Here is a 133,277-nt window from a genome sequence, read left to right as displayed (position 1 = left end):
CCAACACAGTGTCACAAGCTCTTCATCCAAATTCTATTATTGGCCTCATTATTGGACATTTTTAAATTATTGTTTACATTCTAGTGAGCCAATGCCATTGCAAGAAAGATTTGTGGCTCAGAAATAAATTCTGCACAGTCATACTTTGTCATTGAATCATTACATTATATCGTGGTTGTATTGAATCGTGAACCCCATACTGCATATTGAATCCTATGGTGAGATAAGCGTATCGTCCCATCCTTATTAAACAATTAGATGTTTCAAATTGTAGCATACAGGCAGTGTGACATACTGTGATAAGAAAGCTGCATGATATGATGCATCAACTTGACGAGACTGCTCTGAAAGGAAGGTTTCACCCTGACTCTTGTTTAAATTGGTGCAGGACCTGGACACAACTGTGATTAAGCCCCTGAGATCTAGAGCCAGGGAGAGGAGGGTAAGCTGCGTTACGCCTCACACACTGTAGGTAACGCAACTGCTTATTGGTTTATTGCAAGTATTCAAACTGAAATGACAAACTGCCAGAAGAACACAAGCTATGTCACCAAATACACAAGAACAACTTCATCACACTTAAAGGACAATCCCAGCCTGATTTGAGTTTTTGCTCATTTTTTACATTTTCTGTCCCTTTTTAATGTTGTGACAGTTTTTACATGCATGCACCACGATTAAAGCTATTTTTACATCAGTTTGGCCATACTTCTCAGGCTCATTCACTCCCATTCAGTTCCAAACAACTCCGGACTCCTCTGATTGAGTCGGTAAAGGTAATCCATCACTATGTACGAGAAGCCAACAATCGCATTTTGAAAAATTGCACTGGAACGCTAATATCAGGCTATAAACATTTACATTTTGAAAGGAGTTCCCTTCACTGTTTCATAATAATCTGCATTGTGGAGGGGTCAAATTTTTCCTCACCAAAATAAAACTTTCAACCCATAGCTAACGTTCTCTGCAGTTGCGTTAGGACCCGCCTCCTAGTCAAGCCAATAGACAACAGGTGTAGTCCCTAAAATTAAACAGAAAATAAAGCTTGATTTTACACAACTCCACCTTAAAACTGCCATCCTCTTCTTTACTGGGAGTAACTCGTAATATGTTTTGAAAAAAGCAAATATCTCACGTGATGAAAATATCTCACATGTGATAAGCACTAGAACACTGGAGTTGTCCCTTTTTAAAAAAAAATGTGATGTGTATACATGTTCTGCACTTAAATGTTCTGATTGGTCCATTAATGCCAGTTAAATGAAAGTACTCCACATGTGTTACTCCAATTACGCTGTTTACTTCCACTAAGAGCATAATGGCACTAATATAATCAGATTATGGTGTTTACATGGGTCGTGACTTACTCGCATTATTATCTTAATCACATTGCAGTCACATTGTTGTGTGCATGTAAACGTGGTCATTGAAACCTTAATTTTCACAGAGGGAATCTTTTCGCATAAAAAAAAATGGGAACCACCATCAAGCAGCTATTATAGCACAACCGTATTAGTATCATAGGAGTTAATAGAATCAGACCGGTTCTTGTGTGTAATGATCTTGGTTTCTAGTATTTCTTCTAGTCCTGCTGAACGCCTCAGGGACCTGATTGCGTATTTGATTTTACTGTATTGGATGAAAAGTGTGGCCCAAAACAGTCTATAAATTATGTGATTTATTCTGTCGGTGATGCTATAAAGCAGTAATCCATGTTCTGCTGACCTCCCCAGCGGTCTTCTATGGGACCCACCATGGGCGCTCCAGCTGGGAAGAGGGGGAGAGTAGGAAATGGCTCTGGAGACCTGCTGGAGAGAAGAACTGTGGAAAAGGTGAATAGAGACTGATAAAATGTCTGTCAGTTGCGTCACAATTGCAGATTTTACCTTGAGCTGTAAATTCTGTATGAGTAAGTGCAGCGCTGAACTGCCTGATCCAAGTTTTATTGAAACCCTTTTATTAGTTTAATTTATGAATCCTTATACTGTCTGAATTCCTAGAATCTAGCAACGCTATTTAATATTTAGTTTGTGTGGGGTTTAAACAAAAACAGTGCTTACCAAAGGACCTGAGGTGAGAAATAATATGTTGTGTTAAAGTATCTGCCAACAGAACATGTTTTCCATTGTCCGTGGTCAGAAAAAAAGGGAATTCGCCCACTTGGAACAGAGTATGTACAGCTCCACATTTGATTTCTCTTAGTTTCACACATTGTTGGTGCTAAATCTTGTGCTGAGAATTATTTGACCACACAGAGAGACGGAGCCGCGGAGGTTATGAAAGTTATGTTCAGTCAGCTGAAGTGGAACTAAGAGTGTTTTTACTGTGGGGATTCTGACTTGGCTTAGCCTCTCAATTTTAAACCTGCCAAAGCATACAAAAACACTAATTGGTTTCAGTCAGACCACATAGGTCAACTTAATCAACAGGGCGTTACTCTCTTATGTTTAAAGAGCTGTAACTAATGCTGCGCTCCATTCAAAGTGAGAAATTCTCAGCTGGTAGCTCATAATTACAACTTTCCTGTGTTCCAGTGATCCAGCTCAGATAAACCAGGAGAGAAACATGGACGCCTGCATGACTTCCTTTGCCCAGCATATACTACCTATACAACAGATGCATTTTTGTCTGCTTTGGTATTGCCTTTCATAATGCCACATAAGTTTTGATGAGTTAACCTAGCTAGCTAGCAAGCACTAATTAGGTAGCATTAATAGAAAATAAAAAGTACAATTACCTCAGCGCTTACCATCGACCCCAACGATGGATGCAACACTTCTCCAAGCATTGTTTTTGAGACTGTTATTCCTGTAGTCTGCGAAATAAAACTTGTAGAGAACTGGGAAACCTTTAGTGGCTATGATCAACTTTTCATCCATTTTGTACTTGACATGTGCACCTATTGTTCAGGAAACTAAATCACATCGGTAAGGAAACAAGAAAGCATGAAAATCTGATTGGCTGTCAAAAAAATCCATCCATCGCCGACTTTTCTCTGCTGTCAAGCTTGTTGAGTGTCCACACATCGTCCGAGTGTCCCTGGTCAATCAGTTCTATAGGAAGTGAATGGACTTCAGTGAGCTGTTGATCATGTTGCTGTCAGTGTAAACGTGGTATAAGTGCAACTTAAAGGTCCCATATGGTGTAAAACAGGATTCCCCCCGCCTCTTCGATTATAAAGGAGTTGGATGGTCTATCTAAACATGGTGAAAGTATCAAAACGCACGGTCGCCAACTAAATCCACACAATCCATATTAGAAAAGCGAGCCTCTAAACGAGCCGTTCGAACTTCCGTAACTTTGTGGCGTCACAAAGGTTCGCTCATTATCATTTTTGTAAGAAATAATAGACTAACAAAGCGTTTTTGTCAGCTAACTGCATCTCTGAAAAACTCTTACATTGCATTTTTCCCAGTAGGAAGTCGGAATTTCCACCTGAACGACATCTCCGGAACGCAGCATAACCACCGAGTGAGAAACGACAACTCTTGCCTTACTACTCTTAGGGGCATCGGAGAAATGGCACTCACGACGTTTCAGAGCACAGTTTAGCAAAACATTAGCATTCTCCGGTGAAGCATGACAGCCAAGTGCTATTTTTCTTTACCCTCTGAATTTGGGCACCGTGAGATGTCAGTTTCTGTTTGACGGCTCATCCGTCAGTCCTTAAGTTCTCTGTTAGGCGTCATCCTTTCAGTGTACAGACGTGCAAACCATCCACCTGTCCTCTCAGGTGGAAACGACCCTGGATCATCGCCCATAGCTAGTCTGCCTGTTACTGGAAGACCTCCACACACACACACACACACACACACACACACACACACACACACACGCATGGTAGAGATTGTTGGGAAGGAACAATTGCCACTCATAGCCTTAAGCTGATTTTGTTTTGTTTTTTCTTTTATAGCAACAGACATCGGAGCCACTGAGGATACATGGCTGCTGATTAGTTTGGAATGATGTTTGTGTTTTTGTTTTTTTGGGGGTTTTTTTAACCCTGAAGCTTATTCTGTGTAATTCAGGAAGTGGAGACCGTAGTGAAGGCGTCGGTCACAACCCCTGAGAACGGAGGTCAAATTCACATGGTGATAGGCATTACCCAGGAGACTCCAGAGAAACCGTCCAGGACAGTAACACAAGAGTGTGTGGTTTCAATCGGGGGTGAGCAAGGTGTGTCGAATTTACAATGACATGAATTACTGTCGCTGAAGGAATTTTGGTTTTTCTGTCTTAAAACCCACATCCGACCAGTATAACCATGACCTGGCCATGATATAACCCCAAAATCGGCGATTCTCTGCTATCTGTTGCTCCAGTGCAGATAACAAAGAAAAAGTGAGAGACTGTTTTTTTTTATATATTGGCAGAATCTGCTTTGTCAAAGTCCTGTCTCCCACCTTTTTTTGCCTATTTACAATTTTCTTTGTTCCATCTGCATAAGTTTCCTCCGAGCGGATTTGGGTGTTGTTCTTGTTCGCACTGAAAAACATAATAAACATAAAGAAAGCGATTCACTTGAACACAATTCAGCAGCATGACTAGTTTTTAGCCCCACGACAGCAGGGGCTGTTAGACACTTAGTCTTGTTTTATGTATTGTCAGAATCTGCTTTGTTTGCGTTTGTTTTTGTGCTAGAAGTGTGATTTTCATACATGTTCCTCCACACAATGGCAGTGAATGGAGAGAGAAAAAACCCCCCACAATTCTCCAATCTCCTCTGCCAGAGCAACAGATAACAGAGAATCACAGATTTGGGGGTTTCATCATGGCCAGGAAGCTACACAACCCAAGGTACCAAAGTCCAACAGCACTTTAAGCTTAGTTGACGGCTGCACTTCTCGTTCTCCAGACCAAACTTCAGTGTGGGTGCCCGATGATGAGACCATGGCAGAACCTGACACTGTAGGAAAGATGGAGGAAACCATGGCAGAGGTCCACGTCAGACCGGTTTACACTCCTATAGCAGAGAAAACCCTGAAGCATGTTTTCCTGTCCAAAACGGTATGAACTGAATCATGACCTACATCTACACCTTTCAAAAAAAAAAAAAAAAGTGTATTAGTGCTTTCCAGGTGCTACGTTGACTTTAAATACTCCACCTATTAACACCAAAGTGCAGTAGTAGCACAGTTTTTAATTCATGAATTGACCTAATTTCCCTAAGAACGAACACAAACAGCCCGGCTCTTATAGAGATGCTCCTCCTGAGCACCTAATAAACTGAAAGAGGATGTGATGATTCTTTATTCCCCGAGGTATAATTAGAAAGACTTGTGAGAGGTGGACTGGAAGTGTTCTGAAGGTTGTTAAGAGGCGTGGGTGCATTTACAGACTTGCATTGACCTTGAATATTGATTTAACACTTGAGTGAAAAGTTTCTGCTGAAAATATAATCAAAAACGTAGATCTTATGGTGGCATTTCATTTTGGTCCAGATTTTTGTTAATATAGTGTATATATCTGTAGTTTGTGAGTGTGGAATAGGGGCAACCTATAACCAGCACCATTTTATTTATATTTTTAAAACCTAACATAAAACTGCACTAGGCAAGATTTGTATCTAAAAATACACCCATCCTGATTAGTTCCTCCTCTCCGGTTGAGCAATGAGCAATTAGCAAATAAGCAAAGAAAAAAAGTCGATCTGGTAATATGATTTTCACTGTGCTAGATCCTACTTTTTAAGCATTGCCCACTGAGCAATTTTACGTTGATTAGACATTTAAAACACGTCTAAATGGCCATAGCTGTCTAGGCTAAATTAAGTTTAAATGGGGTTGAAAAGTGAAAGTTTATTAGATGTCTATACATAGACAATATTATCCTGGACTATATGAGAGCTACGCATAGACGCAATGTTGAAATTACTTCTTGTGCTCAGATAATTATCTTGTAGGCTAGTCTACAGGACTTCTCTGGTGCATATTTTTGGTATTTACAGATGTTTATTCATTGTAATAATGTATTTACTGCTTGGTCTAAAATAGGTCTATACATAACCGTAATGATCCTGGGCTATATGAGAGCTAAAGCATAGACGAGACGTTGAAATCACGTCTTTTGCTCAGTGGGTGGTTTTGCCAATTTGCAATCCCCAATATTGAGAGATATGGGGAAAAAACAAAATACCAGTGTCAACAGCGGGTCCCCAGGGCAGACGGGACTGTTGCTGAATTTCTGTCGAAGCGTGCGTCCTGAGAAGTGCAACTCCTCCTAACAATGTGAAATATTGCTTTAATGCCCTGTAAGACATCCCGAGTCTGTCAGAATAACTGCCACAGTACATCCGTGCCTCCTTTCAGGTGATCCGGCCAGAGACGTGCTTGCCATGCGGGAAGAGGATTCGCTTCGGCAAGATGGCAGTGAAATGTAGAGACTGTCGTGTCGTTGCACATCCAGAATGCAAACAGAAATGCCTTGAAGGCTGCTCTCCTACCACCCCAGGCGCTTCTGTACAGGCGGCAAAGGTTCAGTGTAGCACTCATAACCTCCTACTCTCACATACAACTAAGGGCTACACACACACTTTTTTTTTTTTTTTTTAAATCAGATCTTTTCATTTTCAGGACACCTTGGAGAGCTTTGCTCCAGTGACCCATCCTAGAGTCCCTCTCTTGATAGTTCGCTGTGTGAATGAAATCGAGAGAAGGGGACTAGAAGAGGTAACGCTTATCCACAGTGTCCCGACCGTGTGTTCCCACCTCTGACTCGTATCACAGAACCGTCATAATAATGGTGGATCTCCTCATCTCTTGTCCTCGCTGTCCCAGAGAGGAATTTACCGAGTTCCCGGGGGGGAGAGGTTGGTGAAGGAGCTCAGGGAGAAGTACATCCAGGGCAAAGGAGTGCTGATGCTCAGCAAAGTGGACGAAATCCATGTTGTCTGTGGCCTTCTCAAGGATTTCTTGAGGAAACTGAAGGAGCCTCTCATCACCTTCCGGCTCCACAGGACATTCATGCAGGCCTCAGGTGCGTAATGTCAGTTTAGCAAATAATTTATTTGCACAATTGAAAATAATAAAGCGCAGAAAAAAATACAGATCGGGCAGAGATTATAGAGCCCAAGGGGTTTATACTATAAAAGCTTCTCACTGCCATTCAACTACACTATATTTTATTGTTATAGATTGAGTAGCACTAGGGCCGCGGTTGAATAGTCAAAAAAATACGTCCTAACTCCTATTCCTAACCACTTTTCCTTGACCTCATTGGAAAACGTCATGAGGTCAAGGAAAGATGTGAAGGAGAATTCATAAGGACTTAGGAAAAGACAACCGCAGTGCTAAGAGAATCCGACTGCACTTACACTAGACTACGTGATTATGTGACGGCGGATGTTATTGACTTGGGTCTGCCGTGTGAAACTACAATGTTCCGAAGATGGACTACTAAACTTCGCCCCGTGTGTTCTTACCATGTTGTTTCATGCAGGCTAGATAAACGTGGACAACCCGGTGAAAAATATTGCTTCATCACCAAGGTTGGAATTGAAATAAAAAAGGAATATAGGCTACCAGTCACAAAAGTGAAACGAAATGGTTGTCACAGTGAGAACGGTTGCTCACGCTCACCCTCCTGTCCACTCATATTTATCGACATGAATCCCAATTAGTATGACTGTATGAAAATAATTGTTAAATTCATGCAAGATAGGCATAACATGTTAGGCCTACAAATACTACTGTACATATCATCATTCTTAAGTTTCAAACATGTTGAATTAAAAACATCATCTGGCTAAAAACGTCTCATATCCCTTTTTCTTGAAAGACAGACTTCTGTGTTATGGTTAATATGCTGATTATGATCTGATTATAAGCCTATGCATAGAATAGCTTAAGAACCACCACACAACTCAGTAAACACCTTGAAATGTTGACTTGATTGTGCTTTGAAGTTGTTATGGCTGATACAGGCCTTTATTAAGGCAAGGGTTTCAGCATCTGTGACTGAAGTAAAATTAATTAATGATATTCCTAAAGGCTGGCAATACAACAACGCTCAGAATGAAGAAATAACTAATGCAAACTGAGCATAGGTTACGCTACAACGTTAACTTCACTTTGTTCATTTTACAACAGCAGCGTAACGCTCATAGTTCGCCTATGGGTTTAACATGTTGTTGAAAGTTCAAAACATATTAGCATATTAGCAAGTTATGGCATAAGATGGAAAATGCTTAATAAGCAACGGTAACTTGCATGATGATCTACGTCCCTTGACGGTCATGATCGTTTGTTTTCGTGAACGGCCGAACGGTGCGTCGCTTTAAATGTTGCTGCCGCAAGGAATTGTGGGACGGCATTATCTCCTTTCCTTTCGTAAAGGATGGTCCAGTGTATCCTATGTTAAAGGAGCTAAGTAAGGAAGTATTGAAGCACCTTTCCTTAGCATTTAGAGAATTCGAACAGCTCTTATCATGGCTGCCACTTAGATACTTCTGGGTCATTTCACTCAGGAACCTTCCTAAGCAAAAAAGACTATTCGACCGCAGCCCATAACTGCCCACACTTCACTTTCTACACACACGTCAAGAGTTGTATAATTTTCACAGCCTTGACAATCAGTAGCACCACAGTTAGTAATCTTTGTGATTGCAGGCTTATTGTATAATTAACATAAGCACACTTGGTCGTGATTGCTGAGCAGGGAGGTGTTACACTACCAGATTGAGTGGCAGGCATGGACTTAGCCACAGCGCCGACGAGGCTGTGCTGACACGGATAGTGTGTTTTCAGGTAATTGAAGCTACTTTCTTCCTGGAGATGAGAAGCTCGCGCCACGAAGCAACGTGAGGCGCTGAAGATGAAAGATATCAACTTGGCCTCCGTTTAAAAACTCCATAGAGGGCGGGAACTCGGTGAAACGTTCATGACTCCATAAAATGCATTAGCTGCAGTCACAAAATGGATTTTGAAAGAGCATATTTAGATGCCTGCCTAAACCGGGAAATACTAAGTGCCCAAGGCATGGTAATTGATTGACTTAACCTCATCCATTTTGGACAGATTATTTCCTTTCCATAATGTCTGACAATTCCCTGATGCCTGCAAACAATCAAAACTCAATACATTTCCCTACATATTACTGCTCCTTGCATAGCATGTTAATTTCTGTTTACTAGATAAACTTGTCTAAATGGAAATTGGTAATTTGAAGGTAATCGGGATGCGTGCATGCCTGGAGTTATCGCATGTAGATGTGCTTATTTGTCCATCTTCAGAAGGCAAACATGAAGGCTGTCATAGCCATAGCTCCTGTTTACTAAATTGGCATTGGTGCGGGAAACTTACGAGCACCTCGGCTGGTTTTGTGCCCTCATTTCCTTGTGTTGTTACAGCCTGACTGTACTGTGGCACCTTAGTGGCCTCTGATCAACTCATAACTCTGTTGCATTGTGTCTGTATCAGAGATCCCTGATGAAAGCAACAGCACAGCCATCATGTACCAGGCCATAGGGGATTTGCCAAAGGCTAATCGAGACACCCTGGCTTTCCTCATGCTTCATTTACAGAAGTAAGACCCACTGTTACACTGTACTTGGTACTGACTGCCCTCTGTTTGCAAGAACCTTTGACACAAAACAGCAATGACTTCTCAGATAATGGAAGGTGTAAGTATAAGAAAAGATAGAAATACAGTAATAAATACATTATTGACATAGGGTGCATTACATACATTGTTGTAATTAAAGGTATTGGTAGATCAATTATTCCCAAATATAAATTTTTCTAGGGTCATGAAGAGCCCACAGTGTCAAATGGACCAGAACAATTTGGCGCGGGTGTTTGGACCGACCATAGTTGGACATGGGATGGCCGAGCCCACTCCGATGACCATCATGAGAGACACAAACACTCAGCCTAAGGTTGGCATCTTTCTACTATTGAGAGGAAATATATAGTCCAACAACATATGCCTGGCACTACCAATGTGAGGCCTGCTGTACTTCAGTTATACATCAAGGCTGAAGATTTGTTTTCTCCAGTCTTGCCCTTGAGAATACAGTATGCAAGTAACCCCAGTTCATATATCAGATCAGTTTTGTTGTGACAGTGTCACATGGTGGACCTTATAGATTCCATTAGAAAGGCAGAAATGCTCAGATTTTGTTGAACTGCAGTGTGTCAGCATTTTACCGAGTTGCTTGATTTCATCGTCTCAGGTGGTTTGCCGCATGTTGTCCTTCCCTGAAGAGTATTGGAGGCGTTTCCTCGCTGTGCAGAAGGATCAAGTCTTACCCTCCATGAAAGGGGCCAACAACCAGGATGACGGACACGGTACTCGCATAGCATGTCGTACATTAAATTGGCTAAGACACTGGCTAACAACACCCATAGGGTTTTGAACAGAGGCCATTGAATGCTATAGTTTTTCTTGGGAGTGAACAGCCACACAAACGGCAATCAGAATGATTGCTTGAGCTATAAACAAACAGCAGTGACTCTAGTCCCTCACTAGGCTTATACACAATATGTGTGCCTTCCAACAAATTGAGTCTGTCACCCTGCAGCAGGAGACATCGTCAGTTGCACAGCTGCTGCCAGGGATTGCAGATTTTTGTAATGCATATTACCAGTTTGAATCTTGCCTGTATAGTATAGTATAGTATAGTTTGGATCCTATCTACAATAAGCTAGAACTACTACAACCATCACATGGTAACAGTGATGTAGAGGTAAATAACGTGCATCAGTTTGCAACAGTCCAGTAAATACTCTGGTCCCCATGGCTGTGCTGCCCACGCTGTTGTTTCCTCAGATCGGTTGTTCAAGCCACTGACATCCCCGGAGCTGAGCACCTACTACAACAAAGCTCCCAGCAGAGGCTCACTGAGGGGCAGAATAAGGAACCTGGGCAACGCTTTCAGCAACACGTAAGACCAGTCGTTTCTGACAGCGGTTGGATTATTATTTTTTTTCCCCCACTTGTCACAGTACTCTTAACACCTCTCCCGTTTGTTTTGACATTTACCCTCAGTGGCAAGGCAAAGGCAGAGCCGGGGAAGAGGTTCTTCACATCCCCCAGTTGATTGGCTCCCCTTCCCTGAAGCCATGAGTGTTTGTTTGTGTGCGCGTGTCTCTCTCTTTGTTATTGATTGTTCAGTAAAGTGAAGAATATTGGTATTTGGATGTAAAAGCTTTACAAGCTAAGTAAGCAAGTCTTTTTCGTGTATAAATATTGTGCTTGTGCACTTAGTGTGGTATGGGAGTGGAAAGCTCATCTGAGCTAATGAATTTGGGATTACCCCTTGTGTGGGGAGCATTCATCAGTCCAACTAATCAGCCTCCCACCTAGTGGATAAAATACAGTAATGAATGCCTTTAGATTGGGAATTGGGAGTTTTTTTAAGCACTTCAGTCACTTGAATCAATGAAAAGCACAAGCATCTATGGAGGAAACTTGAAATAAATTGATCATGAATAAAAAAAAAAATAAACTTTGTTTTCCCTTTTCATTGGAGGGTAGTTTGTGATTCTTTTGTTTGTGGTTTGTGGTTCTCTGTTGAATAGTCTTACCCCCCCCCAAAACATCTAGGCATTAGTTCATTGCATAAGTCATTACATGCAAAATGGTTGAACCAGTTGTCATAATCTGTCAAGCATATTTTTATACATTTCTATTAGACTTTTTTTGTAAATGTGTCCTGAATTGATGAATTGCTCTCAGGTGAATCTTGACTTTCACTAATGAATCAATGATCAACCAGTTCTCTAAAATAGCTCAGAGGTGCATCTCATGAACCTTCAACTGGCAAGCATATATAGACAGAGCACATGTCTGACAATGGAAGAACAACAAGGAAATGAACAGAGTCAGCCGGGAAGAAGAAGAGGAGTAAGGCTGCGTGGTGGAAGGGTAGGGAGGCAAAACAGAGGAAGAGGTAGAAGAGGCCAGGGACATAGGCACGTTCCCGATGAAATAAGGGCCACAATTGTGGACCATGTTCTCAATCATGGCCTTACAATGGCCGAGGCTGGTCGAAGGGTGCAGCCGAATGTTGGGAGAACAACCGTGTCCTCAATCATGCAAACGTTTCGTAGACAGAACAGGTATGTAATCCAACAATGTGCACTGTACTGTAATACTGTATACTTACTGTACTTACAGTATTCCACTTGTATTTTACAGTATACAGTAAATATACTTTATACAGATACATACTGTACATATACTGTAACACAAACACACACACACATATGTATACGTATATATACACAGTGACATATTTTTTGAAATCTTACTCAATCTTATGTTTTGCATTACTGTATTTTTCCCCACATAGGACTGCAAGACTACCTCACAGGGGTGGCAGAGGGCCCTTTGTCACCTCAACAGGAGGAGGCTATTTGCACCATGGTCATAGCAAATAATGCCATTAGACTAAGGGAGATACAGAGTGCCATTATATACTGAACAAAAATATAAATGCAACACTTTTGGTTTTGCTCCCATTTTTCATGAGTTGAAATAAAAGACTTTTTCTATGCACACAAAAGGCTTATTTCTCTCAAATTTTGTTCACAAATTTGTTTAAATCTGTGTTAGTGAGCACTTCTCCTTTGCCAAGATAATCCATCCACCTGACAGGTGTGGCATATCAAGATGCTGATTAAACAGCATGATTATTGCACAGGTGTGCCTTGGGCTGGTCACAATAAAAGGCCACTCTAAAATGTGCAGTTTTATCTTGAAAAAAGACATTTATTAGGCACTGAACTATGGATCTCACATGACTAGTGCTACAGATATGCATTTTTTGAAAAACCAGTCAGTATGTGGTGTGACCACCATTTGCCTCATGCAGTGGGATGTTTTCAGCTTCCAGGAATTGTGTACAGATCCTTGCAACATGGGGCCGTGCATTATCATGCTGCAACCTGAGCTCTGGTGGACATTCCTGCAGTCAGCATGCCAGTTGCACGCTCCCTCAAAACTTGCGACATCTGTGGCATTGTGTTGTGTGATAAAAACAAAAAAAAATGGGAGCAAAAACAAAAGTGTTGCGTTTATATTTTTGTTCAGTATAGAAGAAAACAATGTCTTTGAAAACATCCAATCTGTTAGCTTCTCAGCTATTGACAGGGTGCTGAAAAGACACCAGATGAGATGAGCATGCTACCATTTGAAAGGAATGGACAGAGTGAAGGAGCTACAGTACCGGTAGGTACAGGTAAAACATCTATGTGCATACAGTAACTGTACTTTACAGTAAACAGTACAACATTATATAGTGATATACAGTACAGTAAGTGTGACCTGTACACATTTGCTATGGCTGTAGAAAAGAACATGCAATATGTATACATTTGATGTAACTGTATCTTGTCCAAAATGAAAATACATGTAATTCATAAAACTCATTTTGTATCTTCTGGGATATAGCGTATAATGGAACTGGAATCAAGTGAACCACCTCACAACTTCATATACCTGGATGAGGCTGGCTTCAACCTGGCCAAAGGCAGGAAGCGTGGTCAAAATGTCATCGGCCACAGAGCTCCTGTCAATGTGCCAGGCCAGCGGGGAGGGAGCATCAGTATGTGTGCTGCTATTTCAGAGCATGGTGTGCTAACTCGTGTTCCCATTATAGGGCCATACAACACACAGCATCTATGACTATCTGTACTGTAGGGAGAGAGATAACAGTGAAACTATGATCAAAATAATCAGTCTCCTACATTCTATAATTGTTCTTGTGAATGAAATAATGAAGTTTAACGCTTCATCAATTTGCTGGGGACCCCCTCGGATGCCCTCAAGGACCCCTGGTGGTCCCCGGACGCCATGTTGAGAACCACTGCACTACAGGATGCTGATGGAATTCCTCCCAGAGTTGTTGAGCCCCTGTTCTAGCGGTCAGCCACTCCGATCATCTGATCAAGGCCTTTTATTTGTTCCCCGTTCCTATTTTAAGTCCAGAGGTGATCGTGCTTTTGCGGTTGTAGCTCCCAAACTTTGGAACAGCCTTCCCCATCCCATCAGATCTGCTGAATCTGTGGATTGTTTTTTAAGTGGCTTCTGAAAACTCATTTCTATAGGTTAGCCTTTTTATAAAAAAATCTCTATTTTTCTTCAGTTTTATTTTGGTTGTGTGCTTTAACTTTTGATAACCTGTCATATGCATGTATATATGTTGGTATGTATGTAGGTATGTTTGTATACTTGCATTTGAATGTGTGTATTTTATATGTGAAGCACTTTGTAACTGTGTGTTTTAAAAAGTGCTATACAAATAAAATTATTATTATTCCCCATACAGCGCTGCATGTACAGTTCTGCCTAAGGGGTGTTTCCTATGTTTACATTTCTAATTTTGTATTTTTTTCCTTTGTGCTATGCAGTGCTGTAAAACATATAAGATGTACAAGTTCATGTTTTAACACAAGAGCCGTAACCACAAATAGGAACATTTCTTCCGGTGATTGCAAATACAGAAGGTTCCCAATTTAAGTCTGTTGTAGCTGCTCATAAGCCAGTCTCAAGGCCCCCTGCTAAGTTCACATTTAAAAAGTCAACATTGCTTGATTGCGATTTAGATCTTAAGATCACTGATTTATTTTGTTAGGAGTCGCCGTATGAGGCTAACAATTACGATGCTGAAAGGTTTTAATCAAGAGCCCGTCGCAAATAATCACCTCTTCGAATTAACCACACAGTTGGTAAACGCTGATTTTTATTTTTTAATTCTTGTTCTCTCACAAAAATAACTACTTGTTCGAAGTAACAAGTCCCGAAACACAAGGTTACCCTTGAGAAACAGAACATGGTCATCTATAAGCCTTTTTTTAAACCATATTACAACCAACCAAATATATTACACAGGTGTCTGCAGTAATTCAACTGTTCAATAAAATTCATAAAAATCCAATATCAAGTTCTGGCATAACAGCACTTTTCAAGGTGAGTCAACATGCGTGATTAGCCTCTCTAAGTACTTCCAATGTTGCCGACACCCAAGGATGCATAAAGGCTTCAGCACAAATATATAAAAATCCATCTTTCAAAACCACTAAATAAATGTCCCATATCTTCTCTCTTTTGACATCTTATATACAGTAACTCAGAGGCAGCGCCAACGCTCTGCTCGCTGCATCCTTCATCTGTGACACTAAGTGGACAGGGCATGAGGAAGATTAACTAGAGAATAATTTGGTTTTTGAAGCTGCGGTTGAGGTCTTTGTGCGGGAGGACAATCGAGTTGAGTATAATCACCTCGGAGGGGATGGTCACGTTACAACCTGAGGAGACAAAAGCAGGTATTTAGTCTGCAGTGCGGTGTGCAGTCTGCCTGGGACTGAAATGCTGCAAAGCACCAAGACATTTCAATGAAAACCCTCAATAGACAGTTTTTTTTTTAGAAATTGAGTTCCTCATAACATTGACTGAACCCTGAACCAAGTCTTTATTCTTTGAATTTTCTAATTTATTCACAAATATGGCTTTTCAACCAGTGGATTTTGTCATATACTGTGATTTCAGGTAAAATCTTAAGGTAATAATGTGCCATTTAATACAAATAATAAAATCTGTATAAAATCTAAATAAAAATCTGTTTTGCTACTCTCTATCACTGATTGATACAACACCACAGTGATTCAACTACATAAATACTAAATATTTATGTATATAATCTACAGCATATTTAACTATCTGAGGTCAGCAGTGAATACAAGCTTCAAATTTCACCCAAGGTCAGAGCCTGCTTACCGAGAATAGTAATTGAGGGCGTGAGTTTCCCATCTCTGAACAGGGTCTCACTGTCAATCTTTGCATAGGGGTCATTGGGGTTGGGGTCGCTTGGAGTTCCTTCTACTCTTGCCCACTTGCCAATGGTGCTGTCCCATCCCACAATGCAGTTCAAAACACAGCTGTGATCCTTGTGGGAAAAGAGAGGAGTTAAGTTAAAGCAGATGCAATCATTTAAATACCAAACTGAGCATGGGAGAGGGGATGGTCACATGACAGAACAGTATCTACTGTCTATTAGGATACCAAGAAGTACTTGTCAGGGATAGGGCCAAATTGAAATATTCATAACCCAGATCAAAAGCACTGAGTGTTTATTTGAAATTATAGCTCAACTAACAAATTGCCCTTGTGGGCAATATGCAATGCAAGTCAATATGTCACCATCATTCTAAACTCATTTTGGAGACACCCTATCATCAGTGGAGGCACGAGGGATTGTATTATGCCAATAGTCAAATCGTTAAAAATGACATCTCTTTGTGAAAGGCAGAGGTAACAAAACAATTTCTGGTATGACTGGACAGCATAAAGATCCTTGTCACCGTTGAAATGTGACTAATCTTGCTAATAAAATTTCATTTTCATTTCATTTCAATGTTTATTTGAATAGGGACAGATACATAGACATAGAACATTTAAACGTCTGATGTCACATATAACATTTATAGGCTAAGCTAATTTGCAATGTTTGTCCCTAGATGGGCTTTTGTAAAAACACTGTTAAAAACAGATATACAATACAACAGAGATAGAATACACACACAAAAAAACATTGTCAACATAAGACAGATAGTACAAAAAAAAGAAAGAAAGAACACAGCCTGGTATAAGAAAACAAGGAAATCAAGAAAGAGAGAGACAAAGTCACTCATGACTACATGACTGGTTGCTCTTCAGAAACTGTTTTAGTTTGTATTTAAAATTATCCCAATTATGACCGTGTTTGAGATGTGTGGGTAATGAATTCCATATTTTAACCCCCTGTACAGAGAAAGCTGTTTGTCCAAGGGAGGTTTTGCAATAAGATACTTTGCAATTCCCCACAGCAGCACCCCTATTGGTTGTGCCAGAAACCCAAAGAGGTTTCACCATATCACAGAGAACAGGAGGAGCCTGATTATGAATACATTTATGAATAAGTTCTATATTAGCAAATTTAATAAAATGATCAAAACTTAAGATGTTTAATTTCTGTATGACACGACAATGGTGAAACCTAATCGGCTTCCTGTCAAGAATTTTTATTGCACGATTGTATATCATCTTAAGAGGTCTGATTACAGAAGGACTAGCTTGAGACCATGAAGTTACACAATAACTCAAATATGAGAAAGGAATTGTATAAAGCCATAAAATTAACCAATAAGGGACGCTCCCCAGGCATAGATGGCCTTCCAGCTGAATTATATCTAGAACTATGGAGTATCTTGGGACCTATTTGGCTGTCCACCATTAACTCAGCTATAGAGAAAGGCTATTTTCACCGAGATCTCAACACGGCACTTATCACAGTTCTACCTAAACCTGGTAAAAACCTTCAAGACTGCTCCAGTTATCGGCCTATATCCCTAATTAATGCAGATATAAAAATTTATGCTAGAGTCATTGCGCTGCGCCTAGAGAAGGTCATAGGAACTTTGATCAACCCAGACCAAACAGGATTCCTAAAGGGTCGATTAGCATCTGACAATGTTCGTCGTGTTTTGCATATTATCTCTGAAACAAAAAAGATAGACTCGCCCAGTGGACTTCTATTTCTCGATGCCGAAAAGGCCTTCGATTGACTAGAATGGAGATATTTATGGAACGTTTTAGAAAAATTTAAGTTTGGTCCAAAGTTCATCAAAATGGTTCAAGTTTTATATGCTAATCCCTCCGCCAGGGTCTCCACGGGAGGACTTTTTTCAGACCTTTTTAATATCTTTCGTGGGTCCAGACAGGGGTGTCCGGCCTCACCCTTAATATTCAACCTTTCATTAGAACCGCTGGCCCAATATATACGACAGAGCCCATTGGTTGCCCCAATAATAATAGGAACCATGTCCCATTCTGTTTCTATGTATGCAGATGACACGCTTATATATCTCTCAAATCTGCAATACTCCCTTCCAAATGCTCTCAAAATTATAGAACACTTTGGGACACTGTCTGGCTTTAAAATTAATCATACCAAGTCGATTCTAATGTTACTTAATACGGACACAGGCAGAATGGGTGTTATGCCCTGCATACCAGTGGCACATAAGGTGACATATTTAGGTATAGAGATTAGCCCCTGTGTCTTTGCAATAGCAAAGAACAATTACTCCTCCATTTTGAGGAAGATTGAGGACGATCTTGGGAGATGGAAGCCTCTTGCATCATCAATACCGGCCCGTATTGCCACAATAAAAATGAATGTGCTCCCCCGTATTAATTTTGTTAGTTCGATGCTACCATTGTCACCCCCAGTAAATTATTGGAAGAAGCTTGACTCATTGTTAAAGAATTTTGTTTGGAATGGAAAGCGCGCGCATTAAGTGGTCAACCCTGCAAAGAAATAAGTCTCAAGGTGGGTGGGCCTGCCCAAATTTTAAGCTTCATCATTGGTCTTTTGTGCTGCGCTCTTTACACTACTGGTTTGATACAGAGATGCATTGTCCTTGGAAATACTTAGAACAAGAGCTGGTTTCACCCTTAAGGCTCCGGGATGTGGCCTTCTCTGGGCTAAATCATAGGAAATGTACTATACAATATGGACCAATAATATCGTACACAATACAAACCATGGCAAATGTGGAAAGATACCTAGGCTTCAAGTCAAAATGGCACAAACATTCACCTATCTGGCATAACTTAAATCTGCTGTCAGATGGCAAACCCTTTGCTGTGGAATCATGGGCCCAAAAAGGCATAAGAATATTGGATGATGTTTCAGGTCAGCAATCAATTCTTGACTTCCCAGACTTGATATCCCACTTTGGTATTTCAAGAAACTCGCTATTTTTTTTACTTTAGGCTGAGATCAGCTCTTAGGGCATACAAAGTTCCCTGGGGACCAGACTTAGCTAATCACCCCATAGTGTCTTTGATAGAGAAAGCACCACAAAAGGGGATAGTCTCTTACATTTATGACTGCCTTATGTCACATCCCTCTGCAAAAATATCTGGGTTTAGGATGTGGGAGAACGATCTGCCCCAGTGTGAAGGGGTCATAGACTGGAATGTTGTATGGGATCATGTCTTTGGCGCATCTAAAAACCCAAATCATCAGTTAATTCATTATAAAATCTGTCACAGAACATACTTGACTCCACGTAAAAGACACTTGATGGGTTTGGCCCCCCACCCATACTGTACATTTTGTGGTCAGGGGACTTTGGGCACTCTGATGCATGTCTTATGGGAGTGTCCAGATGTGCAAAGGTTCTGGGTTGAGGTAGTGAAAAAGGTGTCTAACTTGGTGGGAAAACGCTTCCCCTTAGACCCTGTTCTCCTCCTGTTGAGTGACAACTCCAGGTTCGAGATCTCAGAGAGAGAGCGCAAACTTTGGTTGGCTGGCATGACGGCAGCAAAAAAAAACATAGTTTTACATTGGCTACCTCCCCACCAATTGTCATTAAAGCATTGGTTACAAGCTCTCCTTGATGTGATATACTTGGAGTTGTCATCAGCAAGGGATTAACCCTTGTGTTAAAACACAAACATTGGACATGTGGAGGAATGCTGCAGAGAATGTTAAAACTATGCTATTGGCATGAATTTAAAGTGTCCTTTTGTTTTCTTTTGAATTTTCACCCCCCCTTTTTCTTTTTTTTTCTTTTTCTTTTTCCTCTTTGTATAACTGCGATTTTACTTTGTATGTACTTAATACCCTGAGCCTAATTATTTTACATTTAACTGGATATTGCTTCTTTTATTTTAGGACCTGTTCTCTGTTTTGTGTGCCCCTTGGAGGGAGGGACAGTTGGTGGGAGGGGGGTGGGGGGTAGGGGGTGAAATGTAATGTAATCTGCACTATTCTGTATGCTCCTATGTATGTCATTCACCCTCTAAAAGGGAAACTTAAAAATCTAAAATTAAAAAAACATTTAATTACAAAAAAAAAAAGAGAAAATCATTGAATGCATGTAGATATTTGCAGCATGAGATGGTAGACAGTTCCTAATCAGTCTAAATGTATATAAATTTGCTTTTGCTACTCTGCTCACCATTTGTGCATGTTTCTCAAATTTTAGATGGGAGTCTAACATCAAGCCAAGATATTTAACCTCATAAGCCTGTTTAATCGATTGTCCATTGATTTTTAGATTTAATTTATTTACTTCATCTGGTGAGGACAGTCTCCTGGACGAGAAGCATATTGACACAGTTTTCTTAACATTCAGTGTTAGACAAGAATGTTTGAGCCATACTGCTACCGATTCTAGATGTTCTGCCAATTGTGTGGAAACTGAGGTGGTAGTCCGGCCAGACACATATATGATGGTGTCATCTGCATATATCTGGAGACCTGCTCCTGGGCATGATTCTGGAAGATCGTTTATATATAAACTGTAAAGAAGCGGTCTGAGAATGGACCCCTGTGGGATTCCCGTTTTGCAGCCTAGTAAAGATGATTGTGTATTATTAATAACTACACATTACTCACGATTACAAAGATAAGATTTAAACCATTGTAAAGTTTTATCAGAAAAGTTATATTTGGAGAGTTTAGAGATAAGAATATCATGATTAACGGTGTCGAATGCTTTTTTAAGGTCCAGGAAAACTGCCCCCACCAACTTAACCTTTATCAATTGAGCATTTAAGTTGTTCTATAAAAAAGCAATTAGCACTCTTGGTAGAATAATTAGAACGGAAACCAAACTGCAATGGGTGCAAGTAGTTATGCATTTCCAGGTACACAAGTTGTGAGGCCACATTTTTCTCCAAGACCTTGGAAAAAAACAGGGAGAATACTAATTGGCCTATAATTTCATGCCTGATCAGCTGCTCCAGATTTAAAAATCGGTATAACTCTTGATTGTTTCCACCCATCAGGAAACTTCCCAGTTGCAATAGATACATTAATCAGATGAGTGAGAGGATCTACCAACATATTGCTATACTTCTTTAGAAAAGCAGTATCCAAATTAAAAAGATCTTTCGAGTGACTGTTGGTAAACTTGTCTATTATTTGAAGAACTTCTATTCGATTAGTTTGTTGTAGCTTAAACGAATGAGTAGTTTCATTTTCCAGACTGGCCATGATAGGCCTACTGGGTTGTTTGAAATTGTTGGTGAGTTCCTCAGTAGATCTGATAAAGAAATGATTAAATTCCTGGGCAATTTGTCCGCTTTCTGAGATCAACTGATTTTTGACTTTTAATTAACTTATTATCTCTCTTCTGTGTCTTAATCAGATTGTTTATTTGCTTCCAGATTGATTAACTGTTTCCTCTCGCATCTGTAATTACTGAGATGTAATAGTCAGCTTTTGCATTTCTTAATTCTTTAGTAACACGATTCCTTAGTCCCTTATACAGGGCCATATCAGTATTCAAGCGACTTTTTAAAGCAGTTCTAAGTGCAAGGTCTCTTTGTTTCATAAGTTTTCGAATTGGCACATGTCCCCAGTTAGGATAGTTTTCTATTTGAACATTTGTGTGTTTTGATAAACTTGCCCACAATTGCACCAACCGTATTCATAAGCTCATTACAACATGCATTGGAATCGTCGTCATTCAAAACATTGTCCCATTGTACCCTGCTTAGTTCACTTTCCAGGTTTGCCAGATCACACTTTGAGATTGCCAGAAAATTTGATTTAAGATTACTACAATCAGGGAAGCGTTTTTTTGTTAGTTTCCTCACTGCCAATGTCATATTGTGATCTGACAAACCTGTTATGAGATTATACTCGATTATACTCGGATCTCGTAATCCGGGTGGCACCTGTAACGCTCTGGCTAAAATCAAGTTTGTGAGGTTTGTGCAAAATGTTGAGGATGTCTCCAGCAGTGGAGGGGCGGATACATTTGGTTCACAATTCCCGATGAAGTTTTCTACTGTAACTGCAGTTTACATTTTCACCTTAAGTTTTTCTTATTTAACCATGATCAAAACCTTATTCTAACCTTAACCAAAGGTGTTTTACTTGATCAGGTGAAAATGGCGTGTCCAATTCAAGCTATTGTCACTGTCACATACCACGTTTTGTGGTAGAGGAAAGTAATGTCCACAATATTTGTGTCCACAACACGTACTCTGCGTTTCGGAGTTCGTGCTCATTGGAGATTCAGCCCTGTGATGTTTCTCCTTGTCCAGCATGTAAGCCAGTATATGTTCATACAGGGGCTCACCTGTAGAGTTGCACCATGGAGGATGATGGATTCTCGGACTCTCACCCCAGCACCAATGGTCACTCCAGTGCCAATGGAGACGTTGGGACCCAACTGTGGAGAAAAAGGAACAACTGACCATAGGTGATAACCGTTGCACACAAATGCTCACAATAAATAAACAACAATCAACCATCCAGCTAGGAGTGAAGACGGCCTTTCCTTATTCCCAGACTCATTTCTTTCTATGCATTTATGGTGTACAGTGCAGTATAATATGGAAGGACCCTTACCACAGCAGTGGGGTCAATATTGGCTGTAGGATGAATATAGACGTTACCTAAGGAAACAGAAAGTAGCATGAATAGAACTGTCAATAAATGCACTCTAGGAAAGAGCAAAGCTACAAAAGGTTAATAAATGTACCGCTTATTTTGGGCCCTCCCTCCTCATTTGAGGCCAGTCTTTCAGGATGGGTTTTGTGGTACTGGTTGAGGTACAATCGACTGGCATAAATCGCAGACCTGGGAAAAGATTCAAAACAACAACAGAAGATGATTATGAAGGTAAAGACGGCTAGCTTTCAGCCTAAACATAAAGCAATTTCTTTTGAATTAGGGGCAGTAATGTATGGTTATGTTGTTCACAGCACAATGCACCAGCCGACCAGACCTGGGTCCATTCACACTGTTCATTTTACCACATGGGTGGGGTTACGGCAGCAGCACAATTGAGGGTGAGGTAAGTTTTCTATCACATAAAAGTATGTTAAATAGCCTTCCAACTACTTTTCTGTGATTGTGTTAAGTTTCTGGCATGCATTTGCTGAATCTCATTTCAGAGTCAGTCAAGAAAACATTCAACATTTTAGGCTATTTAATACCTTTAATTCGCAACGAATTATGTGAAATTCAAATCGAGAAACTGTCTGGAGTCTGCACCAAATTGACGGGAAGGGAACACTGATATGGACTCCACTCTGTGAATGTGTGAAAAATGAAATGGACCGACAAAAGGGGGCGTCAACACATCTGGGTATTGCAGGGGTTTCCCCCGAGTGAGGAGGCAACGTAAAACACTCGTAAATGATATTCAGCCATTGTATTGTCCTTTGTGGCACACCTCACTTACTGTATCTGCTATGCTGCTGGATATGACGTATGCACTCACCCTGCAGATTTGATCTGGCTCCAGAAGCTGAGGGTTTTATATACGTAGAGCTTGCCCTGTCCTGCCAGGGCGGTGAAGATGTCCTGCTCCAGCCGGATGGCTTCCGCCCGGTGCCAGCCGTTGGTTGGCTCCTCTCTAGAAGAGACAGGACAGGCCTTCAGATTATGGCACTGTGTTACAAACCAGGGCCTGGGGCCTCATTTATTAAAAAAAAACTCAAAGTTTGTGCTTACAATCAAATCCAAACCAATGTTGGGATTTATAGAAAAAAGAAATCTCAATGCCAAAATCAGTAGGTTGCATTGATCTACTCAAATTTCTGTGATATTATGATAAAACTAAATTCTGACATTATCTAAGGTATGAATGCCATGAATACAATTAAAGTTGTTTTTTTCCATATTAGCAACATTTTTTAAAAATGAGGCTCCTGGTTTCCCAAAGGTCACTGACTTAATGGATCAAAGGTCATCTTAGTACTAAGAGGCTATTGAGGGACCTAAGCCCAGGGTTCTCCCACTACAACCAAGAAGATTTGCAGGTTTGTGCTGCAGCCTAGCCCCGACACACCTGATTCAAGTCGTTTTTACTGCCCATTAAAGCCCTCGGTGGCCAACCTGACCGTTCTCTCTGACCGCCTCATGAACAATTCAAATATTTAGTAGATGTTGTTTCATTGCATAACAAATTGTGTAGGAAATGGAATAGGAATTGTGTAAGAATTCTGAATCAGTTCCAATGACCTTCTGTTTACCTCTCAAATACTTCATAGTCTGTGAGTGTGTAGTTCTTCAAAACCAACCCAATGGCAATGTTGCCACCAAAGTCTCTCTAAAAGCCGGGCAGAACCCCAGATTCAACGCCTTGTGATTCAGCTCCCAGAATTAGACGCGAGCGCTGATTTAAAATGCATCGCTGATAAAACGTTGACTCAGATGTGTCAGTGCTGGATTGAAACCAAAGCTGATTACCCAGTAGTGATCCAAAACTAAAGTGGAAGAGTCTACTTGTTCCATATTAATCAACATCTCTGGTACAGTATATCCAAGCTAGTGCATTGTGAGAGCCCCAAGATGAAAGGGAGTGTTAAAAATTGATGAAAAGAATATTAAAAAGGATTGTGCCCACAATGGAAGTTTGGTCAAAAAGGAAGATAATATGTGGTTAGAGGCAAAGTACTCCCAGTGAGATTTTGCAAAGTGTAACCCTTTTCATGTATATCAAGCATCTCGCTTGTGTCGAAAATGTTGCTGATTATTCAGTGCACCGCTTGACAGCTTTTAAAGTGCACCTGATACAAGCAAGTGACTTATATTCTCATATTTGAAGTCTCATTATCTATGACAGGGATGCACGTTAGGTCACATAAACTATGGAGAATGTGAAAACACAAAAAATGAAATGTGTCAAATCTCCAATCAACTTTAAAAAAAATTACACACTTTGGCAAACATTAATCCCATGTGCCCTAACTGTAGCTGTATGAAGTCTTGAGCACTTTTAGGCCGTGATCAGATAGGAGGCTTTTTTTCTCATGTTCAGACGCAAAGCACAGCTGTGACCGTTGCTAGTAACAAAGAGCAAGAGCTCAAAAGGCATGAGGAGTGTTATATCATTCTCCATCCTATGCAATATAATTATCTAATTAGCATTAACTAACTTGAAGTAATGAAGGGGATAACGTTGAAAATAAAAGCGGACGAGATGAAGTTAGAGATTGCTCTGCTTGCTCTTGAAGCAGGAGCGGATTCAGAGACGGAGGATGTGGATACAGGATGTCTTCCTAGGGAGAACAGAGCACCGACAGTTTCATCATCTTGTCTGCCTAGATAGAACCCGGTTCAGACATGTTCAACTTGGAGAAACCCGAAATGTGCTGCATCCAAAATGCAAGCTGCATAGGAGAAGACGTGCGCCTGTTGTAACTAGGGCTGCAACTAACGAATATTTTCGTTGTCGATTAATCTGTCGATTATTTTCTCGATTAATCGATTAGTTGTAACCCTAACCCTCTATAAAATGTCAGAAAATGGTGAAAATGTCGATCAGTGTTTCCCAAAACCCAAGATGACGTCCTCAAATGTCTTGTTTTGTCCACAACCCAAAGATATTCAGTTTACTGTCATAGAGGAGTAAAGAAACCAGAAAATATTCACATTTAAGAAACTGGAATCAGAGAATTTTGACTTATTTTTCTTAAAAAATTACTCAAACCGATGAATCGATTATCAAAATAGTTGGCGATTAATTTAATAGTTGACAACTAATCGATTAATCGTTGCAGCTCTAGTTGCAACCAAACCAATGAAAATAACTGGGGGGAAAAAGGCGTGTTCAAAAAGGCGTCCCATGTGATCACAGCCTCATCATGGCTAATCTGTCTCTAGCTGACACCTGACACTGAGCACTCTACAACCACACCGTGCAGCCTAGTTGTACCAACTTACCCATCGTATGGATATCTGATGATTGTGGGAGGGAGGGAGGGAGGGAGGGGAGGGAGAGGGGGGCAGGAAACAGAAATCATGGCAGGGAGGAGAAGGGAAGGGGAAAAAAAGACAAATGAAGAGAATGAAAGAAAAGGAATTAATGGTATTCACGTGCATGCCCCCCCCCAGCGCACAGGGAGGAAGCCCTCCCACTCACAACAACATGTCCTGCTGGTTCTTCTGGAAGACGCCGCCGATGTGCTGGAAGATGTCGGGGGTGAACAGGTATATGCCGCAGTTGATGATGTCGCTCACGAACGTGCTCGGCTTCTCCACGTAATGCAAGACCTGGACAGAAGACGCGGGGGTTAGCGCGGCGAGATGAAACGGCGAGAAGTGGGCATTTGTGTGAATGAGAATGAGACGGGACTGGGGCAATACCTCGTTCGTTTCCTGGTTTTCAACGATGCATCCGTAATTCATGGACTGCTTTCTGTTTGCCTAAGGAAGAATGATGATATGATTCAGGATCAATCCCATGCTATGTTGTTACAGTAAATAGTGAGAACCAAGATCTGGCATGCCAAAAACAAACAAAAAAGGTGGATATCATTACTAACCGCAACCTAAAAGCAGCTAAAATTCTTACAGATGAGTAGAGCTGCAACGATTAATCGATTAGTCGATTAGTTGTCAACTATTAAATGAATCGCCAACTATTTTGATAATCGATTAATCGGTTTGAGTAATTTTTTAAGAAAAATAAGTCAAAAAACTAATCGATTAATCGAGAAAATAATCGACAGATTAATCGACAATGAAAATAATCGTTAGTTGCAGCCCTACAGATGAGTCATTGTTGTTTTCGGTTTTCACTATATTGTGCCAGTTGTATAAAAGCCAGTCAAATGATGAAATCTCACCGTTGTTCCTAGGATTACAAAGCTGTTGGGCTCTCCGTGTTCCTTCTGGAAGCTGAGCATCTCTGGTAGAGGGAACTCGGAGCAGACGTCAGCGTTCAGGACAAAGAAAGCCTCGGGACTGCCTGAGACGATCTGATCTCTGAAGTGATAGATGCCCCCTCCGGTGCCCAAGGCTGCATACTCCTGCAAATACCTGTAGTGCAGGTCCAAGAAGAGCAGCATCACACTGCAGCAAGGAAACTACTACCACTGGTACAGAAAATATTCCATTACAAATGCCTTTGTCCCAAAAAAATATGAGAAATCACAGGATCAGGGCTCGGATTTAGCACTTTTTGTTGATAAAGCATTCGAATAGGAAACGTAGAGCCACAAACTGTATTATAAACAACACTGTGAGTAAAATATGCAGATATACTGTAGAGCCAAACACAAAAACAGTTATAGGGAAAAACTTTGAAGAGTGTCAATAGAGATGCTTTCTATTCTTTAAGTGCTTTGATCAGTCACAGTATTACCCAAGTGAAAATCAGGATGTATGCTCATAAGAACATTTGAAATATATAGCATTTACTTTGATAGAATTGTGCATTTAAGCTAATATGATTGTACTTTTTGAAGGCAGGACATTAGCAGCTGTTAAAATAGTGTTTTAATTGGGTATTTCTATTTTTCCCAAGGCGCTGTAGGCATCGAGAGCCAAATTCAGGTCAGACAGCCAGGGTGTGATAAAATGTAATTCAGAAAAGAAAGGAAAAGAGAGAAATTTCAACTATGAATATTCACACCTTAGCCTCCGTAACTTCCCACAACACCCAGAATCCTCTTCTTTTATTCAGAAAGAACTACACATCATCTACGACCGTGAAGAGGATTTTCTGAGCTTTTTCTTTTCTGAGCTCTGTTGTTTACCTAATGGAAATTTTGAATTCCTGCTGCGCATTCATCAGGAATCTGGTCAGTTCTTCATTTGGCTGGTAAAAGCCGATGAGCAAGATCTCCTTCATATTTGGTACCTTGGAACACAAAAGATGTTCAGGGTTAGACAAAATTTCATTATAAGCTATTCTCTGTATCACTAGGCGCAGGGCAGGAAATTATTAACACCAACCACCAGCTAAATGGATTCAATTCAACCAGCCACTTGGCAGGTGGGCTACGTTAAGTGTGAGACATTTTAAAGGGTAATTCTGGTTATTTTCAACCTGGGCCTTATTTTCCTAGTTTTTGCCATCATCACGATTGATGGCATTGAACATTTCATTCACAAAAAGTGATTGAAACACGTCCTTTAAACACAGTAACACTCACACTGCAGTTACACATATCTTTAAATAGCTGTGATTGAACGATTATCATAACATTTCAGTTATAAAAGCCCATTTGATACTTTTTTTTTGCCTTGCTCACACACTTCCTTGTTTACTGAGCTCCCTGCTGGTCTTCTGCTGCGTTCAAGTCATCTCAGAAGAAGAAGCGCAAGAACAAGATTTTGCTGCTTCAGTATGAAAGCATTCTTTATGTTTTACTCGTTGGAATGGCCACATCCAAAATGTGCTTTTCTGAATTTAAAATCAACCATAAACAAACTACAGCAAATACTTCTCGCTTTTTTTGAGTGTGGTTGATTGTATTAGTGTGAATATAACTGATTATTGTGCTTTTTCACACCTTGGACTGCCAATATCGGTGGATTTGCTGATATTTTTCTACTGCTTGTGTTGACATACTACCAAAAACTCCCACATATACTACTTGTAATTACCGCTAGGAGGCTGATGTGACGTTTTTTCAAAGTTGGCAGTTCGTATTTACAGTAAACAGTATACTTCCCAATGAGCTCATCCTAGTAAAAATAAGTTAAAATAACATATCTAATACCGCAATATACAAAGTTTCAGGCAAGGGATAATTGGAGTTGTAGGAAGGTCCCATTGCAGGGTGAGCTGGTTGGTTACTGTGTTAAAAGGATGTGCTTTAACCGTTTTGACCCTGTGCATGTGTGTTGGGACAGCAGCGCTCCCAGCAACCTGGAGGTATGAACGTTCTAGGGCTGAACAATTAATCGAAATTTTAATCAAAATCGCAATATGGCCTACTGCAATTTTCAAATCGCAGGAGGCGTAATATTTGTTAAAGGTGAAATGTGTGTCAAAATCCCATTTTAAATGAAATATTGTGGTGCTGCAGAGATGTCCTGGCCTACACATCATATTCTACAGACTTAAGAAAACATCTTTGTTTGGTACAGATCCCCGCAAAAATCACATCATAATCATTTTAATACGTTTTTCAATTAAAATGAGAATAATGATGTAAAAATTATCATTCCCTTTAATATCACAAAACATATCGCAATTGCAAAATCAGTCAAAATAATCGCAATTAGATATTTTTTCAAAATCGTTCAGCCCTAGAACGTTCTACAGTGAAGTAAGTGATGAAATTTTCAACACAATCAAATTGTCATGATGGCAAATCATTAGGAAAATAAGGCCCAAGTTGAAAATAGCTGGAATTATCCTTTAAGACCTTTTAATGCCAATTTAAAATCAAATTTAGGATCAATTCCGCCCCTCATAATAAACCTTGAAAGTACAAAAGACAGTAGCAGGATCAGAGTAAATAGTGCAGAGTGCAGAACCAGGGAGGTTTCTCACCGGAAAGTAATGTACCCAGAAAAGTCAACATCCTAAGATCTCTGAGACTGTATAAGGTAACATTTGAGACCTAAAGCCCTTACTTTAGATAATTCAACTTTAAACCGTTTGAGAAATGTAAGGGCCTGGAGAGAAAACATGTTACACACTCTGCAAAAGAGCGGCAGGTGCACAACTGAAACCCAATACATGCTGCTATTCATAGCACCAAATGATAGTGTGTATTGAACTCACCTTGGCACATGCTTCAATGTGGTGTTGCAGCATGGGCACCCCAGCTACTGGAAATAAGGGTTTGGGAACTTCAAATGACAGTGGCCTAAACCTCGTGCCTGCAAAACAATTTATGTGATTACTTGCCGCACTCAAGACAACTTTTTGTCCCTCCTGTTGTTTATAGAGGAGTAAACAGTGTCCTTTCAAAAACGTTACCACTAAAGTTACCCCGATATGTGGCATTCAGTCATGTATTAAGAGAGATCACGCATCAAGCTCATTTAATAAATCTGGCCGTTTAATGTGGCCTCGCTTATCAGCAAACTTGGGGGGGGGGGGGGGGCTCGCGGGCTTGGACACCTGCCACTGTAGGTTTGTCAAAAGTCCCCTTTTCGGCCAGGTCGAAATTTTAAGTTTGTGCCCTCAGCCAGCCCTTTGCGTACATACCTAACAAAACAAAAACTTTTACGAAACGTTAGGGTCTTATGGTAAATTCGGCATACAAGTGATCTACAAAGCAGCACTTTATTTCAATAAAACCTCTACTTTTAGAGTTATTTTCCACTTCTCGATAGGCTTTCCGCTCACCACGGTGTATTGTGGGGCCAAACAATTTTTAAAGTTGAAATCTCATTAAGGAGTACTGCTGGTGGATTGGATGCATGCCGAATTGAACAGCAGATCCTACCGATATGTAAAAGGTATTTAGTCATATTCTGCGTTATGTGTACGTTTGCCACTTTACAGGTAATTTTAAATAGCCACATTTCTGAATCGAGTTTCTGTCAATATACAGAAGAGAACGGAGCGTTGTTACCTGTACACTATTATTATTTATTTGTGAACGGTTTGTGTTGCGGTCATTATCATCACTAATTCTCGTGTTTATAGATTAAGTTAATTATTAGTCTATCAAGTCCAAAATATTATTGTTTTTATTTGTTTGGGTGTCATCTCTATATGCCACGTCAGTGATATACACAAGCTCAGCTGGGCTTAATGCTGAAAGCTAGTTAGTGTTAGCTAATTTCACTTTGACCGCACACACAGCGCTGGCTCTGAAAACATGACGAGCTGTGGACATCCATCTGATTTATTCTCACCTTTCTGGGGACCTCCAATTAAAATAACTGCCTTCAACATCTTGACTGTGAAGCTCCGATAAAGCTCCCTGCCTGACAGCTAGCGGAATCTGCTGCTCTTCTCTCGATACTTCCGCATCCACTTCCTGCTTCTGACGTTTCACGAGGTCAAGGCAAAAACACGGAACGGAGTCACGTTAGATACAATATACACCGAGGTCACTATAAAATCCCTTTTGAGTATCATAGACCTACTACATGTTCCTATGGGAGGATTATAGGAATATTATAGTGATATAGGTGTTTCACTATAAACTCATTACCATAGACACACTATATACCATAGACCAGTGGTTCTCAATGTGGGGTCCGGGGACCACCAGGGGTCCGTGAGGGGCTTCCAGGGGGTCCCCAGCAAATTGATGAATTGTTAAACTTCACCATTATTTCATTTACAAGAAGTTAACATAATTAGAGAATGTAGAAGAATGACTGTTTTGATCATAGTTTCACTGTTATCTCTCTACTGCAATACAGATAGTCATGGAATTCTGCACAAAATCATATCTAACAATAAAAGTCTACTCAGATTTGGGTCCAGGAGACAAAATCAAAACAAATGGGGGTCCGTGGCTCTAATGTGTGCTAAATTGGGGTCCTAGATATGAAAAAAGTTGAGGATCACTGCCATAGACACACTATACTATACATATATATATATATATATATATATACACACACACATATACAGTATGTTCATGAAATCCTATATGACATTTTGTAATTGTTCTGTATCCTAGTACATATTTTTACATACAAAACTAGATATAGCCTACTCCAGTCTAATTCCTGGGCTTCACCAGGAATCATTGAGTCAAGCCCCTGTCAGCATCATGTCCACGTTTTTTCAGGTTAGAGCAACAGCCCCTCAAAATGTCTGTACACGTCCCTGAGCTAACTAGCTCAGATTGGTTCATGTGATAGCACAATGTATAAGGCACTACTGCGCGACGTGACAAGCTGCACATTGTTCGGAAGCATATGTGGAGATTTTTATTCACAGGTCATCCCATTGGTTATATAACGTTACCATCGTAATTAATCATCTCCACAACTTCAAAAGACTCACCCGGACTCGCCCTCACACAGGGGCAACAATACCACAGTGTCACATGACAGGGGGCATAGGGCATCGCTACTCGTATTTATGCTGCCACAACAGCAAAAATATATGTTTCCCTCCAGAGGGGCAGCTCAGCTAAAGAGGGCAAATGGGCTGTTGCTCGTGCAACTTTAGCCCGGTCGTGTGCACGGCCTTGAAGATACCCTACTGGTTGGCAAATTCTTTTTTCGTCATTAGTTTATAAGAATTGCAAAACGAAGAAGCACCTACACTTCAAAAATGGAAAACATTAATGAAATATTACTTAAGTATTGAAAAGGACAATGTCGGAGGACAGCAACAAAGAGAAACAATTTCACAAGATATGCAGCTCAATTTTTGGATTCCGTTCCGTGTTTTTGCCTTGACCTCGTGAAACGTCAGAAGCAGGAAGTGGATGTGAAAATATCGACAGAAGAGCAGCAGATTCCGTTAGCTGTCAGGCAGGGAGTTTTATCGGAGCTTAACATTCAAGATGTTGAAGGCAGTTATTTGAACCTGTTGTCTATCCTATATATAGACCTATTTGTGCCATACTGTGAAAATACCCCGAAGAAGACTCTTGTCGAAATGTCGGCTATAATACATGAATTGTTTTGCGTTGAGGCTACGAGTGTGCGACTTCTTCTTCCACTTCTGCACTGCCTGACCACCAGCACCTCTCCAACACTGGTGTCTAACCCAAACTCCAACCCCTTCTCCTCTATTAAACATACATTAGTCTTGAAAAGTTAGACTTGGAGATGGAAAACAAGCGTTGTGCAACTTTCCTAATGCATTGTATCTCAACCGTAGACTGTAAAAAAAAAAAAACTTTTTTTTTTTTTGAGCCAAATATTCTACAGCCTCAAAATGCATTTAAAACTGTTGGGACTCAAAGATTCAAAGATGTATCTCATTTCAGCCGGTATGTCCTGAAAATGTCAACTCTCTTCATCAATCACGACCAAATTTCATGGATCGACTCGGACATCATCCTACAACATGTGTGCAAAATTTCATAAAAATCTATGCAGTTTATGAAATGCAAATTTTTGCATTGTAGCGCCCACTAGTGGTAGAGCTCAAAATGCTTTTGTGGGCGTGTTCAAGCGACACCAAATCTGCTGCTGACACTATTTTTAAAGTGACAAAAACTGCAATCTTTCTCGCCTGAAGTATTATATTAAAAGATTTTAATCACTGTAGTTTGAGGAAATCTCTGAACAGCTTTTATCAATATGTCACCTGCAGTTCTCTTGCCCTACTGCGAAACCAAACACTTTAATTTTATCCCTGAAATGTCCTTAATTTCTCCGTTACATAAACATTAATTATCCATTAAAAATAACATAGCTTTAAAAAAGTAAGGTTAGTATCATGGGTTTATAAGGGATTTATTCATGAATTGATTCACAGAAACACTAGAAATTAAGGATTTTTTTAATGCTTTTTGTGCATGGTTTATAGGGTTATTGAATGGAATAAATGGAAAAGTTCCTGTCTCCTTGAATTTTTCATTAAATTAGAAAGTAAGGAGTCAAAATTAAGGGGGTGTTTAAGGAGGTTTTGATGGGATCTCCTCCATTAATAACTGCGCATTAATTTTAAGGGGATTTTGCATTAATTAAGGGGTGAATTAATGTAAATGAATGACAATGTAAGGTTATTTTAAGGGATTACTGATTCGTAGAGGGTTGCTTTGACTGTACAGACTGATCAGAGTTCCAGGGTTCAACTGATAATATTGATAACTGCTTTTAAGGAAGGTGACGTTATTACTGAGAAGGAAATTAAGAAGGAGGTGAGGACAGAACTCTCTCTCTCTCTCTCTCTCCCATCATACTAAGGTCAGAAAGAGCCGAGGACCTGATAATATCTTTGATCGAGGACTCAAACCCCGTGCAGAGCAGCTCTGTGATATCTTCTATTTTATCTTCACACTATCTCTTCAGCTGCAGAGAGTGCCAAACATTTGGAAACACTTCACAGCTGTTCCTGTAGCAAAGTGTAAAAACCCAAAGGTGCTTAATAACTTCAGTTGTTCTTAATCCCCTAGTCATGGAAACATTTGAAAAGATAATAATAAAGGAAGTGTTAACTCAGGTGGAGAAATTGTATGTAGAGCTGACAGATGTGTGGAGGATGCTACTCTCACCCTGTTGAAGCTGCTGTTCCAGCACCTCGAGGGCCCTGGGACTCATGCCAGGCTTTTATTCATAGATTTTACCTCATATTTTAATACTATCCTGCTTGCAGAGAAACTTATCTCTCATTTAAGCTTGATTTTAACACTAGGCTTTGACTTTTGAAATAACAGGACCCAGTGTGTGAGAGCAAATGGTACATTGTCCAATGTGCTTCATTCACTGGCTCTCCACAAGGTCGCTGTTTTTCCCCCATTCTGCATTTTTATTAACTTTTGGTGAAACTCCAACATGTGGAACTGGCATATATTGACAATTGCATAGCATTGGCAGAGGTATTCGCTCTACTGAGTGCCATCTAGTTGTGACAGTGTTGGTCTTATTGCAAAGGTCTATGGGTATAAAATGGAAAATGACCAACTACTTATTTCACTGGAGAACAGGATAATTAACTGGTTGACCAAATTTCCCAGTGCTATTCTTTTAACTGGTGGGGATTTTAACTGTGCTCTGAATAATCAGATTGATTGATGACTTAATTCAAGGCCCATCTTCCTACATAACAAATTCAAAATTCATAGAAAGATCTAAAAAAATTCCTAGATGATATTTGCCTCACATGGTGTAACATTAACTACTCTAAATGGTCTCAAATTGACTTCTGGTTGGTGTTTAATTGTATTAATAAAGAAGATATATGTCAATATTCTTCCCACTTCACTTACCAATCATAACGTCTACTAACACTTCTAATAGAGCCTCTTACTGGAAACTGAACAGCTCTTTATTAAAGCACCAAACAGGACAGGAGATTCTAGATTGATTTCTCTTTTTCCTTATATGGAAAAAGCAAAGTCAGAGAACTTGTACACTAAGAACTTTTGAAATATGAGGTTGCTGTACTCCAGCAAAAGCAAGGAAGGCAGAAGAAGAGGAACTTGTTACTAATATAACCCCAGCCGACTTCACAGAGGAAGAAAGGACTGCTATTTTTCAATTACAAACTAGCAGGATGAAATGTACAGTCAAGGCAGAAGGAGCTTTTGTGAGGTCAAGACTGAAATGGCTTGAAGAAGGAGAACGGAACTCCTCCTGTTTCTTCAGAATGGAGAAATGTCGCTCTATAGGCCTATTGAATACTCTTCACCAACTGAATATAAATGGTGCCATAGTATGTGACTCCAAGATAATCTCACAATATGATTCTTCCTTTTATAGTAAACTTTATACTTCTGAAAACTCTCATCAGGCGACAGATCTCATTTTAAATTCTTTGCGGAACATTAAAAACATTAATGCTACAGAAAAAGAACAATGTGACAAACCTATTTTTATTGACGAAGTAATCAATGATATCGAGCATCTCAAAAATAACAAATCGCCTTGGACAGTTGGTTTTACAGCTTAGGTTATTTTCTCAACACATTGCATCATTTCTTTTAAATGTTTTCTCTGAATGTATGGCTAACTATCTTTCTCCCAGCATGACCAAGAAAGACTGTTTCCTCAATAATCATTACAAAATTTTTGTCTCAATTTTTTGCTAAAAGATCAAACTTGGTTTATAGTCTATTACTGATTAAACAAGTCTGGTTTTATGAGGAACAGACATAGTTCCAATAATATCAGATTAGTTCTAGACATAATAGATTACTCAGAATCGATTACTGATAACGGTTTGTATAAGGCCTTCAATTTGTGCATACATTCATTTTTCACTGTCACAATTTCGATTTGGAAGGTTCTTTTGCAAGGTTATTAAAACTTTATGTAGCACTGCTAACTGCTCAGTTAGACTAAAAGGTGGCACTTCTCTTAGTTTTGACATCAAAAGAGGTATGAGACAAGGTTGCCTGATCTCTCCATATCTCTTCCTACTTGCTACCCAACTTCTTGTTGATTATAAATTTATAAAGATAAGTAATGTTATAGGGATCTCTAATTGCAAGTAGTGACATTACAATTAGCCAGTTAGCTAATGACACCAGCTTGTCTTTGAAAAATAGCAGTCAAATTCCTGTTGTACTTAAAGTAATTGTTTTTCCTCAAGCATCTGGCCTTCACTTGAATGTTAAGAAATGTGAACTCTTAGCTATCAAAGAATGTCAAGAGACCTGTTTTTGCAGTATCCCTGTAAAATGAGTTGAAAAAGAGTTGTTCTAGCTAAAATCATATGATGCTCTCTGAACTTTAACCCTATAAATCCTGTAAAACTCAGAAGAAACTAAATCAGTGGCTTCAAAGAGAGACCTGTAGTCATCAACAACCATTGAGTTCCTAAAGGAATCACTGCACATCATCTGTACATCAACCTTTTTGATTTTGATATACTTAATTCTTCCCGTAAGCAAAATTGTCTTTTTGCCCGGTGGTTAGGATGCAGACTTGGGATGCAGCTACAGTATTCTTTTTACAGATTTGCTGTTAGTTGGCATTTGTAGCAATGATTGCCATTGCAGTTAGCTAGTTAAGCTTCATGTACCTGCAACAGAGACTTTACCTGGCACGCCACATTCAAGGAAATGGCTTGACTCCAGCAATAGATGGAGCCCCAAATGAAGCCAGCTAACTTATTTGAGGAGTTTGAGGACATACTTCTCAATTTTGACTAAATTGTTTTGTTTGTCAAAGAACAGCGGCGTTTTAAATCGGCAATTACTTGGCTTTGTTGTTGTGGAGCAGCTAACATTAGCCCCAACCGGCCAGCTGCTAAAAACATCAATGCAAATAAAGTAACGGTGTGTGCCTATAAATCAAACTCAAACTGTAGGCTACAATTTAATTCTGTTTGGAGTAAAGAATATCAGAGCTCATAGCATTATTATGGGTTATTGAGGGTTATTATAGCAAATCCCTACGGTGGCAGCAGTTATGTTTGGTTGTCATGACCTCAAGATGATTTGGTCTCTACTGCTGTTGTTCCTGGGGCTTGCTCTCTGGGGAGGTGGGCAAAGAAAAGAAATAGATCCTTTCCAAATCAAGCATGTTTGTTTTCTTTATTTCCTTCTCAGTAGTGTTGGCAGATAAGGTGAAAACAGGCTCGATGTAGTGTGCTCCAGAAGTATTTGGACAGCAACACACCGTTTTGGCTCTGTAATACTCTTATTAGTTTGGTTGTGAAATGACCCGATCACTCTGACGTTCAAGTGGCTGTCAGCTTTAATAAAAGGGTATTTTCAGCCGTATAGAAACAGCTGATAAATAGGCCTTTTTCGTACATCAATCCAAGGCAATTCAGAGACCAGGTCCAGTCGAGTTCAAGTGAAGACCAGGTTCAAAGAAGGTCGAGGCCAAGTCAAGACCGAGACCAGAGCAAATCAAGTCCAATTCAGGACCAAAATAGGCAATAAACAGTCGGTGTACATGTCTTTCCAAATGTAAAAATACTGCTTAAGGAGTTTCTTAAGGATCACTAGAGATGTAGATCTATCTGCAGGAGCTCTGTACTAAACATTTTAACCTTCAAGTATGTATAGGCAGATAGGCAGGAAAAAAACAAATCAACATCCAATAGTCACCGAGAACAAGACAAGTCTGAGTCAAAATAGAGACTGAAAAGAGTCCAAGGCATTAGGAAGGTGGTGGAAACTGTGTGAAGGTTATTAAAGTGTCTGATGTTTTAAGTATGAACTGAGTACATGGAGTTATGAATCCAGTTTTGAATCATCATGTCCCTGCTACAGAAATGCAGGATAGTTTTTTTTTCCCCAATGGAGTTCAATACAGCAAAATGAATCCATTGTTCAATACGTTTCTCCCATATAGAAAATCTTCATGTGCATAAAGTTGGTTATTATTCCTATTAGTTGAGGGGAAAAATAACTCGCTTGTCAGTTATGAACAGCCATAAAGACAACAAACTCACCTACACGGCTGTAAATGGAGGAGTTTACTTTCATAGCTCCTCATTAAAATGTAACCTGAAGTGAAACGCGGCGGCATTCCTGACTCAAACGCATGCAAATAAAATGCGAGTCGGCATCAAACGAACGGAATCAAATTTTAGTCAACAATCACCAGGGGACTCGGTGTTTTGGTACGGGAGCGATGGAGGAATCTGAAGAGCATTTCATCTCCTCAGAAGCTAAAAGGTTTATTCCTGTGCATTCTGGGACCGCGTTGCACCGCTTTCACAAACTGACATGCAAAAAAAGTGAAATATTCAAACACGCACGGCAATATAACCATGTTTATTGTATTGAAATAACTGTTCTCAAATATCAAACAGATTATTGTCATTCAATATATTAAAAATAATATTCACAATCTTGTTTTCAACCCATTAAATGAATATAAAAACATTATATGTTACAAATTGACAGCCACAATCCATCCATCCATCTTCCATACCCGCTTATTCCTATTCAGGGTCATGAGGGGGCTGGAGCCTATCCCAGCATGCATTGGGTGGAGGGCCATCACAGAGTGCCATAATGCCACATTCCATATTCATATTACAGTTTTGCAAAAGAGAAAATGACAGCCAAATCTTGCAATTCCACCAACACCTTCCTCTTGATTATTACAAATTCGATGCAGCAATAAGGCAAAAGTCTTCCCATGTGCACACTGAATTGTTTGGATCAATATTATCCTGTAAACCTACTGAACATAGCTTACAGTCCCATTATTAGCCATTCAGTCATATTACACCTCCTACAATATAATGTATTGCAAGTGAAACCCTTCATAAACGGTGCTGTGAAAGTTAACCTTACTCAGCAAAAATCACTCAGTATATAATTTCCCTGTGTGGTAAAAAATAGGCCTTTACTGGAAAACCTATAATAACTGGAGCCCAATGGAAGAAACAACTTGTTGGCATTGCTTAAGTGAATTATAAAGCAAAACAAATATCAAATATTCACATGAAGGGTATTCTTCCAAGGGCGCACCACTATTCTATTAGCATTGATTCTTACATAAATTATTGACACCAAATTGTATTTATTTGTTAAATTAACTTTGTCATTAATAGTGAAATGAAAATCAAATATACACAATCAACTAACTGCAGTCCAAAAGACAAAGCCTTTTGGAAGGTGTACCTCAACAGCACTGCAATGTCAAACCAGTGTACCAATATAGCCAGCATATTTTTCAATACAGACAAATGAAAAATAATTCTACTGACAATTTATGAATTGCCCTAGAAATAAACCTTACTATGCAGTAAGTATACAGTACCTCACATGCTGAAATAACCATGAAATAAAAACAATATGTAGTGTGTAGACTTTACAGAAAAAGAAAATCCACTTAACATCATCACCCTGTCATTCACAAACCAGAATCAGAAATCTGGTTGTCACTATTGGCAAAAAAACGGAATGCTGCTACACATGCATTCTACATTATTGCTTATGTTTGTATGTTTGTATGTTAAAGGAGCGATAAGGAAGCCTTGTATTGCCCCATAGCACAAAATGATCATAATATATGTGCAATTGTCTCCATTACAGGAGCTCCGTAACTCTGTAAAGGGATGGGAGAGGTGGGGGAATTGTGTAGGAGGAGATCAGTTCGATCAATGTTGTTGCAATTCCTACTGGGTGTCACTAGAGGTCGATAAACGTCATTCAATGCCCCTTTAACTTTTACAAATGCTACCCCATGTATCTGAGCAGATTCAACCTTCTACACGTTACCTAAGAGCTTCATTTACTCATTGTTCACAAATGCACCTCGCTTCTTCCATACCACTGTCTAGCACGTATAAGTGAGCTCGCCCATCTGACCTCCGGTGCGAGAGCTCCCGGTACTATCTCCTGTTGTAAAGGTCCTTGCGCTTCCGCAGCTCCTCCAGGACCCGAGCCCTGAACTGGGTCCAGTCCTCGTCCTGGAACTGCTGGAGGCCCAGCGCCGCGTGGAGCTCGGCGGAGTGGATCCGCAGGAAGGGATTGTAGCCCTTCTCTTCCCCGATGGTGGAGGGACTCTGGAAAACGGAGTGCATGCCAAATAGCAGGTTAGCCAGTCCTCTCAAAATGAACGTCCCTCTCCAGCGACCGCAACAATTTGCAAGTCGTTTATTTGCGAGGCAGAATGATTGTTAAGGACCGGTTCCTGCCAATTCAAACTGACGCAGCTTTGCATCTGTGCCCTCATTCCCCTGCTCCTCATTTAGAACGGGATTGTGACTGGTGGAGATAATTATAAATCACCCTTTACATTTAGGCATTTAGCTGACACTGCAGAGTGACTTAACAATGAGTGCAACTGGAGAATGAGCTTAAATTCCTGGATCACTAAAATTAGAAGCAACCAGGGCCTTTAGTGTCCTTACTATTCATTAAAATGAAAAATGTCCAGGGAACTTTAGAATTGTGAATCGGGTGATGAGGTTACAACACCGCTTTCTTAAAAAATAATGACTTAAAGCTGCATTTGACTTAGCCAAAATCACCAAGTTTGCGTCCCATCCCCCCTAACTGAGACGCAGTAGATTCACCCTGTTTGGCCCAATTAATTTCTGGTGTCAGTATGGTCACTGGTGGTTCATCTTCTCCATGCTTACGAAGTGATGAATGGAAACTTAAAGAGTGAACCCCAAAAGTGTCCCCTAAACAGCAGCGAGGGGCCTCTCCGTCCAGAGAAAGCTGGACTCCCCAACGATCGGCTGAACCTCCTCACACCTCCACCTCAGACTAAGAAGACATTTTGTTTAAAGACATTCGTGATCTCGGTACTGAAGTCATGAAAATCCAGTTACCTCTCGCTGCCGTTTGGAGCCGCCAACGTGCAAGACTGCCTCTAGTGCAGCTTTAAAAACTTTTTGGTTTGATCACGGTGTTTTGCCGTATAGATGGCAGACAAAAATCTAATCTGAATTCTGGATAGCCGCTCCTCTAAACACTGAATATTAGCTCTGCTGCCAACTGTATCACAGATAGGACTCGACGGAGGCCCTGAAAGAGGAGGGGAGCGCTCGGGCGTTTGACAACATATATGCTGTAAGCCGGTGATAAGCCCTTCCTTCCCAGGTGCTGGATAACGCGAATCCCCCGCTGAGACGGCGCACTGGAGGAGCATAACAATGCCGACGCGTCGTTCTCACCGTGCACAGCTTCTGGCCCCGCTGCTGTTGCACCCACTGATATTTGTTTTCCCTGGCAGCGTTGCGCGGCTCGACCTCGCCGGCGAACAGCAGGTTGTCCTCTGCATACTCATGACCTGAGGGGAGAGGCGGTTCACACACACACAAATGGAAGATAAAACGCATTGCCCACACACACACACACAAACGCTTACACTCCACCGCACAACCCTTTCACTGTAAATAAGCAATGATTGGTGTGTAAACAGAACATATGATGCTCATCTCTTCAACTGCTGTGCCTCACACACACACACACACAGAGTACACAGTAGTTTGGGCATGATGCTCCGACAGACAGATGATTTTCCTACCAGGCCACAGTAGAGTATCATCACTTAAGGAGCAAACTGTGTCTAGAGATGACAGCATGGTTGTGGCGCTGCCTTCAAACATCCTCCCTAAAAAGACAAGAAGAGGTCATGTTATAACAACAGACATTACTGAACTCAATACCAACTTAAACCTAATGTTTTGATGCAAGTAGTTTTGAATTTAATTCAGGTTATCTGCAGGTTTCAGAAGGCCAAATGCAAAACTTTTTAGGACCTTTTGAACATAGCTACGTTATGAAATTATAAATAAGCACAATAAGAAAAAAGACAACAGGAAAATAATTGTGTTTAGTAATACAGATGCATATTGTACTATGAACCCTGTTCTGTACTAATTTAAGAGTGGACATGATGAAGCACAAAGAAACCTGTCATACCATGGTGAAAAAATGACCTCTGAGACCTCTACTTTTAAAGGCCTAATATATTTTAAGACTTTTCAGACTTTTTAAAGCAGTGATTCTCAACCTTTTTCATATCAAGGACCCCTAATTTAGTACGCATTTGGGCCACGGACCCCCATTTGATGAGATTTTGTCTCTCGGAGCCAAATCTGAAAATACTTTTATTGTGACCATCTGTATTGTAGGTAGAGCGATAACAGTGAAACTATGATCAAAACAGTCATTCTTCTACATTCTCTAATTGTGTTAACTTTGTGTAAATGAAATAATAATGACGTTTAACAATTTATCAATTTGATGGGGACCCCCTGAAACTGTCTAAAGGACCCCTGGTGGTCCCCGGACCCCACGTTGAGAACCACTGTTTTAAAGGACCCGCAGATAACCTGTAATTGAATTATTTATTGCTCCTATGGGAAATTGTCTTGCATATATAATGAGCATGACGATCAAAAGAAGAACAATAAGTAACAGTGTGTGCCAGCTCTGCAAAGATCCCAGTGGGGCCACGACCTAAATGCTTCTTAGAAAAAGCAATGTCTTGATAAAGGCCAGCAAATAATACATAATACATAGCTTCCGGTGTGCACCACGCCAGCACAAAGAACTTTAAAATATAGTTATACTTTTCCCCTCCTTTTGTAAGCTTTTTTTCGATGGTGGCCCGGGTAATTTTTAATCGGACCCGCAGTGGACGAAGGAACAAGTCATCTGTCCTGTTACATGGGATTATCTAGCACTCGTTACAGCACGGGTGCTGTGGCCTAACGTTACCCAAAATAATTTAATGGAAGATACAAGACATCTCTGTAGTTCAGACAAGAAAGAACCTGGATCGGAGATGGCAGGGAGAAACAAAGATACTGCACAGTTGTTTGAAGAACTAAAGAAAATGAACTGTAAAATGGACGATATGAAGGACAACCTCGAAAAGCAGCTGAGCAGTATGATTGGTGACATGCAGTGTGCATTTGAGAAACAGATGAATAGCAAGACTGACCGCATTAACACATCTCTGCAAAAATCCATCAAAGAGAACCACACAGCGATGATGTCAGAACTGGAACGACACGGCCGCGATACGAAGGAAACGCTTGATATTGAAGTCGGCCGTCTACAATCACGAATGCAAGTTCTGGAGGAGAAGATCAATTCAAGCTCAGAGGGTGCAGCTGTAAGGCCCAAAATAAGATTTGACCCTGATGTATCTATAACTGTGGCTGGATTGTAAGGCTGGGTATTGGCAAGGACCTCACGATACAATATGTATCACGATACATGGGTCACGATACGATTGTATCACGATACATTGCGATACGATACATATTGCGATACACTGCAATACTCTATATAATTTACTGAAAATTTAAAAATAGAGCTGAAAATACAAATTGCTGTGTACCACCTGGGTAGTCTAATATGTACATCACATTATATTGATAACTCAGCAGACAAATTGACTCAAAACTACATATTTAATTCAAAGGGATTTGAGGGAAATTTAAGGACATTTTAAATCCGTTTAAAACATGAATCATTTTTTTAATGTATCAATACGAAGGGCTGGAAAATCGATACAGTATCATGGAAAAAAATATCGCAATACTCAGCTGTATCGATTTTTTTGCACAGATTGCCAACGGAAGATGGGGAAAATATTCTTGCTAAAATTAAGCAGCTGTTCATGGAAGGCCTAGGTAATGAGACTCAAATTGTTGATGCAGCACGACTAAGTGGAAGAGGAGGCCAACCAGGGCTGGTGAAGGTGGAGTGTGCATCCATAGAGGAAAAAATTGGTATTCTTCGCCAAAAGCATAAGTTCGAAAAGTATATGTACGTTCAGCCAAATCCCACACTGATCGGCTGATTGAGCTGAACTTTAAAACACTGCTAAGAGAAATCCCCGCCGGGAAAGATTACTTCATTACGGGAAGTGGCCGGCTCACAAGACGGGAGAATATGGAAAGATGGAACGAAACGAAGCTGGGAAATGACTGTGGCAACCGCGAGAGACAGCACGAACGGAACGGGAGAGAAGACCACAACAGCCGCCAGATACGAAAAGAACGGCCCGAGAGAGAAGACCAAGATAGACGTGAGAACCGTAAAGAGCGCCCTGGGAGTGAGGCTCAGGCTACCCTAGAGGACTACGAGGGAGAGAGCGCATGAGGATCTCCATACTCACACAGCCTACATGAGCATATTTCACTTTTACATTGGAATATCAATGGATGGACTTTAGCAAATCGAGATCTCAGAGTATCCATTTTACAGTCAAATAACGCAGATATTGTTTCCTTAAATGAGACTCATCTTCAAGGGGAAAATGTCATTGAGTTGGAGGGGTATGTATGGTTTGGTTTACATAGGGAAAGGCATATGAAAGCATCTAGAGCATCAGGAGGTGTAGGGCTGTTAGTAAAGTCTAGTTTATTTCAAGAATATAAGATTGAAATTATTGAAAAAGTTGATGGCATTATAGGCCTTTCATTTCAACATAAGATATCTGGATATTGTTTTGTTATATTCTCCTGTTACCTTCCACCTGAAAATTCTCCCTGGGGAAGAGATGCTTCATCTTTTTTGTCAATTGTTAAGTCAGATTTATCAAATTTCTGAAGTGGATGCAATCTATATTTGCAGGGATTTAAATGCTAGAATTGGAAACATGGAAGATTTTATCCCTGTTATTGATTCTATCCCCCGGCGAGTTGCAATTGATGATTATGTTAAGAAACCTTTCTAGAATTTTTAAGAGATTCTAGAATGTGTGTACTTAATGGTAGGATCAATCCACTATGTGATCATTTTACATGAGTGTCACCAAAGGGTAAAGCTGTGGTCGATTACATTGTAGCTCCATTTGAATGTTTAAAAAATTGCTTAGAATTTACGGTATTGCTCGTCTCACAGGTGGTAGAGGATAGAGCTTTATTCAATTTTATCAGAGATCATTGTTGATTACCAGATAATTTATTGTTGTGGATGAAGTTTAGGCTGATTATAAAATTCCCCAGTCTCAAGAGGTATTCGATACACCTTAACAGATTAAAAAGCGGGTGAAACATACTGTGCCAGATACCTTTTTTTATGTTGAAACTTATTGACAGATTACAAACCTTTAACAAAATGCAAGAGGAGCTGGATACTAGTACAATCAGAGTTGAATGATAATGTGGATAAGCCTACATTTAGGAAATCAAAACAGAATAAATCTTATTGGAATAAGGAGTTGGGTGATACATGGTTGGACACGCGCAGCGCTGAACATCTTTTTTTAAAATGTGAAGATCATAGATTAAGAAAGCAGCGTAAAATAATTTACAATCATAAACAATATACTTTTGACAAAATACTTAGGCTCTACAAACGAAGATATTAGAGAAGACAGATAATACATTTGGAGCAGATACAAGCAAAGAATCCACAACATTTTTGGAGTGAGATAAATAATCTGGGCCCAAAACGCTCTAAAAAGATCCCTATGCAGGTTTGGTGTGAAGGAGAAATATCATCGGACGAGGGAACTTTTTCTGGTCTCTTCTCAAGACAGTATGAAAACTTTGACAACGATTTTTATGAACAAATATGTTGTTTGAAGTGGGAACATTTAAAGCACTACCCTCATCATAGTGATGAATTTTTAAATAGGTAGAGAAGAAGTTCAAAAAGCAACTGAGACCGCTAAGGTTAAAAAAGCTTTTGGTATAGATGAGTTGCCAAATGAAGTGCTGAAATCTCCCAAAATGTTTGATTCATTGTATTGTTTGCTGAAAACATGTTTTGATCATAGTATTGTGCCCTCTGTTTGGTTTAGATCAATCATAACTCCTATTCCAAAATCCCCAAAAGATGACCCGAACGTGCCATTAAGTTATTGGGGCATTAGTCTACTGAGCACTGTATATAAACTGTATTCCTCCGTCTTAAATAATAGATTAGTACAGTTTTTAGAGCAAAACAGTCTACTAGAGGAGGAGCAAAATGGTTTTCGAAAGGGAAGAGCCTGTATAGATCATATTTATACAGTATCCACAGTGGTTAGAAACAGATTCAAATACAATAAGCCCACATTTTCTTGTTTTATTGATTTTCAAAAGGCGTTTGATTTTGTCGATCATGATCTCCTAAAGTATAAGCTTTACCAAATAGGGGTTAATGGAAAATTCTATCAAGCTGTTAACTCTTTATATAGGGCACCCGCTGCCTGTGTAAAAGTGAATGAATATCTTACAGAATGGTTTTCCACGCCCTCTGGTGTTAAACAAGGGGATGTTCTATCACCAACCTTATTTGCTGTTTTTATTAATGATTTGGCAAGAGAGGTAAAGCAGCTGGGGAAAGGGGTATTATGTGGCCATGTACTTGTAAACATTCTTCTTTATGCTGATGATATTATTTTGCTGTCAGAAAATTAGGAAGATTTACAAACAATGCTGACATGTGTTGCTGAATGGTGTAAAAAGTGGAGACTTTGTATCAATCAAAAAAACCCCACAAGTTATGCATTTTCGAAAACCAGGTAGAGAAAGGAGTAGTTTTCAGTTTTGTGTTGGTGAGAAACAACTTGAGTTTACAGATAAATATAAGTATCTTGGTTTGTTTCTAGATGAATGTATGTCCTTTTTACATGGTGCATCAGTTCTAGCAGACTCGGCAAGTAGGGCATTGGCAGGTATTATAGGTAAAACTAAAATGCTGAGAGATATGGGTTATTCTACATATTCCAAACTGTATAAAACATGTGTATGTCCTGTTTTAGATTATGTGTCAGGAATATGGGGTTACAAAAGGTTTCAGAAAAACGAATGTGTCCATAATCGGGCAATTCGATTCTTTTTGGGACTTCATAAATATGCGCCTGTTTTTGCAGTTAATGGAGATATGGGGTGGGACTCCTGTGAAGTAAGATGGAAGGCCAGCATGGTGAGCCTGTGGAACAGGCTGCTGGGTTCACCAACCAACAGGGTGGCTAGTGAAGTATTTTATTGGGATTTGTCTGTCGGAGGTGAATGGGTATCTGAAATACTTGATTTATTAGAAGAGTGTGGACTTGAAGAAAATTATTTCCAAAGTACAAATGTGGAGGTGGAGGAGTTTAAATACAAAGTCTGGGCTAAATGCACACAATCATGGGCAGAAGAAATTTGGCAAAAGCCAAAATTGAGAACTTACTGTTTATTTAAGAAAGACTACAAACGTGAAAAATATGTTAAGTATAACTTGCCTAAAAGATAGAGATCACTGTGCACAGATAAGATGTGGTATATTACCACTACATATTGAAACTGGAAGATACAGAGATGTGATTGAAGATGAAAGAATCTGTGAATATTGTGAGTTGAATGAAGTGGAGTACGAAATTAATTTCATCCTATACTGTCCTTTATATCATGATTTACGACAAATATTGTTTAAAAAAGTTAATTTTCCTTATTTAGATTTGATAGGTATTGAGAATGGAGCTTTAATTGAATGCCTTTTTGATAATGTTTTTGCATTCTCTGAATATCTCTCTAAAGCATGGGATAGGAGGAGAAAAGTAACATATGATAGATAAATTCCTCATATACTCTATTCTATATGGATTGCAAACTATACTGGTTTATGAACTGGATCAAATATACAGTGTTTGGCACTGATGTAGATTTTTTTTTTTCCTGTTTGGATTTGTGTATTGTGTCTTGTGCTTAGGGGGCTGTGTTTGTATGTTTGTATATTTGTTTTGTTTTTTTCCATTGTGGGATATCTCCTGGATCGTTATTTGTGGGAGGTTTATGTTTATGTTTGGATGATGTTTATGTTTTTGTTTATGTTTATATTTATGTTTGGAGGATATCTATGTATTGTGCTGTTAGATGATGGTGGGTTAACACACCGGAATGTTTGGTTTGTTGTTAGTTAATGTGTCTGAATAATTCCGTGAGGGATGGGTCATGTAAATGACCAGACATGCAAATAAAATATTCATTCATTCAAAAATATTAATTCATACATAACGTGATGGAGAGCCAGGTGGTGTGAGTGTGTGTATAAGCCGTTTAAACCTTTTTATACTATGTTTCAATAAAATGACATCAAGCGGCCTGCTGCACAATGGCTCTATCATCAAAAGAAGGCATCTGAACTCATTCCTTTCAATTAAAAGGCAGATAGGAGCTGTATAAACCTCTAGCCTCAGTGTGAAAACATGTGGTTCAGATAATGTATGTAATGATGTAGGATGCTGTCCTCACCACATCCAGACAGGAACACCAGGTCACCAGAGAAGAGGCTGGAGGGGGCGCCGACAGCCTGGCCATCCAGGAGGTAGATCATGTGGCCCACTGTGTGTCCGGGAGTGAAGAGGGCCTTGAAGTGCATGCGGCCTACTGTTACCGAGTCCTTGTGTGAGAGGGGGCTGACAACAGAAAGAGAGACTTTTCACTGCATTCAGTCATGAGACTTGGTCATGGGTTCTGGTCTAGTGTAACTGAATATGGTTAGTTAAAGCTACACAAAAAGCAAGATTTTTATGTAAATATACACCAGTCTCAACAGCCTAAATCAGGCTGCAACAGGGAATACAATACAATACAATACAATATATTTTATTGTCCCCGTGGGGAAATTTGTCTTGGACTCAAATGCTGCACACATAACTGCCTCCATAGTAGTAATAGTAAAAAAACAACAATGTGTAACAAAGCAACACATACTGTAGCAAATCACAACCACAAATTACACATATTGCACATCACGCATATTGCACATATTACACATATTACACAACCAGTGGTAAGAACACCATGAAGCTATCGCACAACCCCTGCAGCCTCAAGCAACATCATTTAAAATATTAATTGAGGTAGGCACAAATAGGGCTGGGCGATAATTCAATATTATCGTTTATCGTCTTTCAGTGGAATCATATTGTGATGATATGAAGATATTTTGATATCGTGACACACATTTCTGCTGTCTAAATTGATGATGACAAGCAAATTTTACTTAAAAACTCTGATAAAATGAGGTATGGTAGGAATATTACACCTAACATTACCATTCGGTTCAATGAGATGAAGATTCATTTGATTATTTAATGTGATTCTGCATACATGAACCATGTTGTGATATATATTGATATCGAGAAAAATCCTTATGATTATCATGATATTGATTTCAACCATATCGCCCAGCCCTAGGCACAAATGAGTTTTTAAAACGGTTGAGTTTACATTGGGGTACTGTGGAGAATATGAGATGGGTCAGACAATATTCTCTGTGCTTGCCTGAGAACAGACTGCTCATATATTGACTGGAGGGACTGGTGTCCATTCCTCCCCATAACCTTCATGACAGTCTGTACCAGATGAGCAAGCTTAGACTTCAACTGTACAGTGGGATTGCCAAACTATGCTGACATCCCATACCTGACTATGCTCTCTAATACAGCCTGGTAGAATAAAAACATAATCCTCTGCACCCTGAGTCTGCGTAAAAAGTATAATCTCGACGTACACTCATTTGTGTATAATGTAAAAAGAACCGTTGAGCTGACACAACCCTGTGGGGCACCTGTGCTGATTGATCTGGATTCTGAAAGGGTATTATTGACCCTGACATGCTGGATTCGATTGGTCAAAAAGGAAAAATACCCCTTAATTATAAAAGGATTGACACTCATCTGTTTCAGTCTCGGGATCAGCAGATGGGGCTGAAGCATATTGAAAGCAGAGCTAAAATCAACAAACAGCAGACGTGCGTAGGCCTTGGGGTCTTCCAAGTGCTTAATAGTCAAATGGGAGATACTGTTAATGGCATCATCCGTGCCGCGCCCTTGCCTGTAGGCAAACTGTAATGGATCTAGTACAGAGTTGACCTCCGCCTTGAGTACAGACACCGTGTATTTTTCAAAGCATTTCATCACAATCAACGTCAGAGCCACAGGTCTATAATCATTATTTTCAGTTGGACAAGGTTTCTTTGGAACTGGAATAATGACAGATTTTTTCCAGAGGGCAGGGACAGTGTGTGAGTCCACAGACCGCTGGAAAACGGGGCACCAATCTGGGGTGAGCTCTTCTGCACAGATGGCATCTCTGCTCTTCTTTAAGAGAAGAGCAGAGATGCTGTCTGGGCCTGTGGATTTCTATGTGCATGTATGTCTAAAAAGTGACTGAATCTTGTGTGGGTCAACTACCAACCTGAAGCTCGAATCAGTAGTTGAAATGGTCTCCAGCACATTATTACATTCCAAAGAAAAGTCCTGCGTTTCGAACCTAAGATAAAAAATCATTCAGTTCATTCCTAGCGCTTCCTATTTGTGTTCATATTGGTTATAACTTTCATAGAGTCCCATAGCTTTTTAGAGTCCATTGAGATAAAATTCTGCTCTATGATCTCCCTGTGTTGCTTCCTTTCATCCCTCAGCATTTGGTTAAGTTCCTTTTGCACTATTTTCAAACCCACTCCATCTTGATTTCTAAAAGCAATTTTTTTTCCGGTTGATGCAGGTTGATCCCTTGGAAGATAAAAAGGTCTCAGGGACAGGCACAGCAGTTCAACGTCAGTGTTGCATACAGTCTCTCTCACGGTGCAGTGTCTGCACCAGCTGTCACTGACAGACAGATGCCGACTCGACGACTCTTCCCTGACATTTCAGTTCTGTCCGCCCGGACGAGGGAGAAACCCTCCAGCTCGATCAGAGAGTTTGGAATATCCCTATGGAGCCAAGTCTCTGTAAACACCATCATGCTCAATTCCCGGTACTCAAAACATACCTTGGCATTAGTGTGGAGTTCCTATATTTTGCTTCTCAGCGACCGTGCGTTGCATAGTATCATACAGGGCAGCGGTGGTCTGTTGCCTCTTTGTCGGAGATGCTGCCTTATCCCCCCTCTTCTGCCTCTCCTCCATTGATATCTGTTTTATACCGGCTGTACTCTCACAGCCTCGGGCAGATCCACAGGTGGAGTAGTTCCCGTAGAACGGAGGGACAGCAGTGCGTCTCTGGTGTAAGAGAGCGGCAGCACACCTTCCACCTTCATGTGGAATTGTTTGGCATGTTGTAAACGATTCCCAAATAATCAGTGCCAGGAATAATCCTTGTTCAAAAGTTGCCATGGTGTTCTTAACCCAACACACTTATTGCAGTCACACCACACATACCAGTAAAAATAGGCCAATATAGGCTAATAAAAACAATAAAAAGAGGCAGAAAAGCAGCAGCACATGAGGCCGGGTCGCAACCAGGGCAGCGCCACCGGAGAAGAGAAGAGCATCCCATAAGCGTAATTGAGATGCCCTAGATTCATCCGTTCATCCCAAATTAAATTCTGGTGTCGGCATGGTCACTGATGGTAAATCTTCTCCAAACGCAGGAAGAGGTGAAACACAAACTGTCTCCTAAACAGCAATGAACAAGCATTGCATCCAGAGAAAGCTGGTATAAGGCCTTACAGCCCGGCTGGGTTGGTAAATATTAGCATGTGCAGTTTAGTGACCCAGTGACCCGTTCGTTACCCAGCAGGATTTCTGGGAACAGTTTAGAGTCCAGGCATCCAATTCCGGACACTCATGGGCAAATCCGACACACACAATCTCATATGAATTATATATATATATAATGATCCTCATTCTTCATAGTAAGGCAATTAGTAAGACATTCGACTGAACAGAATTTACCACATCATGACACAGTTTACTGTGAAGTTAGCCATTAAGTCAACCATGAATAGCCCAATGTTTTCAGTGGGACACGAGAAAGTGCTGACAGAGAGAACAAGATGGGATTCGGCCCAATCAAAGCGCTACGCCTGCCACCCTGCTGCTGGTTACTTACTGCGTGAGGCCAGGAATGTTATCAGTTGCATTTCCATAAACTCGACAGGAGCTGTGGAGCCGTTTCAGTCCTTTGTTTCCCCCACTGTGATCCCTGTAATTATAATGAAAAAGTTTAAATATGAGCCATCAGCAAGTGTATGAGAGTACAGCCTAATGCATGCATGTTCTGTTTCTCCCACACTTGGGATATTGAGCCCCACCCCCATGAGTTTATCATCCATAAAGACATTCATTCAGTTGGACATACCACACATTAAACTCTGTGACTCCACATTAGAATAGGACTCTTCTCACCAGTGTTTGTGTGTACACAGGATTGCTTCTAACATCACCCCTTCTTCCTTGAGGACTGCCTGGAGAGTTAGAGAGTGTTGTTCAGACCTTCTGTCATCACACTTATGTTAAATCAACAGTTTCACAGCAGCTGATTCAAAGCAATGTTAAAAAAATGGCTACTCCAGGTGTAAAATACATTAGATTGTGGACACTGAAGGGGCCCAACACTAACTTTCAGCTTTTGGTTGCCGAAATTGACAGTATGGTTGCCGTATTTTAATGGGCTATATTTGGAATGATTAAGGCCTTATGTAATTATACCCCATATTTCAATCATAAAACACTGATATACAGAATGTTTAAACATATTTTACAATGTTTTTCTTGTTTCTTTCTTGTTTCTAACAGCAGGATTAGATGATACATTTATGCACATAATGATTTCATATTGATTTCATGTTTTAAGTTATCCTAGCGATACTAGCAAACTTTTTTCATTTCACCTTTATTTATTCAGGGAGGGCCAGTTGAGAGCAAGCTCTCTTTTTCAATGACGCCCTGATTACAAGAACATATAACTACACACAGTTTAAAACGACTTAATGCACAGACACAAGTTACAACTGACAAATAAGACATCAGCTCATAGGGCACATGTACATTCAGATTGCATAGTATCATACAGAAGACGTTTAAAACGATCAAGTGGAATCAAGCTATTCAATTTTAGCAAGTTCTGCAGGCTATTCCACTTATGTGGGTTATAATAACCAAATGCAATTTTTCCTAATTCTGTGCTGACACGAGGAATGTTTAAAACCAGATAATCTTGTGCACGAGTGTGGTACGTACAAGTTTTGTATTTAAAAAAACTGGTAAGATAACCAGGTAATTTATTGAGCAATGCTTTGTAGATAAACAGAATGCAGTGCTGCTCCCGTCTCAAAGCCAATGAAGGGCAACCTACTTTCTGGTATAAATTGCAGTGATGTGTTCTGAATCCATCCCCAGTTATAAATCTAAGGGCAGAATGATAAACTGCATCAAGAGGCTTTAGAGTAGAGGCAGCAGTATGCATGTAAATGACGTCCCCATAATCTAAAGTTGATAAAAAAAAATGCTGCTTGAACAATCTGTTTTCTACAGTTCTGAGTAAAGCATGCTTTATTTCTATAAAAGAATGCTAATTTTGTTTTCAATTTCTTAGTAAGTAAGCATGCTAGTAGCTAATGACTTCGGAAAGTTCAAGTGTGACAAGTTAGCTAACCAACACAACGTAGCCCTAGTTAACAGTAACTTCTTTGTCTTTTAGTGAAGATCTTTCCTTTTACACAGAAAAAGTGGTTGCCAACGGGGTCAACGGGACAGGGTGCTCTGTGTGGGTGCTCTCTCAATGCTGCTGGTGGGGCAGGAATTGCGTACTGTAGGCATTTATCATGCTATGCTTCTATCAGTCTATTGTATACAGAGTATACAATGCTCTCACTGCTGTCTTCTCCTGCTTCTGTACAGACTGCAGTAGTTTGCTGAAAACAACTTTCTTGCCCTCGTGTATTTGTATACCGCAAGAGACGCCCTTAACCGCTGTACTTGTCGTACCTGTCCACCTGCACTGTATGGTCCTGTTCAACTAGGTGTCTGCTGCAATATGAGAAGTCTGTGATGAGAAGAGCGAGTATGAAGTCATGCTACATCTCACTTTGTATTTGTTCTGCCACTTTCCTCCATATTATATTTTGTCATTTTGTTGCTGTTATGCATTTCAGTTGTGTTTTTGTTTGTCATCTTGATTTCTTTTTTGTCTCTTGAAGCAAGATGGTTTTATAAGCCCCTTGATCTCACCTGCACAAGCTGGATTTTTAAACATTATTCACGGTCTGCACAAGTTGTCACTGAGGTTAAAGCAAAACTTCAGTTGTCATGGAGGTTAATGCAAACTGTGAGAAGATTGGGTGCCTTCGATTTAGCAGGTGATCAGAGCGTGAGGGCGGAAAACAACACCATTCTCAGTTCTATACCAGACATTACTAAAAAGTATCTAAAACAGTACATGTTTGAAGTTTCCTTTGGAATCCTCTAGTCACTTTTTGGTATACAGTATTGTGCAAAAGTCTTAGGCATATGTCAAAGATATCCATAAAGCGAAGATGCTTTCAAAACTAATGAAATGAAAAGTTTCTGAATATCAAAAAATTACGATAAACAGCAGTCTACTAGCACACTAATGCAGAAAACAAATAAACATCTAAGACTTATAAGAAATTTATATAAAAAATCTAGGGTGTCTAAGACTTTTGCACAGTACTGTATTTAAAGAAATGCCTTGGTACCTCTAGTCCAAATCAGGCCACGAAGCATCAGACTCGCCTGAGAAAGACCCGCAAGAATCAATGGACATGGCTATGCTCAAAGAAACTCTGAACAGAAACTGTGGGCCAAAATTGACTCGACCACAGCATCGTTGTCCAGTGAGCCCCGGCACTATACGGCCAGAGCAAGGCAATTTCTCAGCTGCTACAAAACTCCCTAGGCACTGACTATACTCCTACATCGGACTGGGCTCAGAAGCTTGCAGCCACGGCCTTAAAAAGGGCGATTCACCATGCCTGATCGCCGTCAAGTTCCATTTATTTCCAGGAGAAAGTGGACATTTTTTGCAAAGCCTTAAGAATGGGACCCGTTTTACACAAGCGTACAAGAGAACTGCTACAAAATTCAGTCTTTTCTATCCAGCTACATTAAAGATCCTGGTGAGACATGAATGATAAAATGCTAAAGGCCTATAGGTTGGCTAACATGAATGTTTTTAGCCACATGCTTTTCACATATCTGTGTAGCCGCTATACTGCCAACTGTATTGTGCACATAACACAGGAAAATGCATTGTATACACATTCAGTGAGAGGACCTGTTGTATTATTCAAAGGAGCTTTTATCACCATCTGCTGTTTTTTTTTATGTGATTTTAATTCCTTCCTTCCTTCATCACTGATAATGTTCGGAGTCTCAGTTTGTATGGCTTTTAATCTTTTATATTGCTGTGCTCCATAAACAAATAGAATTTTTATTACTGATGTTAATTATACTTGCTTGGACACATGCATTAATAACTATAGCAAAACTGTGTTACTTTATGGAACGCAGCAATATAAAAGATTAAAGAGCATATCATTTTATCATTAGATGTGATCAATTATTGTTGGATTATGATGACGAGGCAGTTAACGTTAATAACAAAACACTAGTCCACACCCGGGGATGCGCGCGCCACAACTCTACGCAGACTTGCCAAAAATGCGCATAAACAGTGTAAATTTGGGAAAATGGAAAAATCTGCTTTGTCAGTCCCTGCCTATGCCAATGCTCAATGCCCATGTGCAGTTTCAGATTGATTGGCCAACCCATTGTGGAGTAAAATGGATGCAGACAGACACACAGACGGACAGAGTTTTCCTCATTTTATAGTAGGATGAGAGAGCATGAAAGAAAGGAGAGGTTCTTATGTGAAAGGATGCTATTTACAGTATTGTTAGCTAACTGTAGGTGACTACGTAGTTTGTTTGTACACCTTAAACCGCATCAAACCACATTGACTGACTGCGCTTTTTTAGGGCACCCGGTACCATCTAGGTCACATAATAATAATCTAGAATATAAATAGGCTGTGATCATCCCCGCCACTAAATATGACAGAGGAGCAGTGGTGTCGCCACTTTTTCACAGCGAGCTGTCACTCTGTGAATTGAATATACCAAACCTGATAACAATTACTCATTGAATCAGGCTTCTATGGCAACAAAGCACGCCATTTGGGGTGGAAGCGTTGACACAGCATCCGCCTGTAACACCTACACTGTTCTTTACTTGTTTCTCTTCTTTTTGTTTTATCTTTTTTTATTTATGATATGAAATGGCTTGTATAAGTGATGTCTATAAACACACAAACAAACACAATTTTACTTTCATTTAACATGCTACTTATAGGATAACGCGGCAACAACATATTTTAAATGATAGTAAAAGCATTCACCTGAACCGCTTGTGGGTCTGCAGGGTCTACAACCACCGCAACACTGGAAGCCGTGTCAATCACAAGATAGCTGTAGTTGTCGGACAGCACCGAGATGGGAATTATTTTGATACCTGTGGGCAGAGAAAAAAATGGTTCCATCAGTATTTGCAATACACTGATTTTTCATTTTGAATAGTCAAGGTACAGATGTAGAATTCAATGTAGGCCTATCACCCAATGTCCCTAGCATGTCTAGCATTGCCCCCTTGCACTGTATGTGTGTCCTGTTGTCCTGTACTACGTCTGTCAGTATGTACAGTACTACTGTGTTAGTCTGTTAAAGGTCTGTTGTCCATGTGTGTCAGTACATACTGGACTGCTATTAGTCTGTTATATGGTCTGTTATCCTGTATCATGTGTGTCAGTATGTACTGTACAGCTATGTTAGTCTGTTAAAGGTCTGTTGTCCATGTGTGTCAGTATGTACTGGACTGCTATTAGTCTGTTATCCTGTACCATGTGTGTCAGTATGTACTGTACAGCACAGCTATGTTAATCTGTTAAAGGTCTGTTGTCCATGTGTGTCAGCATGTGCTGTCTCTTCTGCTGCTCTCTGTATCTTACCCAATATCTCCCCACAATAACCAAAGACTCTATGAGCAACACTGTGTGAAACATAGTGAAATGATGACTGTTGCATACCATTGAACTCCATGGGCTGAGCCCTGGAATGACCAGAAGGGTAATGTTCGCGGGCTTTCCTCATTTGCCTCTTGTAGTACATGTAGCCAAGTCTAGTCCGTGTGTACAGCGTGTACCTGGAAATCAATTCAAACGACTGGGTAATGTCATATATGTAGCTACAGTGGCTAGGCAAGTTAGCGGGCTGGCTACATCCGATACGTACAGTTGTCTCGTATGAAGAGACAGCACAATTCAGAATGTATTCATTATCGACCAAGGCAAACACAACATTACACACATCAATTGCCAGATATTTATTGTATCGAGGTTGGAGTGACGTTCTCTCCATACGAGAGAGACGTCGTACCGAGCTTGAGGATGCTAAGCTATGCTAATACGTTTCACCGCAACGACAACAACAAATCTCTCGTGTCTTTCAGGTCTGTTAGCATTTTACTCACGCAATTCGAAACAACGGCTTCTCCGTGCGGGCCATTATCTTCGTCAGTAGCTTTTTCCAAAGTATCCGTCCTGTGCATCTGAAGCGAAGACATAGGAATACAACGCAGCAGAAGGATGCGGTGGCGACCAGCGCGACCGACCAGTCAGGAAGCGCCATGGCTGGCTGGCAGGGAGGAGCCGCGATGACGTAATTACGCAGCGCCAACCGCGGAAGTGAGGGTACGACACAATAATAAAGCCAGAGATGACTTTCTGGTTAATAACATTCTTATTCTTGGAAAATTGTATATATACAAATTAAAGTATATGAAAGTGAAACCTAAGTTTAGTGTATTTCATAATGAGTTTATTTCTTACGTAAAAGTCATGAAAAATAAAAATGAAATGAAACCTTTTAGTATAATAGAAGAATATGATTTACAAAAAAAGCTCTAGCCCTTTAAGTTATTAATTTTTCTTTTGTTATATTTAATATTATTTCAATCTCTTGTCTGTTTTGAATTGTCTTTTTTCTGTCTTTTTGGTATGCACCTGATCCTATTGGTATATTGTGAAGATTTCTAAGCCATGATGTTTGTACATGGAAATTGTTCAATAAAAAAATTAAAAAAAAATAAATAAAAATAAAGCCAGAGTTAAAAGTCTATTAATAATAACTAAAAGTAAGTAGTAACCAGCATTATCCACTCTGCACCTCCCCCGAGTGAGTCTGTTATCGTGAAAATATCAAGTTTCAATAAAACGTCGAACATAACAAAAGTTATTGCTCGTAGGCTATAGCTATAACTTTCTGTTTTTGGCCGGCATGTCAATAAATGCCAATGTCAATGCCATGTTTTGAAAAAAAAATGCTGTAAGGATTTTTTTCTCTTGCATGTAGTCTATTTTAAACAAAGAAATATACTAGAATACAATTTATGAAAGTTACAGTTAAAGTGTTAAAATAGTGTTAGTGGTTAAAGTTATAATGGAAAGACAAATCAATGAGACTTCCCAAGTGGGATAGCCCTTGCAACTTAAAGGAAGTTAAACAAAACATAAAACATATTTTTATTATTATTATTCAGTGGGTTTTATTTTCCATCTTATGTTATGCACTCCTCATATTTTTACTATTATTATTCAGTGGGTTTTATTTTCCATCTTATGTTATGCTCATTCTATGTCTATTTTCATGTGAAGATGCATTCTATGTATTCTATTCTCCTCTTTATCTTATTTTCACTATCATTATCAAGTTTTATGTGAAGCACTTGTTGCATGTAATTTCTTTGTTGTAAAGCACTTTGAGCTGCATTTCTTGTATGAAAGGTGCTATACAAATAAAGTTTATCATTATTATTATTATTATTATTATTAAAACAGGATTTACGCATGATAATCCTCTAATCTTGGACAGTTTAATCAGTATTTATTAAAAAAAATAGTAACTCTCTCACTAAAGCTGGAATCTGGAGACCGAAGCCTCTAAATCTGAGAAGTCAAGACACAAAACCCGGAGCTCAGAGCCAGGCTTGTGGCTTCACAGAATGCTTGTTTGAAGTGTTACATGCAAATAGCTTTGATTCAGTGTGGTGCCAACAGGTATGAAGCAGAACATGTGCTCATATCCCCAGTACAGTCACCCACAAATGTCATAAATTCCTGGATCTGAATTATGGCTCTTAGATCTCTCCTTTCTAGTTTGGGGAAATCATTTTTTTATATCCACACATCAAGAAAGGAATAATCCCCCCCCCCCCTCCTCTCTCTCTCTCTCTCTCTCTCTTTCCTCTGATTCTGTGACAGAAAACATTCACAGAGACGCTGAAACTCCTGACTGATAGCCTACATAAATTGAATACAATTTATGTTAAGCTGAATTCTACCTCGAGACCGCTCAGAGTTATTAACGGCTTCAATATTTACTTTTATCTCGTGCACGAGTTCATGCCACTTTAATTAATTGGGAGTTAAGTTGGCGTAGGCTATGTAATGGAATGAGTATGGAATCAAGCCAGGTTGTGTCTGGTTCTAAATAATTTAGCGACACCTACTGGCAGCACATGATATAAACTATATCAACATGTAGCAGAGAAACACCATGTAAAGTCTACATTTAGATAGACTGAGAAGGAAAGTGCAATAGGACATGTATAAGCCCACATAAATGGTGATTTCTTATTTGAAAATAAAAAATAACTATAAACTGATGGCTGCCTATGTGCTTTTTAATATAATACCTTATTTCCAAACTCTAAAATTTGTAAAAAAAACAAAACAAAAAAAAACAAACAAAAAAACTAAAGTGCCCCCACACTGCCGAGCAGCACCAGCAGCAGTGTGTGTTTCAGTGAGCAGATCTGGTTACAAAGATGACATCCTCTTGTGGTGCGAGTCCGCAAACCTCCAGGGAGAGAGAGAGGAGCAAAAAGGCACAGCACTCCCATCTCAGTCGAAATCCACAAGGTAAGCAGGCTTGCTTTGCTTTTTTTACTTTATATGGAAGTACAGAATACAAGACTATAAAAGTTTTGTCTGTGTCATTGTTTTCCTCGGCTTGTCCAGGATGAATATATTCTTAGAACGACATGGCTTTTACCAACACTGGCAACCTGGCCCTGAAAATAAAAATAGGCCCTTTTTTTAGATTGCTTGGTTAAAATATATGTTTTGTAATTTTGTTATTGTGTTTTAAGCACAGAAAACAGCAGGTTTTACTTAGAAAATGTAAGAAATGTGAAAATTATAGTTAATACTAATTATTCCTAGGATAACTGCCATGAAATACTGATCAAACATGGACAACTGTAGGACAAGAGTATGTTTATATTTAAAAAAAAAAAAATACAATATTCATTTGTCAATATGTACTGGGTAACGCTTTACTTTCTGGGTCCACAGTTTCCTAATAATTTCCTAGAAAGGAACTGTTAATTTCTTGGGAAGTGATGAAATGATGTAGTAGAAAATGTAAGCAGTCTGGTGGAGTCCGTAAGATACTGTCAATTTCTAAAAGAGGTTCCTGGAAAGAACAGCAAAACTATAAACTATTTATTGGAAGTCATTATTCATATAATTATATAACATAATTATTTTATTAGTTCCTTCCTCTAATTTCTAATTTTCTGTGTAACTACTACATAATTTCATGGTTCTCCAAAAGAAATGACCAGGTACTTACCAACTACCATTGACCTCCTTCTCTGTTTTCACTATAACTAGTACATAATGTCATGGTTCTTTCCAGGAAACTTCCTAGGAAATTAACAGTTCCTTTCTAGGAAAATATTAGGAAATTGCAGACCTGGAAAATAACTGAATCTCCATTATTCACACATTGAGTCTGACGTAGCTGTTCTTCACTCATCCCCTCTTGAAGGTGGGCCTACTATAATATGCACAAAGCAGATGCCCCTCCAGCCTACGAGGATGCACTGCACAGTCCCAGGTATGCGCAGCAACAGTACGGCTATCTGGAGCCACCGCCGCCGCCTTACACCCCGGGGCCCGGGTACTGGGACCAGGCGGGCGCCAGGACGGGCCCTGGCTACCCTCCAGCCATCATACCCACTCTGTCCGCCGAAGTGCTGACGTCCTACCCAGGTCCTGAGGCAATGACACGGGACTTCTGTTATCACAGCCTGGATTTACACGATACAGATTGAGCAGTGTAGTAGCATGTAATCCAACTTAACTCTTACCAATCCTGCAGGAGACATGGACGCTTTTGTGGGCGCTCAGTGGCGCAGCACATGGATTCGGCATGCCTTCATCAGAAAAGTAAGTCTTCTTCACTGCTGATTTTGACTGCACATTTCACAGTTGTTCAAAGTGACCATTTCCATTCATCTCATCCACATCCAGTTAAATGTTTTCCTTGGTTTTGTGTTCCTGGGCAGGTTTACTTAATTTTGGCTGCACAGCTTTCTGTCACCATTGCAATTGTAGGCACCTTTACATTCGTGTAAGTGTCTCCATTCATCCCAATGCAATATCCCATCTGACTGTTACATCACCTGCTTAAGGCAATATTCCACTTAGTTTTAACATGGGGGTTATTTGGCACTTGACCACCATGAAAACCAGAATATAAACTAATCACCAAGATCAGATGCAGCTGGACGAGTTTGTAGCATTCAGATTTTTACTTCCCATTCATTTGAATGAGGCATGAAAATAGACTGAAAACTGACATTTAACACGTTCATAAACAGACTCAACAACAGATCCTGCTACTGTGATTTTCAACTGACTGTGGGTGCAAAGTTTTAGAGTATAATTTCACCAAATAGCATTTTTATTGATAGAAGAGAGGGGAGGGATACCATTTAGGAGAGATAGCTCCTGTTTGGGAGACCGGATCTACTTTTATATTTAAATACTAATTTTAGTGTAAACCTAGAATAAAAATGCAAAATGAGGAGGGACCCATGGCAGCAGGATCTGCTGTTGAATCTGTTCACCAACGCGTTAAATGTCAGTTTTCAGTCTATTTTCGTGGCCTCATTCAAATGAATGGGAAGTGAATGGTATAAACTCCAAGTCCCAAATAACTCCCATGTTAAAACTAAGTGGAATACTGCTGCTTTAAGGTGTCTATTGAATAATAAATAACCGTTTACTCCTGAGTGACGCATGTTGTCTGCCCTGCCACAGTGACCCAGTGAGGCTGTTTGTCATCAATAACCCTGCTATCTACTGGGCATCGTTGTGAGTCACAGTCTTGAAATAAACACATCGTCAATGCTAATCACTCTCACTCCATACTGTTTAAAATATACTTCTCATGATCTGTCTTTCCACAGTGGGGTTTATGTGGTGGTTTACTGCATAGTCATCTGCTTCAAAGAGACCAGGTGAGCACAGCCCCCCCCCCACCTTTCCTGTGTCGGATTAGAGAATTGAGTTTATTACATTACACAATTATTGCATATTCATTGCAATTTGTGTTTAGGAGGCGTTACCCATGGAATTTCCTGCTGCTGTCAATATTTGTGAGTAATGTTACCAGCCTGGTTTGTTACATTATGGGTCAGTGGCTTCCGAGTGGATTCATATTTGGATCCAAGACAGAAAAAGTAAAAAAAAAACCCCAAACCCTTAGCTCAGTCCACACATTCATTCCCCACATTGTTAGTTTTATAGTATTGAGCGAAGAGGCCTCCGAGTACTTTATTCTCTGTATACCATTTATGAGACTGCTCGCCTCCATTCATCGATTCACGCTTTATCTTGCAGACTCTCGCCTTGTCCTACATGACTGGAACAATTGCGAGGTTTGTTTGTTTTTGTTGGGTCCTGCCGGAGCAATGCACCCCCAGGACACCCAAATCCATTTTAATAACACACACACTCACACACACACACACACAGCAGCTGTGTTTTTGTCTTAATCCTCCACCTCCTTCTTGTGTTTTTCACAGCTACTACGACACGAAAGCGGTGTTCCTCGCCATCGGAATAACAGCGGTAGTGTGCGTCGCCGTCACCATCTTCTCCTTCCAAACCAAGGTAGATGGAGCGGTAAACTCTGCCTCTCTGTAGCCTGTGGCTTGTCAGAGGATGTCTTTGTTTGTGAGTGTAAGAGAACGCCTTTGTCTCGCATTACAATGGGGCACTGAGTCCTTTAAATATTCATAGATTTTTTTTTTTGGGGGGGAGATGTCATGCGAATCCGACTTCAAATCTGATGTAACCCCAAATGAATAAGTTACATTTTCAGTACATTATAGAGGAGGGATCGCATTATGCAGCCTCACCACGTTTGATTTTTTTTTTTTTTTTTTTTTTTTTTTTTTTTTACATAATTCAGATTCCTCTCTCATATCTTTCCAGACCGGTCTTCCATACGGCCCGGAGCGTGTTCTCCTTTGAATCGCTCGCTTTCATCCTATTAATGACTTCTGTTTCTCATCACAGGTGGACTTCACCTCCTGCGGGGGACTCCTCTGTATTCTCTCCGTCTCGCTCCTGATCGTGGGGATTGTCACGGCCGTCGTCCTCTGCTTCAAATACGTGAGGGCTCTTCCCTTTTACAGTCCCGCCGGGTCAATCCATTCGCTCTCCCCCGTGTTTCTAGTAGCAGCCCAGTACGGAGCATCTGTTTGATTTCATAGAGGCCTTTCTGTTTTATCCCTATTTTAATTGTATTCTTTATCTCTGTGAATTTTATGTTCCTTGTTCTTTTTATTCTGAGCGGACCCAGCACACAAGCCTTCATTGCCCTGTGTATGCTGTGCATACGACAAATAAACACACTTGAACTTCTTATCTGCAACTCAACAGATCCCTTGGGTTCACATGCTCTACGCTGCAATTGGAGCCATTGTTTATACTCTGGTGAGTCTGCCGTTCACATGAACTGGAGAACTTGGATTTACGAGGTTCAAACTGTTAGAACCAGGGATGGGACGATATGCTTATCTCACGATACGATTCGATACGCGATATAAAGTTCGCGATTCAATACAACCACGATACGATGTAACAAATAGAAGTTCAATGATAAAGTATGATTGTGCAGATTTATGTTTATTTCTGAGCCACAAATCTTTCGAGCATTGGCTTTCTAGAATGTAAACAACAATTTAAACACGCCATTACAAAGTGAAAATAATATACAGTACTGTGCAAAAGTCTTAGGCATATGTCAAAGATATCCATAAAGCGAAGATGCTTTCAAAACTAATGAAATGAAAAGTTTCTGAATATCAAAAATTTACAATAAACAGCAGTCTACTGACACACTAATGCAGAAAACAAATAAACATCTAAGACTTCTAAGAAATTTATATAAAAACTCTAGGGTGCCTAAGACTTTTGCACAGTACTGTAATTTGGATGGAGAGCTTAACTGTGATGGTCAAGCGTCTCATTTGTGATTACTACAGCAAGATAAAATGGAGCTAATATCGCAATTCATTTTTCTGCCCCATGATATATGCTGATCATATCTGACTATCTTTGACTATCTTTCTCTCTCTCTCTCTCTCTCTCTTTTATAAGGAGTTGTCTGAACACAAGTGTGCTTCAAAACGCGCGCGCTCACACTCGCATGCACACGCACACGCTCACGTATACAATTACAATTTCATATTTGGCAGACGATTTTATCCAAAGCGACTTACACATGAGATTTTCATACAACACAAGCAAGGTTCTAGCTAGGAGAGAACAACGAGAGTAAGTGCTATAAAGCTAAGTTCTGGTCCAACAGGACATAGGTGCTACGCGGCAGTGCTACAAGGCAGTGCATAGAGGCAAATACTTTTTTTTTTTTTTTTTTTGGTTTGGTTACCCGGGCCATTAGGTGAGAAGGTATTCGCTAAAGAGCTGGGTCTTTAGCCTTATCTTAAGGATAGAGAGGGATTCTGCGGATCGATTGGAGTTTGGTAACTCGTTCCACCACCGGGGAACCACAGAAGAGAAGAGTCTGGCTAGAGACTTAGGGCCTTGTTGTGGTGGCAGCATCAGGTGCCGCTCCTTGGCAGAGCGTAGTGAGCGGGAGGGAGCGTAGACCTGAATGAGGGAGTTCAGGTCGGTCGGAGCCATTTTGGTTATTGTTTTGTAGGCGAGCATCAAGGACTTGGAACTTGATGCGGGCAGCGACTGGGAGCCAGTGGAGGGAGATGAACAGCGGAGTGACATGTGCTCTTTTGGGCTGGTTGAAGACCAGACGCGCCGCAGCGTTCTGGATCATCTGCAGAGGTTTGAGCGTACATGCCGGGAGCCCTGCCAGTAAGGAGTTGCAGTAGTCAAGGCGTGATATTACAAGAGCCTGTACCAGGAGTTGTGCTGCATGCTCAGACAGGTAGGGTCTGATCTTCCTGATATTGTACAGAGCAAATCGGCATGACGGCATGACCGAGCAACAGAAGCCACATGCTCCTTGAAGGTTAGTTGGTCATCAATCATGACACCCAAGTTTCTGGCAGACTTTGTGGGCATGAGCTGAGTTGATTCGAGCTGGATACTGATCTGTTGTTGTACAGAGGGACTGGCTGGGATGAGGGAGGAGAAAAGAAAAGAACACAAGTGTGTTTCAGTACACACGCGCTCACACTCGCATGCACACACACACCTATACACACACACTCACACATACGCCAAAGCACCCACACCCTCATTACATTATTTTTATTATTTTATGTCTTTGCTTGTTTTATCCTGCCTACTTTATGTTTGCTTTTTGATCTTATGGTTGCTTGTTTGCTTATTTTTGTTGGATGACATGACTTTTGTATTTGCTTATAATGCGTATTGAGGTGAGATTCCTTCTATAAGCCTCTAAGCCTTTTCTAAATCTCACCTGCACAATTTGCTTCTTCTCTTTTGTTGTTGTGTTTTTGCTGCTTTGTTTTATTGTGCAAAATAAATAAATAGATACGTATTGTCACATTTTTGTATCGCGATATTTTCAATTTAAATATATCGTCCCATCCCTATAGAACCTTATCAAACTCACAAACTGTCATGCCCATGTTCGTCCTTTTTGACCACTGTGAATTTGCTTTTTATCGTCTTTTCTTTCTTTCTGTCCCTGTTAGTTTTTAGCATACAACACCCAGCTTCTCATTGGAAACAAAGAGCTGGCCCTCAGTCCGGAGGAGTACATCTACGGAGCCCTTTGTCTCTACACCGACATCGTTCAGATCTTCCTCTTCATCCTCCAAATTGGTGGTGCTGCCACTGAATAAGCCCGTGATAGTACACAACTTGTCCTACATCATTTTGGCCTGAATGTGTTTGTCATAAAATGGAACGATACCCGCACACAAGATTGTGTCGCAACCAGTTATCAGTATTGAAAATCAGATCTATATGCTATATTTTTTGTCATTAACACTTAAGGACTTTGATTCATCCTTGCACTATAAGAAGCAGGGCAGCGGATAGAAACGTTAAGTCTTTCCCTCGCCTGAAAGTGAATGTAATAAGTAATTTGAACTTAGCATTCGTCTTGGTTGTAAATTAATAATTTGTCTTGCCCTTCTCTTTCTGCAAGTGGCATTTGAGTCATGTAACCATCCAAGATTTTACTGAGACTATATTGGAAGGGACACGTAATGTTCATCCTTTAATAGTACATTAGCCTGTGAACTATTACTTGTGTCAACCATAATGTTAATGAATTCCTGCAGTCAAGGTTAAGTGGCCATCAGAAACTGAATAAGACCGAAAACGTGAAAAACATGACACGCACTCCAATAAACATTAATAATTCTAGAGTAGCAGAGAAGCGATTTATGGTTTGAGAAGTCTTTTATTATTCACGTTTAGTCCTCTAATTACTTACAAAACATGTGTAGTAATGAATACCGGCATATTGCTAGAGACCTTAATCATTATTCTTAACAGTGCTAATTTAGACCTGTATCAAAGTAGACTGGTATATCTCCATAAAAAAGAGCTAAGACAAACACTGATTTATTGATTAAGAGATGGATTATGTGTGTGCACCTTTACGGCAACATGTCCCTAAATCACTTGCCAACTCTTTCCCATGAATGTATCTTGTTATTCGTTGTGTCACGTTAGACAGCTGTGCACACCAATCAATAAAGTACACCCTGTTGTTACAATGCTCCCTCATGCTCTGTGTCTCTCTCTGGATTGTGGATTAGTATTGTTTCCCATGACCGGCGTCGGTGATGGCCGGGGTTCGTCCGCACCCCCGCAGGGTTCAAGGGGTCAGGCGCTTGGGGTCGCGTGGGAACATGGAGGTCTGGCGGATGTTGTGGAGACCCAGGTACAGCATGCACACTCTCTCCAGGCCTGGGAGGGATGACAGCCGAGTCACTCAAAAGGCTCACTTACTGTCTAATTGGAAGTGGCTCTGGATAAGAGCGTCTGCTAAATGCCTCAGCTGTAATTTGTAGGGCATGTTCACATAGGGGTGGGCGATAATTCAATATTATCGTTTATCGTCTTTCAGTGGAATCATATCGTGATGATATGAAGATATTTTGATATCGTGACACACATTTCTGCTGTCTAAATTGATGATGACAAGCAAATTTTACTTAAAAACTCTCATAAAATGAGGTATGGTAGGAATATTATTTGAACATTTCTGTTTTGTTTGACATCACACCTAACATTACCATTCAGTTCAATGAGATGAACATTAATTTGATTATTTAACGTGATTTTGCATGCATGAACCATATCGTGATATATATTGATATCAAGAAAAATCCTTATGATTATCATAATATTAATTTCAACCATATCGCCCAGCCCTATGTTCACACTATTACACCTCTTTCAAACTGTCAGTGCCTTTTTTTTACATCAACGTGGTAATCTGTGAAATCATTTTTTTATGTTACATCTTTATCACTAAGCGCTCATTGCTGTGGTGTTTCTGCACTGCTCTTCCCAGAGATCACCTGTCAATCAAACAGTGTGTCCAGCACTGTGACGTCTTTTTTCCTTGGATTTTCTGTTGATGCAGTTTGAGTTTCTGTAGGAGTCCCTCTTTTCTTTGTTCAGCCACAGTGGCTATCGCTGCGCATGCCAACTACCCAGTTCTTCTTCTGTTTATACCAAACAAACTAGAAACACAAAACGCATCACTTCCTGTGCGCCGGAGGATTTTTCTTTTTAGTGTTTTCTAAGGGTGAGGAGGCGGGGTTTGATGGTACATAGGCAGCTGACCGTTTAGGACAACAACAGGAAGCAGAATGAAAAGTATTTGGAAGTTTCTCCTAAATATTCTAGAGTTGGACTTCAGTACCATTTGCTGGTTTAACAGCTAGTCTGTACTGACTTGATGTTTATCAGCACAAAATGCAGCTGAGGCAGAGCTGCTGCTGCAAAAAAAGTGGAATAGTGTGAATACACCCTTATGAGTGGTGATATAGAGCATCTGCAGTGTACAGTGGTGCTGGTGGCTGCAACCAAAGGCTTATATACTGTATGTCAAGTCAAAAAGCAAAAAAATGGAGTGACATCAAGTCAAAAAAAACTGTTATATATTGCTTACCAATGCCTCCGCCAGCATGTGGGGGAGCTCCGTACCGGAAGGAATCAATGTACGCCTTGATCTTCTCCAGATCTGTATCACAAAAAAATAAAGTTGGTTCAGTTGTGGTAAAATTATAATGGAAGAATGGAAGAAGATGGGTAATGTACAGTGTGGACGTCAGCCTCTTCACAGTGAGGCCTGACTACTGTCTGTATGAATAAATTCCTTTTTCCAACTTCTTCCTCTAAGGCCCTATATTTTCAAAAGATTTTTTTTTTTTTTTAGCATGACTCGAACTAATGGAACAGGCCGATCAAACAAAATCCTGACCATTTTTCTTTTCATAGGAGCCATGCTGATGTATTTCAGCCTGGTTTTGGTCTTCCTCAGAGTGTGTGAGCCTCGGTGTTTCATAGGCTGCTATGAAAGAAAAAACTCTTTTCAAAGCTGGAGTGCAGCCCCTGCTTTTAGTATTTTTTACCTTTAGAATATTTTGCACCTTGCACTATAAAGGCTATGGCAGCATAATACATGAAGACGTTATTGCCAAAGCGAGACATCCATCATGTGAAAAAAGTCACACAAAAATGAATACAAATTACGGTGCTTTTAAACAGGTCTGTGAATGTTTCAAGTCATCCCGTCTCGTAAAAATGTGACTTTATTATTTTTGTCAGTTACAGGCCACAGTAAGCTGTAGAGCTGCAACGATTAATCGATTAGTTGTCAACTATTAAATTAATCGCCAACTATTTTGATAATCGATTAATCGGTTTGAGTAATTTTTTAAGAAAAATAAGTCAAAATTCTCTGATTCCAGCTTCTTAAATGTGAATATTTTCTGGTTTCTTTCCTCCTCTATGACAGTAAACTGAATATCTTTGGGTTGTGGACAAAACAAGACATTTGAGGACGTCATCTTGGGCTTTGGGAAACACTGATCCACATTTTTCACCATTTTGTGACATTTTATAGACCAAACAACTAATCGATTAATCGAGAAAATAAATAATCGACAGATTAATCGACAATGAAAATAATCGTTAGTTGCAGCCCTAGCTGTGCCACAGACCTGACGATGTTGTTGCAATTCCTACTGGTCACCACTAGAGGTTGATAGAAGTGATAGATTGCTTAATGCCCCTACCGATCTGGTGGTGGGTGGCTCTCTCAGTCAGCAGCTGAGCATCGTGGACTCTCTGAGCTCCGGACAGAATCTCCTCTCCCCTCATGAACATGTCGTATGAGTTGGAGTATTTCTGGAGGGAAACAACAGAGAAACATCATCCACCAGGTCAAGGTGTGTGTGTGTGTGCATGTGTGAGTGTGTGTGTGTGGGTGAGAGAGAGAGAGAGAGACTGATTGACTTACAATATTGCTGGGATCAGGCATAGTGTAGAATGGTCTTACAGCCAGTGGGTACTTGTCCAGCACATAGAAGTCTGTATCGTACTGACAGAGGAAAAGGGGAGGAGCGGGTAAGATTCAAACAGTTTTTTCATCCCGGAATATTAAAATGAATATCTAAACGGCATCACAAAAGCAATCAAACACATCGACCCTTACCTTTTCCTTGACGAGGCGGCCGAGCAGCTTTTCATTGGGTGTACTATGGAACAAAAAAAAAAAAAGAAAGCCATGTAAACTTTATATCGCATTATTTTTCTAACTGTAATTTGTTCGCAAAGTTTTTACATTAGGGCGCGCATTTCTGTGAAATCAGCAACCTCCTGTTATCATTTGTTATCAATGCTAGCACAATGGGGTATGAAACCACAACTCTTAAAGGATAAGGCCGGTGTTTATTAATGCATTGCTTACCGTCAACAAATCCTATGAAAATAACAAAATCAGCAATTATTTTGTTTTGACAGCAAGTCTCGTCCATGAAGCCGGTGCCCAATGCAGCCATGTCCCAGCAGCCATAGAACTCCATTGTATTAAAAAAACGATTAAAAACACGTCAAAGAGCCATGCTGCTGCTCTGGCAGCATATTTCATCATCACGATGCACCGGGCCGGCCGACTTTTTCCTCAAACAGCTTAACCTCTTCTTCCCTGCCGCCCCCGCCACTGGGTCCATTATTACAAAAGCAGATTGCACGGCCAAGCTTTGTTCAAACCCACAGAACTTTATTTTAAATTCTAGTCAAGACAACAAGTTTTCCAAAGACACCAAATGTGTCATGCTGAATTACAGGGAAATGTGTATAAAATGATGCACAAACATCTAAATTTTTTCTAGTTGATGTAATGGTGCAGCCATAAAAACATGGCGTCTTGTATTTTAATATTTCATTCAATATAAGCAGCTAGAGCTTCAAGAAAGAGTTGGAACGAGCAGATACAGAATATAGATGTGACACTGTCACATTGTTGGAAGTCTTGTTATCTTGACTAGAGTTTAAAATAAAGTTCTGTGGGTTTGAACAAGGCTTGGCTGTGCTCAGGAAAGTAGTTCCGTAGCACCGAAAATAGTCCCCGGCGTAATGAATAATTTGTTCCCATTTGAATTTGATTTGGTAATAACTACAACAGAATTTTCGTGGTAACAGTTGGCAATTTTTAAAATGTAAACTATGTCTTTGTGAGCTGTATTTCAAGGTTTTTAGCTTACAATTGGAGCCAATGACTTCCGGGTTGACGGCTAAAAACGGTACGTGGGAAGTCAGAAAGTAACGGGAGTAGAGCAAACGCATTGTTGATTTTGTTATTTTCATAGGATTTGTTGACAGTAAGCAATGCATTAAAAAACACCGGCCTTATCCTTTAACGTCACTTGCAAGCCATTCCATGTTTCCATAGCTGTAGTAATAGTACAAATACGTAATAGCACTAACAAATGTTAACAGGAGGCTGGTGCTGATTTCTCAGAGACAAAAACTCTGATGTAAAAATGTTTTGAATGTTATAATAGTGGACATGGTTAGTGATAAACAGGATAGGCCTCTAAAATCACTGAACCTGCCCATTAAATCAGGATATGTCACTGGTCTGGTCCCTCATTTCCTCCTTTAGGCTCAAACTGGTGCAAGTTTTTAAATGATTTATATGGCCTTGTGTGGGGTGAGGGGTGTGGCGTATTGAGACCTGAGGTCTTCCTCGTCGCCCATCTCCACCCCGGCCTCGCGCAGCATGGCCACGCCCTCGGTGTACTCCAGCCTCAGGGTGGGCTCCAGGAACTTGAAAGGCTCGCTGGGATACTGCTTATTCACCATCTGGATCTCCGTCTGGAAGCTGATATACACAGACAGACAAACACAAACACATACAAACATATACATATATTACAAACTAATAACCGGCGTCCAAAGTACCAATAACATGATCGATTGATTTTCTTTTATTTTCGTGTCATGCACACAAAGTGCCCAACCCTCATGGGTTTACAACACACCAAAGTTACAGTTGCAGTGGTCATACATTTCACTACATTTCATTACAAATTACAGATTATTATACAGCTCAGTCTTAAACAAAATATTCTGCCTTCTCTCCCAAGCTTGGCAAATAAAATCTGCTACAAAAAAGATTCCCTTCTAGAAGCACAACTCAAGTTTTTCATAATCATCCAGCCCAAAGAAATCAACATAAATAGAGGACATTTTACTAAAAAGTTCATCCCTTACGTCCTCGTAGACAGGACAGTAAAGCAAGAAATGAACCTCATTCTCAATTTCACCTAACTCACACAACAAGCAGAGTCTGTCCTCCTCTGGAGTGGCATTAAACCTGCCTTCTCTAGGGCTAATGGTAATGTTCCTGAACGTTAACTGTGCACATAGGGATCTTTGTCTTCTGTTTAAATTATACTTCACATAAGGTGCTACACTGTAGCTACTCTTTATGAGACAATAAGTTCATAATTTTTGTTTATAGCATATATCAACAGACCATTTTCTTCATACAAGAGAAACATTTTACTCCTAATCTCCTGAATATCACAAAGTAACCTGTTCTGGAAAATGAATGACAAATCGTTCAAATAAAAATTTCAGTGAGTCTCTGATCAGACATCTTCACAAGTCTATTCCAAAGCCGCAGCATTTGACCTAGATGTCTGATGTTTGGAGATTCCCATCCCATATCTCCACTAATGGCCAAAACTGAAGTAAATTTATGGACTCCCAAAAAAGATCGAATAGCTCTGTGATGCACAGTGTTGCAACTTGTATGTTCACAGAAACCCCAAACATCAGAAGCATAGTCAGACACAGGACACACACACATGAATTATAGAGTTGTGTATGAGTATGATATATAGTAACATTTGTCTTTGGTGGATAAATCACCAAGGGACACCTGACACAGTGGCTGGCAACTTTTTGAAAAGATAACATTTGCTAATAACAGTCTTTGCCTGTTCTCAGACTTTATCCCTGCTGGCCACCATACACTCCCTCCGACTGTGAGCCAATCAAATCAAAGCAAAACAAAGGCTGTGTATCAAACAGGCTCCAGATTGTGTGCCTGTTATGCTGCTCTACACAAAGCAGTATTACTGTTAACTTGATCCATTGTAGAAGTGAGTGAGCAAGTTTTAAATTACATCTGCTCATCTCTTTATTGAATGTTTCACATAGTACCTTATTCCAGTGATTCTCAACCTTTTTCATATCAAGGACCCCTAATTTAGTCCACATTAGGGCCACGGACCCCCATTTGATGAGATTTTGCCTCTCAGCCCCAAATCTGAGAATATTTTTATTGCTAGATATGATTTTGTCCAGAATTCCATGTCTATCTGTATTGTAGGTAGAGAGATAACAGAGAAACTATGATCAAAACAGTCATTCTCTAATTGTGTTAACTTAAATTAAATAATGCTGAAGTTTAACAATTCATCAATTTTCTGGGGACCCCCTGGAAGCCCCTCGAGGACCCCTGGTGGTCCCCGGACCCCACGTTGAGAACCACTGCCTTATTCTACACACAAAATATGTAGGTTAACATACTGAATTGTAAGCCGACACATTTATATTGCTACCAGCCCTTCACACATGCTGCACTATTTCACACCACCAGGGGGCAATAAAACCATATCAGAACATTGTCTTGTTGGCAGTTGACTTGGAAATCACTCATTTTCAAAATGAGCTGACAGCATGTGCGATAACGCTTACATTGGATTCAAAAGCTGAGGGAGCTTTGGCCAAACATAAAATATTTTAACTTTTAGCCATCCTCCGCGTCTGGATTTCCAAACCAGATGGTGCTTCTGTCAAAATTCGGCTCTTCTTTTGACTAGGAAAACAAAACCTGAGCCTCCTATGGCATGTAATTTGCATCGATAATTTTCAGTGTGATCATCACGTGACTTCACATTAAATTTGAGGATTACTTAATGCTCTGTGTATTTGGAAAGTAGGACGAAAACAGCAGAGCCAGGCAGTCTGGGCAGAATGTGCCACCCACTTCCACCGACTCTAGCCAAAACAGTTTTTTTCAAATGCCACAATGAGAACAATCTATTAGTGTTGGGCATTAACTGTACCATCCTAATCTTACTTGTCTCTCAGGCCCTTGAAGATCTGCACCATGGTGTCAGTGATGGAGTCAATGACCTCGTGGTAATGGTAGTTGAAGGCCATCTCGATATCCAGACCCACAAACTCAGTCAGGTGGCGGTGGGTGTTGGAATCCTCCGCTCTGAAAACTGAAATAATTGGGATTTAACGTCAATAAGGTGCTACTTACAAGGCAGCAGGAAGATTAAATTTTGCCTTCAAGTCGGACGAGCCAGGGCCGATTCCCAACTCAAGAAGTTTTCATACCGTGATCAAAACCTTGCCCCATCGTTTTAGTCGCTAACTTTTTAATCAAACTAAACTGTGAGGAACACATGAAAATGGCCTGTCCGATTTGTGTTACTGTCACATGTCCTTTCGTGGCGGACTCATTTATTCGTCACATTATTCCGTCCACAACGCGTAATCTGCATTTCAGAGATCATGCTCATTTCTCATATTTACTGCGTCATGGGTACAACAAGAAATAAGGAACAAGGCATGAGTACACATGCCATCTCACGGGAATGATTCAGTCAACCCTTCAGTAACAACTCCAATAACCCCCCCAACCTTGTATATGTACTACTGTATATGTAGATTTTGTATATCTCACTCTCTTTAGGCCATGTACCAAGTTTGGTGTTGATAAGCCAAAAAATTAAAAAACATTTTCAATTCAAAATGACTAAAATGGGTAGGTGGATATGTTTTATTTCATCATGGGGGACAATTATGGATCAGTATAATGAGCAGATATATGTGGCAAGCTGACAGAACAGTAGTTTTGTATAGGAGCTCATATGCATTATGTACTTGTGTTTTCTCCTATATGCATCCAAGCAGATGGTGGTGCTGTTAACTTCCCTATAGAGCTGAGGAGTGAGTGGTACAGTACCATAAACTCTTTTACAAGTCCCACTCCCACTCTAAGCTTTACAGCAGCTCTCACCACTTGTAAAAGCAACAGAGGCCTCTCCAAGTTTAGGGGCCTAAGCGCGCGTGGAAATGTTTTTCCAACCTGTCGACTCCGTTAATAGCGAATACCGCTTTATGCGTTTGGATTTTCATGATGCTCTGGCTGCTCGTTTTATACTGTTGGCCGTAGGTGAATGAAAATGAGAGAGGGGAGTGATGGGAGGCATGCGTACCTGGACCCACGCAGAAGACCTTGTCGAAGTCAGCGCAGATGCACATCTGCTTGTAGAGCTGGGGAGACTGGGCCAGGTAGGCGCTGGTTTTGAAGTAGGACACCGTGAAGACGTTGGCCCCGCCTTCGCTGGCAGCTACAAATAAACAATGACAACGTTTAAGTACATTTTTTGCTGCCCCGTAGCACAAAAGGACCATAATATATCTGCAGGGGGTTCATAGGGTTGGTGATCAATACCGACTCAATTATTACTTGGGCAGGAGCTGAGATTTCTCTGTTTTAGAACAAAAAAACGCAAAAAACACCCACTGGAATGTCGAGACTCTCCCAATCATCATGATATATTTACCTCTTCATGGGACGTTCCTTTTGGATCTCTGCTCTAATTAGCTAGTTTAATCATCTGTTGTGAAAATGGGATTTTTTTTTTTATGTCAATTACAAGCCACCGTAAGCTGTGCCAGAGACCTGTCAATGTTAAAATTCCTTGGTCGCTGATAGAAGTCGATAAAAGTCATAGATTGCTTAATGCCCCTTTAATACAAGCTGTAAACAAGAAAGCACACAAGATTGCCTAGTATGTTTTTCCAGTCAAAACAAATAGAGGTCACAGTATTCTACAATATAGGCCCAACTTACGTAATACATCAGTGTTTGCATATTTGCCACTGATCAGAGATAATCTTATGTCCTCAAAAAGGGGTGGAGGGGGGGGTGGAAGGGGGGTTCACACAGTACACGCTGTTCACTGTACACGCTATGGGTGGTGGCAGGATGGTGTGGTTTTCACGAAAGTACACACACAATGTTGATCACAGCTGCCGCCAAATGAAAAGGGCGCCGGTTTTGAATTTAGAAAGGTCTTGTGATTGGCTCACGAGGATAATGAGGATGTGAAAGTGTCACTGGCTTGCACCACAGTTCAGTTTGAGCCTGGGAGACATGTGGGTGGCTGCGGCCCAGAGACACCACTGTCGTTTATCATGTGGAAAACAAAGGACAGAGAAACGGCCACCTTTATTTAGTGAAACAAAACACAATACCAATGACCGCAAAAACGAATTCAGATAAAAGCCTGTTCCTCTTAACTTAGGCACAACTTTCATTATGATGGGAATATGCCTTGCTGAGGTTCATCCCAGGGAACAATGAACTCATTTCAGCTTAAGAATAAAAAAAAATAAGGTTGGCCCAAGGCAGGTGTGTGTACTGTACTGTGTATCCTCTCGCACCAACTGTTGAGAACAAATTCCAGGATAAAAGGGAAACTAGGCAGGGGAAAGCTCAAATAACTGGGCCTCCTGAATCCCGGTGAGAGTATTTCTAGTTGAATGTGATGTTTTTCTACCATCTCTCTCTCCTCCGGTTCCTCGCCGCCTCTTACGAACGCAGACGTACAATGAAGTCAGCTGGGAGAGACCTTCAAGAAGCTCTCTCCCCCCCCCCCATCGAATTTGAAGGGCAAGGTGAGGAGAGGTGAGGGTGGAGGGAATTGATGTGAGAGTCGGTCGATGCGACAGGATTCCGGGCAGGTCGGCGTAAACCCTTATTGGCCTCGTGTAGCGAAGCTCCCGCGACACTCTGAAAATAGACGCACGCGTCCTTGATATGGTGCAGCATCTCTCCGCGAGTCGAGAATCCTGCTTTATGAGCTTTATGAGCTTAAAGTTTGGTTCACGATTTGAACTGCAGCCAAAAAAAAAACCAAAAACGACTGACTGGAAGTCAAACCTTGAAAAAACGGTCACGCCGTGAGTCATTGCACGACTGTAGGTGGTAATATGAAAAGGCACACCTCTTCTGAAACGTCTAATCAAAAATGATTCAATGCAACATCAGTCGAACTTTATTTGCCGCCCGAGGGTGAGATGACGATGAGTGTGTGCGTGTACCTGATATGATTTTGGGGGTCTGGATTTCCACGAAGCCCTTCTTGGTGAGGGTGTCTCGGAAGAGCTGGCACACGCCTGACTGCAGGCGGAAGATGGCCTGGCTGGTCGTTGTCTTTCGGGAGAGTAAACACACACACACACACACACACACACACACACAGACGCACAGAGTGGCCACACACAGAGCAGCGTTAACACACACGCACACAGAGTGATTCGTTGGGATTTATGACTCAATCATAAGAGAGGTGGGAAAACAAGACTGACACTTTCTGTTCATGCATGTCTTCTCTAGAGAATAGTGGAGCATTCATTTGCTGGCAGGGGGTATGTATGGGGAGAGTGAATTCATACTCAGCAAGGGCCTCGGGAGCTATAAGCCTATCATTAGAAATGTAAATACTGAGCTCAGCGAGTTGAGGGGTAAAACTTCTCAGTTGAACCAAGAGGCTACAGTAAGGCATGTAGGAGATTAACAGCGGCCCAAAAATCCCTCCAAAATGCAACTGTTAGGCTACAGAGTGTGTCGATACGTGCGTGAGCACACCCTCGAATCGATTGACTCATCTCAAATGATCACCGAGATTTCTGTAAGCCAGCTGTATCGACTTTCGGCTCTGGGTATCATTCATCTCCGTAAAGGTGGGCGGTCTGGCCCTGGTCCTTCCCATACAAGACACGCAGGTCCGCTTTAATTGAAAGGCTTCATATTTCTCTCTCTCCCTCTCTGTCCGAAGTCCTTTGTCTGACGAGCTATTGGCAGAATGGAAAAGATATAATGACTAAATATTGGCGAGCTCATCAATCTGCAGACAATGCCTCAGGCTTGTCTGGTCAAAACTGGCTTTATCTCCATTTTCAATCGCCAACACTCCTTTCAATAGTGAGAGTAAATGAAGAAGTGAAGGGGAACTGTAAAACTTCCCTGTTTCCAAATATCATCACCACAACCAGTGAAACAGGAGTAACCCAGATGAACCGTGATAAAATCTAAGACGGCCTCAGGTCTGATATGACTGTCGGTGATGTAAACACCGTGGGCTGCGCCATCTGTTAAAACCAAGAACAACTCACCGATACCCACCTCAGAAATCAGAACCAGCCTGCACAGGAACTTGAATGACAGACTCAGAGTTACATAACTAGAAAGTCCTTCCTGTTTATAGCACTTCTCTAGTGAGCAGGTGTCAAGGTGGGAGGGTGGGCAGCGGTTGACGTCCTCACCAACTGACAGTTCTCCTTATGACAGTGTCCTCGCGGTGGGGTGGGGGACCTCGCCGAATAATAGACAGAAGAACGCGGTGAAACTGTCAAAACGTGTCAAAAAGTGTCAAACGGTAATGGCTTGAGGTTTTTTTTTTTTTTTGGCAGCAAGCCACCAGTCAGGTTTCACAGTCCAAAATAGTTTTTTTTTTTTTTCATATTTGCTAGAGCTCACTCAATGGGCTCGGCTTGCTTTTTTTAGTCACTCGACCGGCCAGAATATAAAGAACAGCTTGATATTGTGAATGTTTACCCTCTGAATTGAGCGAAATCCCAAGGGCAAGTGTGTACCGGAGCGATTTATTTGAACTGTGGAGTGTTTCCTCTAGTTTGTTTGGCCAGGTTGAGAAGAATGCCATTTGAACTCTGGTGGCACCAAATAACCACACTGAGATGCCTCAGAATGCGAGTGCCAGCCCTCCAACGAGAACTGGGGTGCGGTTCGTTGTGAGAAATCTCAACCAACTACAGGAAACCACCCCAAAATGCAAGGTTTTATGGGTATATGGAGACGGATGTTGACATCTAATAGCCAGTAGTTACTCATGCTTGAAAAGACTAGCATATACCCCCCCCCCTCCGTACCAGACGTGATGGCAGGATGACAGGTTACAATAACCGAGCTGCTTGTGAGTCCATGTTACTTTTGCTTACAAGCCCTGGCTCGCTTGTAATTGGCCGGTGTGAACCTAAACAAACCAAATACAAAAAAAAAAAAAAACGCAACAAAGTAAAGTTTCGCCTACGTTTTGAACCCAAGCGCCCTAAGTTTAAAGACGGTTACAAGTTACAAGGGGACTTGCATAGGAACCCATTCATTATTGGGGGGGAGTTTTACGGCTCCCTGTGAGAGTTGTCTGTCTGCCTGTGTGAGAACCAATTTATAGCTTCACTGGGCTCTGAAGTGTGGAGCCGCGTCCGACGAGCTCAAAGGGCACAGTGCTGTAGAAACAGGTGCTGCTGCAGAGCCGGGGTGAGCTCGCTACGTCTGCGGTGTGGCGTGCCTTCCTGCCTGCCTGCCGCATCATCCATGTGGGAGGCAGAGATCAAAACAATGAGGCCCTCTGTGGCCCAGGCCTCTACTGTTGTTCAGTGCCCCCCCCCCCCCCTCTCTCAGAGCTGCACAGGATTCATTGCGTCAGCGCGCTAAATCACACACTTCTGAGAAAACGGGTACAGAGAACATCCACACAGGATATTAATTTCGTTACGTGGATGAAACTTTAGAGACGAATGGGCCGCGTCTAACTTCATTATTATTACCGTGCCATTTGAAAACGTTAGAAGAAGAAGGTTTAATCAAACTATCAATGTTAATGTAATTGATGGATAACCAGACCTGAACTGGCACATTCATCTTCCCAGACAACTTAACAAGCCTCAGATTAGGGCTGCAACTAACGATAATTTTCATTGTCGATTAATCTGTCGATTATTTTCTCGATTAATCGATTAGTTGTTTGGTCTATAAAATGTCAGAAAATGGTGAAAAATGTGGATCAGTGTTTCCCAAAGCCCAAGATGACGTCCTCAAATGTCTTGTTTTGTCCACAACCCAAAGATATTCAGTTTACTGTCATAGAGGAGTAAAGAAACCAGAAAGTATTCACATTTAAGAAGCTGGAATCAGAGAATTTTGACTTATTTTTCTTAAAAAATTACTCAAACCGATTAATCGATTATCAAAATAGTTGGCGATTAATTTAATAGTTGACAACTAATCGATTAATCGTTGCAGCTCTACCTCAGATGTGAACGTGTCACTCAGATAAAGGTATTAGACAACTCAAGACAAGCAATCTGCACGTTTTGTCAGGTATTCAAAGTGCTTTCACACTATTTTTCCCCCCACAAGTCTGGTAGCAACTCACCCTGAGGTCGATCACCCTGTTGTCCAGCTTGGTGTCCTGGTTGACCGTGGCTCTGCCGTCCTTTGGGGGAAAGAAAAACACAATCACAATCACCGAAAACTATACTTAACCCTAAAACGATAAAATATCCAACAATATAACCAAAAGCAATATTACATTTTAGCATTTAGCTCTTTCAGTTCCAGGGCTGATATCGAAAACTGATGACTAAATATCAGATATCAGCCAGTCATGTCGTCCTCCTCTGATATGATGAAGGTTCCTTACTGACCTAGTACTACTTCTGTCTGGAAAACCTGACATGAAGTTTATTTGCTTGTTCAAAATGTTTTTTGTAAATGAATTCTATATTTAAAGGATAATTATGGTCATTTTTGACCTGGGCCTTATTTTCCTAGTTTTTGACACCATAACGACGAGTGTTGTGTTCAAAATTTCGTATCCCAGAGTTTCTCTACAACTGAATAGGTGTGGTGGGTCACTCTGCCTTAAAGAGCTGCCAACACTAAAAGAATTTCATTAGTCTGGGTTTCAATGGAGAGTTTTAGTGTCAGAGGCTATTCCATGCTGACAAGAATAAAATTCAGGGGGAAACAGTGAATACTTTTTGCCATAAATTCATCAAATTTGAAGAAATTGAATAATGGCACAAAATTTCAGCAGTAAGCAGCTGTCCAACCTTAATCCTCAGTAATATAACCAAAAACAATGCAATGTACAACTACAATGCTAATGCACAAGTAAAAAAAAAATACAGTTCAATGACAGGGTCAACAGCAACAAAACACATCTGCAGTTCAGGATAAGTTGACAATACAAAACAGGGCGAGAAGAGAGAATAGAAAAAAAAAAAAGAAAAAAAGAGAAAATCAGCTGAAATAGTAAATGTTTCATCGCAGGGGGAACTGCTGCTTCCAGGGTCGTGGATGTCAAGCTTCCTCGGCGGACCCGCTGGGGGTTTGAGCTAATGGCCTGTGAAGCCACATCCTGCTCGGCGTAGCCCCGCGCGGAGGGAGGTTAGACGGGCAGAGAGACAGCCAGATAGACGGGATCGATCAGGGGGTGGTGGTGGGGGGGGGGTGGTGGTGGTGGTGGTTTGTCTCTCGGGACGGCAGGTGCTGCTGGAAGCGTGCGGCAGAAAGCACCTGGGTCTCCCGCTGCAGCTGCGGGGATCGGCTTACTGCATAAACACCGACGGGCCCTCAGCTGTCTCTGCTGGGGTTACGCCAATATGTTGGTTTGCTGGTACTGGCCTTTTATTAAATATCAAATATCAGCCAGTTATGCGGTCCACCTCTGATATGATGGAGGCTCCGCCCTGACTACAGCTACAGGAAAACACAATCTATAAAACCTGCAATGACTTTTTATTGTCTTTTATTTATTCATTCAATTGTTCAATGTTATGAATGTGAAAGTCTTAATTTAAAAGGCCTCATGTGTCTCAGAGCTTCCCTACCATTGAGGGTTTTTTTTTGAGTCCCATGAATAAAAGATTTCTTGAACATTCACATTCCATTTATTTTTTATTACAATGGTGTGATAGCGATGTGCTACAAAAGCAATAAGCCACGCAAGGCCATGCTTTACTGTGACTTCTGAACAGATAAAGCCATATCATATTATGTTTTCTCATATTGGCTCCAAATGGCAGCGATAGGGTTGAATTTTGTGAACTTCAATTCCCAGAAATCATCTTAGTATGTACATATACATCCTAAAATTCCCTTGCTGCTGATCTTTTCATTTCTTTTTAATCTTTATATTTTTGTACTTTGTCTTGTTTCACGTGTACAAATCTGCTCTTTTTGTGTTTATGATTTACGATTTTAGTGTTTTTTTAATGTAAAATCCTGTGCTGTTTTCAGTACACCTTACTGCAAGCATGAATTAATGAAGTCAAATCAAATCATGTAATGTGACATCAGTAAACACGCTCATGTTAACCAACCTGGACGGTCTAAGACTGCTTCATACCAAAGAATACCAAAGGGATGAGAGCCGCAAAATATGTAATGTTTTCAACAAAAATTGCAAATGTCTTCCTTTGAGGCAACTTGATACTTTGTGTTTTTCTTTTAAAGATGCTCATAAAATCTGCATTCTCCAGTTTACATCTGTCACCTCCTGTGTACCAAGATTTCCTGACATTGGTTGTTCTTGACCACATGGGTTCATATGTGTAAAAGCAGGGTGGCAATGCCAACAGGTGGATTTTCTGTTGTTCAGACCAACACATTACTTAGAGCGGAAATAAGGTTTTTTTTTTTTTTCATGAGAATGACGTGGGTTTTAGTCACCTAGCAACACCTAGTCAACACTGACCTGAAATCACTGTAAACAACAGCTTACTGCGAAAGTGAGAGGCATGGATAAGAACAGCCTTGGGTGTCAGCCAATACTCTCCATCAGTAACCGGGGGGGGGGGGGGGGGGGGACAGCAGCATCCCTAGTATTAAGGCTCTTGGGCCAAGTACATAGAGGAAAGCCCTCTGTGCCCACTCATCCTCACCTCATCCCCCTCTCCTTCCGGCCTGACGGCATCCTCCAATTGCAGGGGCAGACGAGGCTCGGCCGAGCTGATCACAAAAATCTGACAGAGAGGATGAGACAAAATGCATTCACAACAGTCAAGGGTGAGAAAAACAAAACAAAAAAAAAACCCACCAAACTTTCCATTGTTCGGGTGCTAAGGAGATGGAAAGTACCTGGACTCCAGTCAAAAGGCTGAAAAGTGAAAGTGAGAGACAATGGTTGGCACCCGCTGCATCTGCTAACGCTCTATATGTATGAGTGTGAGAATGAGATTGACTGTGACTGTGTTCCAGTTTATGGGCTTGTGTGCTGCTAAGAACCATTTGTGTTCCTGTGTGTGTGTGTGTGTGTGTGTGTGTGCGTGTGTTTGTGTTTACTTGCTTGACTGCCAAGAACAGTGTGTGGGTTCCTGTGTGTGTCCGCATTTAAGGAGGCGGTACACTTACATCAAAGTCTAGCCTGCCTTAAATAGTGAGACAAGTGTGTTTACATGCTGGAATGCCCTAAGAACAGTGTGTGTTTGCGTGTTTCAGTGTGTGCCTGCGTTTATGTGCACGCCAAGAAGTTTGTGTATGTGCGTGGGCTTACATACTTGCATGATAAGAAAACTGTGTATGAGTGTGTGTGTGTGTGTTTACATAATTGCATGCTAAGAAACCTGGTTGTTCCTGTGTGTAGATGTGTGTTTACATGCTTGAATGCTAAGAACTGTGTATACCTGTGTGTGCGCATTTATGTGCTTACATGCTAAAAACCGTGTTGGCCGTGTGTGTGTGTGTGTGTGTGTGTGTGTGTGTGTGTCATATCTCTCATTAGGCGTGGGCGATATGGCCGATATATCACGATCTACAATATGGATCATGATTTCCAGGTCTTGTTCATATCTACTGGTTTTTCTGTTACTGTCTGAAATATATTAAGTACAAGAAAACCGTGGAAATGGCTGTTTTTTTGCTTGAGATTTCTTTCTTTTCAAAATCTTTTTATTGAGATTTTCAACAAAAGTTCCCAGGGTTGGGCAGGCATATTCCACAGTGTTACAAAACATACATCAATGTAGTATCATATAAAAATAAAAAGTGATAATAGTGACAGTAATAAAGTGAGACGTCCCTACCCCCCCACCCTCCCACCCTCTTGATTACCCTCTTGATTACCCTCTTGATTACCCTCTTGATTACCTAGAAAGGCACAGTATCTAGAAATAAAGAAATAAAACTAAGGATGTAGCTATTTCCATGAAGTCAGGTGTTATTTTTGTGTCAAGGGCAGGGCTAGAATGCATGTCACACTATGTTGTTTGGGTGTTATGAAAGTATGTCAAAAATGGTCCCCGGGTCTTACAGAATTTCTCCCCAGAGCCACTGATTGAGAAGCGTATCATCTCCAATTTAAGGCAGGACATTATATCTCGAAGCCACTGACTAAGTGTGGGCGGGGCAGCATCTTTCCATTTGAGCAAGACTGCGCGTCTAGCCAAGAGTGAGGCAAAGGCAGCTTGAGATTTCAATAGCGCAGTTACTTTAACATTTTGTTAATTTAAAAAGGCAGGTATCAAACTTTAGTATTTTGACACTTTTGATTTGGAACACCCACCTAAACCTTCGATAAAACTACAATAAAAACGTACAATACTCTTACTCACATGTCTGGTCTTCAGGTGGTAAAATAGGTTGCTGGCGATGACAATCAAGCTACAAAGTTTGCAGATGATAGTTTTCTGTTTTTATATCCCCGCTTTTTTAGACAATTCTCTCTTCATCTTTGTTTGGTCAGAGATTGGAAGGTGCGCTCGTTTCACTTTCACTTTTTGTCTCCGCCACAAACTGAGCAAAACATCTCTGGCATGGAGGGATCAAACTGTGTCTTCCATAAGGGACGACAGTTTCTCCCTTGTTTCCTTTTATAACACTATGATAACACTATATACGTATATATAGGCTCACATGTCCTTTTTCACTGACATTTTGAATGACGCTTCATTGAGGATGTGATTTGTATCCTGTAATAGCAAAACGTGACAATACTGTCGCACTGCAAAGCCCTGGTGCAACATTCAGCCAATTCTAGTCTGTGCCAGTCAGTTAGCTTGTCACCAGCAGAGTTTGTAAAGTGGAGTGTGATTCAGCCTGGTCATCGCCAGACAGTTAAGTTGTGAAAGCAGTTTGGTAGCAGTTAGCGCAATTATGATGAATGAATGCATTGCAAAATATACTTGGACGGTGTTGTAGAACGGTTCTTACAATCTCTCTGTTAACGGCAGATTGTGGAGAAATTTTCACAATCACCATCACCACCTAGCCTATATGGGGAAACAGCATATCAGCACACACCAAGCTGTTTTACCTTTGCATGACCCCCCCCCAGAGTCCTAAGGCCTCATACAGGGGGACTGCGGTATGTAAGGGGGGATTGTATTGTGTGCAGTGTGCTAAGTGCTGTGTGTGTGTGTGTGTGTGTGTGTGTGTGTGTGTGTGTGTGTGTGTGTGTGTGTGTGTGTAGGGCTGCAACTAACGATTATTTTCTCTGTCGATTATTTTCTCGATTAATCGATTAGTTGTTTGGTCTATAAAATGTCACAAAATGGTGAAAAATGTGGATCAGTGTTTCCCAAAGCCCAAGATGACGTCCTCAAATGTCTTGTTTTGTCCACAACCCAAAGATATTCAGTTTACTGTCATAGAGGAGTAAAGAAACCAGAAAGTATTCACATTTAAGAAGCTGGAATCAGAGAATTTTGACTTATTTTTCTTAAAAAATGACTCAAACCGATTAATCGATTATCAAAATAGTTGGCGATTAATTTAATAGTTGACAACTAATCGATTAATCGTTGCAGCTCTACCTCAGATGTGAACGTGTCACTTAGATAAAGGTATTAGACAACTCAAGTCAAGCAATCTGCACGTTTTGTCAAGTATTCAAAGTGCTTTCACACTATTTTTCAACTAATCGATTAATCGATTAATCGTTGCAGCTCTATGTGTGTGTGTGTGTGTGTGTGTGTGTGTGTGGTGTGTGTGTGTGTGTGTTCCCGTGCTTGCTGAACGTAGTGGAAGTGCCCTGCTGCCCACAGGCCTACCCTCTCAATGTGGAGCTCCACGTCCTGCTGGGTACAGCTCTCGATCTTCTGCTCCACTTTCCTCACCACCGCCTCCACGTCCACGATGCTCTCCTTGGTGACGCTGGTGAGAGGGGGGGGTGGGGGGGTGGTGAACAACAATTAACACTCAGAAAACAAACACCTAAGTGTGGGAGGTTAACTATGTTTCCATCAAACCCCGATGTTGACAGACGAGCGCTTTCATCATTTATGATGCAAGAGGGGAGGGGGGGGGGAGGGAGAGAGAGAGAGTGAATGCTGGCACAAACAGTAAACCACAGACACAGAGAGACACCGAAAAGCATTTTTTAAAACTCGACACATTCTCAAAATACCACTGCTGCGGTGGCATTTGCTAGTTGGGAGAAACGTCTACAGGGGCTGCTTCACTGTGCCACGTGAGCTTGTGGCCTACGGTATCAAAGCAGCCTGTGAGCCGGCACCCGCTCGCTGCATGTGACAGAAACACCAGTCTGCTTTGATTTGGCTCAAATCAACAGGTTGCAGGGCGGAAAATCTGCCCCCCCCCCCCCCCCCCCGCCCCGCCCCGCCCCGCCCCGCAGCAGAATTTAGACAATATTTTGCATGTCTGTTACGGAATGAGTCACGTTGCTTTGGCGTTCGGAGTTAATCTACTGAGGTAACAGGATGAATTCACGAACAAACCTGACTAGACACCGGTCAGACCAGTGTGTGCGTTTGAGCTCCACTCACTAGAGCACAGAGTTATGCATTTTCAGTGTATATGTTTCCATTAGGGATGGGACGATGTATCGAAAATCAATATATCGCAATACTGAATGTGACAATACGTATCGCGGGGCAGAAATATGAATCGTGATATTAGCTCCATGTTATTCTCCAGTAGTAATCACAAATGAGACGCTTGACCATAACAATTTCACAAGCTCTCCATCCAAATGACATTATTGTCACTTTGGAATGACATTTTTAAATTGTTGTTTACATTCTAGCAGCCAATGCCATCGCTAGAAAGATTTGTGGCTTAGAAATAAACCTAAATCTGCACAGTCAGACTTTGTTGTCACTGAACTTTTATTTATTACATCGTATCGTGAACCACATATCATGTATCGGAACGTATCGTGAGATAAGCGTATCATCCCATCCCTCGTTCCATGTTACTAAAAGTTCCGTGTTTCAGTTCACTACAGCACACAGAGGTCTGCATAGTTTACATTTAACTTGCCTAATAAAGAGGAATGGAAAATTTCAAATCTGTTTTTGACTCAATTTGTCCTATAATCCATTTCAGTAATGTACATTAACATACACTGAATGTACAAAACATTAGGGACACTTACTCTTTTCATTAAGTACACTGATAAGGTGAATCCAGGTAAAAGCCATTATCCCTTACTGATTTCTGATTTCTCTTATTAATTCTATACCAATCACAAAGGAGGAGATGTAGATAAAGAGAAGCAGATGAGTTTTTAAGCTTCGACAACCGAGATGTAGATTGTGCAAAAGAGGCTGCAACTCAACATTAGGAAAATGTCCCTAATATGCTATATATGTATATGACTATTCTAAAAAGGTGCGCTCTGCGACTCACTGCAATATATACTGTACATATATATATCTATACATCTATATATATATATAAGTAACACATTGTATCATGAAGTCCTTGACAATACCCCGCCCTAAATGCCACTGTGGAAGAAAAAGAATTAAAGTGCACAGAGGTTAAACACTTCCCACTGAAGACAAATCCCCATCAACAACCATAAACTGAGGTTAAACTAAACATGTTTTTTTATTTAGTGGGGAAAAACAGGGCACCATTGTCCTACAAGGCCCCCTCCACTAGAGCTGCAACCCAGAGCATGTCAGAGATATGAGGAACAATACCGACTGTCATGCAGCGCAAGGCCAGATGGAGAACCCGCTGTAATCCTTCACTCCTTCTCATTAAAAAGCAGTAATGAGGGACTGAGCGTCGGGGTGCCGCTGTCCCCTCAAGTCCCCCAGCAGCTGCTGCCGTAGTGCTTTCCCTTATAGCTGGAGATCAGCTAGATAAATAAATCCCCACATTAATAACCTCCACTGCAGGCCCCCGAGGCTAGCGACAATGCACTCGGCACACAGTGAGGGAAACAGACTGATTAGCTCAGGACTGAAAGTCGACAACATCACGCAGAGACGGGAAAATTCAACTCGGAGAGAAAGAAAGAGATAGGACACTTAACTCAGCAGAGAGATAAGGAATTCGGGTAGGTGCTAGGGTTAGACCGATTTATCGGGCCAAAATTGGCTTTTTATCAAAAATCGGCCAGTCAATGGCATCCACCTCTGCCGTCACGGTGGAGGATCCCTCTTTCAATTGGCCTGACCAAGATTTCTTCCATTTTTTTCCCTTGGAAGTTTTTCCTTGTATGCTCTGAGGGTCCAAGGCTGGTGGTGCTGGGTAGATCAGGCTATGGAGAATAGGTAGGCTGTTATGTCTTGCTAAAATCTACTTTTGTGTGTTCCTGTGCTTTTCCTTATATTTGTCCAATATCATTCTGTTCTATGGTTGATTGTTGATCAGTTAAGATCTAGTTAGGCTCATTCTCTGTAAAGTCCTTTGAGACATGCTTGTGAAAAATATAGAAATAAATGAACTTGAAATTGATGGAGGTTCCTCCTTCATCACCACCTCAAAGAATGTTATTTACAGGGCGTCCTGGTGGAATACTTGACACTTTTTGGCACTAAAATGGTCAAATTTACAGATACTGGATTACAAACTATTGGCAGCTTCACTTAAAAAATACCGGCCTTAAAATACCCATATGGTCGCACCCTAGTAGGAGTATGTATATGCCCGACCATATTAATTTCTCTACGACCTATGGGGCAAATTACACTCAGCACTCCTAAGACACTTGACGTGTACTAGAAGTGGAGGCTGAGGACATCTTAATTAAATAGTGTGAGTGAGAGGAGGATGACTTGGACATACAATATGTGATCGACAATTTCCCCAACAATGTCATCACAGGCCTCTGCATGATTAGGAGAGGATTTACTTTTAATCCAGGGTTTTACTGAGCTTGTCAATCATCCCAACAACGTGTGTGATAAGACACTGACTTGGGACCAACAGCCAAAGGAAACAGTCACAGGAGACGTTACTGCCACATGCTTCAAATCAAGATTTAAGTATAAAGAGGACAGGATGTTTTGATCACAAGAGTGAGATTTCAGAACTTCCCTTGGTAAGTCACGCTGCAGCGTGACATTGCTATTTGTGTTTTTTGGTGTAAGAAGGTGTTGCGATGGCAACTGTGTCATCACTTTCACTTGTTCTGTTGTTTGGTGCCACTGTATTGCAATACAATGTAACTGTCAAACCGCAACATTGCACACCCAGATAAATGAGGAACTATTTCACACAGAAGTAATGAACTGACGTGTTTATAAAAACCACATATTAAAATGTGAAACAAGTCCTAAAAACTTTAAAAGGTATATATTCTGTTGTGTAGCCTGTATTCAGTTTTCCAACAATATCAGATGACATTATAAAAACTGAAGTCAATGCTCCTTTCTCTTTCTGTGTTCAGAGCTATTTTCTTAAGTCGCAAGGCATTGTGGGATAACGCCGAAACTAAGCTGAACCTCAAGGACGTCGAAACTAAGCTGAACTTCAAGGAGTCCTGGGACCGGGCCAGCTCATTGAGAGGAACCGTCATGTGGTCAGGGTATTTTGACACTTCTAACAGAGCGGGGTCAGTGGGTTCAGGACACAGAGGTCAAGGCTCGGTCTGTGTGACACTGACCTGGATCTCGATAGAAATACTGATGTTGTGTTGGGGTTAGCTTCAAGCTGCAACAGTACCCGTATATCTTGTATGAGCACATGAGAAGTGTAAACTATCCCAACCTGCGAGTCACCCAGTCTCTCTTAATAGTCTGAAAATCCCTCTCCCTCTCTCGGCAATCTCTCCTTGGGACTATGGAACCGAAACCCTGTCTAGAACCACGCTTGTATCCTTTCTGTCCCCGTAGTGCAGAGCCTGGGGAGAGCACTTCTGCTTGAGCTGTTTGACATGTTTACACTGGGGAAACATCTCAGCTAGTAGAGACACGCAGAAAATCATCTCTTTTCCATACTTTGTTTTTACATCGTCATGAACACAGTGCGGGGAAAGAGACAAGATCCACACACACACCATCCTATAAACAGTCATTGTTGCCAGGAGACGTATTTTGTAATTGGCCAATGCGTAGATGTCAGACCCTAAGGGAGGCGTAGCTTGCGTAGCATTACATTGGGTCTGACTCGTCGGACTGATCTCTCCACAACATCAAAAACATCACGCCACTGCAGGAACTGTCCTTGCGACATTCATTAGACGAGTCAGACGCGTTGGCGTTTAATTGCAGTCTAAGTTGAGTTCCAGCAGGCTCCGTTTCCATGGAGCACCTCACCTCACACTTTTGATTGATTGAATCCATTCAACTCCTGAAGGCCGGATATCCGGTAAAGCGTGCCACATACTGATGTGGGGCAGCTGCCGTCAGATTTGAATATGGTAATATTACAAATCTGACTTCTGAGATTACCTACTGAGAGGTTATTAAGGGTTGCTAGAAGCGTATCTAAATGACTCATCAGCTCCCGGCGCCATTTTTATCAGCCCACCCTCTCAAGGAAGTGCATATGTGTTGATATTCATGTTCATTCACAGAGCACCAGTAATGGACTTCAATCTGGTCTCCAGCATGATTAATGATGCCTGGGTCTTAAGTATTTCTTCCTCTTCTGATCCGGGCCGCTGTATCTGCCATCTTGACAGGAACCGCTCCATTAAAACGCTGCTGTATCCCACCCTGTTCACAGCCGGCTTTTGTCGTCATGTGAAAAATGATCGATTCCCCTACACCCCCCCACCCCCCCCACCCCCCCAGCCACCAGCCCCTCTCAGAATGTGTGAAAATGGATCGGAGGACTATTAGGGCCCAGGGATTTTTCCCACCATTGTTTCGCCTTCGCTGACAGGAAATGCAGTCTCAGTACTCACTTGGCGGCAAACTTGACCATCTGCTTGCTGGCACGATCTCCCACTGCGACCAGGGCCTGCACATTGAACTGCTGTTGACGCAGGACCAAGAAGCACTGCTTCCCTGAAACGACACCAACAACAATAGATAGAGCCGTGCTGTTAACAGACCCCCTTTTCATTCACGCTGAACCGAGCTAATGGGCTTGTCAAAATAAAAGCTGAGGCTCTCTGCGCAGCGTTAAGTTTGTTCAGTCAAAAAGCCTGAGGGTGACACGACTTAGAAGTATAAGGACCGTCCTTGTCTTCCACAGGTGAAGTGTCAAACATCTGCGAATGGATCCTTCCCTTTGAAGAGGGCTGTATGGAGCCGGGGTGATAGCTACCTTCCTAACACACACACACACACACACCTTGGGAATAGTGTAAACAAGTTAGCCGACAAACACTTGGGACATTAGACAGTCAGACCACCCAGATGCTTTGATGTTGCTCGTCTGTGAGAAGGGGGGGGGTGGTGGTGGTGGGGATGACAGCGGTGTCACAGTCCCACCAGCAGAAACGCCTCATCCCCGACCAAATCAGGATGTTATTCTACTCACAAGGACATCCTCCATAGCGAGCAGAGAAGACGAAGAGACGAGTGGAGGGAAGTGACTCTTGACATGGAAGTTGTTTTGGAAGGAAACTGCTCCAAGATCATCATAGCGTCGCGGTTTGCCCATAATCGCATTGTTAGCGCGCCGGCGTACGTGTTCGGTGTTTCACGCTGAGATGCGATAACCTGCCGGGGCTCAATAGGTTCATTGTATTCAAATAGGGCAGCGGCCTCATACCTGCCAGTAGCTGGGGCCAGGCAAAGAAAGGTTATCTGATCTCTGGGTTGGCAGCGACATGTCATTTTGACAACGGAGCAATGATATCAAAAACACCCTCGGGTTTTCAAACTCCGCTAAACATGAGGGGAAGGGAAGAAAACTGTTCTGTAAGTGTCTGCACAATCCCACAGAGGAATATATTCTAGAGAAGAGGGGAAAAAAAAAAACACAAGTCACACTCCACCACATTCACAGTGTCATCTTTCACCAGGCTGCAAATATGATGAATAACTCTCAAGTCATACGGCGGTATTGTGCAGTATGTATTTTCAAAAATACAAGCTGCCAATTTCTTTTTAGATGCTGACCTTAGATGGTGGCCAACCTGAATGGAGATTGTGAAAAATGGCATTCCTCTTTGTAACTTCTGGCCCGGGGGCAGTGGGTTTTTTGGCTATAGTACACCAAGGATTAGCAACGGGGGCGTCTAGTCTGGGCTGTTTGTGTCTTTGGCACAAAAGGTGAACAAAGATGGAGGGTGATCTCACCTTTGGCTCTGCTGGTGTGGATTCTGGCACGCAGCCAGATCAGCTGGTCAGCCTTCTCGGGAGTCAGGTCTTGGACACGCGTCAACACCCTGTCTGGCTCACACAGGAAAAAAAAAGACAATTTTAGGATTACTTCAAAGGATTTATCTCCCTCTTTCCCCACCTCTGTGCAAAGTCTCTCACACCGCCCCCTGCTCCTGCTTACGCACTGCCATAGGCAGAAAGGAATGTGAATGAGCATGCATATACGTGTACACATGCACACTAACGCATACGCTGAAAAAACTGCTCAAATTACAAGAGGGACAGACGTGCCTAATAAATAAGACACACTAGGAGGCCTGCTGAAAAGCATTCCAACTTGCCTATTCTCTGTGGGCTTTATGACAAATTGACTCCAATTTCACCTGTGTCACTCAGAGGCATGCTTCAACCTTATTATCAAGGAGCAGAAGAGGCAGACACAGAGGCAGCACTGGAGAAAGCAGAGCCGCCCTTTTGGCTGGGAACTATGCTTCCACCCACATGAAAGCCTCTCTTCCCCCCCCACCCCCCCAACCCCCCCGACCCCACGGCTGGGCTCGGCATGCAGGTGAGTGGAGGCTGCACTTTGTTCGCTGCCACTGGAGCTGAAAGAGTATCCAGACAGATGGACGACCTCGACGGGCCTGCCGAAAGCCTCGGTCGCGTTCGTCCGGGAGTTATCGCGGGCTATTAGTCACCGCAATTATCGCTGACACCGCCGCCGCCGCGTCGAGAGGGGTGACGGAAGGCATTTGTCACGGAGCTGATCGCTTGTAATCGCGTTATCTATATAACTTTTAACAGCCCGACAAAGGTAAACCGAGAGGTTGGGGACCAGGTTGTCTCTGGTATCAATACATAACGCTGTACTTTTTTTTTACGATTTAACTTCTTAGCTTCTAGACTAGCTATTGCCCATTTACTACTGTCAACATCAATCATTTCCACAATCATCTTGCAATGCATGCCACATGTAATTAGATTTTTTCGCATTTACTCACTGTTTGATGCTTTTAAAATACAAAAACAAAACATTTTATGGTGTCTAATGAAGCCTGAAATTAACTGCTAAAATTCCATTTCTTCCTGTGGGTGTCAGGTGATTGACAGTAAGCAGAGAGTAGCGTAATGCACACACTTATGTGAAAACACTCTGGGGCGCCATGGAGAGACGGGGAAGCGGTGCTATCAGGGAAATCAACCAGAGGGGTAATCTGCTTCTATATTAATGAAGGCCGGTGTAGTGATGTCAAAGCATTGCTGAAATCATGCTCTCCCGACCTAGAATCTTTTTTCATGAACTTTAAGCCCTTCTATTCTCCCCAGGAACCCCCCCCTTTTTATCGGTGTTTACATCCCACCTGTGTGCACGAGATGCAGCGGCGGCTGACTGAACAGATAACAGAGGTGAAAAGGGAAAACCTGGACTCGCAACTCATCATTCCGGGAGACTTCTGCAGAGCAAACTTGAGTGAAGAACTACAGGCAGCGCACCACAGTTAAAGATTCATATCGCTTTCTCCCCAGTGCGGTTCTGGGACATTCCAACCACACCACAGTCCATCCCGACTAGCTAAAATCTAAAATCTGCCAAATCTGTCAACACCACATTGAAAAAATGGAGCTACAGGAGCGACAGAGCTGCTTTGACGACACCGATTGGGAAGTATTCAGAGATGCCACCGACAGCCTGGGTGAATACACAGACACTGTAATGCCATACACTGGTTTTTGTGAAGATAGCTGCATTCCCACAAAGACTCGGGTTAAATACGACGACAACAAGCCCTGGTTTAAAGCAGAACTCGGGCAGCTTCGCCAGGCAAAGGAATAGTGGGGATACAGACCCAAGTACAGGCTGGAGAAAGGAATCAAAGCTACCCAGTGAGGCTGAGAAACCGGTTCTCAGCCAACGACCCATCTTCAGTGTGGAAAGGCCTTCAGGAGATCACCATCTACAACAAGAGGAAAGCCCCCCACTCCATGGACGACCCTAAACTTGCTAACAATCTCCGAGTTGTACTACACAGCCCACTCGCACCGGCCAGTCTGTAAAGCTTCTCATTCTTTGCAGACGACACAACACTGATCTGACCCATATCCAGTGCTGACCTTCTCCATAAATGTGGTTCCACTGGACACAAGAATAGCTTCTTCTCACGAGCGGTAGGGCTGGGCGATATGAACAAAATCAAATATCATGATATTTTTGACCAAATACCTCGATATCACAACAGTATTGTCGGGATGACTATTGGTGCTTTCACAAAATATTTACACAATGAGATTTTTGATAATGTGGATATAATGACTAAGGTAAAGGTAAATAGCTAGAACAGTCTGGTAAGTTCAGAAAATTACATCACTTTACTGTAATGCAGCCTTTAAAACCTGGAAAAGACAACACTTATGCCATATCACGATATCCAAAATCTAAGACGATATCTAGTCTCATATCACGATATCGATATGATAACGATATATTGCCCAGCCCTAACAAGTGGTGACCCTTAACAACTGGACTGCACTCCACAACCACTCTGGACAATGCCACCACAGTGGACCAACAGCACCAAAGGGACAGTAGCACTCTATTGCTGGTATCCAGCATCTGCACCTACTGTAACACAGTTCTGAAATACTCAGCTCTGCTCTGGCTGTACAGATCTATATTTATACTCAATTATACTCCCAGTGCAATATTCCTTAGACCTGCATATACTCCTGCTCACTCATATTTTTATTATTATTATACTCTACCACCGACCTTAATAGCTTCCCACCAGTGTCACCAATTAGTCAGGTTCCTACAGAGAATCATGGGCATGTGTATAGATATATTTCTTAAAATTGTACTTTTAGTTTTCTACATACTAGTTATAATTGTCTAACTTCTACTTGAATTTTTTTATATGAGCCTACTTGTTTTTAAAGTGATGTTGAACTTTGGTAGTACCTTTGGTTGTGAAGCTTCCTGGCCATGATAAAACCCCAAAATCGACAATTATTATTGGTTGCTCCTGTGGTTGTGAAAGGGGATTGGAGAACTATTTTTTTTTCTCTCTCCATTCACTGCCATTGTATGGCGGAGCAGGTCTCCAAATCACACTACTAGCAAATAAACGACCGTGACAAAGCAGACTCTGACAATATATAAAAAAAACAAGTCCTGTCACTGAGTTTTGGTTAAGTGAATCACTTTCTTTCTGTTTATTAAAGCTTTCAGTTTGAAGAAGTGTAATACCGAAATCTGGTCGGAGGAAACGTATGCCGGCGGAATGAAAAAAATTGTATGTTTACCAAAAATTGTAAATAGGTGAAAAAAGTGAGAGGCTTGTTTTTTATATATATTGGTAGAATCTGCTTTGTCACAGTCCTGTCTCTCACTTTTTCACCTATCTACAATCCTAAACTGAAAACTTACTTGGCCAATAAAACTGATTGTGATTCTGCTTAAATGACAGTAAAACAGAAACACCAGATTGTGATATATGATGATGTACGTATGGTGATTCAGTGTGATGTATGGTGAAATACTAACCCAGTTTTTGCTGGGACTGGACCATAACTGAAACACCGTACCGGTCCTTGGCAAAGTCCTGAAAGAATAAGAACAAGCTCATCACGTCTGTCAAGCTCAGTCATTTCATTTATTCTGTGTCTAACTACAATCAAACCAACGTTTCTTTAGGTAATATTACAACTGAATGAAACATAATACTGTTATTGCCGTACGCACATCAACTCTTAAAATATCTTGCTGTCAAAGGCACTGCTACCGCTCTCATTTCGTGAGCGTCAGTCTGTCTACTACATCTGAGATAACAGCAGATAATGAGGCTTATCAAGAGTGTAGGAGTAAATTGTCAAACAGAGGGCAGCAAAATGGGAGTTCAGCACACAGGCATTTGCATACAGACCGTTGGAAAGGTGTGAAAGCGGAGGCAGAATGAAAGTCAGACAGAAAGGCAGAGAATTGGCCTTGGAGGCCGAGTAGTGTGATGTTTTCGGGGATACTTACATCTTCCTCTGTGCTTTGTTGTTCAGCAACCTGAAACACAAAGGGGCAAGGTGGTTTTAAAGGGTACTGCAAATAGCCAGGAAATCACCACAACAGGAGGGCGTTGCATTAAATTCAAAACACTACATAAAGAAAGTTCAAACATATTCCACTTCAAATGGAGCAAGCCCAAACTGTTTGCTACAACGGCCGTGTAACTGCTGTTTTCATCTTGCGCTATCAGGGATTTGAATAAAATGAATAAATCAGAAGCTACAATTATGATGTCTTCCCTTGGATCCCCGGCATCCGCGTCTCTTCTCTGCATGGCTCTAACACATCATAGACAATGAGTAATGGCAGCGGGAGAAATTGCTTTGTAATAGAAAAAGCCTAAGTGGACAGATATTCTTTATCTCTGCGCTGACTCCTAGGCTGCTTTGAGGCAAATGACTTCCCATGCTGTGAGATGGAGTCTTGAGGAAGTTACAATTCCATTTCCCATGCAAAGTGATATTGGTGTGTGGAGATAGCTGGCAGTAGCAAAGTGCATGGGAATCACCCTTCCTTGACATGATAATCCAGTCACATGATGGATGATGTTGCGGTATATGATCGACTAGAGCAGGCACACTGATTTGAGTACAGGCCTGCAGTAGTCATGAAGCAGCCGCCCACGACAGGGGAACCCCGAGCCGAACAACCAAGTGACAGTGACTCACAATAAGGAAAGTGCAGCACAGAAAACAACAGTGCAATCAGTCACATGATAAACATTCTGCTCAGCTCTCAACTCTCCCCCTTGGCTATGCCATACAGATATAGCCAGCAACATACAGTAGTGTGCTCTTTGAAATAGGCTGCCTGGGTGAATCCAGTTGGAAGCTCTAATCCCTTATTGCTTTTACCTATGAAATCTGCTTGAATCATGAAAGGGCGACTTTCACTTCTTATTTAGAAAGAGTCTTGGATCAATGGGATAAGCTAGTGTTTGGCTGCACGGATGACACATTTCCTAGCCGATGGATAAGGAGGAGAGGGCCGGTGGAGTCGGATCGCCCGACTTCAATCTTCTAGATTTTGCTTTCAGGGGCCGCCTGAGGGAGAAAGCGGATTCTGTAAAAATATACAACACCAGCAGCATCTGCAGCAGCAAATTAGTGGCACCTGTGCTGCCATCGATCCGGATACGCTTCGTCGGATACAAAGAAACATGGAATTCCGTTTGTACTGTAGTGGTACTGAAGTACTTTGGTAGTAGCTATTGATCCAGATATGCTTTGTTGGATAGAAGGAAACATGGTAATCCATTCGAAACGTGTCTGTAAATTGCTGGTAGTCATGTTGAGATTTTTCTGTGAAGGAGTGAGCCATTTCCCTATGAATTCAGACTTTTCTTTTGCACTGCATGTTAAGAGTGCGTTGCTTTTTTTTTTTTTTTTTTCCCTCCTTTCTGACACCATTGTTTTATTATGGCCCTTGTCTGGAGGTAGGGGTGGGGGGGACTGGTCTTGTGGGATTATTACTTGATCTTACTTGTTTTTTATATCCTATACTTCAATTCTGTGTTTTCTCTTGTAAACTGCTCTATGTCTGAGAAAAGTCAATAAATAAATTGTTAAAAAAAAAAAAAAAAAGAGTGTGTTGCTACTATTTAGTGCACTCAGTGTAAGAAAATATCTCTTTGTTTGGGTGGACATAAACAAAGCCGTGAGGACAGGAATACTGAGACAATGGATACCCTGTGCCCCCCCATCAACCCTCCTGGACCCATGGTGCCCAACAACACAACACGTCACACCACTACCAGCTGTGAGGGGGTAAGGGGGGGGGGGGGGAACGGATGTGCAACGACAAACCCAAAAAAAAAAAAAAAAAAGTCACTGACCAGCTTGGCCTGTTTCTCAGCCTTCTTCGCAGCTTTCTCTGCTTCCTTCTGCTGTTTCTTCTGGGCTTTCTTTGACTGGGCCTGCTGCTCCTCCTCCGTCGCCCTGGAGCAGGAAGACACGCATAACACAAACATTTAAAGTCAACTTCCAGCTTCTATTTCTCCCTCGTCCCGGAGGAAGTCGTGGGCCGCCTGGGAAAATTAATTGCGAGCCATCGCCACCTCCAGCTTCGAGCTGCGTCCAGGCTTTTAAGTCCATGCTACCTTTAATCCCATTGTTTTTTTCCCACACGAAACACAGCTGTAGCCTGTGTGAGTGGAGGTTTGGGAGTTTGGAGAGCAGCTAAAAGCAGAGATGTCAGAAAGCAAGATTAGCTGGATAAACACACAGACCTGGTGTGAGCCACTGACGAGACAGTAGTTTCACCAGGACTCTCTAATCCACTAAAGAACTTGGTCTGAATACGGGTTATCTGATTATGATAACACTTAGTCTTATCTGAAAGTAAAGACATCTTTATTTGCTAAATGCTACTGCCACACTATACCGTATAATATGTCAGAGCTAATAAGAATGTGAAATTTGCCTATTCAGAGTACTGTAACAAAACGATTAGATCGGGAAAACTGCTTAGTTTTGACATCTGGCTGATACTGAACACAAATCAGTAGTTTTAGTGACATTAACGATACTGGCTAGGCAAGAGAAAATGGTGAAAAATATGTTTTACTGGATTTTTAAAAAATTAATAGCCATTATTTCACAGTGAGTGAATACCACTGTCGAAGTATTCAGTATTTGTTATCTGTGGGCTTCATTCACACTAAGTGCAAGTGCTTTAGCTTGGTATTGGCCTCATGTCAGTGCAACAATACAAATAGGCTTCAATAGGTCAGTGTCAGCGGCTTCCTAAGAAAATGATAACACTATATTGTAGGTCAAAGACTAAACGGCTGTAAAAGATAAAGCAGATTAAACCACATGAAAGTCTAGCTGCAATTTACCAGTGGATTTAAGAAGGCGATCACTGGCTTTATATTAAAAACCATAGCCTGAACTTTGCACTTCTCCAGGTGAAGACTCACCGACTCTGTGATAAAAGTGTGCTAGGTTTGCAGTTGAGTAAGCGAGTGCCGTTTGGTTTTCCCAGTGACCATGCGTCTAGACCTGGAGGAAGCCTATAGGCAATATAGGAGCTGCTCCCATTTAGACACAGGAAATAACAAGCACCAATGGCCAACTATAAATAGCAATATAGCCTAAACAAAAAACACAAATCACAACAGATGACGTCTTGTACTTGAATTCCAAAGCCTATCAGGTGTTCTTACACTGCCATGTATTCCCCATCCTCAAACAAGAGCTGCACAAATTGACCTGTCATACTAAGACTATCTTTCAAACAACTCACAGTCAAATGTAGCTTCATCATTTGTTCATGCTTAACAATGTTTTTGTGGAAAAATCATCAACAAAATTTCAAACAAATTTTTCATCTGAGTTTTAATTTAGACTACATTTGCTGCCATAACACCTGAGACTAAACTTGGGAATATATTTCTTAAAAATACAGTTGCATTCCCATTGTGAAAGAGCATGGCCCCCGCATCTGAATCGGCTTCAAACACACATAGCACATGTAGCCTAGGCCTATCTATTGTAGTAGTAGTCCAATGTTGTTGTGCCCCTAGACTACAGCGAGGCAGAGCATAAAGATATTATGCTCACACTGGTTTATGTGTTTTCCCTGCCAGCAGGTTGGACTTGCTAAACTCGATCAACAGTCTGATTCATAGTTTACCCTCAGACGATTCAGACTGTCTGGAGCAGCTGTCCCCAAAACACCTGTGCTGTGAAACCAGACCACACCCACACCTCTCAGCTGTCAATTCATAACAAAGCCTGTTTAATTCCACACAGACACATATTCCTATGATGTACAGTCAAGCATGATCACCTTATCCTATTTGTCTGTATTCCCAACAGCCACCTAACTATTGTTAATGAATGATATTGGCCAGCACAAGCACAGCTCAAGTCCAGCTACAACTCAGTAGTTACACTTTCATATGCATTTCCAAAACTATTATATCGTCAAGAACAATGAATGGATGGTAACGGTTAAACTACATGATGTTACATATTTGTAATATATAAAATTCATGTTAGACTGCCAGATTTGTCAGCCCTTCTATGAGCCACAGACATTACCAATTTAAGTTATCATCCCACACATTCTTCTTTTGTAAACCCCACACAGTTAAACTGATAACTACCTGGCACATAACCAGAGGGGGAAACTGACGGGAGTGAAGCAGTGGAATGTGCATGAACAGGACCTGACAAGCTGTCAATTTGCATGTTAAATAGGCAACCTAACCTTACCTAGCAGACACACCTTGAAATTTATAGAAATGCACAAGCTCCACCTAAATAAAGATATTTATCACGAAACGGGTGAAAACAACATACAAACTTAGGTTTTCAACGACACTGCAATGTGGCTAACGTAAGTTAGTTCTATCGTGAGAGCCTAGCGCCAAACCTCGTTGAAAAAGTTGGTAGTTTCATGTAGTATGGCTTATTGGCAAAAGTACCTACCTGGAAGAACATGACTCAAGACCTTTTCTGAATCACTAGGATCCAGATGTCAATTCGGCACACATGCAATAGCCTAGACCAGCACTTATTTCAATAAAATCCCCACTTTCACAACGGATTCGCCTGTCATTCCCATAATATCATCCCATCAAAATACACCGTAGTGGGCGGTAGCTAGCACTGTTAACCAATTATAAAAGATGACATTTTATTGACGTTAAGTGCTGCTTGGTGGATCATCAATGTGCCGATTTTACCAGAAGAGTCTAAAAATTTATAAAAGATCTTATGTCGTGTTTCAGCAGTCATGCACCTTTGACAATAAGCAAGTCTACATTACACTGACATATTTTTGAATGGAGTTTGAAGTGAAGTTCTCTCCACACAAGGGAAAACGGTACGCTGCAGATAAAGTTAGCCAGCAACATTAGCCCACGTTAGCTAGCAATTCACCCTTGCAGTTGGCTCATCTTGTGTTTGACTATGTCTTCCTGCTATTCGATATATTTTAGTACACATTGGGAAAACTTTCCAACTTTCGGAAGTGAAACTGTCAGCTGATGCAATCTACTGCAGGTTTGTGTAATGCTAGATGCTACCCATACTAATGCTAGCATACATTAGCTGTTTAGTTAGCGATGTTGTGAAACAAGAGTTATGATATGCATATCTTTCAAACCCTTCTTACCCTTGGAGTTCTTCTTTAGTCATGTTAACTTATATTTTTGGAGAATAAGTACAAAATGCTTCAGGTTTCTTAGACAGAGAGAACCACCTCATCAGCTGTTCAGAGCATGGACGGGTGCAGGAAGGAAGGACCTGTTTTGGCGAAGCACCGAACACCGGTTTCTTTGGGATCCGGCTAGAAACAAACGATGAGAGTGTAGTTCTCAGTGAGTTACACGTGTATTGAGGTAGGCGTATAACCTACCAGGGTGTCTCAAGCTGGGATCATACGGTTTCGATAAATTTTTTGGTCTGTCAAGTGGTGACAGTGAAACCTAGCTGTTTACATTTCAGAACTGAAACTGAGGCTCGTTTTGGTGGGAAACTCTCAAGGTCCCCTGGGGGTCCCTGGACCTTAGTTTGGGAATTACTGAATTATACAATACAATTGAGTTATATGGAAATAAGCGAATGGTTACTGACAACAAGATTGTTTATCTGAGGAGGGGAACTAGCAATCACACTGCCAGGATGAGGGGTGGATTTGTAAAATGTATGTACTCAGGATATTCATATATTCATGATGTCACATGCATTTCTTACCAATAAGGTATTTTACCATATACACAGCTCAATGGCTGTGGCTGTCATTTGGTTATAATCACCGGTTCATTTATTACAATCATCTGTTATTTTCCTACCAAGATGGCCACGTGGTAATATAGGCTGAACACTAGGAATACTAGGAATTGTAAGGTGCTTTGAAAAGTCACTTGTGAAAATCCACATGTGAATTCAAAGCACATGTGCTTTTTGGACACATGTAGGTTTTTCATACGTGAACATGTGAAATTTCCCATTAACATTTTCTGCATGTATGTGAAATGACGTTTCCACATGTGAAACAAATATTGGAATATCCACTGGCAGGTGAAAATGTGAAAAGGGCTCACATGTGGGGAAAAAACACTTCATCTAATTTTTTTTTTTGTTTCTACATCTGAAGTAAAAACTGTGCTGTGACGTCAGTATAGCTACATAAGAAAAATTGCTCACATATGAAAACCAACATGTGTCCAGAAAGCACATATGCTTTGATTTCACATATGGGCTTTCACATGTGACTTTTGTGTAAGGGAAATCCACTGCTGTCTGCAACTGACCACCATGTGTGTGGGCTTTGGTTTTTTATTTTATTTATTTTGTTTATTTGATAGGGACAGAGCACGTTAATAAACATCAGTATAATAAAAATACAAGATGTAAACATGCCGGAGTTAGAAAAAATGCTAATTTACATCCGTAGTCCCCTAGTTTTCCAGCCATCCACGTACGTTAAGTGCTGCTTGCCATGAAATCACTTTCACACCTTTGCCTGAGTGCACCCAGGCATCCAGTGGCCTTTTGACCAACGACCACGCACAGCAAGCCATGCTGGTCTGAATACAGTGGGGGTCATTTAAGCCGTTTCTCAGGCTGTTGCCCACAGGAGCTCCTGATGCAGGAAACAGTCTTCCTGCTGCTCACTTCCCAACCAAAACAATGTCACTGTTAATAATAGGTCAGTGCCCAAAAGGAACCTCTTGTGTTTGTGTTGCTGTCGTCCCCAGCTTGCAGTATTCCTTTAAGATGATCTTTGCACTTAAAGTTACTTATTGCCACCCATAATTTTAATGTATCTTAGCAGGACAGCCTAAACAAGCTCTTAACCAGGCTTGAATATGCTCCCAAGTTCCAGTTTGAAACACAACACTGCTAATGAATCACCAGCAGAAACTATTTCCTGTCCATTTCAACAGCTTTGGCCTTTAACCCAGCAAAGCAAACATCAAACATCTCCGACTACTTTGCTAAATCACAATATTTTGACTGTTTGAGTTTGTTTTCGTTGAAATATTACATGTCAGAAGGGGTAGGATTTTTTTTTTTGCAATATTGCGTGGGAAGACGATCTAGCTGCGTTGTTTGTGACGGGTGTGATAATATTAGGATTATATTAGAAATGCCGAGCCTATCTCTGAAAATAAACACTCTTGTATAAGTTAATAGTGCACTTCTTAGGAGGTGTGTGTTTCCAAGCTGCATTAGGTTATTTTCTGACCACACAGAAAGACCGATACTTTTAATGATGAATAAAAGATCACGCTCTCTGATCTGTGGCAAAGCAAGTTTGTGAGGATGATGTAGTGCTGTGTAACCCATAGCTATAGCACTATCAGGGCTTCATTCCCACTGGAACCACCAATACTTCAAATGTGCACATTAAAGTATGTACTGCAACGTAAGACACTTTGGATTAAAGCATCCACCAGCTATCATGTGTTTTGTTATGATGATGATTAAGGATGAGGGTGATTCAACACGCGATATGGGGTTCACAATCCAATACAACCACGATACAATGTAATAAATAAACAGAAATTTGTTTATTTCTGAGCCACAAACCTTTCCAGCGATGCCATTGGCTTGCTAGAATGTAAACAACAATTTAAAAATGTCACTACAAAGCACAAATGATATCATTTGGATGGAGAGTTTGTGAAACTGTGATGGTCAAGCTGTCTTATTTGTGATTACTACAGCAGAATAAAATGAAGCTAATATCACGATTCATTTTTCTGCCCCACGATACGTATCGCCACATTTTTGTATCGTGATGATATTGAATTTCTCTCTATATATATCGTCTCATCCCTAATGATGATGGTTGGGCATTCAGTGAAGTGATCCTAAATGCTTTGAATGTCCATTGGCGCCGCATAAACAGTCAATTAACCCTGGAACAAGAGAGTGTATGGTAATGCACTGGACTCTCAGCATGAACTCCTCCATCAACAGGGACTGTTATACTGAACTAAAGGCATTTTTCCTGTGTATTGATTTACTGTGAACCATGTTCTTAACTGATGCATTCTCTCTTGCACCCTCTTGCACCGTGCGGGGGGTCCTGTCCCGCTATACATCTTGTGTAATGTGTGAAGTCGGTGTGATGTGTCATATGAGAAGCGTGGAGTAGGGTTCGACTGCATGCTGACAACCAAGATTTTTGTGACGATATTCAATATCTTTAAATGGGACCATTTTCTTGCCAAAAAATGACAAGGATTCAGAGTTCCCCTTGTATCGTTTTGTTCTTGTCAGGGTGGAAACGCCTCTGAAAAAGAATTTAGACAGAATTTAGTTAGACAGTGAATAGGTGCGGGGTTTCCCACTGCACCTATTCAATGGTAGGGACGATTCTGGGGCACATTACTGCCTTTAAATGAAGAATTAATAATAAAAAAAAAAGGGGAAATGTACAAAGAACCTAAAACTCCATTGTAGTGTTACAGACTTTTTTATGAAGCTCTGGAACCTCCATCACATCTGAGGTGGACAACGCTGACTGGACGATATCTGATATTTAATATAAGACCATGCCCCATATATATCAGTTTACTGTCTAACCCTGGTAGGTATACACCAAGTCAGATTGCTTTCCAAAGGTGATTTTTTTTTCTTCTTTTACTGTGAGCCTTCACCGGCGTCAGTGAGAGAAAGAAGCAGATGACGAGGCTTCAGCTGAACTCGGCCGAGTGTAAATGACACATCTCTCCCCTATTCTGACCCAGGCAGCTGAGCTCTTATGCTAATGGCCGGATCATCCCGCAGCATTTCCAACTGAAAAAGCACCTCTTGTGTTTTTATCCTGTTTCACTGTGAGAAACTAGACTGTAAAAAAAAAAAGAAAGAAAAAAAAAAGTCCATAAACCTTGTTGGCTTGATGGAAGCACTTAGCACCCTTTTTCAAATGTAAAGCAATGGAAATGTACCCCCCCCCCCCCACACACACACACACACACACACACACACTGGAGGCTTGAGTGAATGCGAACGACCACAATGCACGACGACTTCATTCTCCTTGACGTCTATTGTTGTCTGCTTCCTTTGGTCTCCAACTTGAACATCACTCTGTCATCACTTCTAACCCCACAGATAAAATCTCCATGCATAGCGGATCAAACAAGCTCACAGAAAGATTAATGCGACTGGGTTGTTCAAAACTCATCATCTTTATCTCTTATCTTGTTCGCATCTCGTCACCACAGTCCAGGAAAATCATCCCCAGCAGATTTATTGCCGATGATATATAGCCGCGCGAAAGGCCACATTTGCACTTTGCAGAGCATCATCTGAATTTTGAATACTATTATTTTTGTTTTGGCAGTGGCTCGGTTAACCCATTGGCCTATTTGGAGTTCCGTTTGCGAAGTGAATGAGGGTAAAGCTAGTTTACAAGCCTGACAGAATGGAGGCGGTGCATTTCTCAGATTGAAAAGAAAGGGAGAAAAAAGGGAGAACTTAATGTGCTATTTTGTGTGTTAAGGAGCCATATGGGTGCTAATTCTAACCCAAGATTTGGGCTTTTGTGTCATGGCTGCTTAAGATGTAAAAGTGCACAGATGTTCTTGCAATTACAGGGCCTGCCTGCCTCGGTCCTCCTCCTGCCTTTTCAGCTAGATCAGGTGGAGACATTTGTCTTGGGAGAAAACAACCCCCCCTCCCCTTCCCACCCCCCACCTCTCAACCCTCCTTCTTCCCCTGAGGGGGAAGCAGTTCTCAGAGGAGGAGGCTTAACTGAAAACGCACACCACACCAGTCATTACAAGGAGCATTTAAGAATTTATTTTTGACACAAAATTATAAAAAAAACAACAACTTTGACAAAGGCCAAAAAAAGCAGCATGCATTTTTCTCTTTTTTTTTTTACAAAACTTCCAGTGTGAGTGACAGCAATAAATAATAGCTTTCAGATAATCACACACCTTAAGTGCGAAACACACAAAATGCTAAGAACTATTTACAGGTTTTTAAAAAAGTAGCTACTATCCCTGAAAACAGAGAAGGGACTGTATGGCCTGAGGAACACAGTTTGGAAAGGTGACAACAGGTAAATGAATACTGGTTGCACAGCTAAGAGACAATGAATGGAAATCAGGCTCTGCCTGAGAACAATCTGCTAAGACTTAAAAAAAATGACAATAAAAACCCTCACAGGACATACTATAGCAGTAACCGAGGCAAACAATACAAAATGTATAAAAACTTTTTCTTTACATCTGTACAAAATGTAGTAAGTCCGTGGAATTAAAGCTTAGTTTTTTCTCTGAGAGTGTCAAGTCAAAGACTCTGAAGGTGTCAAAGTGTTTGTTAACTGGACAAAACACTTGAAGACTCAGACTCGGTGGACACAGATGAAATGTGCCCTCGCTTTTTGGTCATAAGAGTCGCTTTCTGGCTGGACCTGCTGCTGAGCGTCAGCGCGCTCTTAGCCGACTTCTTAAACTTGACTCCCAGGAAAGCGTACAGGATGGGGTTGAGGCAGCAGTGGAAGTATGCCAGCGCCTCCGTGATGGAGATCCACTTCTGCACGCCTTGCTCCAGCTCGCAGCTGTGCGGGATGACGTCCAGCAACATCAGCGTGTCCACGGAGATGCTGGCGCAGTACGGCAGCCAGCAGCTGAAAAAGCACACGATGAGGATGACCGTGGTCTTGAGCGCCTTCTTCTTCAGCGTCTGGCCCTTGGCGCCCCGTGACAGCTTGGCGATGATGATGCAGTAGCAGGTGAGGATGACCAGGCCGGGCAGCACGAAGCCCACCAGGATGTGCTGGAAGCGGAACACCGCTATCCACACTTTGCTGGCCGCCGCCGGGTAGATGCGCTCGCAGAACACCTTGGAGCCCGACATCTCCACGCCGAAGATGTCCCGTTCCTTAACTTCCTGCGCCTTGGCGAACACCAGGTCGGGCACGGTGAGGAGCGCGGCAGGCAGCCACACGCCCAGGTAGATCACTCTGTCTGCCAGCAGCTTCCTTGTGGCTTGGCTGTTGGTGGCCCGCACCACTGCCAAGTATCTGTCTAGACTGATGAACGCCAGGATCAAGACGCTGCTGTAGAGGTTGACGGTGTAGATCATGTGCACAGACACGCAGAGGAAGTTGCCGAAGTGCCAGCTGCTGGCCGCGTCCACGGCCCAGAAGGGCAGCGAGAGGACGAACAGCAGGTCGGCCACCGAGAGGTGGAGCCGGTACTTGTCCGTCATGGTTCTGACCTTCTTCTGGTAGCCCATGACGCAGATGACTAATCCATTGCCAATGATCCCCAGAAGGAAGATTATTCCGTACACGACGGGTAAGAAGATCCGGTAGAAGTTTTCGCTGAGCGCTCGGCCGCACGGCTCCTCGTAGTCCGTCTCCACCTGGTAGTCCTCGGACTCGTCCGAGCTGCTGTTGATACTGTCGAGGATGAAGTGCTGGAAGCAGAAGGGTTGGAAAGGTTAGGGTCAAAATGGAGATCTGTCTTGCAGTACAATAGGCCCACATGTCTCTGTTATAAGACTGTTACTGTTTGACCTGATCAGTCTAAAGCTGGAGTTGTCTTATAGTTTGACTGAAGTTTGGCTGAACCATAACTTTAATATAAATTTAATGAAAGGAATTACCAGCAAAGAACTACTACATAAGTCCTATAATCAATTTACATTTTTATAAATGGATACCGTGCAAATATGACGGAAATGTGAGGAAAACTATGCCCATTGGAAAGTTTTAAGAACATGACATCATAGGAGATAAAACGTATAAGGTCATCATCAAGTAGGTTACTGTAAACTCACTATTCTGTACCACAGACTCACTATAACTCCCTATAGGAATATTACCGGAGGAGATAAAAATACCATTAAGTACGATAAGGTCACCATAAACTCACTACTGCGCACCACATAGCATATACACTGTGATCCCTTTAAGAATATTGCAGGATAATTCTAATGATTTTTTTTAAGTAGGCTACTTAATTTTATCCTTAAGTTGCGTGTATTTCTTTGTAATCGGGCAGTTAGTTAGGATAGACTTTCTGCATGCGATTAATTAAGAGGCGGAATAATAAATATAAAAATAAAGTGTAAACGGCACTGGAAAAAAAAGAGCAAAAACAGGCAAACTTAACATAAGCCTGTGGTTAAGGTTATAATAAAAGAACCCACAATGAAAAACTGCAAGAACACTCACCCCTTCGTAGTAGTCCATGTTAACCACGCGTTGATAACGATATTTTGTATAGGCTACTATGTGTGTGTTTACATGTGCGTGTAACTTTGAAGCAGTGAGTATTCAGTGAGGGCCCCAGGGATAAATAGCGCCGGCTCCTGACCCCTCCCCTCGCGAGGAGGAGCAGACGGAAGGAGGGGTGACACCCCGAAGGATGCACCGGACTCTCCAAAACGGGTACGCTATAAAAACAAACACGCTGCTGTCGGTAGGGGTGGCAGTTCACTGAAACCACCAAACTGTCGCAAAAGTCCCTGCATCTGATGACACATTTACCCACAACATTTCTAGACCCACTTGTGTGACTATAGGCAAAACCTCAAAGGACAATGACAAATGCGAGATATAATTCGGGCAATGTGATAAATTGATTAGACGTATAGAGACGCAGCTTAGAGGAAAGACTGGGCTTTAAAACACATGGCTTTCAAATGTATTTCTGGTGCTTTTTGCTTGATCTTTGCTCTCCACTGTGATAAAAACGGCCAAGATCAAAGCGAGTCTTGAGCTTCTTCCTGTAAAAGAGAAGTCTGTGTTATGTTATAGTATCCTTATGAAAATTAACTAGCCTGTAGTAATCTTATGATAAAGGATTTTGAAGGATACTATACAAACATCACAGTCAAATTATAACTGAAACTATAGGAATATTATAGAAAAAATATAGTGATACCATAGGAGATACCATTAAGTATGATAAAGTCAATATAAACTCACTATTGAGTACCATAGATAAGTCAACTACTGTATAAGACAACTGTAAGACCCTTTATTCATGATGATGTCACCACTAAATATTTGCTTTCCGGGAGTAAGAAAGTAATAATATTTTGATATGAAATACAATAAAATACACGTTTTTGTCTTTTTTGTTTTTGTTTTTGGCATAAATTGTCAAATAGTTGTATGATATCATAGTTACAATGAGCTAAAAAGGATAAAACGTCAGTGTAACTTTAAATATGATCAGGTCACTATCAACTCACTATTGACTACCAGGCACACTATAAAACCCTATGTGAAAACCCCATATGAACAAAGGAATATTATAGTGTTAACATAGGAGATAGAAAATACTATCAGAGCAAAATTATAATTCTAACTATAGGAATACTTTAGGAATATTATAGAGATACCAGAGGAGATAAAATATGAAGTAGGATAAGGTCACTATAAACTCAATACAGTCGCACTATAAGTCGCAATAGGAATACTATGGTGATACCATAGGAGATAAATACATTAGATCTCTATTACCTCACTATTGATAACAACAGACACTATTTAAGTCTATACAGGAATATTAGATTTACTATTAAAGGGATACTATTGTGAGGACGGGCATTTATATTGGTCTTTCCACTCCCAGCCTTATATTTCTCTCTACCAATCGCTTTCTAACTGCGTCTGATGACAGTTTCCATCAGCTGAGGTCTGACCCTCTCCTCATCTCTCTCACATGCCCCCCGTCACTTTCCAACCGCTGTTATGTCTGAGCTCTCAAGTGCTGAATGACCCTCCTGGATTTGAAAAGAACCACACACTCTCATGTGGGATTTCTATCAAACAGCTCCCCTCGCCTCAAGAGCGCAGGAGTAGGCTATACTATTCATCTCTCACACCCTCGCCGCCCTCTCTGATTTCAGTAAAGTTAGTGATGACAGGTCCGGGCCACACGAAACTCCCCACCCTCCTCTGCTATATAGACGGGAGGTTGTGGGCTCTTCTGTAACTGAATATGTGCCATGTGGCTCGCAAATGCCATTTCTGCTCTTTGATATAGGAGAGCAGTGATTGATTGAATGAGTCTATCCGCATCATCGTTCCCATTGATGTCGCTTGAACACTGATTCTTGCTTGATCAATGTCTTTGCAGATCAACACATTTGAAACCATCAGGGCAGCTTGGTTACATGCCATGAAAAATGAAAAACGTCATTATCTGCAACATCTTCATATGAATAAATGTCTGTTTTGCTGCTCTCTATCACCCATTGATATCACACAAGAGTGATTCAGCATCCACTTGAAAACTTTGACGTTTGCTGTGTCTGGTGGGTTTTTCCTGGCAAAAAAAGAAGAACTGAGTAGCATGAGCAGCCAGCAATCCAATAATATCATATTCATAGGCTGAATAAACAAAGAAAAGAGCATTGCGTACAGAAACTCCAACTTCTTCTTTTTTTTTTTTTTTACCTTTTTTTGAGAACCCTCTCCCCTAACAAAAACGACAAACTCACGGATTAGCCCTTTAATCATACTATAAAGCAAGTAATCTCTGTCTGTATGTGTGTCCGTCACATATCTTGAGAACTGTTCGTCCGATCTACTTCACACTTGGCGGGTGTATCGCTGGGGACCCAAGAACGTGCCGTGTCGAGTGTGAAGTTGTTTGGATGAGCGGTTCTCGAAAAAGCTGCAAGCAGCCAACCCGGTCTCACGGCAGTTTGTGAAATAGTCACGAAATTTAATCTATTGATTCGTGTACATGGACACGATTTTTCCATTTTTTTCGTGACACGCCTGTAACACATTTTTTTTTCTGTCAGTCGGGACTCAGGAAGTAGTGCGACATTGAAATAAAACGGTGGCCAGTAAGGGCGTTGTGGGTGGGCTGGCGGATGGGCGTATTGATGCCGATGACCGGGGTTCGATTCCCAGCGTGTTCAAAGTACATTTCAACCGTAAGCCAAATTTAAATTTTTAACAAACGTTTTTTCTTATTTAACCATGACCAAACCATTTCTCTAACCTTAACCAAGTTGTTTTAGTTGCCTAACCATAACCGTAGCACAAGTAGTTTTATTTGCCAAAACTTAGGTTTTCAAATTCGTGGTGGAGGGGCGCTGCACTAGTAATACTAAATAATAGAATAATCAAATAATCCAGCATTCGCAAACATATTAACAAAACCTCATTGGATTTAAATACATGTAATAAGCATTTGTAAAGGCTCATCAGAGCTGCAGTAGACTTAATCTTGTATGCTTTGTGTCTGTTCTCAGATCTGCCTGTGCTGGACTCCTGAGGAGAGCAACAGGAGTCTGCTGCAGGGAGAAAGGCCACTGTATGGGTATGATGCTCTTATCACAGCCACTCAGCAGCAGACAGTTGCTCTGCTGTCTGTCTGGACCTCATGCGTGTGCTGAATTACACACTTCATTTTTTTAAGTACCCAAAATCACTTTCCCTTCAGAAGGGGGATTCCAGTGACAGGCAGTTTTTAGTTTTGGTTTTGTGTTGTTTTGTTTGTTATTGTTGTTGAGCTTTTTCTTCTGAAAAAAGATTTTCTGAAGAATTCCCCAAGATATTTCTCAGTTATTCTATGAATTTGATGAGCTGGGTTCTCAAGAATAAAGAAAGTACAGTCTTTTCCAATTGCATTGCATTGGATCACTTTCCTGTACCTTCATTCAACATGAAACTTAACAAAATGTTTAACATCTGCACAGGAGCATCATTGAGTTTTTATTCAGTTTTAATCAGAGATTGAATGATACTGGATAATAGAATAATACAATAATCCAGCAATACCCAGTCAATAACTCAACCAAATTACACAATACGCATCAATAATCTGGCATTCATAAACACATTACCAGATGCTTATTGGACTGAAATCATTTTGACAAGGCAACATGACTATTCATTAAAAGTTATTTCAATTTGTTAATCTTTGTCTTTGTCTCAAGAGATAATAAATCAAACCTCATCAGAATATTTATCTTACTAGGCATCAAATTTAGGGTTTTAAAAACTCATTTCGTGTTCTGGCTTTTCGAATATTCTCGTGTAACGGAGACAAAAAGAGTTGAAAAGTTTCAGACACACTTTGGTCTTCAATGGAACATTCTGCCCTTTCTTGCATTATTTACTGTATCCTATGTAATGTATAGTCTGTCTGTCACCAGGTACAGACATGAACCGCAAAAGCTTTTGCCAACTTCTTTTCAGATTTATTGACTTCTGAGATACGAGCGATACATTCCAGCGTGATTCCAGCGATGACAATCAATCCGCTTTTGCAATTTACCTTTTATCGTTTGGGCGGTGTGTGTACACAGAGCTTATCATTTGGTGGGATTTCAACAAAAGAGATCTGAGTCTTCATAATAAATCAGCTTTTTTTTTCCAGGGGCTTCGGCAGGATATCTGCAGCCTCCACTGTCAGCGTCGAGGACTCAGATTGCTATCGGCAGGGAATACAAAAGATCCATGAGCCCACTTAGAATACAAATCACAGGGAGTGTGAATGGCGGTGAGGGGGGGGGGGGGGGGGGGGGGGGGGTGCTCTCCGGTGAAGAATGGGTATTGAAATGAGGCAGAAGAATGCCTTGGAGATAAAGAGAAGAATGAGCCGAGCTGCTCCGTCAACAACAAGCAAGTCCTCCAGTTCCAACTCATCCCCGGCCCTCAGCGAAGGCAGCATGGGATCATTTTCATAATGATACCGCTGCTCAAATATCACCTTCACTTCTTTTTTTTTCTTTTTTTTTATAATAACCGCACAGAAAAATAACATCCACCTTTTGTTGCTGAGGCTGACTTTGGGTCTTGCCCCTTAAAGGCTCAGCCTAAATACCTTTAATCTCCTGTCTGGGGACTGCCAAGTGGTTTATGTGCATTTTTAACTCTGCACATGCAGTGTGGTTGCTCTGTGCGTGCTTGCCAATGCATTGGAGGCTTACATAATTGCGGTATGTAACAGGCAGAGTATGGAGGGATTTTTTCATGTTGCAAATCCCCCTTTTCCATAGTCTATTGCTTGTTTTTTGCTGACAGTCTGATTCAGCGTAGCAAAAACATCCGAAACTTTGTACAGTATTGTTTATTTTCCTTGTCATGGACTAGGCTGATTCTTGGTGTGTCATAAGCATACCAAGAATCAGCATTAAATATATATATATATATATGTATATGTATACACTGCCCATCAAAAGTTTGGGGACACCTGATTGAATGTATTATGTTTTTCATGATTTTAAAGCCATTTTGATCTAAAGGCTTATGCGTAAATGCTTGAAATTAGCTTCTTAGACAAATATAAATAGTGAAGTTGATGCCTATGTGTGAATTTCTTTCCAAAGCCTTTGCCTTTCCATCAAGGCAAAGGGCGGCTACTTTAAAGAATCTAAAATATTAGTTTGGACTTGTTCAACACCTTTTTGGTCACGGCATAATTCCATTTGTGTTATTTCACAGTTTTGATGTCTTTACTATTATCTTGAAAGTTCATTTGTGATGCTCATGTTCGAGTTTCAGCGTGGATTCTGTTGTTTTCACATGACTAATAGGGATCAGAATGTCCCCTGCGTGTTTGTGCACAGTTATTTTCGATATTCACATCGGAATGCAGAACTCCTCTATCTGCGATATCAGTCAAGGTACCATCAGGGTTCTTTTGTTTTTCCATCTCTCCACGGTCTATGTGTGAAGACTTTTCTTGGGGGGGTGGGGGGGGGTTGGAGGTCGCCAGGCGGGATGAGAGATTCATCCCACATGTTTGTTTTATTCTGCTCTCTGGGCCTGCTGTGTGTGGGTTTTTATCTTCTGGTGAGACGAGACACATCCAGCCTCCGTCAATAGGACATAACACCTGAAAAAACGATGCTCAGATACACGACTTATCATGGGACTTTTTTTTTGTTTTGTTTTGTAATGAATGCAGATATATCGTAGAGAAGCAACCATAAGCTCATAAACCGTCTCTTCTGGGTTTGAGAGGCGGGTGAAATCTAATTTTTTTCACGAAGCCGGCAATGTGAAATATCTCCCAGTGATTATATTCCACTCCGAAAAATGTTTGAGAAAGCATCCGGCGAGCATGCTTTAAATGCTTTTGTTTAAAAGAAAGAGCTTGAGTTTGAACAATAGGCCAGTTTTTAAAGACAAAGGTTGGTCCTTATCTTTGGAAGGCACCCTGTGAAACTTCCTACCTTTGCAGTGGGGTTGGATGTGTGTTGGCTCTTTGAAAGCTCTTCCCTTGACCTCAGTCAAGGTCACAATATCCCATTGAATAAAATATAGGGCAGAAACTCAGGCCACACGCTTTTCAGAAATGACTAGTAGAAATCAGAAAACTGACTTATGAAAGTTATGTTTCCTTTACAATTAAACAAACTCCTTATTTGATTTATATCAAATAATTCTTGCAAACCAGCTACACTAAATGCAGAACTGTAAATGACTATATTCACATGGTGGCCAACACTAAAACTAGTGCTTAATAAACACGGCTGTTAAAGTTAGAACAGATAGATTAGAACAGATGATCAAATTAGCTTGCAATCTTGGGAACAACAACAACTGCTTTTTGCCAGGAGAGTTAGCTAGCTAGCTTACTAGTTACTAGCTACTAGCTAAGGCTAGACTCTCAAATATATGAAAATGTGAACCTGTATCCCCCCAGATCATTCATTTGTAATATGTTTTTCAGTGGGGAGTCTATGAAATGGTAAATGTTTGTATGCTATGAATCTTGGCACACAACAGTAGGACAGAGCTGGGCTGTACCTGCTTTTCCAGGTAGAGCCTCCCACCTGGAGTGTTCAAAATGGCTGCCGTGTGAATAAGGTCCATTGTTTTATTATGTAGTCTGAAGGTATAATAGACTGGCTATGCAGCGATGTAAATGTTTAGTCAGCGTCAACAACTTTGTGTGTTCTTTTAACATAATGTTAACAAGTTCACTTCTTTTTTTTTTGTCTAAACAGTTGTAACTTGCTGCTGTATTCTGAACAACAGCTTATTTCGAGTCTTATTTGTGCGCCGAGGAATGACACCCAAACTTGTCTGAACAAAAAGCGGTTTTAATTTCACCACCCGTTTAAAGAATGAGGTGTCTTTTTCACTGTTTATTTACTAACCAGTCCACCATAAATACCTTTTGGTATTTATGGTGCTGTTGCTTCTTATCATGGATTTCTGTTATTCAGGTTGACAGAGATTCTTCCAAAGACACTTTGAAAGAGCTGAAATATGTGTTGCTTTGGGTCCATATAGGAGGTAAGGCCAATTTTTCTTCATTCAAGTGGTGAAACTGCTGCTCATGCTGCTTTGGGATCATAGCAGTAGGTACACCACTGGCAGCACACAGTTGTGCCTTATAAGCCTGAGGCCTGAGTGATTTGTAACGATTCTATTCACTACTTAGTTTTTGCTCCATTTTCCATGTAGGAATACAAAGACGCTAAGTCATCACCTACTAGTTGGACAGGGGTTGGTGAGCAGAGTAACAACAGGAAGCAGACAAGTTTTACTTCGGGACATCTTCACCCTGATTACCCTGAATCCTGCCACCGCCTGTCTTGACATGGAGTCCCTGCAGAATCAGACAACGAGGCATGAACCAATAAAAATTGAAATGGGTGACACTTCCCTCGAGCAGTTGGGAAGAGAAATATATATCTGCTTTTGGCCTGGATCCAGCGCAAGCCACAAGGGTGGTTGGGAAATGCAGCATGATGTTGCATAGGAAGGGTGTTCTGTGATAAATGCAACCGGGGTTCCCTTTCCTTTTTCACTAACGTCTCCACTGTGGTTTTTGGCTTTGCAACAGCCTCAAAACACCCCTAGGTGCTTATCTCTAATGTGTAGTTTATACAAACCCAATGCAAACTCACCTATTTGGATGATTTTAATGTACCCATTTGCATGACAGTTGATACGTTCTAGTCAGTTCCCGACACGCTTTCTCAAAGAAACCCCATACATGTAACTCTGACTGCCTCGGTAGATCACAGACGCGAGCTGGCATGCATTTCAATCAAACCCTGAATGAGCGTGAGGGCCTGTCCTTGAGCTGCTATTCTCTCTGGACACCAGGAGATCCCATTGCAGCGTTCGTATGCGACAGAAGGCCATGAAAAGGATCACAGCCAGGCTTCATTCAAGCTCTCTGTAGGTGGAGGTCCTCCATCTGGCCCGCGTGGCTGCCGGAGGAGTCGGGGAGAAGCGAGGCCCACTCAGACGGACAGAGCCTCAGCTCAGCCCTGATCACCTCAGATAACAGGGACAATAGGCCAGATGACAGTAGATAAGCTTTCTAGACTACAGAGACCAGCGGAGGGGAAGAGGGAACAAACCTGCTGTCAAGGCAGACTCCTCATCTACTTCTCACATCAAGTGTCCTAGAGGGGAATTTTGAAAGTAAATGTCAGCGGCTTTATTTTTAACTTTATGTGAGAGTAAGTGTTGGCAAGAACACACTGTTTTTCTTTTATTAATATAGTTGAAATTGACCCCAATATATAATTGAATGGTTTAATTCCAAACTGCTAAGTATTCATTTGTAACACAATAAGAATTTTAAAAAGTCAGATTCTATCTCCCAAAAGTCTTGGATACTAAGGACTTAAGGTAATTCATAGCTTTAATAATAATTTATAAGACTAGCTGTAGTTTTTTAAAACAGCGAATATCTTCTTTTGGAATTAAACTACAATTTATGGTCTTTTAATGGGCCACTCTGGCAGAGAAACACAGTCAGGTCATGCAGGTCGTAATATGCGCTCTGTTACTCAGCATTTTTTGCACTGGAGCCATAAACACGGCATCACTTACGCATTCCCTCTTAGTCTAAGATTATTTAAGCAAACCCAACATTTTAACCTCTGCTTTCCAAAGAGGCTTTGTGCATAAAACCTGTCGCCTTTGGCACTCTGCTTTTAGTGCTGATTTATAGCACTACTCAGCACACGAAGACTCGCCTCATTCATTATTAAAACATTCTGATGGAAAAGCAGCAAGCCGGGTTTGTGTGTTATGAGCGTCCTCGTCGATGCACGCGGCTTCCTGTAATGGGTGACATAAAGGCCCGGGTCAGCAGCGAGAGGACAAGTGTCCAGCACTAGACCAGTACAAAGTACCGGTCGGGGGATATCTATCACCCCCGGCCAGAGGGACGCTTTACCACCCCTCTGGTGCCTTGCAGTCTGAAAGATGACACTGTCTACACGGCTTGCCTGAAGCCAACAGAAAACAAATAGTTGTTTTATTTTCCTCTTCCTAGAGTCTCCAGGAAAGGGCAATAGAAAGTAAAAACTGCCAATTGTAAAACAGCAATTTTGTTTTTCTCCGCTCTCGTTGTCTTTCAGCGGGTGAGTCATCCCCTCGCATGTGGGACGGCCCTCTTAATCATAGTGTACTCATCAAGTCGGCGCCTATAGTGAAGCAATTTGAATTACATGCCAGCTTTCTATTTGCTTTGGAGCAATCAGATATATTGTTTTGCTAAGCATTTTTTTTTCTGAGATTTGCGATGTGACTTTCGCAGCTAATTTTCGGTGAGAGTGGAAACGGAAAGATACCTGTCTGTCTCAAGCTCTGCATGATTTCAAATGGAAATACACAAAAAGATGGCTGCTGTAGAAGAACAGCAAAAAAAAAGTGCTGGAAGGGGTCTCGCATGCGCAGACACAAGCCGGTTTGTTTGTTTCCTTTTAGTTTGTATGGAGGCTGACAGGGAGTGTCCCTCGTGAATAAAAAAATGCTGGGATTTAAAGCTAAACAAACCAACCCTCTCCGCTTCCTCAGGCCCCGATAGAGTTTCTATGGTCAAATCCTAAAGGCGCTCGCCCGGGACTCCGGGCCCTTTGTATTCCGCTGCCTTTGGGTTTATTTTCGCAGTTTGCAGGCACAATTGAATTCTTTTCTTTTCTAAAGACTGTAGATCCCTCCGCTGATACCGACTGTTGCCTTTCCTACCCCCGCTGCCCCAAATCTGTGAGGATTATTGTGTTTTTGGGTAAACAAAGATGCGGAGTAAATAATACATCTGGATGCGCTGCTCCTAGATCCAACATCCTGTCCAGCGCCTTTTTGATTATTTAGCAGGCCGATGCTTTAGGGCTGTTTATGACAGGAGGTAGGGCGGGCGCTGGCTGCCCTGTCAGCATACCAATAACACTGTATCCCCAGAGGAAAGCTATCATTGATCAGGATACAGCAGGTATTGTTTGTTTGTTTGGGGGGGGGGCTACTTGGAGCGCTACTTCGGGAGGAAATCTCAGTGTTGTTTGATTTAATTATGCCCAGCATGCCTCTGAAAATTGGAACAGGATCTCCCTCGGTCTCGGCAAGCCGATTTGGACAAAACACACTCTCCTCTGATTGACAGCGAACCTTGAAATATCCATTAATTGATTGTAAGGAGCAAGTGTATCCGACTTATGGCTCATCATAGGAGATTGAAGAGCAGGATATGATAAAGCGTTGCCCTTCTGAAGACAGACAGGGCTCTTTCAGGCCCCCCCGGGGGGAGAGCAAGCTCCTATGAACTCATATTGTTTAGACTGATTATTATCTGTCAAGCAGCGAGACACTTAGATATTTGCTTTGGGCTGCGGTGGACAGAGAAGGTAGACCCAAGGCAATTGACAGAGTGTGTCATTATCAGGAGTGTCAACAGCGGTTCTGGGTTATCATCAATAACATCTGCATGACTGTGAGAGCGGCGTGTGCTTCAGTTATCTCCCTGCCCTGTTGTGATCGCTTGTTTACTCTGGTCTTGTACCTAGATAAACCTTGTGTATTTTGTCATTTTTATTGCACACCAGCCAATGTATTGTTTACACTCTGGTCACGCTGCATTGTTTTGTATCTCTATTAAAGTGGTAATCCTCAAAAAAATATATTTTCTTTAGATCATTTTGTCTCCATCTTTGGTGCCAAACGATCACTGCTGTGGTATTATTTTTTATTATTTTGTCTCCATCTTTGTTGCTAAGCGTTCATCGCTGTGGTGTTTCTGCACTGCTCTTCCCACAGATCACCTGTCAATCAAGCAGTGTGGGGGCGGAGCTTGGATTTTCTGTTGATGAGGTTTGAGTTTCTGTAGGTGGTGCTCTTTTTTTTGTCTATTCAGCCATGGTGGCTATCGCTGCTCATGCGAACTACCCAGTTCTTTTTCTGTTTATTCCAAACAAACCGCTGTTGCTGCTGTTGGAAACGTAAAACGCATCACTTCCTGTACAGAGGAAAGCCCAATGTGACACCGGGTGTTTAAAACTTTTTTAAAGCTACACTACGTAATTTCACACATTAGCAGCCCCAAATGGAGAGCAAGAGGTAGCTGTTTGAAATATGTGAATTTCAACACCCAGAAATCCTGTAAAATGACATCATTAAACTGCACACAGGCCTCTCTTGTTTACCAACCCGGCCGGTCTGTGATGCTTTAGACCAAAGGAAATCAAAAAGACAAGCTCACTCACTGACACTTTGGATTTCACTCTTAAATTTTGATTCGTTACTTCTTGTGTTTGGAGTAAATTTCCCACCAGTGACCATATATGACGCCAGAATTTAATTTGGGTAAATAGAGTGAATCTACAGTGTCTCAGTTAGTGGGAATGATAACTGCCATGCAATTATATGCAGACACTTTTATAATAACCAAATTAGTTTTGTGTATTTGAAGAGCAACAACTCTGGACAAGTCTGGCGGAATAGACAGGATATGCAGCTGGGACTCCTTTTTGTCTCCACTCTTATGAATTGACAATTCATTTCCAGCCGATTTGTACAAAAGGCAATTGTTAGCAGGCCCGTCCACTTACAGTTTCCTGAGTGAACCCTCCAGACAGCCATCGCTCAATCATGGTTCACCTCCCTGGCAGAGGGCACGGACAGCGGCTTTCACTCTCACTTCAAATCAAATCAATGTCTGATCCATCATGGGCCTCGTGCCTCCGGGGCAGCTTTGGATCTGTAGGAAGTATCAACTAGCTGCTTAAGTCTAAGACTGGTGTGTGTGTGTGAGTGTGACTATGAGTGTGTGTGTGTGTGTGTGTTTGCCCGGAGTAATAGAATTAGAGAGGGCTCCTGCCCCCCTTGGGAGGTTTCCATCTGGTTTTATATGTTATCTGACAACATCGGAGAGTTGGACATCTATATAAGCAGATGCAGTTAGGGCAGAGACAGGATACTCTGGAGATGGGGGTGTTTTGAATATCTTCGGCATCTCATTTTGACCTGCAAGGAAATGAAAGTGTAGAGTTGTCTGCGGTAGTGACATATACAGTTTACAGCTGATGCAGTTGGTAGAATATCCTACACTGCAAAAAATCTCCATCTTAACAAGTCATTTAGTCTTTTATTGAGTCCAAAAAATCGTAATTTTCTTAAAATCTGATAATTTCACTTGTTTCCAATGCAAATCAATTGGTTTGTAGAATCAAGTGTCATTTTCTTGATAGTAATGCAGTGATCTGCCTTATTCTGACTGGTTTCTAGAACATTATCTCTCCTCACTGGCTGAATTTTTCTAATTTTAAGAAAAATAAGATTTGAAGGCTGAATAGGAGACTAAATTACTTGTTAAGATGGATGTTTTTTGCAGCGTAGCTGTTCTGTGACTCATTGTATTGGAACAACAACACACAATGCCAAAACCTTGGCTACATTTACATACACAGTTCCCTTCTCAACCTGATTACTCAGGAACCTGGTTCTGGGTCGATGCATGTGGATAAACCCAGTTATGACATTGACTATGACTAAGACTATCGTATAGTATAACATTTTTTTATTTATTTGTATAGTATGACTAATGTATAGTATGTATGATGATGTAGTAAATGATGTACATGAAGTAAGTATATGACATATTGTAGGATGTATATGATGTGTATATCTACAGTATATGTATTACGTATATATGATGTAGTATGGTATGACATGTATATGATGGTATGTAAAGCCCTTTGAGACTTGACTGTGATAAAGGGAGATATAAATAGACTAGACTAGAAACTAATATAAATAGACTAGAATAGCCTGGTAAGCTCATACTCTGCTTATTAGAAACCTGGTTAAGATGCCTGGCTTATTCCCATATTAAACAGGTTACTACTGCTCAGTCACAGAGAGTAGCTGGCAGCTGAACCTTTTCATACTTTTTAGCTGGTGGACCGTTCTATCAGTGGACAGGAATATTATGTTAACTGGCTTATTCATGGCAACAGAGATACCGCAGGGTATCAGAGGTTCATGGAAACAGGTTAACCTGAATAAGACCTTAACCAGAATATGACCAATAGAGTTAGTCTGTGAATGTACATGAATTTCTAAGATATATACCTACAGCAAGTGACTTTCTTCTGCACCCGTAACCTGATCTCAGACACGTTCTTGTTGTTCAGACTGTTTATCAGTCTTACTCAGCTAACTGTCTGTGGTCTTTGACAGGACTCTGGTGATGATGACTCACGCAGCACTCACCACATTCACCTTTCTCCTCCCCAACATGTGCATCTCCTGTTTCTTAGGCCCTGTCTTTTTTCTCCCTCCCCCCCCATGATTCATTTGATTTTGTATGTTTGAATGCCCAGCGGCTGGCTGCCATCATAATAGGTTGAGAAAGATTGTTTCTGCCATCATCAGGTTTCTAAACCATCTGCGGGGCTTTTCTTTTTTCCTCCTACATAGATAATGATAGTGGCTTTGTAACACACAGACAGCGAGATGTCATAAATCACCTTTTTAAAAGAATCAATTTTATGTTTGGTTATATAACGCACATCTCCGGTGATTGCTCCTATCCATCTCCGAGCTCAGAATATGCGGCTATTTTGCCCTATCATCATGCGATTTGGTTTCATGTAACTTGTTTTCATTCGAAGCTTGCGGATGAGCAGGATTTTTGGATCCATATTTTACGAGTCTTTGCCATAGTATCAATGCGGCCATTTGGTGCCGTTACAAGTGAACATTTTCATTTCAAGATAATCAAGTAATCTCTTTTAATTTCAGACAAACATCTGGGCAGATCCTTTACAAATATCTGCAGCCATGTGAAACCGACACCCTGGCTGCGTCTCCCAAAAATGTGCGAGCATTAACCCGTTGCTACACTTTAATGTTGTTGGCACCATCCATGATTTTTGGCCCAAACAAGCCCGAGCCCCGTCCTGATTATGGAATGCTAGCTGCGGATACACAGCTTTTTTCTTCCACTGCCTTTTTTTTTATTTATTTGTTTTTAAATACAGCTGCAAACAGCCAGCGCCTGTTAACTCCTCATGTGCAAGTAAACACCATCACTTTCCCTTCTCCCACACATATAGCACAAAGAGAGGGAGATGGAAAGGGAGGGCAGGCGGGAGAGAGAAGGAGAAATAAATAGAAAGGGAGAGAGAGAAAAACAGGTTGCTCATGTTGTTGGATTGCCAGAGAAGCGGGTTGAACTCTTAGTGAACCTGCTTGGCTCGCTGGTTGTTGTCTGCCTGCTTCATCACACATACGTACAGCCGCTCCACTCCACTCCGCTCTGGCCTCACTTCCCCTGCTGACTGACAGTCCTCCTGATAGATTCCACAGATGTCCACAGCCACAGGGGCCGCGTTGAGATCAATAACCCCCCCCCCCACCACCCCCCCGTCCCTCCCTCCCCTCCCCTCCCCTCCCCTCCACCATGAGTCACTATCGCAGGCATCGTCTGCCTCGGTCGCACTTCCCTCGTCTCGGATTGCGTGAGAGGTTCGAAAACATGAACTATCGACTGCCGCGGAGAGAGAGAGAGAGAGAGAGAGAGAGAGAGAGAGAGAGAGAGAGAGAGAGAGTGAGAGAGAGGCTTGTTTTTGTCTCTCGGCCCCCGGTGCGCTGGCGTCAGACTGTGTCAAAACACCGGCTCCCTCTCTTGTCGACACGAGTGCCTGGAGTTGTGTCATGAAATCTTACGCAATGGGCCAACCTGTGTAAAAAAAAAAAAAAAGTGTGTTGGTTAAAAAAGCCACAGGTGAATAAGTCAGCGGCACTACAGCGGTTGACCCGGCGCTTTGGGAACAAACAGCGAGGCCTCCTCAAATGAACCCTGTAATGCTCGCGGCGCTGTAATGTGGCTGAAGAGGCTGCGGGGTTGTTAGACAGCGAGAGGCGGTGAATGAATTTTTAACAGCGGCAAAAGTCTTCCTCATTAGTGGATTCCGCTGATCTGGCCATTGTGTTGCTGCTCCCACAGGCAGATGGCCTCTGTGTCTCTCAGTGGTGGGGGAGGGGGTGTGTGTGTGTGTGTGTGTGTGTGTGTGTGTGTGTGTGTGTGTGTGTGTGTAAATGGTAAATGGACTGCATTTATATTGCGTTTTCTAGTTTACCGACCACTCAAAGCACTTTACAACAATGCCTACAGTCACCCATCGAACCACCGACCTTCTGATTAGTGGACGACCCGCTCTACCTCCTGAGCCACAGCCGCCCTGTGTGTGTGTGTGTGTGTGTGTGTGTGTGTGTGTGTGTGTGTGTGTGTGTGTGTGTGTGTGTGTGTGTGTGTGTGTGTGTGTGTGTGTGCGTGCGTGCATGCGTGTGTCTTGGTATGTGCCTTTGGTTATGTGTGCATCTCTGTGTATGTGTGTGTGTATACTGTATATTTGTGTGTATATGTGTGTGTGTGTGTCTTGGCTGAGTCTTGCCCAGCAGGGCAGAGAGGCAGCCAGGGAGGCTCAAAGCAGCAGAAACATTAATGCTGGTGTATCTCCGGCCGAGTGTGAATACTCTACGATCAGCGAGCCCGGTGTGTGTGCTTTGTAGCCGCCGACAATGCAGGGCTGACAGCACATCTGGCCTCAAAGTGGGGCTCATAGAGTTTGTCCCCACCTGCCGGGATGCTCTGCACCATTAGCTGCTCACCAGGCGGGAAAAGGGCAGCTACAGCACTGTCCTGATGCCAGACGTTCATGATGCATTGCTCAACACACTCAGTCGCCATATAGAGGGTTTTCAGGTGAGGCAGCTCTTGCAGCTATATTGGAGGTCCACAACTTTTGGGCAACAATGGTTGAGAACAGCTGACTGCGTTTCAACTCGGCCGAATTGGAATTGAAGAGACACTGTTGATTTTGTGTAGTTTTTGACTGGGAACTGATCATTTTGCCACTGCTAAATCTGATCAGTTTTGTGTTAACGCAATTCACATTTAAGCAAAAGAACAAGGCCATGTTGAAAAGTGCAATGTTGTAGCCTCTCCAGCACACTGGGTAGTGCTAATTCAAAACCAATTAAGAATTTCTGAACAAAGATTAAGCTTTTCCTCCATTTGGTGTAGTCTACTATAACTGTATTATAACTGCTGACGATAATGCCAGCTTGTTAGCTAGCTAACCATAGTGTCTGTTCGGCTAACCGTCATTGTCTTGTTGTAAGAACATCTGATTCAAGTGAATTCTAACATCAGAAGCTAGTAGGAAGTTAGTAGGCCCTATAGTTGCATATTACATTAACCTCAGTTGCTTTGCTAAATTAGCCTGCTGGCTAGTTAGCTAGCTTACAAAGGCAATATTTTTCAGGTATCTCTCTTTTTTTTTCTAGCCTGGTTGTTAATTCTCTATCTCTGACATAGCTGCAGAGGCTTGGCTCCTATACAACAGAATTAGGTGACTCAACCTTCCATTCATGCCCCCCCCCCCACATTTATAAATTTCAGTTAATTGAATCTTTTGCAACAGTAGTAGTATCAAATTAGTATAGACATTTTGGTTATGACAATGCTAATTGTCATAGTCTCGTAACAAGGTAGCAACATGTCACCATGTCACCCCATACAAATGATGAAATCCCCCTCTGGGCCAATCTGTCACGTCAACTTGTTTTGACCTGTGATTGTAGCATTACAATTGAGCCAGCCAGTTTAATTTTGAAAATGCCACAACACAGTGCTGAGATACATTGTTGCCCAGGTTTCAGCAAAATGCTGTGTCTGACATATCATGTGACAGACAGATAAACAAACAAGTGAACGGATGGAGCCTGATCCACAGCCCCTGCCAAATTTATCTTGTGGGACAGTGAGTCTAAATTTGATCTTGTGGTTCTTATCATTATAATGGAGAGCAACGATCAAACAGAAATTGACAAATTTGGAAGCCATATCTTTAAAAAGGCATTCAGGACCAATGTTGTGACCTACATCTAATAAAAAAACAAATCATTGTTATATCTTGTCAGTCATCAGCCATTCTTCCTCTTGTCCCTTTAAGAATCCAGTAAAGGGAAATCTGCACTCTAAAAAAGATATCTTGATTGATTTATTTTACATATTTCAAATAAAAAAATATGCAGCTTGGCAAACTGACAAGACGAAGCCTACAGCCTACAATGTTGCCTTTTCTTGCATATTTTTCATTTGAAACATGTACAATAAATCAATCAAGATATCGTTTTTTAGAGTTTTCCCTTTTTTTGATTCTTGAGTTGCCTATTTGAAATAGACGCACCACAAAACCCTTACTTTATGTACATTTTCTTACCCAGCATATGGACTTTCTCAGTCATCCACTTGTCCCTTTGATATGTAGTCAATATAAGATTCTTTTGATGGTTTAGTGGCAAAGGATATTCGCCAAGCTTGGGGTTTAGTGAACCGACGCTCCTGATACAGAATTAGGAAGGCGTCCTCGTTTCAAAACGGTAAGAAGAACCCTTTAAACAAACAAACAAAACTAACCCTGCAGTGAAAGAGTGAAAGGAGAACCGAGTGACCTCTCCCCCTGCTTCTGTGTTTGTTCAGTGCATTTCAGGCCATTAGAGCACTAACAAGCAGGCTGCCCTTAAAGGCCCTCATGGTAAGAGGTTGAAATGACCCATAGATAATAGCTGAAAGGAGGATACAATTGTCCTGTTTGATCCAATGTTTTGCTTGACCCTGAGTGTTTCACACAATCAGTGGGACTAAGCTATTCTACAGGATTTAGAACTGAAGCCTTTTAGGTAATCGGGGCTCTGAACTTCTGTCTTGTTTTCGATTTCTTCATCAGTTTGTTATGTCAAAAGTCAATTTTGCGTAATCTTAAAGGGATGTAACACCTCACAACACTCACACGCAAAGGTGATTAGAGCATGGCGATAACAGCACTCGTTGATTGATTTCTTACATTATTATCTCTCTCGCATTATCTTACATTATACATCTAACTAAAATTATATGATTGAAATAGCTGAGAAAACACAATCATGTGAAGTGTGAAACTTGAATTTCACATAAAATGTTTTTTATGGCATGCTGTTGTTGGGTTTTACTATCCCAGCACACAGGTTTTATGGCATAAAACCCAGCAGTGTGCTGTCACTGTACCAGCTAAGGGAGCTGAATTTATTACCTGGTAAATTTTGTTATGTGCTTCTGTCTGGAAACTTCCGGGGGTTAAACATATGACATTGGGAACGTGAATAATTGCTGGCGTGACCCCTGTCAGGCCATAATACCTCTTATTGGTTAACTAAGACAGATCAGGGTCAGTAGATGCTTGTTTGGACCACCGGTGATAAAATTACTGCCTTTTAGAGGTTGGGGCCTCGCTTTTCCTCCACAGGGTCACACACACACACACACACACACACACACACACACACACACACACACACACACACACACTAAACAAATGACATATGCCTTCACCAGCTGCGGGAGAAAACTGTCAGTCATACGTCACTGGTTTTTGTTTGCTTATCCATCCATGTATTTCTCACTTTCTAAAAATAGAGGGACAAACTGAAAAGCAGCCCAGGAAAAACATAAAAGCAGAGAGAGGGACTCGGCCCTGGGTGGTATTTTACTGCCGATCATCACGCTGTAAAAAGGAAATCCTGTCTGAGCAGTTAGTGACCTCCTAGCCTGCACTTTTCCACTGCGTCTGTTGCAATAGAGCCAGATCGCACACACAGAAAGCCCTTGAAGCTTTGCGGGTGTTTGCTCATTACACGCGCACTGAATAACTGACGTTTCTCAGGCCATAAAGGCAAAATCCACCAGATGGTGCTCATCAGATCCTCATTTGCCTCCTTCTCAATTTTCATATCATCTCTTATTCATTTTGGTGCAAACCCCGGCCGCCCCGCCGCCCGACTTTCCCCTTCATACGAGCGTACGTTCGGAGCAGAGCCGTGATTGTCAGCATTCTCGTCCCGGCTCTCGCTACACGTCGGCTTTAATGACTTATTGATGGACGACTGCCTTTCATCTCAGAGGTCTTTCTTGCCCCCCTCGAGTGTCCGGCCGTTCCCATGTCTAAGGTTTCACTCCCGTTTGATCTACCCCTGAGCCTCTTTCAATCCATTTCAAGTCAAAGTAGGCCCGCACCACCTTCTCCGGCACAGTCCGTCTCTGAATTCTCTATGAGGATGAATGCGTTGAAAAGAAAAAAAGGGGGGCGGCTAGTGGAAGGCTGACAGGCTTGTGTTACCGCAGAGAGATTTACATGGGGCTGTAAAAGCCAGGGTGAAAGGAGAGGAGGTATAGAGCCCATCTCAAGGGGTCAGAGTTGGGGGGGGTTGGTTATGGGGACAGAGAGGTAAACTGACCCAGCCGGGATGAAGGCCGGACAGCCCACACACACCACCTGCACACCCTCCCCGTTAACACCCTGCCCTCCGGCCGGTGGCTTTTTGGCTTCGGACACCACCTGCACCACCCTCCCCCCCACGCCACTATCTCCTCCTCCCTCTCCCTCCATCTCTGAGCTTTCTACCGTTTCCTCGCGAAGAACAACCAGACCTCCTCGTTATTTCATCGTCCTCCTCGGCCCCATAAATCACCGAGAGGAATGGTACCAGCTCCACCGATGCGGCTTAGCTTGTGCCTCGAAGCCATGTCAAGGCTGAGCACTCCTCTGACACCCAGTATTCCCATGTGGATCGGTGCGGATAGATCCCAGGGTAGCTCGCTGCCAAAAGAAACAAAAGGAGCCTTGTAATATTGTGACCGACAGCCCAAAGGCGGACTTGTGAGAAAAAAAGTCGTTCAGGTCTGAGATGTTTATGAGAGGCCTTGGGAGGGAAATCCATCATTGTGGAGAGAGCAATTTATGTCCGACACTAGATAGTGACTGACATCTCCTCTCTTACAAAGTGACTTTCTTGGCTTTAGCACATTGAATTTGTCAGCCGCTGCACACTTCATTGTTCGCCGAGGTACACGAGTGCAGTTTGTTAGTTTGCTCCTCTGCGGATGATTACAAGTGGCTCAGTGAAATGATTTCATTATCAGCCGTTAAAAGAGGATTGCGTGTGACACAGTCTGCTGAGCAAACTACTTCCTCAATTGGGTAGAACATATTGTGCTTTCCATCATCGTGTTGTTGTTTTTTTAAGGGAGAGTGCTATTTCGGGCTTACTACACAATGTGTAATGTTTTCACATGTCACACAGAAAAAAAGCTTCCTCTTATACGCACAACATGAACATTTATGCGTACTTTGGATAATAAATAGAGAGCTTTCATTATTGACTTTTGGCATTTGAGCACTATCTGTTGTTAACTTAAAGTTGACTCTGTGCCAGTTACCAGAAAAGTTAAATTTGATTGTGAGAAAAACATTAATAAAAAAAAAAGAAAAAGAAAGAAAAAAAAGAATTTGACTATGAGATTCATTCTTTGTTGGAGCACGCATTAAGTAGGCAATCATATCAAGTATCAATGGAAACATGACTCCTGAAGAGGTGCCACAGCTGGGTGCAAGGGCCATCTAGTGGAAAGACTTGTGTCATTACACAGATTCTCCTGCAGATTGCACATCCACAGTCAATTATGAAAATTTTACCAGCTACATGTGTATGCCCATCCAAAAGCGCTCATTCACAAAATCAAATTATCCCCTTTGTGAATGAGTGTTAGAACTGAAAAGTGACAGATGAAATCCTCGCATTGAGAAAACAAAGAGTCTATTGTTGTTGATTTCTCTCATTTGCATCATTAGGAGGAGGGGATTATGATTTTTAAGTGCTTACTGGAAATAAACGAGGGCTTAAAATCAATGGAAGTGATTGGTTTAGCTGGCAGTCATTGCTGGTCCAAGTGCCACCGTCTCTGAGGGACAATAGCAAATAGAGAGAAAACAGCCGAGAACACAGAGAAAACAACAGCCTGGTAATTGGAGAGTTTAAAGGACTATGCCAAGGTTTTGGGAGATTGGCCCTTTGGTCAACTGTTAAATGTTAAGTGATGAGGAAATAGAGACCAACATCATCCACGTGTCCCTGGTAGATGCTTGGCTTCAATGCTCCATGCGAACACTTTAGCATGTTGAGTGATAGCTGCACACTAGCATTAGTTAGAAGACTTAGTGGTTTTTGTTATATGGCTTTTGGAGATATACATTTGAAAAAAAACAAAACATTAAATGCATGATGTAGCCAGGTTTATTTTTGGAACTATTACAGGAGAGCAACCACATATTCATCCACTCGCTCACCACCTTCACCTCCTATAGAAACAGGTAAAGTAGTGCCTGCTAGTTCAAAACAGTGCATCATTTTTTTAATATATCATATTGTCATACAAAACTGGCAGACTTGGCAAAATATCTTTTAGGATTACTTACCATTTAGGTTTAGAGCTGCTACAAGTTCTCATATACTTGCCAGTGGCCTACTCTCACTCGACATAGTGTATGCTACAGTGTTAACATGGAGCCTACTATCACTCGACAAAGTATATGCTAAAGTATTAGTGTGGAGCCTACCTGAAAACCATGAAAACCTGGTTTTTAAATTTCAGTAGAGAGTTGTGTTGCATCTGTGAGCAAGCAGCATTATATTGTATATCTCCACAATTTGAGAAAATCTCCCAAAAACCTCTGAAGGACAACATGAGGAAGGATCAATGAACTAATCCACTGAACCTGGAGTAGACTGCACTATCTCTGTTGCTTATCCATTTCTGGGCTTTGAGACATTTAACAGTTCATCTGAGCACAATTCTGCTTCACACAAAGCACATCAGACTGCAGAACTCACCTGGACAATGCTGCGCTGTGGATGAAATTCCACCTTAAGATATAATGGCGGTATAGAAAATCTTACAGCACATTATGATGAAGTATTACCCAGCTCCGTCTAATATATCGACAGAGCCCAAGTGGCTAAGTGGGTTGCTGATACATACTGTAATCCAATGTTCCTCTCAGGCCAGGTTGATTCACCAAGGCATTTTTACCTTGTTTCCACAAATGGTTTTGTGTTTATGTGCCACAATTGAGATAAAGTTATCTCATTTAACTCAGCAACCGGGGGGGGGGGACTAAAGACCCTGAGTACATAATGACACTGACATCCATGATTATTTACTGCCTTTATTTACGGAGGGGACAAGAGAATGGCTTGGATTAACTCATTAATCTCGGTTGGTACTGGCAGTTTGTCTGGGAAAATGGGTTTACACAAATCAAGGTAAATAGCAGATTGTTTTTCCTAATGTCAGCAAAGCCATTTGGTGGCCAGCCGTCTTAGCGGACTGTTTTGTCAGAGGTTACAAACGCCTTTAAATTACGATGTCAGCATTTATATCAGTTGTTGTTGGCGGAGTGGCATTCATTTCTCCTGCTTTAAGCCCTGTCTGGCTGCTGGTTCCATTTGCTAAACCGCCATAAAGTCTCCAAAAGGAGAGTAAAGCGATGAAGACAGGGTGTTGGAGGAGCCGTAGGAGCATTTATCTGAATGAAATGGAAAGTCTCTTGACAGGTATATGCCGGAGCCACTGTGTAATAAACCAAGCACTGGAGTTTGCTGCTTAATAAAGCCGCCCCCTCAAATCTAATAAATTGGCACTCGCTTCATGAAGTTGGCACAGGATGGAAGGGTTTTAATTTTTATACGGCAATAATTAAAGCCTCAGCTTTGTCTTGACAAGGCCTCCCTTCAACGGTTTCTCCCCTTTCTGCATGGATTGAGATTCCTCTAATCGTGTAGAGGATTGAAGTGGGCAGGTCGGGGAGCACTGTGTCCCAGGATATTGGGAACAAATTGACAGGGCCGTCTATTCTGTCTCACTCCTCATTCAGGCCGGAATGATCCAGGCCAGCTGGCTGGCAGCCAATTTACCTCAAAGAAGATGAGAATGTGAGGAGGGGGTTCCTGTTGAAACGATGTTATTCCATAGGACTTCCTGAAATGCACTGATGCACACTGGGGGGAAACTTCACTCTGCAAATCTTCCATTATTTTCAAAAATTGTTACTGCCAAGGAGGTTATATTTTTGTCCCGGTTAGTTTGCTTGCCTGTTTGTCAGCAAGATATCTCAAAAACGTATGAATGGATTTCCATGAAATTTGGTGGGCAGATAGGCATTGGGCCAAGGAACAATTGATTCGATTTTAGTGTTGATCTATATCTGGGATAGACAATCATAAGTTTTTTGCCATAATTATGAAACTAAATGATCACAAAACATAAGGTTGACAGGTATCCCCTCTCTCTCTCTCTCTCTCTCTCTCTCTCTCTCTCTTTCTGCCATTGTCTAGCAGATCAGGGCTGTCTATCAATGTGAAACCAGCTCCCCACTTTAACAAGTGATGGCAATGATGTCTCTGAAGTTGGAGAAGTGTTGTCGGTTTGTGCTGTCCGGCCGCCTTCCAGTTTGTGTTATGGAATCCATTTGATAATGCAAAAAAAGCAGCAAATTGTAGGTTATCAATGTAGTCTGACTGCAGCTGAGAGTGACAGATCTTCAGTCATCAGAGAAGCACGTTGAGACTGACTGCAAATAGAAATGGGAAGGAAATGACAAGTGAAAGTAGTAGTAGTATTGTCAGTTTACGAACACACTGTGTGAGATGTAACTCTTCCATGTGCTGGTTGTGTCTAAGTTGAATGCTAACACAGAAACCTAGCTTGGTTGCTTGTGTAACAAGTTGAGCGTAGGTGTACTGAATCATTCAGTGTCCCTTCTTAGATGTTTTGTTGAATCGGGCCCACAACACCACCCGGCGGCTCAACAGTAAAGGCCAGAAATACTTCTAGAATCAGAATCACTTCTATAGCTGCTCTCATGGCTGAACTGACCTACATTTATCTACACTACAGCTACACAAACAGTATCAAAACACATGTGCCTCTGGTTGAGTTCTTGGTGTTGAAGTAAACTACTGTTGAGGAAGAAATGGAGAAGTACCTATACTAAGCAACATTCCTATATGCTGCACTTAATATGTAACCTTTGACCTATAGTTACACCTTAAGTGCCTAAAAGTGTCACAGCACTGTGAGCTTGGAATGTGCAAATGCCCAAATCTCATAGAAAACACTGACAAAATAACTTGTCTTCTAGAACAGTGGTTCTCAACGTGGGGTCCGGGGACCACCAAGGGTTCTTGAGGGGGTTCCAGGAGGTCCCCAGCAAATTAATGACGTGTTAACTTGACCATTATTTCATTTACAAGAAGTTAACACAATTAGAGAATGTAGAAGAATGACTGTTGAGATCATAGTGTCTCTGTTATCTCTCTACCTACAATACAGATAGTCATGGAATTCTGGACAAAATCATATCAAACAATAAAAATATTCTCAGATTTGGGTCAGAGAGACAAAATCTCATCAAATGGGGGTCTGTGGCTGTAATGTGGACTACATTAGGGGTCCTTGATGTGAAAAAGTTGTAGAAGAAGGTGCTCACCTCTTATTACGCATCTCCTTAAAGTGCTAGAACTACAATTATCCTTGGTTGTTCAGTCTTGTTCATATGACCTTATACTTTTTGACCAATAGCTTCATTATATTCTGAATGTTCAACACTATAAATCTCTGTGTAACCATCCAAATTTTGAGTTCTTGCAGATTGAATAAACCTGTCAAACTGCCACTCTCTTTCCTGAGTTTTCCTCCCCACTACCCAGACAGAACCAGAATCCCCTGTCCGGTGGCCTTCCTACCGATAAAATCTGAACAGTTGCGTACTTCATTGTTCCTCCACGCAAACTGATGCTATCTTGTCATTTTTGATCTCGCATAACCGGCTCGGCGCATTTACACGATCGAAATGATCACAAATCTCTCGTCAAAGGCTTACGCTATCATCCCCCGGCGCTTCCAGCTGATTGTTTGTCGGCCCTGTTGAGCGAAGAAGAGCCTTTCACGCGGGGAGCGGTGTGTTGTTTGAATGGTGACCTGCCAATCGTTGCCCCTGATCAGTGCGGCGAACACACTCCGCCTCCACGTCTGCACCCTCGAGTCTGATTTCCAGCTCCCCGGGCAATTACAGTTCATTTGACCGTGTGTGAAGACCAACAGCGCTGCCCTACTTCCCAGGCTGTTAAGGCTCTGTTGAGGAAAGACTGCACTCAAATGGCACTACTCCCGCGTAGCCTCGTCGGGTGGATTCTCCGCGCCTGAACACAATGTACTTCTTCGGCAAATAACCTCTCTTGAGCAGTGAGGATGACACCCCGACTATCAGGCTTTTCTATCTTTGCAGACGGTGTTATGAGGGTGCGCGTCAACGCGGCGCGGTATGAAAAGACACGTTCAAAGATGAAGGACGTGATATCCAGAGAAGAGAATGCGGCAGTGCCACAGCGGGCTAGGAGCCGTATCTCGGCATGGAGCTGTGACTATCAGGCTATGCGCATGAATAGGGATGAAGTGGTTTCTGTTTAATCACTGCGGTGAAAGGTTTATATTCTGCCTTCGTCCCTTTACAAATGTTCCTCGTTTCGCTCAGT

General features: G+C 41.4%; 6 protein-coding genes across 7 annotated transcripts; 2 read left to right on the top strand and 4 right to left on the bottom strand.

The window, feature by feature from the left end:
* Window positions 1-388: 388 nt before the first annotated feature.
* LOC139641014 (rac GTPase-activating protein 1) lies at window positions 389-11,038 on the top strand (the record flags this gene model as incomplete). Its single annotated transcript, XM_071515222.1, has 12 exons — window positions 389-442; window positions 1,734-1,832; window positions 4,029-4,176; window positions 4,856-5,007; window positions 6,309-6,473; window positions 6,573-6,668; window positions 6,777-6,975; window positions 9,417-9,522; window positions 9,742-9,874; window positions 10,172-10,292; window positions 10,768-10,882; window positions 10,987-11,038. Coding segments are annotated over 12 exons (1,440 nt in total), but the record flags the coding sequence as incomplete, so codon positions are not given.
* Window positions 11,039-14,582: 3,544 nt separating this feature from the next.
* Window positions 14,583-30,676, bottom strand: gmppaa (GDP-mannose pyrophosphorylase Aa). 2 transcript variants are annotated; one of them, XM_071515225.1, is made up of 13 exons: window positions 30,563-30,676; window positions 29,478-29,575; window positions 27,496-27,599; window positions 26,584-26,776; window positions 26,102-26,161; window positions 25,878-26,008; window positions 25,679-25,693; window positions 23,232-23,366; window positions 22,488-22,585; window positions 22,355-22,401; window positions 22,083-22,175; window positions 15,718-15,886; window positions 14,583-15,248 (listed from the first exon to the last, which is right to left on the bottom strand). In XM_071515225.1, exons 1-13 carry the CDS (start codon window positions 30,600-30,602, stop codon window positions 15,148-15,150), a joined length of 1,284 nt encoding a protein of 427 aa, XP_071371326.1. In that variant the 5' UTR covers window positions 30,603-30,676; the 3' UTR covers window positions 14,583-15,147. The 2 variants fall into 2 exon arrangements, with proteins under 2 accessions (XP_071371326.1, XP_071371327.1); XM_071515226.1 differs by lacking the exon at window positions 25,679-25,693 and having other exon boundaries at window positions 14,585-15,248.
* Window positions 30,677-38,017: 7,341 nt separating this feature from the next.
* pnkd (PNKD metallo-beta-lactamase domain containing) lies at window positions 38,018-57,077 on the bottom strand. The gene is made up of 9 exons (XM_071515229.1): window positions 56,920-57,077; window positions 56,477-56,592; window positions 55,793-55,905; window positions 51,781-51,839; window positions 51,485-51,577; window positions 47,898-48,061; window positions 41,237-41,323; window positions 40,884-40,999; window positions 38,018-39,764 (listed from the first exon to the last, which is right to left on the bottom strand). Exons 1-9 carry the CDS (start codon window positions 57,075-57,077, stop codon window positions 39,591-39,593), a joined length of 1,080 nt encoding a protein of 359 aa, XP_071371330.1. The 3' UTR covers window positions 38,018-39,590.
* Window positions 57,078-59,326: 2,249 nt separating this feature from the next.
* LOC139641024 (protein lifeguard 3) lies at window positions 59,327-65,598 on the top strand. The gene is made up of 12 exons (XM_071515233.1): window positions 59,327-59,368; window positions 60,282-60,505; window positions 60,615-60,682; window positions 60,802-60,866; window positions 61,559-61,612; window positions 61,708-61,758; window positions 61,857-61,896; window positions 62,141-62,178; window positions 62,326-62,413; window positions 62,822-62,917; window positions 63,188-63,241; window positions 65,449-65,598. The coding sequence occupies exons 2-12, from the start codon at window positions 60,298-60,300 to the stop codon at window positions 65,596-65,598; spliced, it is 912 nt and encodes a 303-aa protein (XP_071371334.1). The 5' UTR covers window positions 59,327-59,368; window positions 60,282-60,297.
* Window positions 65,599-66,144: 546 nt separating this feature from the next.
* dars1 (aspartyl-tRNA synthetase 1) lies at window positions 66,145-100,925 on the bottom strand. Its single transcript, XM_071515221.1, has 18 exons — window positions 100,779-100,925; window positions 97,489-97,591; window positions 95,622-95,651; window positions 95,142-95,199; window positions 91,577-91,669; window positions 90,232-90,334; window positions 85,175-85,277; window positions 82,070-82,150; window positions 79,558-79,617; window positions 76,424-76,535; window positions 74,530-74,664; window positions 73,380-73,527; window positions 70,962-71,108; window positions 69,438-69,480; window positions 69,243-69,323; window positions 69,019-69,130; window positions 67,890-67,961; window positions 66,145-66,676 (listed from the first exon to the last, which is right to left on the bottom strand). Exons 1-18 carry the CDS (start codon window positions 100,799-100,801, stop codon window positions 66,585-66,587), a joined length of 1,596 nt encoding a protein of 531 aa, XP_071371322.1. The 5' UTR covers window positions 100,802-100,925; the 3' UTR covers window positions 66,145-66,584.
* A 4,482-nt stretch (window positions 100,926-105,407) lies between these two features.
* On the bottom strand, window positions 105,408-107,896 carry LOC139641010 (C-X-C chemokine receptor type 4-like). The gene is made up of 2 exons (XM_071515219.1): window positions 107,814-107,896; window positions 105,408-107,053 (listed from the first exon to the last, which is right to left on the bottom strand). The coding sequence occupies exons 1-2, from the start codon at window positions 107,829-107,831 to the stop codon at window positions 105,950-105,952; spliced, it is 1,122 nt and encodes a 373-aa protein (XP_071371320.1). The 5' UTR covers window positions 107,832-107,896; the 3' UTR covers window positions 105,408-105,949.
* Between the last annotated feature and the right edge of the window lie 25,381 nt (window positions 107,897-133,277).

This window comes from Centroberyx affinis, unplaced genomic scaffold (genome assembly GCF_046629955.1).
Source record: "Centroberyx affinis isolate AG114_WGS23_722 - 3 ecotype Tasmania unplaced genomic scaffold, CSIRO-AGI_Caff_v1 ptg000332l_1, whole genome shotgun sequence".
Lineage (NCBI taxonomy): Eukaryota > Metazoa > Chordata > Actinopteri > Beryciformes > Berycidae > Centroberyx > Centroberyx affinis.
Note: the sequence above shows the minus strand (reverse complement) of the source record. Positions and strands in the feature narration are given on the sequence as shown.

Coding starts and splice junctions, on each gene's coding strand:
- LOC139641024 (XM_071515233.1), top strand. CDS start 60,298: ATGCACAAAGCAGATGCCCCTCCAGCCTACGAGGATGCACTGCACAGT. Junction 60,867..61,558: donor GTAGGCACCTTTACATTCGT/GTAAGTGTCTCC, acceptor GCCCTGCCACAG/TGACCCAGTGAGGCTGTTTG. Junction 61,759..61,856: donor ATCTGCTTCAAAGAGACCAG/GTGAGCACAGCC, acceptor ATTTGTGTTTAG/GAGGCGTTACCCATGGAATT.
- dars1 (XM_071515221.1), bottom strand. CDS start 100,801: ATGACTAAAGAAGAACTCCAAGG. Junction 85,278..90,231: donor ATGGTCAAGTTTGCCGCCAA/GTGAGTACTGAG, acceptor CCCTCTCACCAG/CGTCACCAAGGAGAGCATCG. Junction 69,481..70,961: donor GGCGACGAGGAAGACCTCAG/GTCTCAATACGC, acceptor TTTGTTCCATAG/TACACCCAATGAAAAGCTGC.
- pnkd (XM_071515229.1), bottom strand. CDS start 57,077: ATGGCGCTTCCTGACTGGTCGGTCGCGCTGGTCGCCACCGCATCCTTC. Junction 56,593..56,919: donor AAGCCGTTGTTTCGAATTGC/GTGAGTAAAATG, acceptor ATTGATTTCCAG/GTACACGCTGTACACACGGA. Junction 51,840..55,792: donor CAGACCCACAAGCGGTTCAG/GTGAATGCTTTT, acceptor CTAACTCTCCAG/GCAGTCCTCAAGGAAGAAGG.
- gmppaa (XM_071515225.1), bottom strand. CDS start 30,602: ATGTTGAAGGCAGTTATTTTAATTGGAGGTCCCCAGAAAG. Junction 27,600..29,477: donor ACATTGAAGCATGTGCCAAG/GTGAGTTCAATA, acceptor TTGTGTTCCAAG/GTACCAAATATGAAGGAGAT. Junction 15,249..15,717: donor GCCCTCAATTACTATTCTCG/GTAAGCAGGCTC, acceptor TTGTCTCCTCAG/GTTGTAACGTGACCATCCCC.